The 121,896-nt window shown below is 42.0% G+C and overlaps 6 protein-coding genes and 1 pseudogene across 25 annotated transcripts; 2 read left to right on the plus strand and 5 right to left on the minus strand.

The window, feature by feature from the left end:
• Window positions 1–18,244: 18,244 nt before the first annotated feature.
• LOC139385698 (leucine-rich repeat and fibronectin type III domain-containing protein 1-like) lies at window positions 18,245–25,429 on the plus strand. The gene is made up of 2 exons (XM_071130971.1): window positions 18,245–19,695; window positions 23,338–25,429. The coding sequence occupies exons 1-2, from the start codon at window positions 18,299–18,301 to the stop codon at window positions 24,248–24,250; spliced, it is 2,310 nt and encodes a 769-aa protein (XP_070987072.1). The 5' UTR covers window positions 18,245–18,298; the 3' UTR covers window positions 24,251–25,429.
• A 206-nt stretch (window positions 25,430–25,635) lies between these two features.
• Window positions 25,636–30,867, minus strand: LOC139385699 (uncharacterized protein NKAPD1-like). 4 transcript variants are annotated; one of them, XM_071130975.1, is made up of 7 exons: window positions 30,826–30,844; window positions 30,096–30,399; window positions 29,556–29,632; window positions 29,386–29,480; window positions 28,540–28,692; window positions 28,358–28,411; window positions 25,636–27,175 (listed from the first exon to the last, which is right to left on the minus strand). In XM_071130975.1, the coding sequence occupies exons 3-7, from the start codon at window positions 29,622–29,624 to the stop codon at window positions 26,881–26,883; spliced, it is 666 nt and encodes a 221-aa protein (XP_070987076.1). In that variant the 5' UTR covers window positions 29,625–29,632; window positions 30,096–30,399; window positions 30,826–30,844; the 3' UTR covers window positions 25,636–26,880. The 4 variants fall into 4 exon arrangements, with proteins under 4 accessions (XP_070987076.1, XP_070987075.1, XP_070987074.1 ...); XM_071130974.1 differs by having other exon boundaries at window positions 30,096–30,867; XM_071130973.1 differs by lacking the exon at window positions 30,096–30,399 and having other exon boundaries at window positions 30,826–30,861.
• Window positions 30,868–33,727: 2,860 nt separating this feature from the next.
• On the plus strand, window positions 33,728–53,574 carry LOC139385666 (dixin-A-like). 14 transcript variants are annotated; one of them, XR_011628983.1, is made up of 15 exons: window positions 33,728–34,348; window positions 38,822–38,979; window positions 39,159–39,307; window positions 42,300–42,389; window positions 42,656–42,709; window positions 42,818–42,868; window positions 43,116–43,220; window positions 43,375–43,428; window positions 43,532–43,621; window positions 43,727–43,801; window positions 44,050–44,214; window positions 44,384–44,444; window positions 46,052–46,160; window positions 47,978–48,136; window positions 53,204–53,574. XR_011628983.1 is itself a non-coding variant. In XM_071130919.1 (15 exons), the coding sequence occupies exons 1-15, from the start codon at window positions 34,326–34,328 to the stop codon at window positions 53,285–53,287; spliced, it is 1,380 nt and encodes a 459-aa protein (XP_070987020.1). In that variant the 5' UTR covers window positions 33,752–34,325; the 3' UTR covers window positions 53,288–53,574. The 14 variants fall into 14 exon arrangements, 7 of the variants coding, with proteins under 7 accessions (XP_070987020.1, XP_070987019.1, XP_070987018.1 ...); XM_071130919.1 differs by having other exon boundaries at window positions 33,752–34,348; window positions 43,535–43,621; window positions 44,378–44,444; window positions 48,028–48,136; XR_011628978.1 differs by having other exon boundaries at window positions 33,804–34,348; window positions 44,047–44,214; window positions 44,378–44,444.
• A 205-nt stretch (window positions 53,575–53,779) lies between these two features.
• LOC139386288 (PIH1 domain-containing protein 2-like) lies at window positions 53,780–63,384 on the minus strand (annotated as a pseudogene).
• A 540-nt stretch (window positions 63,385–63,924) lies between these two features.
• On the minus strand, window positions 63,925–87,607 carry LOC139386001 (transmembrane protease serine 5-like). Its single transcript, XM_071131318.1, has 13 exons — window positions 87,439–87,607; window positions 86,071–86,221; window positions 85,515–85,601; window positions 85,117–85,230; window positions 68,007–68,142; window positions 67,662–67,775; window positions 67,508–67,551; window positions 65,846–66,008; window positions 65,452–65,636; window positions 65,168–65,266; window positions 64,878–65,020; window positions 64,362–64,514; window positions 63,925–64,222 (listed from the first exon to the last, which is right to left on the minus strand). The coding sequence occupies exons 1-13, from the start codon at window positions 87,439–87,441 to the stop codon at window positions 64,214–64,216; spliced, it is 1,401 nt and encodes a 466-aa protein (XP_070987419.1). The 5' UTR covers window positions 87,442–87,607; the 3' UTR covers window positions 63,925–64,213.
• A 539-nt stretch (window positions 87,608–88,146) lies between these two features.
• LOC139386142 (G protein-activated inward rectifier potassium channel 3-like) lies at window positions 88,147–92,501 on the minus strand. Of its 2 annotated transcripts, XM_071131589.1 has the most exons (4): window positions 92,368–92,501; window positions 91,098–91,246; window positions 89,884–90,979; window positions 88,147–89,667 (listed from the first exon to the last, which is right to left on the minus strand). In XM_071131589.1, exons 2-4 carry the CDS (start codon window positions 91,242–91,244, stop codon window positions 89,324–89,326), a joined length of 1,587 nt encoding a protein of 528 aa, XP_070987690.1. In that variant the 5' UTR covers window positions 91,245–91,246; window positions 92,368–92,501; the 3' UTR covers window positions 88,147–89,323. The 2 variants fall into 2 exon arrangements, with proteins under 2 accessions (XP_070987690.1, XP_070987691.1); XM_071131590.1 differs by lacking the exon at window positions 92,368–92,501 and having other exon boundaries at window positions 89,037–89,667; window positions 91,098–91,352.
• Window positions 92,502–92,864: 363 nt separating this feature from the next.
• On the minus strand, window positions 92,865–121,175 carry LOC139386161 (zinc finger and BTB domain-containing protein 16-A-like). 3 transcript variants are annotated; one of them, XM_071131620.1, is made up of 8 exons: window positions 120,935–121,068; window positions 120,402–120,515; window positions 116,816–118,097; window positions 112,184–112,284; window positions 109,436–109,522; window positions 97,817–97,987; window positions 96,320–96,487; window positions 92,865–96,153 (listed from the first exon to the last, which is right to left on the minus strand). In XM_071131620.1, the coding sequence occupies exons 3-8, from the start codon at window positions 118,000–118,002 to the stop codon at window positions 95,924–95,926; spliced, it is 1,944 nt and encodes a 647-aa protein (XP_070987721.1). In that variant the 5' UTR covers window positions 118,003–118,097; window positions 120,402–120,515; window positions 120,935–121,068; the 3' UTR covers window positions 92,865–95,923. The 3 variants fall into 3 exon arrangements, with proteins under 3 accessions (XP_070987721.1, XP_070987722.1, XP_070987723.1); XM_071131621.1 differs by lacking the exon at window positions 120,402–120,515 and having other exon boundaries at window positions 120,935–121,175; XM_071131622.1 differs by lacking the exons at window positions 120,402–120,515; window positions 120,935–121,068 and adding an exon at window positions 118,505–118,612.
• Window positions 121,176–121,896: the final 721 nt, after the last annotated feature.

Consider the following 121,896-nt stretch of genomic DNA (forward strand, 5'->3'; position numbering starts at 1 on the left):
GAAAAATGGTGATGCACTCAGTGACCGACTGTTTCCTGGTGGTTCACAGCCGAAGGGACGATTAATTAATGCAACAACAACCAGTGGACACATGGAACATTGACTGAATACTACTCAGCACAGACTAGACAGCTCCCACTGGCCTCTGGGATTGATATCCACCTCCATATCCCAACCTCGACTATCTCCTTCTTTGTCTCCGGCTGGAGCAGACTACTACTTTTAATCATCATGAATCAATCAATCCTCTATTATCTTCAACAAACAGAGTAGGTTACTATCAGTATTCTTTTTTCTAGTCCCTTTTTTTTATCTGACTATTTACATTGATAGAATAAACCGTGCACAAGAGTGTTTTATTACATCAGGGATCTTCAGAATTCAAGTGGAGTAGAATTTGTTTATCTAGTTGCAGTGTAAATATATCCACTTGATAATTTGGATGTCAATGGTATTTCAGGTGAAAAATGCTTTCAGAATAAACAAAGGGGTAATAGCCTTGAAATTGCATCGTTTTTAGCCCTTTATCATGTTTGCACTATTCCATCTAATTTTAATGTTTATTTTCCGAGTGCCTATACAAAAATAAGTATTTCACAATAGAAATGCATCCATTTCTGACCAATCTCATTGGGATAATTAAGCAGCATCAATCAAATGTGCTATGTTATGTCTATCATCGCCTGGTGACTTTGTGAACTTTAAAAATGGTCTAGACAATCAAATAATCATCCACACTCCTACTTCTGGGAAAGTTAAGGACAGTCGGGAAAATTGTATCCTTTTTAGTGAATTTCTTCAACAATCATGACAACTCCTATACTTGATCTATTCAGCTTGGAAAATGTTAGCAATTTGAAATCATAGAATAAAGTTTCAGTTTGTATTCATACTGTTCCCTTGTCCCTGACATACCTGTGAACAATTTTATTAGCATATACCAGGCGGATAAAAGCGGTAGAGAACACAATAGTGTCCTTGAAAAAAGAAACCGGGAGTTTTTGTACAACTGCCCACTGTCCTAAAGCTGTATGATAGGATAACGGATAACAGCAACTAGCCTAGAGGACACGTGTTGCAGGAATTTATCTGATATCAGGTTATACAATAACATACAGTAATTTACTTGCTTACTCGGTGGTTCCAGCCCTGAATGCTGATTGGCTGACAGCCGTGGTATGACAACACTGTAACGTTCTGACCTTAGTTCCTTTTTTATGTCTTTCTGTTAGGTTGGTCAGGGCGTGAGTTGGGGTGGGTAGCCTATTTTATTTTTTCTATGTTGTTATATTTCTATGTGTTTGGCCTAGTATGGTTCTCAATCAGAGGCAGGTGTCGTTCGTTGTCTCTGATTGAGATTCATACTTAGGTAGCCTGTTTTCCCCATTTTGGTTGTGGGTGTTTAATTTCTGTTTAGTGTCTGTTCACCTGGCAGAACTGTTTCGTTTTCTCTTCGTTGTTATTTTGTGTAGTGTTCAGTTTTTCAATTAAAATATGACAAACACTTACCACACTGCATTTTGGTCCTCCTCTCCTTCCACCAACGAGAATCGTTACAAAAACATGTATTTTTACTGCTCTGATTCTGTTTGTAACCAGTTTATAATAGCAATAAGGCACCCCAGGGGTTTGTGATATATAGCCAATATACCACGGCTATGGGCTGTATCCAGGCACTCTGCGTTGCGTCGTGTCGTGTGTAAGAACAGCCCTTTACCACACCCCCAGTGCCTTATTGCTTAAATATACTGCCCTTATGGCTGACCCCTATGCATTAATTTAACACAAAACATTTTAAAAATTAAGTTTAGATTAATTGCTCTCCAAGTGTTCTCAGCTGAGCATTAACTGTGAAATGTTAAAATGCCTTTATTTCTTATTCTTAGCACAGAGCTATGCACAACTTCTCACAGTATACTTAAAATGGGCAAGTGGCCATCTCAAATAAGAGGATTGTCCTGATTATTATACTAATTAAGGGAACTGACGGGACGAGGCTTTTTGGCTCTGTGGTTACAATTTACGCTTAATTCAGTTTGGCTTGAAAAACACCACATCCAGTAATTCCATTATGCATAGTTTGTCGTTTCCGTTTTCCAAACCATCCTAATGAAGAATTTCATGGACCTAATCCGGGCTTTGTGGAAAAGAATGTATCAGGGTACAATTTGTTTGGTATTACTTCAGAGCAGGGATTCTGTACAGAGCACTTACTGTATTCAGTGATTGTTGGCATGTACTGTATTCAGTGATTGTTGGCAGCCAAGTGGCATTATTTGTTTGTTGAGCAGGGGAACACTGTTGTGTTCCTTAAACAATAGTAAACAAATCATTCAATATAAATCAAGCACATCATTTGTCTCAAGGCTCAATCAAGGCTCAATCAAGGCTCAATCAAGGCTCACACACATTTACTCTTCAAATTCACAGCCTGTTCAAATTCACTGTGGAGCAAAACCATTATGATTTCATTGGATCTCAGGAAAAAGACTAGCAAAACGTCAATGTAGGTGTAGAATAAACCTGTGACAATTACTTGTTGTTCATTAACCATTTAATCCTTCCTACAATTTAGTAGGATGGCAAAGTCTTCCTTCTCAGGAATTTGCTATGATTAAAGGCTGTGAGTCTAGTTAGTACTTTTCAATTATTGTAGTTTCCCTGACAAGTTTTTGGGTGAGGTTCGTAATTGAAAAGACAAGGCACATCACTCTGCATCCTTTTCGCCATTTGCATGTGGCTATAATTATAAAATGCAAATGTTCTCTATTTACCAAGGTATTCACACTCTGAGACGATGTGACCAGAACTCCCTAGGGTTATGTAGCACCACACAGAGCTTGGCTTAGTGGCGGAGATGGAATTAACTCCAATGAACTCAGCCTGTCAATAATTATGGCAGTTTCCTGACGAGAGTCACGGTGGGGCAGCTAAAGGTTCACTGCCTACATTGTCTAATTGGAATTTACTCTCGCCTGACAGTCACATAGGAAAGAAAATAAGCATTGCTTGACCATGTTGTGGGTGTGTATACAATGAGGTGGCCTTTTCTGAACTATGGATAGGACATTGTTTTCCTCGTGGTCAGTTATAATTGACCATTTACAATGTTGCATTCAAATTACTTGATTTTAATTGATATAAATGTGTTGATAGCAGAGAATGTTTCATATAATTTACTGTCCTGACATGAAAAAAATGAAAAACTGAGGCGCTCTTTTAGCATTGCTGAAAATACACTATGTTGTCTGCTTGCATTGATAATTTTAATAAGAAGATCCCAAAGACAATGGGGGATTTACATTCTTGACATTCTGTGTGGATTGGTCAGATGTTTTGATAATACATTTCAAAGAACAACCTTGAGGAGTTCCCTCTTGGTAGGGGCTAATTTGTTAATTAGATATCAGACACTAGTTTTGGAGGTTATTTAACTAAAAAATGTTCTGAATAATTAATGAATGTCGTAATTAGACTTTTAATTGATAACGAATAGGCGTATATTGGAATAATTTAATAGATTAAAATGCAAAATCATGGATTTAAACTCATTATGAAGATTTGATAATTATGGCATAAGTGGACGACAAGCGGATAAGATTTCGATTAAGATATTACTGAGCAAGCGACAACGAACGTAGTCAATATAACTATTTGTTCAGCACTTTTGAAATGTACAGCGACATAATTCAGAACATGGGCTGTTATTAGTGTTCTCCCTGTACCAGTCAGAACCGTAGGATAAATAAAGGGGGCACATAAACAGACAATGAAAGCTCTTACAATATTTGACGATTACATTTAATTAAAACAGGTTATGGGCTATTTGTGCACCACCAAGTTAGAACAGTAAGCGAAATTAAGAGGTGAAGTTAAGAGGTGAAAATATACCAAATTATTAGGGTGAGGCTAATTGAACGCCATTTGGGTCTTTGCGTGTCAAGACATATAACACTATTTGACGCGTTAAATAAGCTTTTAATTTGACACGTCAAGTAACACAATTCTATTATAGAATGTTGAGTGTGCTGAATTTGCACGTGCAAGCCAAGCACCACAACTACTAAAGTTACGTGTTTACAATATCGCGTTGGTGAAAATAGACCAAATTATTAGGGTGAGGCACATTGGCTACTAACAGCTTACTACACAACATACACATTGGGCCGGTTTCACAGACGGTGCTTAGATTAAGCCAAGAGTAGGCCTTAATGTGTACTTGTTAAACTAAGACATTTGAGTAGCTTTCATGAACGTGGCTTAAATTTGGCTTAGTTAGTCGGAGACTATGGAGTCCTGGAGTAAGGTAAGTAAGCCTAAATGAAAACACCTGGGTTAAGCCTGATTAGGTTAAGTATGAGCACATGCTGTTGGTCTAACGGTGCTCATAAAAACCCGGAATGAAATAGGAAAAAAAAACATTACTGGTGTGAATCTTGAGACAAAACAAAAATTATTTGTTCAAAAAACTTTAGTGAGTATGAAAAAACGCTACTAAAACACATTGTGTCAAACCATCTAGTTACTGAAAGTAAAAACCATACTGCTGCTACTGAGCAAAAGAAAGAATGGTTGGGCTGCAATTTGCAGTGAATTCAATGCAAATGAAAATGTAACCACAAGAAGAGTACAACAACTTCAGGTGAGATATCTTCATTTATCAGTATTTCACATTTCTCATATTCATATCTTTGTGACATCACTTATATTGAATGATATCTGCCTTTATACTCTGTGGAAGAACCTTAAACTGCCTTTAAAAAAAGATAATGCAGAGATCAGAAGAGAGTGATTTACTACTGGTTGTGGGCCACCAGAAAAAGACAATACTGATCAATTGAGTGACTCTGGATGGTATACCAGACGATGACCATTTGGACAGTTCAGATGAAGAACTGAGCGCAAATGGTACATATACCAAAGACAGTAAAATGGTTGCTTCCTTTGGTAAATATATTCCACTGTCTGTGTCAATCTTTATTATTCTTTCATTCTAAGGACCATATGAGTTTATTTGTGCTTCTAATGGTGTTCTTTTTCCAGAGGAAAGGAATCTGAACAGGTTGGAAGAGCCAGTGTACAGTGAGTGTGTACCCTCCATCTGCTATAGCATCCCTGAGAGAAGATGCTGCCACCACCTTTCAGCAAAGAACAAAAAAGATGACCATGCATGAAAAAACAGAGGATTTCATGAGCATAACATGAAATATCTGAGGGAAGAACATGAAATGAAAATGAGAATTCTACAGGTTGAATTGGATATGAAGTTGGAAGAGAGAGGTATGATCCCAACAATTTACAGTAATGAGACAATTGTGATTTACCAGCCGTGGTGAACAATATCATATGTAAAAAATAAATGTTTTGTCATTTGGATATTCATGAGTGAGAGTATTTTATTAACCACAAACTACATTTTAAACCAGCCTTGGTTTGGTCACTTATTTTGCTGCACACTATTTGAATTGTGTACAGAACAAACATTATCAAAGCAAAAATAATCCATCTCATCTAGTTGAAGTGCTGCAATGTGAAAGCAACTCTGTGTGCAAGTTATTGTTGGTCAATGGCTGCCTCAGCGATGGGCACATCTGCTTGATCCTGATTTTCTATTGGAGGATCAGGACAGCAATGCTGCTTCAGGAAGTTGTGCCGCACAGCTGTAGCAATGATCACCTTGCAGCATCTTCTTGGCTTGAAACTAAGTGTGTTGTGTGAAATTTATTTTCCCATACTCCAAACACGCCCGACCATCCCTCTCGTGCAGATATGAGCTTGGTTGGATCTTGCTGCTCAGCTGTTGTGGGATTTATGTATGGAGTGAATACATAGTTACTCTGACCATATCCACTGTCAACAAGTAGTAGTCCACTATGTTGTCCTCTCTGAAACTGAGCACACAATGAAGAGTTGAGAAAAATCCTTGAATTGTGAGTTGCACCTTTCCAACGGGCAACAATGTTTGACAACTCTAAATTAGAAGTGCATACATCTTGAACATTGATGGAAACCAGTTCTTACAGTTCCTGTACTCCTCAGCATCAGGAGTTGATGGACACTTGATGGGAACATGACATCCATCTATACAGCCAATCACTCCTGGGAAATGCCCATGTTCATACAATTGCACTTTATAGTTGGCTTGGCCAGCAGCATCAGTAAACTTGATGTAATGACTCCTCAGTTCACAAATGGCCCTGCAGACTGAACTATTTTACACACCGTTGCTTCACAGGCACCACACAAATCACCAGTTTCCCGATGAAAGATTCCAGATGCCTAAATCTTCCAAGTGATCAGAACTTGGAGAGAATTGGATAAAGGCCTTCCTCTTTGAGACAGAGAGGAAAGTCTAGGCTCAATCAAAGATATTATCTCCAATGCATTTTCTTTGTACATACAAAAGCGGCCTCGAAAAGCTATTTCATCAAAGTAATTTAATGGATTACTCCTATCCACAAGTACTCATCTGGCTGGCCTCTGTAGTGCATGATGGTCTTCCTTTAGATATTCAAATAGTCCATACTCCATCACAAACAGTACTAAGCAGAAGTTAAACCTGCCTCTTTGAAGGATTTTTTTTTAAAGAGGTGGGGATCAGCTTTAATATTGCGGAAAGATTGTTGCTTCCATCAATGTAATTGTCTGCATCATTTCCAATCCCCCATATATTTTTGGGGTAAATAAATAAATATATCTAAAAATATACACACATACCCATATTTGTATGCATAAACATTCATACATATACATTTTTTGAATATACCTTTATTATTCCCTGCAAACCCTACCACCCCTCCCCCAATTGGAGTAAACGAAAAACAATAGCACTTAGGATTCTACCTTCAGTTTATACATATTATACATATTTTACAGAAACAATCTATTTTACAATAGTTATATTTTCTTTGTTTTTAGTCCTTCCTCTATTTCTGTTGTCCATCCAGTTTGATTTCTATTTGTAACTGTGCTATTTCACAACATTTCTGAACCTATATACATTTTACAGACCCCGTATGTTTTACATTGGTTATCTTGTTGTTATTTGTCCCACCCTTCAGCTCCATTCAACCCCTCCCATGTATCTCTTAACACCATCCATTTTGGATTTCTATTTGCCATATATTTTTCAACTGTGCTGTGTTGCTTCACAAAAGTACTGAACCTTTCTATTCTCATAGCTTATACAGATTGTAAATTAAAGATTTTTTTTTGCAAAAATAATTATTATATTATTGATTGATTGACTATGAATTTTCAAATCACCCAGTATGGCTATCTACAGCGTTAGCTGTAGGTAAATGTTGCAATTCTTCAGCCATTCCTGGACCTGTGACCAAAAACGAGCTGCATATGGACAGTACCAAAATAAATGATCAAATGACTCTGCCTCCTCACAGCAAAATCTGCAGAGCTGGGAAGATTGTATCCCCCATATATATACCATTCTATTGGTTGCAAGAATTTTGTATAATAATTTAAATTTAAAAATGTGAAGTTTTGATTCTGCCATTGTTTTGCGTATCAATTCATAAACCATGTGCCATGGAATAGGTACATAGAAATTCTCTTTCCAAATATTTTGACATTTAAATGGCACAGCTGTCAATTTTTTGGTCCTTAAATTAAATTGGTATATGTTTTTTTTATCACAGTTTTCTTTAACCATTTATGGTCTTTAATTCAGGGCTGACAGACAAGTTCCTTACTTTTTCCCCCTTCTACTTGCCTCTTCCATTTTTATGTTAATGCTGCAATTAGTTGGTTGTAATTTTGGGTAGAGCAGACATTTCCATATGTCTGTGCAAGCTAGCTGCATTTGTTGGTTGATTTCTTTAGATTTTCTCATGATGTCAAGCAAAGAGGCACTGAGTTGGAAGGTAGGCCTTGAAATACATCCACGGGTACACCTCCAATTGACTCAAATTATGTCAATTAGTCTATCAGAAGCTTCTAAAGCCATGACATAATTTTCTCGAATTTTCCAAGCTGTTTAAAGACACAGTCAACTTAGTGTATGTAAACTTCTGACCCACTGGAATTGTGATACAGAGAACTATAAGGGAAATAATCTGTCTGTGAACTATTGTTGGAAAAATTTATTGTGTCATGCACAAAGTAGATGTCCTAACCGACTTGCCAAAACTATAGTTTGTTAACAAGAAATTTGTGGAGTGGTTGAAAAACGAATTTTAATGACTTCAACCTAAGTGTATGTAAACTTCTGACTTCAACTGTAACTCCACCAGTCCTATTTATATAATTTACAAACAATATACCTTTTTTTAGATTTATAAAAAAACTGTCATATGACTAAAGAGTTAATCAGGGTGATTTTTCCACAAAGACAGGTATTTTCCTTTCCATGGTAGCAAGATCTTATCTATTTTTGCTAACTTTCTATAAAAATGTATTGGAGATTTGGGATTTGTATACCGAGTATGTCCACATCTCCGTCAGACCATTGTATTGGTAAACTACACAGTAATGTAAAAGTTAAATTTTTTTGTGATCCGATACGTAATATAGTGACACTTATCATAATTTGGTTAGCGAGGTTAGCAAAGGTATCTAGATCCTCTATGAGGCTGTGGAGGGATTCTAATTGTGGTTTTAAAAGAAAACATGAATCATCAGTGTACAATGAGACCTTTGTTTTAAGCCACGGATTTCTAATCCCTTAATATTATTGTTGGATCCAATTTTAATAGATAACATTTCATTGGCAATAATAAATAGATGTGCCGATAGTGGACAACCTTGTATTACTCCTCTTGACAGTTTAAAACTTTCTGAGATGTAGCCATTATTTACTATTTTACACCAAGGGTTACCTATACATAACTTTAACCCATTTTACAAGAGATTCTCCAAAATTGAAATATTCTAGGGATTTATATATAAACTGCTGCCGTACTTTATCAAAAGCCTTTTCAAAATCAGCTATGAAAACCAGGCCTGGTGTCCCCGATATTTCATAGTATTCTATTGTTTCCAGTACTTGTCATATATTATCAGCAATGTATCGTCCATCTAAAAAACCTGTCTGATTAGGATGAACAATATCTGACAATACCTTGTTAATTTTATTCTTGTTAATTTTAGTTAGAATTTTTGCATCACAACACTGAAGTGTAAGAGGCCTCCAATTTTTTTAAATGGACTGGATCTTTACATGTACCACTTGGATCCTGTCACACCCTGACCATAGTTTGCTTTGTATGTTTCTATGTTTTGTTTGGTCAGGGTGTGATCTGAGTGGGCATTCTATGTTGGATGTCTAGTTTGTCTGTTTCTGTGTTTAGGCCTGATATGGTTCTCAATCAGAGGCAGGTGTTAGTCATTGTCTCTGATTGGGAACCATATTTAGGTAGCCTGTTTTGTGTTGGGTTTTGTGGGTGATTGTCTATGTTGATTGCTTGTGTCAGCACAGTTCTCATTAGCTTCACGGTCATTATTTCGTTTATTGTTTTTGTATAGTGTGTTTCAGTGTTCAGTGTTGTCTTTATTAAATATCAAGATGAACACAAACCACGCCGCATTTTGGTCCTCCGATCCTTCTCGCCTCTCCTCTTCAGATGAAGAGGAGGACGCCTGTGACAGATCCTGTTTCAAGAATAATGGAATCAGACCTTGTTGAATGTCCGATAATCAACCATTTATATAGGAATGGTTAATTAAAACATGCTAATAATGGTCCTCTGAGTATATCAAAAAAGTTTTGTATACTTCCACTGGTATGCCATCCAGCCCTGGAGTTTTCCCATCCTTAAAGGCTTTAATTGCATCAAGAAGTTCTCCTCTGTAATTTGGCCTTCACATGAGTCTTTCTGTACAGATGTTAATTTTACATTATTAATAAGAAAAAAATCCATACAATTAGCTTCGGTTAGTGGAGACGGAGGAGACTGAAACGAAAACATATTCTTAAAGTACTTTACTTCTCTTTCAAAATATATTTCGGTGAATCATGCGTGACATTTTGGTAGCATTTCTATGTTGAAGATTGAATTAGAATTTGGTGCATTTTCCGCCGATATTCCATCCAGTTCGCTATATTATTATAACATATTACACTGGATCTTTCTTTTATAAGTTTCTGCATTTCTTTTTGTTTTTCCTCTAACTTATTCTGTGCCTCCATGGTACCGTTTTTATTGCTATCTAACTGTACTGTTAGTTTTTCAATTTCCATTGTTAACATGGACTCCTTTGATCTAAATTGCTTTTGTTTTATAGAGGAGTACTGAATTGCATGGCCTCTAAAAGCACATTTAAAAGTGTCCCATACATTAAGGGGATCTGCTGTACTTATGTTACGTCAGAAAAAGTCAGTTATAAATTATTCTGTCCTAGTTATAAACAAGTTATCATCCAGTAGGCTTTGATTAAATTTCCAATATCCTCGCCCATGTGGAAATTCTGTAAGAGTAATATATACGCCGATTATGTGATGATCCGACCGCATTCTGTCCCCTATCCCACATCAACTTTTAGTGTCAGAGAGAATGATATAAGAAAGTAATCAAGACGACTAGCTTGATTAAGCCTCTGCCATGTATATCTCACTAGGTCAGGGTATTTAATCCTCCATATATCCACTAATTCCAATATATCCATGACATTCATGATCTCCTTAAGTGCCTGAGGGTGATAGTTTGTAGTGTGATTTCCTTTACGGTATATAGAGGTGTTTAAAACCGTATTAAAATCCCCCACAATAATAATAGAGTCTAGTGTTGCTTGTAGATTTGATAAATTCTTATATATATTTTCAAAGAAGCTTGGATCATCATTATTTGGACCGTATAGGTTAATAAGCCATATCTGTTTATTGTTCGATAACATATTTAAAATAATCCATCTACCTTGATGATGTTTGGACAATTTGCACATTTGGATCAAAATTACTGTTAATTAATATCATCACACCTTTTGAATTTCTTTGCCCATAGGAGAAATATATTTAGCCCACCAGTCCTTTTTCCACAAAACTTCCTCTAAAATTGATGAATGAGTTTCCTGTAAACAATAGATATTATATTTCTTCTCTCTTAGCCAAATAAATACTGATTGTCTTTTCTTATTATCTGCTAAGCCATTACAACTATAACTGGCTATACTTATTTCACCACTTACCATAATGAGAAACACGTTTAAATTCTATTTATCAAAATATATGTTTGTAAATGTACCATTAAAAAGTAACATGATGATTGAGTGTCTATATAGCTGCACCATGATATTTGCATTGCTACTAAGTAAACCTCCAATTGGTCCCCACTATTCCACCCGCTAATAGCCCTCCTCATCCTGAGTTGGGTTGCCATCCCAATGCCCGGCAGACCACCCCTGACCCCCCGGATCCCACAGCCCCGGAGGGACCGGGACCCATTCTTTGAAAATAGCACACAGTGCCACCAACGGAACAGAAGCAGATCAACCGCCAAATACATTTCCATCACCCTCACCCCAATTCGTATTATATATAGCTATTAACAACAACAATAAGTTTACATACACTTAGGTTGGAGTCATTAAAACCAATTTTTAACCGCTCCACAAATTTCTTGTTAACAAACTATAGTTTTGACAAGTCGGTTAGGACATCTACTTTGTGCATGACACAAGTAATTTTTGCAACTATTGTTCACAGACAAAATATTTCATTATAATTCACTGTATCACAATTCCAGTGGGTCAGAAGTTTACATACACTAAGTTGACTGCGCCTTTAAACAGCTTGGAAAAGTCCCAAAAATTGATGTCATGGCTTTAGAAACTTCTGATAGACTAATTGACGTAATTTGAGTCAATTGGAGGTGTACCTGTGGATGTATTTCAAGGCCTACTTTCAAACTCAGTGCCTCTGCTTGACATCATGGGGAAATCAAAAGAAATCAACCAAGACCTCAGAAAAAATATAGACCTCCACAAGTCTGGTTCATCCTTGGGAGCAATTTCCAAACGCCATGAAGGTACCACGTTCATCTGTACAAACAATAGTACGCAAGTATAAACACCATGGGACCACGCAGCCATCATACAAGTCCCATATCTGACAGAACCTGAAAGGCCGCTCAGCAAGGAAGAAGCCACTGCTCCAAAACCGCCATAAAACAAAGCCAGACTACGGTTTGCAACTGCACATGGGGACAAAGATTAAACAAAAATAGAACTGTTTGGCCATAATGACCATTGTTATGTTTGAAGCAAGAAGGGGGATGCTTGCAAGCAGAAGAACACCATCCCAACCGTGAAGCACGGGGTGGCAGCATCATGTTGCGTGGGTGCTTTGCTGCAGGAGGGACTGGTTCACTTCACAAAATAGATGGCATTATGAGGAAAGAAAAGTATGTGGATATATTGAAGCAACATCTCAAGACATCAGTCAGGAAGTTAAAGCTTGGTTGCAAATGGGATTTCCAAATGGACAATGACCCCAAGAATACTTCCAAAGTTGTGGCAAAATGGCTTAAGGACAACAAAGTCAAGGTATTGGAGTGGCCATCACAACGCCCTGACCTCAACCCTATAGAAAATTTGTGGGCAGAACTGAAAAAGTGTGTGCGAGCAAGGAGGCCTACAAATCTGACTCAGTCACACCAGCTCTGTCAGGAGGAATGGGCCAAAATTCACCAAACTTATTGTGGGAAGCTTGTGGAAGGCTACCTGAAAAGTTTGACCCAAGTTAATTAAACAATGTAAAGGCAATGCTACCAAATAATATTTGAGTGCATGTGAACTTCTGACCCACTGGGAATGTGATGAAAGAAATAAAAGCTGAAATAAATATTTCTCTCAACTATTATTCTGACATTTCACATTCTTAAAATAAAGTGGTGATCCTAACTGACCTAAAACAGGGATTTTATACTAGGATTAGATGTCAGGAATTGTGAAAAACTGAGTTTAAATGTATTTGGCTAAGGTGTATTTAAACTTCTGTCTGTCTGTCTGTCTGTCTGTCTGTCTGTCTGTCTGTACAGTATCATACTTTATGTATGTATGTATGTATTAAAAATCCTGTTTATCTTATTTTCCATAATTCATATTTGTAGTAATGAAGGCAATTTAAGCAAAGGATTTTTACCTCTCACCAGTCTCACCATTACCAAAATTACATTATGGCAAGCAATTATTATATTAGCAAACAATTATTGTGAATCATCCTATGTTGTCCCTAAAATATTTTACTCCCTCGCAAAAGTTGTGGGATGCACACACACCCACACACTCATACACACTCAACCCCTTTCCCCACAACAACCATAGATTCAGCTCCTCAACAGTTGCACCATCCCAGAGCCCAACTCAAGAAAGGTCTTGATTTATGAATGCATATACAGTTGCAGCTGTATGAGAAGGCCTGCAAAACGATGCAAAAAAAATGGGCAGAAATGGGGAGATCTGATTAACCATTGTCACGTCCTAGATGATGGAGGTCAGATATACCCCCTTCTCCTGACACACCCACAACATGGTCCCCCGTAGTGACCATATTCCCAAGCATCTCCATGCAGTCAGACCTGTGATTTTGTGCCACCAGTGCCACAATAATATGCCCCCACTTTGAATGTCCGAGTGTGACCCTCTTCCCATGGGTTACTGCAGCTAGTGTTGCCAGCACTGCCGCTGCCTGGGTGGGGGCACCCCACCGGAATCCCCACCGGCTAGGTACAAGGTCGTCAAGGTTCTCATTAGCAGCTTTGAGAAATTCCTTGTATATTATGCTCTCCCTTCAGGGGGCTTTGCAGGACCAACCCTGCCAAACAGGCGTAGAATCTTGAGGGGGCAGTGCTGCTCTAGGTCTCTGACTGCATTTTGGCTGCATACAGGCCGCTTACAGCAGGCCCATAAAACAGATAGGGTCTTCTCCTTAGTATCTGGGTCATACAGGTGGGTGTCTAGGGTATAGGGTTGTGGACCGTTCCATCAATACAGGACCATAAATAAATAAATTATATGTATAATTTATTTGACCAGTTTAGATCCCATGATAGGACAATAAATAAATTATATGTATAACTTGTTTTAAAACACTGTTCCACCATGATAAATAAGACGTATAATTCATTATAAAATGTATATCCCTCATCTGAACGACATTGAAAGCTCTCTCACACCCCCGCTCACAGCAATACATTGGTTCTGGGATATGCAACCATTTCCTTTCTCACTCAACACCACACTTTCCCAAACATCAAAAAACACACACCATCCATCCACACATACTGTGCCTTCTGTTTACTGAGTTTTTATCTCCACCATGTTGAATTAGTGTTTTTGTGTTCCAATTAGTTATATTTGATGATAGATAGAAAAGCCATATTTTTTGTTGTGTTATTATAATCCATAACCAGGCTAGAATTGTGTGTTTCCTTATTTGCCAACTCTATGAGAATCTTGCCATGTTTATCGACGACGAGAACTACGCGTATCCCTGTCAATCTATTTTCCTTGAAAATTGGATACAGAACTTTACGCCGTTCTGCAATTTCCTTCGGGAACTGATCATTCATGCCAGCAAGTCTTTTCGCCAGGCTTTTAACCATTATTTTATATTTAAAGAAAGAACATTTGGCAACAATTGGGCGTTCATACCCCTGCCTGAAGCGGTGTACTCATTCAAGTTGGATTTTGTTGATAGCTTCGTGTGGAATCGGAAGCGCTGTAAGGAGGAACTCTCTAACTACATATTCAGGAACTTCTCCTTCTTTCTCTTGGAATCTGTAAGTACCAGATTCTCTCTCATGGATCTAGTCTGTATGTCAAGTAAGGCTTCTCTCAGAACGACGTTCTCCTTTTTAAGGTCATTAACTTCTGTTTCAATCTTAAAGACTGTCCCTTTTAGCTTGTTTGTGTCTTTCTCCAATGTCACAGCTGTTTCGTCACTCATCTCGAGGCCTTCAAGTCTTTTATATCCTTACTGACTAGTTCAAGTATACCCTGTTTGTCATTTATTGGTTTTAACAGATCGGTTTCGACCTTTACCATTCCCGGTGATGAAAATATTCAATTGTCCGTGTCTGTAGAATAGTTGCGTTTTCGTTTTGAAATAGGTTCCCCTGTCTTACTCTCCATCATGTTAGGTGTTGCTTGTTTTCGTAATATTTGTTTTCATAATATTTGTCAATAAATTTCTCTTGTCTCATTATTTGTTTTGTGCTGTTATCCAGATTGAAGGTTATTACCCACCAGATTGTGTAGTGCTAATATTTAGTCTAATTTACCGATATTGAATATTATGTTTTTATCTTGAGGTGGCCTACATAGCTGTTTTCAGTCCGCCATCTTGCCACTTCCGCCTCTCTGAAGGATTCATTTGAACTTCAATTTAGTCCTAGAGTAGCTCTAATCCTCCGTCTTTCAATCGGCTTTGTTTAATCCAGAACAGGGTAAATCTATGACTATTTTAAGATAAATATGTGCAAGTCGCTTTGAGTTAACTCAAACAGGCATTTTAGTCCGAGACTCACCTTGTGAAGGTGGCGCAGCGGTCCTTTGTGGGAAATTTTGTCATCAGAGTCTTGCATTCTCTGGATTTATGGCGGGAACTCTGGGGGAAAAAACAGCCACTCCATTGAATAGCAGGCTAACGTTAGTGGTTTCTTTGCAACGCCTGCAGTTTGCCACTGATTCCTTCCAAATGACTCATTGTTGAATTTGGATTTCCAACTTGTTGTGTAATCTTTGTGTCCATGGTCAATGAGCACGTTTTATCTATAATTTCTCTTCATTATTTCTCTTCAGATGACAAGGATTAAAAAGGATTGTCGACTTGATGATGACTGCTAGCTAAGACTTTGAAAGTAAGATGTTGAGTTTAATCAAAGCTACTGTAGATATGACGTGATTTGATGTCATTCTGTGGCCAATGACCTTGAGCCTTCTTGGATGGGCACTTCTAATATAACTCTATGGCAGAACCCAAGGGGCAAATATTTTAGAGCTCTAACCTTAGAATTAGGGATGACTACTGTCCCATGAGTGACAGAAAACTGAACCAATCATGACAGAAAACTGAGCAAATCATGCGCAACGCTCTGTATTTTCTGCTGGCTGCCCCACCACCACAGAAAGCACTGAGCTAGGCTGAAACACGTGCATTTTGGAGCTGCCTTACTCAAGAAATGTCTCTATGAAATGTAAACAAATAAATAATGTTTTTACATTGTTTGCAAACTGTTATGTGACACGTATTAATGCCAAAATAACAAGCAAAACAGGCAAGCCCCCCCCCCCCCCCCAGGTGCCCTGAATGACGGGTCGCCACTGATCAAATACAAAGACAGCATTGCCACCAGTGTATTACTATTTCATTCATTTCAGTTTGCACTTGAATTCCAATGCATAGTTTTATATGCTCCTCACGTACTCCTCACCTATAGACACACTTAGTGTGGTTTTGAAGGGGTTGGCTGATACAAGGTCTTGTAAATGTCCTTATCTTCCCTATCTCCATTAGGATTGAAGCCTCGTTTTTCTGGCAGCTTAACATCTTAATGTGATTCAAAGACCTACATTCTACACCGGAGTTGCCATGGCAACAAAGTTTTTTTTCTTCTTCACCGGAGATGCTGAGAGATCAATAGAGTATCCGCGACGGTGATGGCAGGAAACGCTAGAGCACAGATGGTCCTCAGAGAAACCATGAGCTCTGTGGCCTAGTTACCATTTGAATGCTTACACAATTATTGGAGAACAATATTCTACCTAAAAGTATATGAGACAAGGTTATTTTTGCAGTGATGTAAGACTTTTGTTGTATGAAATAAGATTAGTTTAGCTATAACCTACTTCATTAATGTAACCTCCCCAGCTACTAAAAAAAGGTCACATTGGGAGAATTAATTTACACAAGCCAGGCATAGTGTGCTGCCAGCAATAAAGGGTATTTTCTATATAAATGGATTCTATCGGGAGTTTAGAAAGATATTCTCGCATAGAAGAACCCCCCCACCACCACCTGTGACATTCCCTGATTGTGAAGAACAGATTTGACCTCAATGTAAATGTACATATAGGACATATACACATAGGAATAAAATAGACTGTTATAGTCAAACTCAGTAGATATTGTTAACGTTTTGCTGTCTATATCTTGAGTTTCATTGAACAAAAAGTTTAATATCTGTTTTCTCAATACAGTACAACAATCAAAAGATTCATGTCATATGGTATGAATCACTTGATGTGTGATATACGATAAAGAAATGGAAAGAACATCTGATCCACAGGAAAAGACAAGCTAAAGACAAATCAAAAGCCTGGCAGTCGAGACAGTTATTTTCAAAACACATAGCCAGGAATGATTGGTTACCTGTGGATAACAGTCAGTTATCATCATATCCCTGAATGGGCTCCATCTGTGATTAACATCCAGGGTTAAATGCATGAGCAACAAAGATTGATGCCGAAAATAGGAAAAACTGCTGCATGGCAATATGGCAGCCGTCATGAAAGAATGGGGTTCCATTGGGATTTGGTGGTTATTACACCCAAGGTTCTCTTTTTACACCTGTCACTTATGCTCTCACAGAGCTGGAATCAATAGCACTAAATGGGGATCAGAGACTCTGAAGATCAGCCTCAACACCTCAGAACCATCTAATAATACCTCCATCTGATGGATTTAGAACCAAGGTCTCTCATCTCACTTTTCACCTTCATGTTTAGTTGCTATGATTTACTTGACAAACTCATGTCTAATTCTGCAGCACATTTCTGAAGCATGAAGAGTGAAGGGAGCATGAAAAGGTCATATAAATCCTTAAGCAGTGCTGACAAGCACCCTTTCTCCCCTTAATAATTCCCTACACTGTTGTGAAGTTCAGAGCTAGAAAAACACACAAACCATACGGGAAGTATGACAGGGAAGTTTATGACATATTAGCTCCGTGTAAAAACGACACTAATTATTCAAATTTGTAAGGGATCGACATTGATGCAGCAGTCTGCTGGCATATTATCCAGTTTGTGTTTGTTTTGCTGGCGATTCTGTGTTTTCTTACTGGAATAATGGGTGGGCTGGGGTTCAGTCTTCTATCATCTCACAACAACCTCTAACATGTCTCACATGTCTCTCTGGTGATCGGTACCCTACTAGCAGTTTCCATCATCTTGGTTGATGACTCCATTTGTGTAACATCTGTTCATTATAAATTATATGATTTTAAACCCCCCAAATATACCAGTTTTAACGTATCTCTGCCATTTCTCTCTCTATCTGTTCCAGGATCTGGAAGTTGACACCCAGACAGACAGACAGACAGACAGACAGACAGACAGACAGACAATGGAGCGGCTGGTTGTGTGTGTGCTGCTGTGTGTACTTCTATGTGCGGTGCTGGTGAAGGGCTACAACTGCCCCGGCCGCTGCATCTGCCAGCACCTCTCCCCCACTCTGACTCTGCTCTGTGCCAAGACCGGTCTGCTGTTTGTGCCCCCAACCATCGACCGCAAGACCGTGGAGCTGCGCCTCACAGACAACTTCATCACCATCATCCGCAGGAAAGACTTTTTCAACATGACCAGCCTGGTCCACCTCACCCTGTCCCGTAACACCATCAGCCAGATCACGCCCCATGCCTTCCTGGGACTGCGCTCCCTACGAGCCCTCCACATGGACGGCAACCGCCTCAGTGTCATCAAGAGCGACCACTTCAAAGGCTTGGTCAACCTCCGCCACCTCATACTGGGGAACAACCAGATCCACCACGTGGCCCCTACCTCTTTTGATGAGTTTGTGTCGACCATCGAGGACCTGGATCTGTCCAACAACAACCTGAGGACCCTGCCCTGGGAGGAGATAGGCAGGATGAGCCACATCAACATCCTCACGCTTGATCACAACCTGATCGATCACATCGGAGCTGGGACTTTCACGCTCCTCACCAAGCTGGTTCGTCTGGATATGACCTCCAACCGGCTGCAGAAGCTACCTCCAGACAGCCTGTTTCAGCACGCCCAGGTGCTGTCAGACGCCAAGGGCTCCAACCCGTCTTCCCTGGCAGTGAGCTTCGGAGGGAACCCTCTCCACTGTAACTGTGAGCTGCTGTGGCTCCGCAGACTGACACGACACGACGACCTGGAGACATGCGCCTCCCCGGAGCACCTCATGGACAAGTACTTCTGGTCCATCCAGGAGGAGGAGTTCATCTGCGAGCCCCCGCTCATCACCAAGAACCTATCCACCAAGCCCTACGTCATGGAGGGCCAGGGGGTCACCCTCAAGTGCAAGGCCATGGGAGACCCAGACCCGGCCATCCACTGGCGCTTCCCAGACGGCAAGCTGGTGCATAACAACTCCCGCACCATCCTGTATGACAACGGTACCTTGGACATCCTCATCACCACCCTAAAGGACAGCGGTGCCTTCAACTGTGTGGCCTCCAATGCTGCAGGCATCGCCACAGCTGCCGTGGAGATCAACATGATCCCTCTGCCCCTGTTCGTAAACAACACATTGCATCACATGCGCGAGGCTGATCGGGGCCTCTCTGACATCACCACCTCCTCCAAGTCAGGCAACGACACCAAGGGCCATGACAAGCACCAGGACAGGAGGGTGGTGGTGGTCGAGTTGACCTCCTCCTCGGCTGTGATTCGGTGGCCCTCCGAGCGCCACATCCCAGGCATCAGGATGTACCAGATTCAGTACAACAGCACTGCAGACGACACACTGGTTTACAGGTAAGCCATGTGGGGGCTGGTGCTGGGGGAATGGGAGCACTAGGGCTGGAGGACTGGAGCTGGTGGAAAGGGGGTTTAGTGCAGCAGCTACTCCTCCTGGGGTCCACATAAAACATACCAATACATGACAAGTACAGAACAGTTATAGACAATGGCATTCAATTGAACAAAAAAAGAGGGTGCGGGTGGGGATGAGGCTGGGGTGGGGTGGGGGTCTGAACCAGCTCTGGAGACGTTCTGAGCCATCTGGAATGCCCATCTGCTGAATGGCATGACAGTCCATTATAATACATCCATAACTCCCAGAGCTGAATAGGTGCTGTATGATTAACTATGTCACTACATTTAAGTATGCGCAAAATGTATTATGGTTTAGGGATAAAAGAGGGTATAAACAGACCATATGTTGATTTCAATTGATAAAAATGCATAGTATGACTTTACATTTCCAGTTTATTAGCTCTAAGCCTATGAGAAAAGAAAGATTACACGGTTAAGACATATGACTTGGCCTTTAGAGTGTAATTATAAACTGGGTGGTACAAGCCCTGAATGCTGATTGGCTGACAGCCGTGGTATATCAGACCGTATACCACGGGTATGACAAAACATTTATTTTTACTGCTCTAATTACGTTGATAACCAGTTTGTAATAGCAATAAGGTACCTCAGGGGTTTGTGATATATGGCCAATATACCACGGCTAAGGGCTGTATCCAGGCACTCCACGTTGCGCCTTTTTTAAGAACAGCCCTTTACCACACCCCCTCAGGCCTTATTGCTTAAATATACCCTTTTGTCTCAATATTATCCAGGTTCAGCAGGCACTATCACGTCCCAGTCCTTAACCCCAACCCAACAATAACCCCTTCCCTTAACATAATCCCAATAGGACATAATTGTTCCTAGGACACCTGTGAGCCAGATTCTGGGACATGAGCATGCTAACTTCTGCAGCTAGAGGCTTCTCACATTTGAATTACTATCAGTGGAACATTAGGGGACCCTGTTTAATATGATAGATATTACAACATGTAATTTATTTCACATTGATGAATGACTCATGTCTACTCCAATGAAATCATTAATTTCAGTCCATCTTAAAAGAGAAATTCAGTGTATTCGGAAAGTATTCAGACCCCTTGACTTTTTCCACATTTGTTTACGTTACAACCTTATTCTAAAATACCCCATAATACCCCTAAAATACCCCATAATGACAAAGCAAAAACAGCTCAAAGAAATATCACATTTGCATAAGTATTCAGACCCTTTACTTAGTACTTTGTTGAAGCACCTTTGGTAGAGATTACAGCCTGTAATCGCTGCCAAAGATGCTTCAACAAAGTACTGAATAAAGCGTCTGAATACTTATGTAAATGTGATATTTCTTTAAGCCCGGATTCGAACCCGATCCAACATCTCTGGAGAGACCTGAAAATAGCTGTGTAGTGACACTCCCCATCCACCCTGTCAGAGCTTGAGAGGATCTGCAGAGAAGAATGGGGAAAAACTCTCCAAATACAGGTGTGCCAAACTTGAGGCGTCATACCCAAGAAGACTCGATGCTGTAATTTACATGGATCGGGTTCAAATCTGGGCTCTGGCTGGGCCACTTAAGGACATTCAGAGACTTGTCCCGAAGCCACTCCTGCGTTGGCTTTGCTATGTGCTTAGGGTTGTTGTCCTGTTGGAAGGTGAACCTTCATCCTGGGTGCTCTAGAGCAGGTTTTCATCAAGGATCTCTCTGTACTTTGCTCCGTTCATCTTTCCCTCGATCCTGACTAGTCTCCCAGTCTCGCCGCTGAAAAATATCCCCACAGCATGATACTGCCACCACCATGCTTCACCGTAGGGGTGGTGCCAGATTTCCTCCAGACGTGACACTTGGCATTTGGGGGCCAACGAGTTCAATCTTGGTTTCATCAGACCAGTGAATCTTTCTCATGGTCTGAGAGTCCTGTAGGTGCCTTTTGGCAAACTCCAAGCATGCTGTCATGTGCCTTTTACTGAGGAGCGGCTTCCGTCTGGCCACTCAACCATAAAGGCCTGATTGGTTGAGTGCTGCAGAGAAGGTTGTCCTTCTGTAAGGTTCTCCTATCTCCACAGAGGAACTCTGGAGCTCTGTCAGAGTGACCATCGGGTTCTTGGTCACCTCCCTGACCAAGGCCCTTCTCCCCTGATTGCTCAGTTTGGCTGGGCAGCCAGCTCTAGGAAGAGTCTTGGGGGTTCCAAACTTCCTCCATTTAAGAATGATGGAGGCCTCTGTGATCTTGCGGACCTTCCCCAGATCTGTGCCTCAACTCAATCCTGTCTTGGAGCTCCACGAGCAATTCCTTCGACCTCATGGCTTGGTTTTTGCTCTGACATGCACTGTCAACTGTGGGAGCTTTATATAGACAGGTGTGTGCCTTTCCAAATCATGTCCAATCAATTGAATTTACCACAGTTGGACTCCAATCCAGTTGTAGAAACATCTCAAGGATGATCAATGGAAACAGGATGCACCTGAGCTCAATTTTGAGTCTCATAGCAAAGGGCCTGAATACTTATGTAAATAATATATTTCTGTTTTTTATTTGTAACACATTTGCAAACATTTCTAAAAACCTGTTTTCACTTTGTTATTATGGGGTATTGTGTGTAGATTGATGAAGATTTGTATTTATTTAGTTAATTTTATAATAAGGCTGTAACCAAACAAAGTGTAGAAAAGGGGAAGGGGTCCGAATACTTTCTGATTGCACTGTTTGTGCTCACACTGCCATTTTGTATTACTCATTAAAATACCCTTATTGAATTGAGAGTACTTAGGTCTATTTGACCCAGTGTGCACCACCAATACCGGGGCACAAATGAAAAAAGTGAACTGGAAAGTTTTCTCAAAGGAATCAAAAGGTCCAGTTTAAAGCTGTTGTCGTTGGTTGACTTTGCTAATTTTATCGTTTCTGATTTAATTAGCTATTCTCCTGTATAATGTTCTCCCCTGTGTTTAAACAGTGACCTGCGTGTTGTTTAGTCTTTAGGTGATATATTATTACCTACAAGTGACAACCATCAAAGTGTTCCTTGAGGGGAAAATGGCCATGTTTTTAATTATATTAACACAGATGTCCGCCTAAAGACAATGTCTTTCTCCTTCATGTTCACAGACAATGTGTTTATTTCACACAACATCAAACTTGGGCATTTGGCCAGAAGCCTGCGTTGTCTTTCCTTGAAGATGATGTGACATATACAGTATATATATATATATATAGTGATGGCTTGTTTGTCACCTTGCTGTTTACCTTTTGTTTACCTTTTGCAATCATAGTATACATAAAATGCTGGGGGAGATATTTTGCACTGTCACCATGTAACATTGCCTAGTGTCTAAGTCAAGTGTCAGCACTGTTGTCTTTACTTGGGCCCCAAATATATGGGAGATATTTAAAGCCTCACTGGAGCTGAAGTAAGTTGGCATGGCTGTCTTTTTTCTGTGTTTTTTCAAACACCTTAGTGTCAGGTTAAATCTTCTTACGTGCATGCCGTTAATGGGAATGCAGTGTGACACGGTCTGGCACTCTTTTGTTCCATACAGCATATTGGTGGCAAAGCTAACCTTCACCATTCCTGTTTATTCCTTCATTTTTTCTGCAGAATGATCCCGTCCACCAGTAAGACCTTCCTGATCAACGACCTGGCGGCGGGCCGGGAGTATGACCTGTGTGTCCTGGCGGTGTACGACGACGGCATCACCTCTCTGACGGCCACGCGCGTGGTCGGCTGCGTCCAGTTCCACACAGCCAGCGAGGTCAGCCAGTGTCGCTTCATCCACAGCCAGTTTCTGGGCGGCACCATGATAATCATCATTGGCGGCATCATCGTGGCTTCAGTGCTGGTGTTTATCATCATCCTCATGATCCGCTACAAAGCCCACAGCAGCCCCGAGGACAGCAAGGTCAAGGTCAGCTCCAGCATGCACTCCCAGACCAACGGCAGCCAGCACAGACTCCAGCGCTCCACCTCCAAACAGCCTGCCGAGGACAGCCACCAGAGAGAAGCGCAACCGGTGGCAGCCAAAGAGTGCATGGCCCTGGTGCTGAAGGTCGACAGTGACAAGAGGGAGTGGGACACTCCTCTGGCCACCACGGCCATCCTGGAAGTGGAGCTGCCCCCCCTGCCCACGGACAAGGTGAGGAGGACCAGCCTGGACGCCCAGCGCTCTGGATCTGGCCCCCCGTCAGAGGACACACAGACAGAAAGCAGCTTGATGGGCTCCACCATATCCTTGTGTCTCCTAGGTCCCAACGCCAGCACCAAGGAGGCCCCCAGGCTCAAGGACAAGAGCGCCCTGGCCAACATGGGATTTAATAATGAGCTGGCACGAACTAGGCACAGGTTCAGCTTTGACGGGGGAGACTACTCCATATTTCAGAGCCACAGTTACCCCCGCAGAGCGCGGACGAGGCGGCACAAGTCCACCAACCAGCTCAACGTGGAGTCCTCACCGCTCGCTAACCGGAGAGTCACTTTCAGCAGCACTGAATGGATGCTGGAGAGCACAGTGTAAGAGATACAGCCTGGCCTCTCTGGCTCTCTCAAAGACACACACACACGCACCAACAGTTTGACACATACACCCTCATGCATACACATTTACATATCTAACAAATAAATCTACATGCATACACAGACTCAGAGAGTTGCTGGAGAAGAAAACAGTCCCCTTTCATCCTGCCTCCCCTCATACTCCCAGAGCGACACAGAGTTGTTGGACATTTCATTAGTTTCTGCAGCAGTGCCTTATTCTAAAATATGTACGAATGGAGGATGCTGCTCATTGTAGTCATACACTTTCCTTTCTATCATGGTTTTCCCCGTTTCATGGGGAGTGATGCTTTGAGTTTTTTTGTTCTTTGACATGCCAAGGGTTGGGGCATTTGTAACTTTTCCTTTTAAATGTTAAAAAGATCACACTGTAAAGTGAACAACCAGGTATCTTGTATGTTGACCATCCTTTGGGTTCTTTCAAAGACTTTTGCACACGAAGACACGACGATACGAGGACAAGTATCACACCAGTCTATACATTAATAAAAATATAGAACTCTACACATGCCGATTTCAAATGTTAGCATAGAGAGGATGGACCTGAAAAACCTGTGGACTCCTCCATGCTGGTTGGACTGTATGATATTACTAGGTATTGTTCCTGATGTGACTGTATGATATTAATCGGTATTGTATCTGGCTGGTCTAGATAAAAAGACAACAAAAAAAATACATATAGAAGTATATTAAAAACATTGGTGTATGTGTACTATGTAAGTCATATGTCACAACTTTTTACTGAGCATTTGGGTGTTGGCCACAAGTTTTTACATTAAAAACCTGTGTCCTCACACTTCCCCCTATTTAGTATGACAAGGTTTGGACCACTTATCCCTTATGAGAGGGCATTAAATTTTTTGTGTGGGTTAACTGTACCGGTTGTGCCGTGTCCTTTTCTTACGGTGATCCTGGATCCTTTTGTCAAAATCATGAAAGGTGCTTGCAAACGGATCAGTGGGAAGGCCTATATGCATTAAGGCATGTATCTTATCAAATATATATTAAGATATCATATCTTGTGCCTGTTGAGACAAACATGTGGGGGACTTCAAGGGTCTCAAAGTAAGCTGTTGTCAAAGTATACAAACATCAGGTCAGAAACAATATTCCTTTATTTGTCACAAATAAACTATTTATTCTGATGAAGTCAAAAGAGGCCATGAGTCAATCAATCCTCAGGGTCTACTACACTGATTGATCCACTAGGTGGAGACAACACACCATAGATAACAGGATATTAGACCCTGTAGGCCTCCTAGCCCTTCCACTAAATAATAAATTAACCTTGTACAGCATGATCATTAAGGAGAAAGGCATGAACTTGAAAAGATACCATATAGCAGTGGCCTGCTCTCTACGTAAGAATAAAACTATGCCGCTCAAACCTGTTTTAGACGACAGCACCTTTTTCAGCAGGTCTCTTAAAAGGAGTTTATATAGTGATGTAGAAATTCTCATTCAGTGCTGACCTATTCCATTTTCTTGCACATTACTTCTACAGCGAGTACTGTAAAAACTTAACACTAGAGGGAAACCGTACACCATTTATACAATGTTATATGGTAAACGGTACCCAGTTCTGGACGTATTCAACCCAAGGGGCAATATTTAATAGAATTTGATGCATGAAGAGTCAAATTCATGCTCAAGCTCATGAAATAGAAAGGCTATAGGCCTACTGAGAAGACTTGTGAATGATAGTCATGTAGATTTCCTGCAGTCATAACAAGAGATCCATGTGATTTGTCCTTCCTGTTTAAAAGTGGTGTGATAACCAGAGTACATTTTCAGAAAACTAAATACGCATTTTATTTTTCAATGTCCCACCTGACATTCCGTTAAATCCCGACTCCCATAAATCAAACATTTTTAAAATAAATACTGAATTTTAAAAAAGCATAAAAGATTGTCACAATTGGTTGGGAAATCTGCATAAAATTTCATAATTTTCCATAGTATAACAGCTAAAGTCAAGCCAGAACACTAACTATGAGACAAGGCTCAGCAGTCAATCAACTTGTCATGAGGTGGAATTAGGTGGCTTTCGTTTAGTCCATATTTGTGCAGTGTCAGCTCACTATCTGAGCACTGCAGCTTGAGCAGAACCAGTAACAGAAGGTGAGGTACTGCTGAATGCCCTTAGGGGAGAACACAGGTTTGTGCTCAGCTGTACACAGAAAGAGAAGTACAGCACAGAAGAGTATTGCAGAGGAAAGTTGTTAAGGGAAGAGCGATATGCTTTCCCCTGCCAGTAGGTCTGTTCAAAAGTTGTATTTGTACTTTAGCCAATTCCTCAGTTGTCTTAATATTGGATAAATCACAAACATTTCTAGCAATTAGCTATGGTGATTCCGTGCTCACAACAAATCTAGTGGGAAACATTGGACACTAAAGTGGAAGTGGGGTGTAACTGTGAAAGCTTTGCCCACTCACTTTCAGCAACTGAAGTATGAGGGTACAGGTTACTGGCTGCCAATGGAAAAAGGTTCAATCCTCAAAACTGTCCTCCGATTTGTCCTCTCCTGCTTTCCAGTTTTTCTTCCTCTTCTTGTGTGACTCTGGTCCTGAGTCTCTGTGGGAGTCCATCTATCATTTCCTCCTTCTCCCTCTCTCCTCATCATCATCCTCCTCCTCCTCTGAGCTGCTCTCCTCCTCACTCTCCCTCTTTTTCCTCTTATGTTTGCTCTTGCTGCTTTTCCTCTTCTGTTCCTGTTTGACACTGTCGCTCTTGTCGCTGCTGGACTCACCGTCTGACTCACCTATCCTTCGCTTTTCCTCTTTCTTCTTCTTGGAGGACTTCTTCAGATGTTTTGATTTGGCTGTTTTAAGTCTGGACGTTTTCTTTCTCCAATGCCCATTCTGATCATCACCACGGTCTCTATCCCTGAAAAGACAAATCAGGCATTATAACTATGCAACTTTTATTGTATTGAAGCAAATAGTGAGATTTCTACAACAAAGACGATGCACAAGACATTCTCCAAACACCCCACAAGATCGACATCCGCGTTACTTGCAAGAGGAAGCGACGCAGGTACAGATGACAAAGAATCGGATACCTGGTCAGGACCTGGCGAAGGCGACTGGGAAAGCTGCCGTTACCGTCAATACTACTCGCCAACGTGCAATCATTGGACAATAAATTAGACGAGGTGCGATCACAAATATCCTACCAACCGTAATATCCTACATTTCACAGAATCGTGGCTGAATGACGACGTGGATATTCAGCTAGCGGGATATACGCTGCAACGGCAAGATAGAACAGCACACAGCCAGTAAGACGAAGGGGGCGGTCTTTGCATATTTGTAAACAACAGCTGGTGCACAAATTTTGTAAATTTTATTTTTTTAAATTTTACCCCCTTTTCTCCCCATTTTTGTGGTTAGTAGTTACTATCTTGACTCATCGCTACAACTCCCGTACGGGCTCGGGAGAGCCAAAGGTCAAAAGCCTCCGAAACTAGGCTAGCTTCTAGCTTCTTAACACAGCGCGCATCCAATCTGGAAGCCAGCCGCACCAATCCCACACCGTAACATAGCGACCTGGTCAGCGTGCACTGCGCCCGGTCCGCCACAGGAGTTGCTGGTGCGCGATGAGACAAGGACATCCCTACCGGCCAAACCCTCCCTAACCCGGACGACGCTAGGCCAATCGCCCCACGGACCTCCCGGTCGTGGCCGGCTGCGACAGAGCCTGGGCGCGAACCAAGAGTCTCTGGTGGCACAGCTGGCGCTGCAGTACAGCGCCCTTAACCACTGCGCCACCCGGGAGGCCAACTTTGATCTGATCCTTACTACAGCTACTACAGTTATGGGACATGGTATTTCATGTTTGGGGCAGCAGGGTAGCCTAGTGGTTAGAGCGTTGGACTAGTAACCGGAAGGTTGCAAGTTCAAATCCCCGATCCGACAAGGTACAAATCTGTTGTTCTGCCCCTGAACAGGCAGTTAACCCACTGTTCCTAGGCCGTCATTGAAAATAAGAATGTGTTCTTAACTGACTTGCCTGGTTAAATAAAGGTCAAATAAAAAAATAAAAATGTTAATGCAGTTCATTTCTTACCAGTCACTTTTAAACTCCTCGGGGTGTAGCTCCTTAAAACCGCTGTGTCCCCATCTGTAGAGGAAACATGCACAGAGATTCACCTTTCATAGCATGTCGCCGTTTGTCAACTCAAACACAAACATATGAACTTCAAACAGTCTCACAAGGCTACAGAGTTGTAAACAGAAAAAAAGATGCACCTGTCTGAATCATTGGCCTCAAAGTCATAGAGTTTCTTGGTCCAGTAGCGTGCCTTCCTCTTGTCCTGGCTGGAATCGTGTTCTCTTCTCCACAGCCGGTCTCCCAGTCTGTCTACAGACCCATCCTCCACACGATCACAGTGCATGTGACTCCTGAGGAATAGACAACATGGGTGAACTCTAATTCTGATGTCTGTCAACCTGTTCCATATAACACGCTTCTAAGCTACTGTAAGGCTGCATCCCGATTCTCCACCCTTCTATCAAAACGTGCACTTGCACACTTCCCGCCATGAATCTAAAAATGGTGGAAACTGACTCCAACAAATGATTACACAAATACATTGCTTTTATATCCATGCCGGGAAATAAGTGCACACTTTGGGAAAAGGGTGGTGAATCAGGACACAGCCTAAGATAGCCTGATATATCAGCCGGTGATAGCTAACACTAACACTATGTACCGTCTGAGACAACGCAATGTCATTATTTGGAAAGGCTCCTCTCAGGACCTCTACAAGCTGGAATGTTGAATAAAGGACATTTTAACTTATTCTACCGGTTCTCTGGGTGGTTGGTCCTTATGCAACTGAAATGTCAGACAATAGCCTATATCTACTGGAAAGCAATATTAAATAATATTTTCAAAACACTAGTAGTGCATTCAGATTTCTATCACCTGAAGTTTGTGCATGTCATGCATACTAGCTGAGCTCATGCACGTGTTCACGTGGTTTTACACAATCCAAATAACATTGCAGTGTCTCAGACGGCCTTAGTGTTAGCTAGTCATCATCGGCTGATGTTTCAGGCTACACTACTTCCATTCTCGAACAGTGAGGGGACCTGGATGGATTTAAGGCTCGTGGCATCGATCTGTGGCTGGTGAATGGCCACTTCTCCATCCCCCTCAACTTCCACATCTCCGACTCCTCCTGGATCTGAAACAGACCACATCTATCATGAGGAGAGAACACAGCTACACACACACATTTAGCTAGCTCTCCCACTCTCACCTTGTTGTGGGCATCTGTGTGACGAATAACATTTCGCAGCAGCACCTTGCCCATCGGCACCCTGGACATGATGATACCTGAGAAGAGAAAAGGTATAAGGTACTGTACACACAACACTGTGAATTAGATTGGCAGCAACATACTGGGGTTGGAGTCACAATACAAACAGATCAGGACAAGGTGCATTGGAGAATATATGATGTTTCAAATTCCCCGATCATAATGACCGACCATCCTGCCAACCAGCACATTAAGTTGAAATGAAATAGTTTTTAACTTCCCACGGACTGTTTTTGTGCTCCGAATACAATTGAAAGCAACTCTAGTGTTAGCACAATATTGGACTAAAGGTGCCTAATGTTGTTCCTTAGTCCAGTGACCTTACATGTTCTGTTTAATGGGGGAATTGCCACTGGAAGCCAAAACAGCCAAATACTCCATCTAAACATGAATCAATTGCAGTATGATTCTAGAAACATAAATCATTGTACTTTCATATCACATCAAAATAATTATACAAACATAAAAATATACACTTACTCAGCAGTGGAGGCTGCTGAGGGGAGGGTGGCTCATAATCATGTGTGAAACGGAGAGAATGGCATCAAACAAGTTTGACGTATTTGATAATATTCCACACCACCCATTACCACGAGCCCGTCCTCCCCAATTAAGGTGCCATCAAACCTCCTGTGCTGCACTGGTTTAACACTGGTGCAGCAGTACTTTTCTGTGACAACACGTTTGTTGCGTCTGTCTTCCATTTACACACAGGTGTTCAGAGACGCAGATAGCTAATTAGTACAGGTAGTTCACTCTTCCGTATGTTTTCTGTGAACAAGCTCTGTAAAATGGAAATATGACCGCGTAGGAACCCAAATCAATGAGCATCAATTTATCCATGTTTAAAAATATAAATATTTAATCACCGATATGAAAGGTCCTTATGCTTTCAAAACCAATGCGTACTAATGTTCAGACAAAACTCCCCCTACGTCCAATGATTTATGTGTAATTTAATGGAAGGGCATGATCAATGGCTACGCTAGTGTATGTAGATACACCCGCGTTGCTAAAAGCACATACTAGCTATGAAGCTACAGCTGGTTCGCGTTAACGGGTAGTTTTATCAACAGGAGCTTTGCTAGATGAGAAGTCAAATCCAGATATTAATCCTATGACGCTCATTTCAACCCTGATTAAATATTTATGAATCAGAACTACCGTTTGATATTTAACGTTTACGAATAAAAACACACAACAGGCTGACCTCTCTGTCCGTGGCGTATAACGGAAGAAGCACATGCGCAATATCCTTCTGCATAATCCCGCCCATGTGGGGGTTGTTGCGTCACAGGACAACTAGGACGCTGATTGGCCATGTGTCTGTCAATCATTGGTGGGGTTCCTAAAAGGTGGTGGATGTGGGGATTGAGAAACTGCACAAATTCCCTCTTTGTGAGCCAGTTGTTCTTACTTCATAATTCTAGTCAAATGGCTATTAAAGGCCAAGCTACATGGCATCTCACTAGCCACTATCCACATCACAGCTAGGTCTTTAGGGCCAATATCATCGTAGGTTCAAAAGGCTTCTTATCAGTTTCTAAACCCAAACCATAAGACTCCTGAACAGCTAATCAAATGGCTACCTGGACTATTTGCATTGATCCACCCTCATTTTTACGGTGCTACTACTCTCTGTTTATTATCTATGCATAGTCACTTTACCTCTACCTAAATGTAAATATTACCTCGACTAACCTGTGCCCCCGCAAATTGACTCTGTACCGGTACCCCCTGTATATAGCCTCGCTACTGTTATCTTATTGTTGCTCTTTAATTATTTGTTATTTTCCTATTTTCTACTTCAGTTTATTTTAGTAAATACTTCCTTAGCACTTATTTTTCTTAACTGCATTGTTGGTTAAGGGCTTGTAAGTAAGCATTTAACTGTAAGGTCAAATACCTGTTGTATTTGGCGAATGTGACAAATAAAATTGGATTTAATCTGAATAAAATGCAATGATTACCTGTAGTAGTTATGTAGCCTATTATGATTGACTATATTTCTAACAATAACCTATTTCCTAATTAGCACAGAATGTTTGGCACACAACGATACAGAAGGCCTATCAATAACTTTTAAGTGTAGACTCTAAGAACCATTGAGACTGTTGCACTACGGTTGTGTATAGAAGCAGGATACACTTTTCATACTGTTATGGACACAGTATAAAACAGATAGCAATGAGCTGTGTTTGAGAAACAAGTAATTGTTGACTGATGCAAGGTATGGGTTTTATAACAACAACAGATAGTTTTGTCAAGGGATGTGTCCTTTTCCCCCTCAGGAGGCTTAAAAGATTTGGTGTGGGCCCACAGATCCTCAAAAAGTTCTACAGCTGCACCATTGAGAGCATCTTGACTGGCTGCATCACCGCTTGGTACGGCAACTATAAGGCACCCGACCGTAATAACCCTCTACAGAGGGTTATGAGTACGGCCTAATACATCACTCGGTCCGAGCTTACTGCCATCCAGGACCCCTATACCAGGCAGTGTCAGAGGAAGGCCCAAAAAAGGGTCAAAGGCTCCAGCCACCCAAGCCATAGACTGTTCTTTCTGCTATCACATGGCAAGTGGTACCAGTGCACTAAGTCTGGAACCAATAGGACCCTGAACAGCTTCTTGCCCCAAGCCATAAGACTTCTAAACAAGACGGCTAAATAGCTAATCAAATGGCTACCCAGACTACCTGCATTGACCCTTTATGCACCAACTCTCATGCACCGACTTTATGCACACACACACTGGACTCTACCCACACACTCACAGATACTTACACTGACACCACAACACACACACCACATATGCCCACACACACATAACATGCACACAAATGCATACTGACGCCACACACACACACACACACACACACACACACACACACACACACACACACACACACACACACACACACACACACACACACTAACTCACACACAGTTTCACACTAGCTATCTCAATTACTTCGTACCCCTGCACATTGATTCGGTACTGGTACTCCCTGTATATAGCCATGTTATTACCTGGTACACCCTGTATATAGCCATGTTATTACCTGGTACACCCTGTATGTAGCCATGTTATTACCTGTTACTTCCTATATTAATATAGCCATGTTATTACCTGGTACTTCCTATATTAATATAGCCATGTTATTACCTGCTACTTCCTATATTAATATAGCCATATAACCTGGTACTTCCTATATTAATATAGCCATGTTATTACCTGCTACTTCCTGTATGTAGCCATGTTATTACCTGGTACTTCCTATATTAATATAGCCATGTTATTTTTACTCGTCATTGTTATTTGTTATTAACTGTGTATTTATTCCTGGTGTCAATATTTCTATTTTCTATTATAACTTTAACTCTGCATTGTTGGAAAATGGACCCGTAAGTAAGCATTTCACTCTTAGTCTCACCTGTTGTTTACGAAGCATGTGAGAAATAAAAATGTGATTTGATTTAATGGGGTAAATATGATACAACTCAATCCCTTTCCCCTGCTGATGCTGCTAGGGCCCAAAAGAATAAACACCTACCATTAGCATTCCATGTCAAACAAAGCCTTTTGTCTTCAGTGCCTCCCTTATTCAAACCAAATTTCCCACAGTTTTGGTCAGGCTGATAATACTGTGTTGTGCAAGTGCTATATCTGTCTCCAATCAACACAAAATGCATTTAAACTCAGGTTGTGAGTATTTGATTTAATAGAAAACGGATGCTTATTTATCCAAATCATATAGTTCATGTCACATGCTATGATTATAGCTTTAAAATACTATTATTATCCATGCTTAAGCATTATATGTCCCAGTATCCTCGATCTGGTTGTTCGAGGTACTCACTCTAAGATAATATATCATTACCCACTCACACATGCTTCAACTTGTTTGATGTGGCTCCATGCAAACCTGTGATTTAGAATCAGCCAAAATGGTTCAGTTGGAAACCACAAACCACACAGTGTTAGCCTAGAATATACTGTAGATTAACAGCCCAATGTAAAGGAGATATGTCCCATTTCAGCTACAGTAGCAGCACATACAAACCCCCTCCTCTGTGAGAGGGGAAGAGTGTGGGAGGGGGATGTATGAAATAGAGTGTGGGAGGGGGAGGGTAAACACTCCGACAGAGTTATGTATGACAGCCTTGCTGCTCACTGAAAGAACAAGGGACAGAGAAAAAAGTCTGTGCGGCTGAGCACTAGAAATACTGTGAGGCGGAGGAAGGAAGATATAGCGTGAGGGTGAGAGAAAAAAATTGAGAAAATATATGGAGGAGGAGAGCTCAGCCACAGGGGGAGTGTGTTCTGAAAAACCAGGCAGAATTCAGCCGCTGGTGAGCCTGAACACCAATCCTCTCCCTTCTGCCACAGGCTGGGAGGGATTGAGACAGGATTTCCATTGGGTTCTTCCAGGGAGTGATTTAGAGAAGAGTCCAGGGCTGTTGATTAGGATTTGTAGCTTTATGTAGGGAATATGCTGGAGAGGATTTGAGTATGCTGTTTGCTGTTATTGCAAATTGCACACAGTAGTGTCTGCGACGTGGAGGCTCAGTCTGCTGGTTAGTGTTGGCAGTGCTGCACCCACCCGTGCTGCTGGGGTTGTTTGGGGGCTATGTTTCTGACTGACTAGGGCAGCATCACCCACATGCAGGGCAGAGGCTGAATGGGAGGTAAAGAGTGCAACTAACCAGCATGGGAGCCAAACAGATGAAATGGTAAGAGTTGGATTTCACAAATGATTTGCATTATCTCTTGATTTACAAAACATAACTGTCTCTCTCCTTCTCGTTGTTACAATCAGTGGTTGTAATATAGAAATGCAGTGTTTATTCATTGACCAGTGCCTCTACATGTGCCTTGACAGTGTGGTGCTACCTTTACAGTGACGGGAGTGTTTATGACACCTCGATACAGTGCAAGCACTATGTCATTTAGAATATGTCATTTATTTGTCTAATCAATATTATCCTATGTTCCTACAATATATATTTATGTAACACGTTTTAGAGAAACTAATCATAGTGTGATAGCTCGTAGAAATGGAGTAGTTCACATCCTTTTCAGCTTTTGTCTGAATGTAGGTGTGGGCGTGCCTCTCTGGTATGGATACTGTGCGTCCGTGTAGTTGTTTGTCTGGAACAGAATCTATAGTCTATGTGAGCTGAATGAGTGATATTGCCTAGCAACGGCTATCTACAGTGTTTGGCATTGCTGTGATTTCCATTTGCAGATCGGTTTACATCTCAGATTTACTTTGATCAGGCTGATTAGCATCACACTGTATATGGGCTTGTCCAATCTCACATGGTGTTTTAGTGTTATACAGTATTTAGTTCCAGAGATTAGGATCATTTCTGTTTAATATTTGCCCACCATAGTGGAGGTTTTATTTCCAACCCAAAATATATTTACAGTAAATACACAAATTACATTATACTGTAAAATAGGCCACAGGTGCATGTGATCCTCTTTCAGATATACAATTGAAAAGTTAAATCAATGCTCATTCAGTTAAATTGAAGACATATTTGAATTAAAAACATGTTATTTCAAGAAGATTTACTTTATTTGATATAAAGGGATTAAAAAATATTCAAAGGCTAATCTCTTGCTAATCTACGTATCTCTACTGTATGTTGTTGTTTCAGTTGGCACAACAGATCAGCAGGGTACATCTTTTAAGGGAAATCCACAGAAAGTAGAATATGTAGCGATAAAACTACCCAGGACAAAGGAAGGGCGGTGCCACGATGAGAGATTTACACAGAACATTGGTTGGCATGTCCTTCATACTTCTTTGCCTGTAGTTCTTATTACAAGATTATTTGAAATTATTTGCATTGTTTATCAATGGGGAGTACTTAGGCATAACCACTTCAGTTGAATCAGATAAGATGGCCATCAGACCACAGAGGCTCTGCTTATGTAACCTACTATCCCTGTTTCTCAGCAGTTCAGTAGAATCAACAAAGTAGGCCCCTTATGACAGAAAACGTCCCAAACTTCCTGAATATGATATCTAAATGGTATATAACCTAATTGTCACAACTCTATTGAAGTCATAATACTGTATCTACCATACATCCCTACCAACTCAATGACATATCAATCCAAGCAAGCATCATATGGTACCTGCCTCCACATACAGTATTAATCATTTACAGCTGAGGCACAGTAAGAGAGCACATACAGACCCCCCTGTGGCCCAATTAACCCTAATTAATCCCCCTCTGTTCACAGTGTTAGTGAATGGATAAAGGGTGGATAAAGGGTAATTCCATGGTAACAGAGTGATGCTGAGACTCAGATGTTTCACTTTAAAATGTATGTCAAACAAAAACCAGTGATTGCAAAGTTAACAAACCATATAACTATATGCACAAGGACTACTTTTAACAATTTCCACTGAACATTTTACAAAAACACCTTTACTTGAAGAACAGTGCAGATGCAAAGTTTGGGAACAGAATGACGATACAAACATTCATTCTGTTCTTCAATAAAGGTGTTTTTTATATATATATTTTCAGTATACATTTTTAAAAGTAGTCCTTGTGCATAGAGTTGTATGGTTTGTTTAAAGAAGACGGATGCCATCCTAACTACATTAAACCAGACATTAATCTCACACAGACTGTAATGTGAGTCTAATTACTCATGTCAACATTACGCTTCACACTAATTAACATATGGTTACATAAATGCAATCCATCATAATCCACCCATCTTGCATTTCTCTCAAGAAAGATTTGAACATAGTCTTTCTCCCCTTTTCAAAATGTAATGTCTAAGGGTTTTACGTTTAGAGTGGCAGAAACTGGCAACAATTATAAAATACAAATACAAAATACAATTAATTACAAAATACCCTAAAAACCAATGTATCAAAATAACATACATAATACTTTTGCAAAGTATTGTATTGAATTAAAATACAAGTATCTTGTATTTTCAAATACAAAATAAATTTGCAAGTACACACTTAACCGTAACAACATTTTCATTAATGGTAACAAAAGCATTTTACATGCCATGACAGTGATAATGTGGTTGTTTCTACTATGATTGAATGCACTGACTGTAAGTTGCTATCGATGCTAAATAACAAATGCTAATGTAGATGTAAAAATAAACACTTTATCACGACTCAGGATATGACCCGGATACAGACACAGGAGGCAGATAGTACAGATCTCAGATGAGTTATTGTACACACGGGGCAGGCAAAGGGCAGGGGTTCGTGATCAAGTCAGAGTCAGGCAGGTACAGAATGGCAGGCAGGCTCGGGGTCAGTACAGGCAGAATAGTCAGAACCCAGAAAACTAGGAAACAGAACTTGAGCAAAAGGAAGACGGGAAAGCACGCTGGTAAGACCTGACGAACTGGCAACAGACAAGAGAACACATGTATAAATACACAGGGGATAATGGGGAAGATGGGCGACACCTGGAGGGTGGTGGAGACAAGCACACGGACAGGTGAAACAGATCAGGGAGTGACACACTTGCAAAGCATGCTAAATATTATTATTCTAATGAGCTCCACCCCCGAACGAGACCAAATTTGAATAAAAATGTGAATGACTGTAGAGATAGGCAAAGATACATTGAAATGTATCTTGTTATAAAATACCCTAAAGAATGTACCCAAATACATGTGTGAAAACAACATTTTTGAAATTTCAACTTATTTTGTAAGAAATATGCTCTATATAATTGTCTAGCAGGACTGTTGAAAAGTATTTTCATAATATAAAATGCAGCTCTCTGAAGTATCTTGTTAGAAAATACATTGGACTGTAGTCTAGGCCAGTGAAATACAAATGAAAAAATATGCAAAATACATTTCAAATACATGTAACAGAAATAGTGCCCATCTCCAAATGGTGGTCTATTTGGTCCACACAGACAGAAGCATGGTTGTTTTCCCACAGATATGAAGAAAGGGATCACGGAATCGCCCCTCTGGGAGCCATATCTAATGCCTGGGGTTATAGAAAACATGTGGCTGGATCCCAATTCTAAAAAACACATGAGGGAACATGACAAGAGGCCCAGACCTCGGGGTGCTTGGAATGTACTCAGAACAGACAAAGATCATCATAACATACAGACTGAGTACATAACAGACTCAGGACATTCTGAAAGAGGAAATCATCCTCTCAGAGACATTGAAATCATTGCCAGTTTTGAACTGATGGCTCCGGAGGAAAAAACAATCCTAAGAATGCGTTGTTACAAAAACTAAAACAGCATGTTTCTAAATCCCGCCCCTATCTGACTGATTGAAAAAGGAAATAGTTAGTTGTTTGACTCAAATGTGTCCCATTTGTCTGAAGTTGCCTGTAAAGTGCATTTTAATTTAAGTAAAACTTAATATTTTGGACAGTCACTTATGTTTGTGTCAATTAAGTTGAATTAATGAATGAATAAATGAACAAACAAATTCCATCTATATGTTTACTCCGTATTCAAAGGCCCAAAAAATTGCTGCTACTCTGTTTATTATCTATGCTTTGTCACTTTACCTCTATCTACATTAACATATTATCTCAATTACCTCGACTAACCGGTGCCTCCGCACATTGACTCTGTATCGGTACCCCATGTATATAGCCTCGCTAATGTTATTTTATTATTGCTCAATTATTTGTTATTTTTGTTATTTTTCTATTTTACTTCCATTTATTTTAGTAAATACTTTCTTAATACTTATTTTTCTTAAAACTGCATTGTTGGTTAAGGGCTTGTAAGTAAGCTTTTCACTGTAAGGTCGACACCTGCTATATTCGGCGATAACATTTGATTTGATTGGTTGATGGACAGTGAAACTTTTAATTTGGCTCTATATTCCAGCATTTTGGGCCACTATTCGGTCACTATACAGAATGTCATCTCTTATTTGAGTGTATTTTAAAACATAATGTCTGTCGCATGTGAAACATTTGATCTCAAATCCAAAATGCTGGAGTATAGAGCCATATTAAAAGTTTTAGCTTCACTGTCCAAATAAATAAATACAGTATGTTCACAGTGTATCATTCTGTTGAAATATTGCTTAGTCTAGATGGCATTTACAGTATATGTAATTTCAAGAAGAATGTCTTCCATGAATATGTATTTATTTAATTTGGCTCAGCAGCAAACAAACTCATTCCTTATTCTTGTCTTTCCCACAAACTGTTGCAGCCTCAGTTCAGCCAGCCCTGCACACTCCCCTAAAGAAGAGTACATCATCGCTCAGTCCACAGACACTCCTAAAGAAGTATTTATCTCAGCTCAATCTGAAGACCACGCCGAGCCTGGAGATGACAAATCAGAGTTGACGGAAAGGAAATCTGATACAGGTTGGCTGCACATTCATTTGCTCGTTCCTGAAATCTGTTTCCATTTGATTTATCTGCTACAAAAATGCCGTTTTATCATGCCCAGTCTGTTTCTGTCTGTCTCTGTTTATCTGTCCATGCCTCCATCTCTCCCTCTGTCTGTTTATCCGGCTGTCCGTCTGTGTGTCTGTGCCCTCCAGAAGAGGTGTTGTCTCTCTGTGGCCTGTGTCCGACCCCGGGGCATAGTGGGCCAGAGGAGGAGAGATCATGGGAGGAGCAGCTGGAGTGTCACCAGGAGCAGCTGGAAAAGGAGATGCAGGAGGCCAGGAGGATGGTGTTCCGTCTACAGGTAACTAAAGACTCCTCACACACACACACACACACACACACACACACACACACACACACACACACACACACACACACACACACACACACACACACACACACACACACACACACACACACACACACACACACACACACACACACACACACACACACGCGCGCGCGATATTGTAGTAAACTAAAACTAAAACAATTTAGTAAACTGAAATAAAATAATTAACAAACCTGTTTCAAAAACTAAAATTATTCTGAAACTATTGTATTTGACTCCAAAACTAACTAAAATAAAAAATAAATAAAAACCATAATGAATTACATTGCATTCGGAAAGTATTCAGACGTCTTGACTGTTTCCACATTTTGTTAAGTTACAGCCTCATTCTAAAATTGCTTAAATTGTTTCCCCCCCTCATCAATCCACACACAGTACCCCATAATGACAAAGCAAAAACTGTTAAAAAAAAATTGTTTGCAAATGTATTACAAATTTAAAAACTGAAATATCACATTTCCATAAGTGTTCAGACCCTTAACTCAGTACTTTGTTGAAGCACCGTTGGCAGTGATTACAGCCTGGAGTCTTCTTGGGTATGAAGCTACAAGCTTGGCACACATGTATTTGGGGAGTTTCTCCCACTTTTCTCTGCAGATCTTCTCAAACTCTGTTAGGTTGGATGTGGAGCGTCGCTGCACAGCTATTTTCAGGTATCTCCAGAGATGTTCGATCGGGTTCAAGTCCTGGCTCTGGCTGGGCCACTCAATGTCATTCAGAGACTTCTGTGTTCTGTGTTGTCTTGGCTGTGTGCTTACGGTCGTTGTCCTGTTGGAAGGTGAACCTTCGCCCCAGTCTGAGGTCCTGAGCGCTCTGAAGCAGGTTTTCATCAAGGATCTCTTTTTTCCATCTTTCCCTCAATCCTGACTTATCACCCACTCCCTACTGCTGAAAAACATCCCCACAGCATGATGCTACCACCACCATGCTTCACCGTAGGGATGGTGCCAGGTTTCCTCCAGATGTGGCATTCAGGCCAAAGAGTTCAATCTTGGTTTCATCAGACCAGAGAATCTTGTTAATCATGGTCTGAGAGTCCTGAACTCCAAGCGTGCTGTCATGTGCCTTTTACTGAGGAGTAGCTTCTCTCTGGCCACTTTACCATAAAGGCCTAATTGGTGGAGTGCTGCAGAGATGGTTGTCCTTCTGTAAGGTTCTCCACAGAGGAGTGACCATCAGGTTCTTGGTCACCTCCCTGACCAAGGCCCTTCTCTACCGATTGCTATATTTCGTCGGGTGGCCAGCTCTAAGAAGAGTCATGGTGTTTCAAAACTTCTTCCATTTAAGAATGATGGAGGCCACTGTTTTCTTGGGGACCTTCAATGCTGCAGAATTATTTTTGGACCCTTCCCTAGAACTGTGCCTCAACACAATCCTGTCTCGGAGCTCTACTGACAATTCCTTCGACCTCATGGCTTGGTTTTTGCTCTGACATGCACTGTCAACTGTGGGAACTTATATAGACAGGTGTGTGCCTTTCCAAATCATGTCCAGTCAATTGAATTTACCACAGGTGGACTCAAATGAAGTTGTAGAAACATCTCAAGGGTGATTAATGGAAACAGGATGCACCTGGGCTCAATTTCGAGTCTCATATCAAAGGGCCTGAATACTTATGTAAATAAGTATTCAAAAAACCTGTTTTCGCTTTGTCATTATGTGTGTGTAGATTGATGATTGAAGAGGGAAAACATTATTTAATCCAGTTTAGAATAAGGCTGTAATGTAACAAAATATGGAAAAAGTCAAGTGGTCTGAATACTTTCCAAATGCACTGTATGTTCAGTTTTAGAATTTACAAGCTTTTTTTCTAATGGGGTTTTCAAGCTTCTGAATCTGGTGGGTTAGACATTTACTTAATCATTTAAAGATAGACTCAGTGAGATGACTTTGCCACGAGCAGCACCACAGATATTGGGCGCGTTTGAATGGTAAGGCTAAACCAAGACGAAAGTTGAGGAGTGAAGTAGGGGAGGTGCATCTGATAAGAATTAGCTGAGAAGTTTAGCCTCGCGCTTCAGCGCTCCTGGTTGTTGCAGAAATTGACACACTACTACTGTTACTTGGTGCATCTACGTCATTTCGCTGAGTCCACCTTTAAACCTATCCTAACCTATGACCTGACCCAGCACCTTATGCATTACTGCCCCAAAGGGTCAAGAAGTGACCTCCCAAAAAAAAAAAAAACACTTTGCAACACATAAATGGCTCCTAGCCTCCCACGCATAGGCTTTGTTCTGTCCCTAACACTAAAACTATATAATATAATAAACTAAATAGAAATGTTTTTATGATACAATAATTAAATAAAAATGAGTAAAATGGAACTGAAAACTAACTGAAACTAAACTGATTTCAAATGAAACTGTTTAAACTAATAGAAGAAAAACTCATATAAAAACACAAAACTATAATAACCTTAACACACACACTCTACAGATACACACAGATAGATACACTGTCAGACATACAAACATAGCTTTATGTGAACATCTTTAGTATGTATAAGATGTATCCCTCCAAGACTCCAGCTAAGGTAAGTATACAATGAGATTGTGATCATCCAAACATAATCTGGTATCAAGGATCTGAGTGCTCTTAATCTAGCACAATATAATCTATCCTGTCAGGTATAAAAATCACCCCCCACCTCTACCCCACCCTGCCCAACTGAGGATGATCACATGAAAGTGTGATCATGTCCAAGCCAAGCATTTGCTCTATGTTCACTGTCCAGTTCAGGTTGGCAGACTTGTGGTGTATGTGAGGTCGTACGTCCATATCGGTGTGTGTGTGTCTGACATGTTTTTATGCATGCATGTGATGTGGTCAACAGGCTTTATTTCTCTCTGGTGTGTGTTTATACTGTGAAATGTATTCTGGGTGTGTAGGCTTTATCTTATGTGTACAGTATGTGTCCATCCCTCTCTTCTCTCTCCAGGCTCTACTGCTGCACGGCTCTCTCCCTGAGGACGAGCAGGATGTCTCCATGGGCTTCGGGGATAGCAGGGCTAACTCTGAGCAGCAGCTGGTACTGTGTCCGCCCCCATCCTCTCTCTACATTCACTTTAGATAGTATGGCATGTTCAGCCACTCACTGTGATGTAGCAGTGTCAGACCCTGGCACGCTATAATGTTTTTACTGTCACTCTACAGTCCAGAGAAGACGCAGATACTGTAGAAGTGTGAATGAGTCTGTTATCTGCTTAGCCTGCTTTCATGCCAGGCCACTGTCTCTTTATAAGCTCGGGCATTTCTCTATTTTCTCATAATGCCTCTCATCCCCTCGCTTTGAAGGTCCTAATCCGCAGTCGTCTGGACCAAAGCATGGAGGAGGCTCTTGATCTGAAGGTACAGTAAGCAAAAGTAATTGGGCTTAATGTGGATGAGCTGCTTTTAGAGCACATACCTTCCCCTAATGAAATGTCTCTGAGTCTGTCTGTCTCTCTGTCATCTCAGAGGGAGCTTCTGAGGCACAAGCAGGAGGCACGCCACCTTCAGGCCATTAAGGTAAAACCTGCCAGTCAAACCCTTCAGTTTGTTTGGATTGTTACTTATACATAGATTAGTGGCTTTTATTCAGTTCTCATGCCAGCTCTGGGTAGAGAAACAGACCCTTTTAGCCTCCACTGTTCCTTTACAGAAGAGTTGTGTGCTCTGTTTAAGGCTTCATAATGATCCATATTAGTGGGTCCTTACTCTTTGGTAGGCAAGCCAGCCTCTCTAGCGTTGTCTTTGATCTGCCTTTCCTCATTAGGATGCTCTTCAGCAGCGTATGTCTGTACAGGAGGCTGCGGTGCTGCAGCTGAAGCAGGAGCTACTGAGGTGCAGTATGGACAAAGAGCAACTGGAGGGGGAGAACGTGAGTCAGATTATATGATAATACACACGTTGACATTTAGAATTAATATTTGACCTTTATATTCAATGGCTCTATCTATTTATGTATTCAAATATTCACAAAATGTTTTGTTCATCCACATTACAAATATAAGTATATATTTGTATATTTGTAGGCAGAGCTCAAACGGAAGTTGAGCGATCGGAACAAACTGCTCAGTGAATATGAGGTAAGATCAGAACATTTTCCATTTTAACATACTTTAACATTTGGATATGATTATGTGGTTGAAATGTATCACAGATATCACAGTGATATGTCTATAAAACCAGCAGAAACTTGGAAAAAAGGATAGACTACTTCAGCAACAGCAATTGAAACTGGACGATGCTCGGCACAACTCTAATGAAGGAAGCCATAGGGTATGGTACCATAATCAAACTGTTTCCACTTCACTTACAGTAAATTACATGTATTCATTGTAGCTTGTGAAGTTGGTAAGATATATTATGTCTGTTTTTCTTCAGTCATCTAGGAGTGAAAAGAGTGGGTACAGTAACTCTGTGGGCCCACCCCCTGGTCCGGCCTTCCAACACACAGCGGTGAGTCATGCACACCTATGAACATTTCCTACATGTGTTTACATGTTGGTTGGAGGGAGGGTGTGATTCATTAAATGTGTGTTTTAGATATGTTTCATGTCATCATTATAGCTGTTTCTAGAGCTAGAGACCTAAATAGAGGTTAAAGGCAATGGCCAAATTATCAACAACCTTCAAATGTGCCTGGACACCAGTTCTAGTGGTTTATGTCATTATGTGTGTGTGTGGGTTTGTGTGTGTGTTAGCAGGGGGAGGAACTGCAGCTGGTAAGGGAGGCCCTGCGTAGTCTGAGGGATGGCTTCTCAGGTCACGACCCTCAGCATCACACCCTGGACACACTGGAGCAAGGGGTGGCCAGTCTCATGGACCGCCTATACACACTCGACACACGCCGCAGGCAGCAGGACAGAGGGGTACATACACACACACACACAGCAATACACACAGAGGACCACAGAGAAGGGTGCTGTTAGCGTGATATTATGCACCTGATGTGATAATCGTGTTTATCGTGTGCACATCGTGACTGATTGAATTGGCATTTCTCTTAGTAACTGAGACTCTGTCTTCTTGTAGGGTCAGTACAAGTCACCAGGCCGAAGAGCCAACCCCACAGACAGGGACTCATGGCCACCCAGCTCAAGTAAGATGTACCGTTTGTTTTGTCGTTCTCAACAACCTTGCTAATTCTCTTCATGCAACTTTCTATAATTGTGTAATTCAATTACATTGAGCACATGTTAGGAGGTATTGAGGATTTGAATTAGCTAGGCTGGCTATCTGTAGACAAAAGGGTCATACTAATCCAACTTGGTCTGGTCCACATAATTATTGAAGACTCAGCCTCCAGGTACCTATCAAATGATTTGACTTATATTAGAGATTTCCACCAATACAACACCACAGCAATAGACCCTGATATTGCCTGTTTTAAATGTAATAGTCTATCTGGTAAGAACACCTTTTTATATACTGATGCTGTTGAGTGGAACAAACTATCACAGCAACTCAAAGCCATGCCGACCATAGTTGAGGAGACTAAATTACTTGTTGTTACCTTAGATTGTAAAGAGTCATGGTCCAAAAATATAGATTCAATGGTTGTAAAGATGGGGAGAGGTCTGTCCATAATAAAGAGATGCTCTGCTTTTTTGACACCACACTCCACAAAGCAAATCCTGCAGGCTCTAGTTTTATCTTATCTTGATTATTGTCCAGTCATGTGGTCAAGTGATGCAAAGAAAGACCTAGTTAAGCTGCAGCTGGCCCAGAACAGAGCGACACATCTTGCTCTTGTTGTAATCAGAAAGATAATATTAATACTATGCATGCCAGTCTCTCTTGGCTAAGAGTTGAGGAAAGACTGACTGTGTCACTTCTTGTGTTGGAAATTCCAAATGGTTTGCATAGTCAACTTGCACACAGCTTGACACACACACTTACCCCACCAGACATGCCACCAGGGGTGTTTTCACAGTCCCCAGGGCCAGAACAAATTCAGGCAAACGTACATTATTATGCAGAGCCATGAGTGCATGGAACTCCCTTCCATCTTATATAGCACAAGTAAACAGCAAACCTGGTTTCAAAAAACAAATAAAGCAACACTTCAAGGCACAACGCCTCTCCCCATGTGACCTACTTGTTGTGTGTATGTACTGACATGTATGTTTAACTAATTCAATGCACACACTACATGTTAATGTTTTTAAATGCATGCAAATTGTAAGGTCTTTTGCCTGTAATGTCTTTTTCGTAATGTGTCGGACCTCAGTAAGGCTAGCTGTCGCCATCGGTGTCGGCTAATGGGGGATTCTAATAAATCAAATCAAAATCACAACTTCATTTAAAAAGTATCTTATGCTGGCTAATGATCGAGCAATAGAAACAGAAATAAAAAATGTGTCTATGTCATGTGTCTGTATCTATGTCATGTGTCTGTATCTATGTCATGAGTCTATCTATGTCATGTGTCTGTATCTATGTCATGTGTCTGTATCTATGTCATGTGTCTGTATCTATGTCATGTGTCTGTATCTATGTCATGCATCTGTATCTATGTCATGTGTCTGTATCTATGTAATATACTGTTTTAGCACCATGGAAATAAGTATGACTTTCATGTGATGGCCCTGTCATTTTTATTTTCATATATGTACTATGTGTATGTTTTTTAATTGGCAAATTAAATCAATCAATCCTGTCTTTAAGCTGTAGCCAGTAAGCCGACCAATATGTTTTTGTTTTCAGAAATAGCTCACTCCCACAGTAGCCCTGGCCTGGACTCCACAGTCTCCACTAAAGTCCTCTACTTCACTGATCGCTCACTCACTCCTTTCCTGGTCAACATCTCCAAAAGGTACGAATCCAGAATCCCTCTTTGGGTCTTGAAGATGTCCATTGCATGTGTATCTTTGTGTTGTATGGTTGCGTGCTGCCTGGATGTTAATGAATACAGTGCCTTGCGAAAGTATTCGGCCCCCTTGAACTTTGCGACCTTTTGCCACATTTCAGGCTTCAAACATAAAGATATAAAACTGTATTTTTTTGTGAAGAATCAACAACAAGTGGGACACAATCATGAAGTGGAACGACATTTATTGGATATTTCAAAATTTTTTAACAAATCAAAAACTGAAAAATTGGGCGTGCAAAATTATTCAGCCCCTTTATTTTCAGTGCAGCAAACTCTCTCCAGAAGTTCAGTGAGGATCTCTGAATGATCCAATGTTGACCTAAATGACTAATGATGATAAATACAATCCACCTGTGTGTAATCAAGTCTCTGTATAAATGCACCTGCACTGTGATAGTCTCAGAGGTCCGTTAAAAGCGCAGAGAGCATCATGAAGAACAAGGAACACACCAGGCAGGTCCGAGATACTGTTGTGAAGAAGTTTAAAGCCGGATTTGGATACAAAAAGATTTCCCAAGCTTTAAACATCCCAAGGAGCACTGTGCAAGCGATAATATTGAAATGGAAGGAGTATCAGACCACTGCAAATCTACCAAGACCTGGCCGTCCCTCTAAACTTTCAGCTCATACAAGGAGAAGACTGATCAGAGATGCAGCCAAGAGGCCCATGATCACTCTGGATGAACTGCAGAGATCTACAGCTGAGGTGGGAGACTCTGTCCATAGGACAACAATCAGTCGTATATTGCACAAATCTGGCCTTTATGGAAGAGTGGCAAGAAGAAAGCCATTTCTTAAAGATATCCATAAAAAGTGTTGTTTAAAGTTTGCCACAAGCCACCTGGGAGACACACCAAACATGTGGAAGAAGGTGCTCTGGTCAGATGAAACCAAAATTGAACTTTTTGGCAACAATGCAAAACGTCATGTTTGGCGTAAAAGCAACACCCTGAACACACCATCCCCACTGTCAAACATGGTGGTGGCAGCATCATGGTTTGGGCCTGCTTTTCTTCAGCAGGGACAGGGAAGATGGTTAAAATTGATGGGAAGATGGATGGAGCCAAATACAGGACCATTCTGGAAGAAAACCTGATGGAGTCTGCAAAAGACCTGAGACTGGGACGGAGATCCAAAACATAAAGCAAAATCTACAATGGAATGGTTAAAAAATAAACATATCCAGGTGTTAGAATGGCCAAGTCAAAGTCCAGACCTGAATCCAATCGAGAATCTGTGGAAAGAACTGAAAACTGCTGTTCACAAATGCTCTCCATCCAACCTCACTGAGCTCGAGCTGTTTTGCAAGGAGGAATGGGAAAAAATGTCAGTCTCTCGATGTGCAAAACTGATAGAGACATACCGCAAGCGACTTACAGCTGTAATCACAGCAAAAGGTGGCGCTACAAAGTATTAACTTAAGGGGGCTGAATAATTTTGCACGCCCAATTTTTCAGTTTTTGATTTGTTAAAAAAGTTTGAAATATCCAATAAATGTCGTTCCACTTCATGATTGTGTCCCACTTGTTGTTGATTCTTCACAAAAAAATACAGTTTTATATCTTTATGTTTGAAGCCTGAAATGTGGCAAAAGGTCGCAAAGTTCAAGGGGGTCGAATACTTTCGCAAGGCACTGTATGTTAGTACACATGTATATTTTTAGGGTATTGAATGCATGCATGTGTGTCATTGGTGTGTGTGTTGTGTGTCTATGTGCAGTAGCGTTGTGAGGGAATGTGCATGTCTGTGTCTCTGCACAGATCAATGTACCATGATGCCATCTGACAGTGGGACTGTGCTGTGCTGTTAGGCTGGGTGAGGTGACTCTGAGAGACTTCAAGGCAGCGGTGGACCGCCAGGGTAGCTTCAGGTACCACTTCAAAGCCCTTGACCCAGAGTTTGGGACTGTGAAGGAGGAGGTAGGCATGTTTTGGATTACAGCTTTGGGGTTACATTTAGATAGGGTCAACCACTGAGGCAAAAATGACAATGACCAAAATGAAAAGATAAAACATATGGAATTGGCAATAGTTCCGAAACCCAATAACTATTTTAAGATCATAGAGACGAGGATTCTCTATAGTTGATAAACAACAGTTGAAATCGGAGGTTTACATACACCTTAGCCAAATACATTTAAACTCAGTTTTCACAATTCCTGACATTTAATCCTATTAAAAATTCCCTGTTTTAGGTCAGTTAGGATCACCACTTTATTTTAAGAATGTGAAATGTCAGAATAATAGTTGAGAGAACGATTTATTTCAGCTTTTATTTTTTTCATCACATTCCCAGTCGGCCAGAAGTTTACATACACTCAACAGTATTTGGTAGCATTGCCTTTAAATTGTTTAACTTGGGTCAAACATTTCGGGTAGCCTTCCACAAGCTTCCCACAATAAGTTTGGTGAATTTTGGCCCATTCCTCCTGACAGAGCTGGTGTAACTGAGTCAGGTTTGTAGGCCTCCTTGCTCACACACGCTTTTTCAGTTCTGCCCACTAATGTTCTATAGGATTGAGGTCAGGGCTTTGTGATGGCCACTCCAATACCTTGACTTTGTTGTCCTTAAGCCATTTTGCCACAACTTTGGAAGTATGCTTGGGGTCATTGTCCATTTGGAAGATCCATTTGCGACCAAGCTTTAACTTCCTGACTGATGTCTTGAGATGTTGCTTCAATAAATCCACATACTTTTCTTTCCTCATGTTGCCATCTATTTTGTGAAGTGCACTAGTCCCTCCTGCAGCAAAGCACCAACACAACATGATTCCACCCCCGTGCTTCATGGTTGGGATAGTGTTCTTCGGCTTGCAAGCATCCCCCTTTTTCCTCCAAATATAACGATGGTCGTTATGGCCAAACAGTTCTATTTATGTTTTATCAGACCAGAGGACATTTTTCCAAAAAGTACGATCTTTGTCCCCATGTGCGGTTGCAAACCGTAGTCTGGCTTTTTTTATGCCGGTTTTGGAGCAGTGGCTTCTTCCTTGCTGAGCAGCCTTTCAGGTTATGTTGATATAGGACTCGTTTTACTGTGGATATAGATACTTTTGTACCTGTTTCCTCCAGCATCTTCACATGGTCCTTTGCTGTTGTTCTGGATTGATTTGTAAACTTCCGACTTCAACTGTATATATACAAGAGTGTGTGGACACAGCTTCAAATTAGTGGATTTGGCTATTTCAGCCACACCCGTTGCTGACAGGTGTATACAATTGAGCACACAGCTATGCAATCTCCATAGACAAACATTGGCAGTAGAATGGCCTTACTGAAGAGCTCAGTGACTTTCAACATGACACTGTCATAGAATGCCACCTTTCCAACAGGTCAGTTGGTCAAATTTCTGCCATGTTAGAGCTGCCCCAGTCAACTGTAAGTGCTGTTAATGTGAAGTGGAAACATCTAAGAGCAACAACGGCTCAGCCGCAAAGTGGTAGGCCACACAAGCTCAAAGAATGGGACCACCAAGTGCTGAAGCACGTAGCGCGTAAAATCATCTGTCCTCGGTTGCAACACTCAGTACTGAGTTCCAAACTGCGTCTGGAAGCAACCTCAGCACAATAACTGTTTGTCGGGAGCTTCATGAAATGAAAAATTGTAGACCTGCACCAGGCTGGGAAGACTGAATCTGCAATAGGTAAGCAGCTTGGTTTGAAGAAATCAACTGTGGGAGCAATTATTAGGAAATGGAAGACATGCAAGACCACTGATAATCTCCCTCGATCTGGGGCTCCACGCAAGATCTCACCCCATGGGGTCAAAATGATCACAAGAACGGTGAGCAAAAATCCCAGAACCACACGGGGGGACCTAGTGAATGACCTGCAGAGAGCTGGGACCAAAGTAACAAAGCCTGCCATCAGTAACACACTACGCCGCCAGGGACTCAAATCCTGCAGTGCCAGACGTGTCCCCCTGCTTAAGCCAGTACATGTCCAGGCCCGTCTGAAGTTTGCTAGAGAGCATTTGGATGATCCAGAAGAAGATTGGGAGAATGTCATATGGTCAGATGAAACCAAAATATAACGTTTTGGTAAAAACTCAACTCGTAGTGTTTGTTGAGTTGCATCCAAAGAACACCATACCTACTGTGAAGCATGGGGGTGGAAACATCATGCTTTGGGGCTGTTTTTCTGCAAAGGGACCAGGACGACTGATCCGTGTAAAGGAAAGAATGAATGGGGCCATGTATCGTGAGATTTTGAGTGAAAACCTCCTTCCATCAGCAAGGGCATTGAAGATGAAACGTGGCTGGGTCTTTCAGCATGACAATGATCCCAAACACACCGCCCGGGCAATGAAGGAGTGGCTTCGTAAGAAGCATTTCAAGGTCCTGGAGTGGCCTAGCCAGTCTCCAGATCTCAAGCCCATAGAACATCTTTGGAGGGAGTTGAAAGTCCGTGTTGCCCAGCAACAGCCCCAAAACATCACTGCTCTAGAGGAGATCTGCATGGAGGAATGGGCCAAAACACCAGCAACAGTGTGTGAAAACCTTGTGAAGACTTACAGAAAACGTTTGACCTCTGTTATATACCCTTTGTTGGCAATGACAAAGTATTGAGATAAGTATTTGGTCAATAACAAAAGTTTATTTTCCACCATAATTTGCAAATAAATTAATTAAAAATCCTACAATGCGATTTTCTGGATTTTTTTTCTCATTTTGTCTGTCATAGCTGAAGTGTACCTATGATGAAAATTACAGGCCTCTCATCTTTTTAAGTGGGAGAACTTGCACAATTGGTGGCTGACTAAATACTTTTTTGCCCCACTGTATATAGTGCCAACTGTAAAGTTTGTTGGAGGAGGAATAATGCTTCGGACTAGGCTCCTTAGTTACAGCGAAGGGGAATCTTAACGCTACAGCGTACAATGACATTCTAGACCATTCTGTGCTTCCAACTTTGTGGCAACAGTTTGGGGAAGGCCCTTTCCTGTTTCAGCATGATAATGCTCCTGTGCACAAAGAGGTCCGTATAGAAATGGTTTGTCGAGATCGGTGTGGAAGACCTTGATTTGCCTGCACAGAGCACTGAACTCAACCCCATCGAACACCTTTGGGATGAATTGGAACACCAACTGCGAGCCAGGCCTAATCGCCCAACATCAGTGCCCGACCTTGTGGCTGAATGGAAGCAAGTCCATGCAGCAATGTTTCAATCTAGTGGAAAGCCTTCCCAGAAGAGTGGAGGCTGTTTTGGCAGAAAAGGGGGGACCAACTCCATATTAATGCCCATGATTTTGGAATGAGATGTTCGACGAGCAGGTGTTCACATACTTTTGGTCATGTAGTGTACAGTGCCTTGCGAAAGTATTCGGCCCCCTTGAACTTTGCGACCTTTTGCCACATTTCAGGCTTCAAACATAAAGATATAAAACTGTATTTTTTTGTGAAGAATCAACAACAAGTGGGACACAATCATGAAGTGGAACGACATTTATTGGATATTTCAAACTTTTTTAACAAATCAAAAACTGAAAAATTGGGCGTGCAAAATTATTCAGCCCCCTTAAGTTAATACTTTGTAGCGCCACCTTTTGCTGTGATTACAGCTGTAAGTCGCTTGCGGTATGTCTCTATCAGTTTTGCACATCGAGAGACTGACATTTTTTTCCCATTCCTCCTTGCAAAACAGCTCGAGCTCAGTGAGGTTGGATGGAGAGCATTTGTGAACAGCAGTTTTCAGTTCTTTCCACAGATTCTCGATTGGATTCAGGTCTGGACTTTGACTTGGCCATTCTAACACCTGGATATGTTTATTTTTTAACCATTCCATTGTAGATTTTGCTTTATGTTTTGGATCTCCGTCCCAGTCTCAGGTCTTTTGCAGACTCCATCAGGTTTTCTTCCAGAATGGTCCTGTATTTGGCTCCATCCATCTTCCCATCAATTTTAACCATCTTCCCTGTCCCTGCTGAAGAAAAGCAGGCCCAAACCATGATGCTGCCACCACCATGTTTGACAGTGGGGATGGTGTGTTCAGCTGTGTTGCTTTTACGCCAAACATAACGTTTTGCATTGTTGCCAAAAAGTTCAATTTTGGTTTCATCTGACCAGAGCACCTTCTTCCACATGTTTGGTGTGTCTCCCAGGTGGCTTGTGGCAAACTTTAAACGACACTTTTTATGGATATCTTTAAGAAATGGCTTTCTTCTTGCCACTCTTCCATAAAGGCCAGATTTGTGCAATATACGACTGATTGTTGTCCTATGGACAGAGTCTCCCACCTCAGCTGTAGATCTCTGCAGTTCATCCAGAGTGATCATGGGCCTCTTGGCTGCATCTCTGATCAGTCTTCTCCTTGTATGAGCTGAAAGTTTAGAGGGACGGCCAGGTTTTGGTAGATTTGCAGTGGTCTGATACTCCTTTCATTTCAATATTATCGCTTGCACAGTGCTCCTTGGGATGTTTAAAGCTTGGGAAATCTTTTTGTATCCAAATCCGGCTTTAAACTTCTTCACAACAGTATCTCGGACCTGCCTGGTGTGTTCCTTGTTCTTCATGATGCTCTCTGCGCTTTTAACGGACCTCTGAGACTATCACAGTGCAGGTGCATTTATACTGAGACTTGATTACACACAGGTGGATTGCATTTATCATCATTAGTCATTTAGGTCAACATTGGATCATTCAGAGATCCTCACTGAACTTCTGGAGAGAGTTTGCTGCACTGAAAGTAAAGGGGCTGAATAATTTTGCACGCCCAATTTTTCAGTTTTTGATTTGTTAAAAAAGTTTGAAATATCCAATAAATGTCGTTCCACTTCATGATTATGTCCCACTTGTTGTTGATTCTTCACAAAAAAATACAGTTTTATATCTTTATGTTTGAAGCCTGAAATGTGGCAAAAGGTCGCAAAGTTCAAGGGGGCCGAATACTTTCGCAAGGCACTGTATGTGTTTAGAGACTGTCTGTGCCTGTATATGTCATAGTTTATATTATAAGAGCATGCCTGTCTGGTTCTGGTTGGTGTTCTCAGGTGTTCCAGGATGGAGCGCTGGTGCCTGGCTGGGAGGGGAAGATAGTGGCCTGGGTGGAGGAGGACCATGGAGAGAGACGGTAGAAGTGGGAACCAACCAACCGTAGAGGGAACCACTAGCCTCAAACTGTGACCACTGGACTATGATGCCATAACACCCTCTCAGTATTCACAGCAGCCCTGAATAGGTAGCTATTATAACAATTGGGATCAATCTATTTATTACTGTTTCGAGATGAAACCATACTTTCAAAAATGTCTCTTTCCTATGGACATTTGACTTACAGTAACTGTTTGAAGTACAAGTTCTAGTTGCCAAATATGAATGAATACAATTTTTACGTTTTAATAAACATGGATTACTGCATGAATATTGACTATTTGTGAACTATTTCCTAGACATGCAGTTAATATAACTCATGATCATGGAGGACTATAACTTCACTTGAGTCATTATTGTCTTTACTGAGGTACTGTTCACTACTACAAAAGTTCAGACCCACAGCTTGTAGGATGCATAGCAGAAATTACATTTATTTTGGTCAATTTGCTTTGAGGTAACTGAAGTTACTGCCTTCTCTAATGGCCTTCTTATATTTCCAAAGTGCCATGTCCCTTCATAAAGACAAATCACCTACTGGGTGTAAGTGTGACATGCCAGAGCAGACAGTGTTTTGTTTTTTTTGTCTATTAACGTGTGTGCTTTTAGTGTCTGCAGTAACGGCACTAGAGTATAGACACTTGCAAAGTTAATGTCCGTTTCTTGTTGAACGTGGCAGAGGCCGACTCCTCATTCACAGTCTCAGGCAGCTCCAGGTGTAGATGGATTGATTTCCTCCACTTCTAGTAGTATATCATATTATAGAGAAATACACACAGACTTTTAGACCAACAAGACCACAGAAAGGATAACTTATAATGTAACATAGGCTATTATGTCAACATAGGAAGTGCTTAAGCAAAAACAACATAATTTTTGTTAATCTGTCACAGGGCATTATTCATAGCACAAGGGAAGGGGAAGCAGAGTGGTCCCAACATTTGGTAGCTCCACAGTCAGCTCCAGGATTCTAGAGAGGTCCCTGGGGTCAGAGTTAACAGTGAGCTGGTGCTGTGGCTGCTGAGGCTGGGCTGTCACTGAGCTAGAGATCACCTGGATCGGGTTCTTGGTCTTGTTGCTTTGGACCCCTGGCCCAGATGATAGCTGGACAGATGTGATGAGCTGCACAGGTGTACTGTCCTCGGTCTGCCCTTCACGCAGAAGGAGATCTGCTGGAACAGGGAAGCTGGGGTCTGGGAGGCTGGGAAATGAATGTCAAATCATTCATCTTTAGCTACACCTTTAAAAAAAATATTCATACTACATAGTTAGTAGGTATTGCTCAATACATTGTGGCTAAATAATCTCGCCTTTATCTTGATGGTGTCACCTTAATAAAAAATAAAACTGTTCCCTTGAACCAAGGAATGATTACGTAGAGGCCTTACCTGTGTTGGTGGCTGGACTGTTTTAGAGAACCCAGGCGGCACTGCTTGTCCTCTAGGCTGCCCTTTAGCTTACTGCTGCTGACATTGTTGCCATGCTGCTGCTGGGTGAAGCTCAGGGCTAACAGGTGGACCTGGTCCTTCTCCCTCTTGTCCTTCTGAGCCTGCTGCTGCACTGCAGGACTGAACGCCACATCCACCTTACTGTAGTCATCTAAGTACAGGGAAGACAAGTAAGGGATGAAACGGTTACCGGTTTCACGGTAAACCATGGTCAAATTCCCAACGGTTAGTATTACCAGTTCAAATTTGAATTATCATTAAAACACATCATTAAACAACATCATTAAAACATTGAAAAACTCACGGTAAATCCTGTCCAGCATCAACCAAAGTAAGCAACAGTCTGACGCAGGCGCAGAATGCAACGTGGGTTTTGTTCTGGCTAAAAACATGGCGGAAGGCAGTGACAGCGCTCGGGAGATTTTTCAGCCTTCTAAGAGGACCAAATCTGAAGTGTGGTCGTATTTTGGGTTTTACAAAAGTGCTGGGGGAAACTTAATCGAAGATGGTCACCCTGTCTGCAGAACAAGCAAAAGAAAATTGCTGCGAAAAGGGACGACACTTCGAATCTCTTGAGTCATCTTCGTGACCACCACACACTACTTTATAGCGAATGCAAGGTAAGTTAACTTTTAGCTCAATGCATGATGTGGGGACTTCGGAATGGAGGAAAATGTCATGGTTTGTCTGTCTAACTTGCTAATAGCTTGTCAATAAAGTAAACTGAAGCTTTCAGTGTTACCTACTCTTGTAAAAAGACTACACGTTGTTCTGCTGCTGTATGCATTGTGTGTCTGCAGACTCTATTCACCCATTGCACACGGTAGTTTAGTCACCCAACCAACATATTTTGTTCATTTAAAATCTGTCAGTCGTCGACTTGGGTTGTAAAAGTGTTCTCACAGGAAAACACTATATACTGCTATATTTATGTCAATTGTTGGGCTCATTGCAATTACTATAACTGTCTTCTTAAAACACATTTGTATTTCTGTAAATTGAGCATGGGGTCATTGCATATACTCAAATGCAACACAGAAGACAGACACTTAAGACACACCCTCGTCCACTCACCCTCGCCTTATGCCCTTGCAGGAATCCCCGTCGCCATCTTGGAGGGTGGTCCAAATGATTAGCCAAGCAAAGGAAGTTTGCAATGTAAGCCCCTCAGCCCTCGTATTTAGTCGGCTTTGCTAGTGTACAACTATGTTCACATCCTCTAAGAAAAGTCAGCGAAAACTTAAAAACAACATCAATGGAGAAGTCAACATACAAGTGTAAGTAAAAACAAATGCAAATAAGGTAGAAATTGTGCTACTAATGCACATGATGGCACAAACACAAACACGTTTATTTGTAGAAATAAAACATTTTTCTTTAGAAGTTCCAGCTAGGCAGGCTGACGTTAGTTAGCTAATTCATTTTCTAGCTATCATACAGTAGGCGTATATTAATAATTATATTTTTAATATAAGTAGACATGCACTCATAATTGACTGTAGCGCATATAAAGCACCCACAAGCTACTGGAGGCTGAAAACACAATCGTTGCGGGATGAAGGGTGTCCATTTAAAAATCATTCCTTCTTCCCCCACCCCTTGTTTACTCATCAGATGTCATGATACGTCATCAGAAGTGTCCACTTAATTTGAGGGCTGAGGGGGTAGGTGTGTCTTCTAAGTGTTTGGACCTGTATGTATGTATGTATGTATGTATGTATGTATGTATGTATGTATGTGTGTATGTGTGTATGTGTGTATGTATGTGTGTGTGTGTGTGTGTGTGATTGAGGTGAGTGTGTAATAATAATTACAATGTAACAACACCAATAATAATAATACATTTGCTATTCCCTTGTGATAAAGGGACACTCCAGTAAGCATTTAAAAGACAGGCTGCCTATGCAGCCACATCAAAACATGCTCAAGACCTCACTGCAGGCCTTTCATACTACATTGCAAAGGACATGATGCCATTTCAAATTGTTGAGAGGCCTGGCTTTCTGAGGCTGATGAAGGTTGCCGTGCCTCACTACGAAGTGCCATCACAAACATTCTTTGTCAAGCCTGAAATCCCAAACCTGTACAACCAGGTTAAAGCTGATGTTGGAAAAAGTTTGACTCAAGGCACATGGTTTGCTGCAACTACTGACCTCTGGACCAGTGAAAGCTGGGGGTGGTCAATCCTACATCAGCTTCACTAACCATTACCTCACCCCAGACTGGCAACTGGAATCAAACTGCCTGGAAACACAGTTATTCCCAGAAGATCACTCGGCTCACAACATCAAATAGTGTTTTGAGAATATGCTGGGAGAGTGGGGGGGAATCAACAAGAAAGACCTGGTCTGCATAACCACAGACAACGCAACAAACATGATCATGGCTTTTGAAGAGTTGCCAGATCTGTGGCTTGGGTGCTTTGGCCATAATTTGAACCTGGCCATCTCAAAGGCTCTGAAAATCCAGAGAGTTGACACAGCAGTCAAGGCCTGCAGTCATCTGGTCCAAGGCTTCTCACGGAGCTGGAAGAGAAGGAGAGAACTGAGAGAAAAGCAAGCTGCCCTCAACATGCCACAGAAGGCTCTGATCCATGATGTGGTGACCCGATGGGGATCTACACACAAGATGCTTGAGCGTTTCCTCAGCCAACAGCAGCCAGTGACACTGGCTGGAGAAAGAGGAAGATGGCATCTGATGCCCAAGGATGCCGACATAAGTGTCATGGAGCAACTGTGCCAGCTCCTTGAACCTCTGAGCAAGTTTACAGATGCACTAGCCTCAGAGACACGAGTGACACTGTCAGCCATCAAGCCTGTCCTAGACCACATCACCTGTGATGTTCTGGTGGCCAAGGAGATGAAAAGGGTAATGAGAGAATACCTTAACCTCTTACAGCTACCCCCCTACTTTTTTCAATTTCCACCGCAAGACATACCCAAATCTGTAGCTCAGGCTCAGGCCCAGGACCAAGGATATGCATATTCTTGGTTTCATTTGAAAGAAAACACTTTGAAGTTTGTGTAAATGTGAATTGAATGTAGGAGAATATAACACAATAGATCTGGTTTAGATAATACAATGAAAAAAACTTAGTTTTTTTCATTTTTATTGTTGTATCATCATCTTTAAAATGAACAAGACAAAACAAACATTCAGATAGGATGATGGGGACAATTTCAGTGAAAAACATAAGAGGGCAACAGTACTTGTGCAAAGTTTCAGAATGATAACTTCCAAAATCAGTGTGCTACATGACATTTATCATGAAGTCGCCCAGGTGTCCCACACAAGTGGCCAAATTATTGAAGTTATACATTTTGAATGGAATAACTATATACAAAATACCAAAATGGTATTCTAACAACCCCCCCCCCCCCAATAAAATTTAGAAAAAACATGAAAAATATATATATATATATATACACATTTACAAAATAACACTTTCAATATTTGGAAGACCCTCAGTCCTCTACACAATATTGTGCTGCTGATGCCAGGTGCCATATAAGTCTCTTTCTGCTGTAAAGCAGATGGCCACCAAGCATGTGGTGCAGGTGATGGGGGACTTCATTTTGCAAAGAACACAGCGACGCCTCCATGCTGTGCCCTTTTGGCCCTGAGGCACATCCATGCCTGCAGAAATAAATTTGGGCAGATGAACACCACTTGTGGCAGGAGCTGGATGAACCAGCTTCAGTGGGGGATGGACACCTTGGCACTGGGGGCTCCCATTCGGAGTCAGTGTCACTGTGAAAGAAAATGTTCAGTTAGAATAGTTTCACATATGAGCCCTGTATCAACAGGTATAATAAACATATATATATATAGAGTACAGGGAACATAAGGTTGAATATATTATTATTGACCTGCTAGATCTACTGTCTAATTTATATTATGACAGATCAGCTAGATCTACTGTCTATTTTATATTATGACAGACCAGCTAGATCTACTGTCTCCATTTCACTTTGGCCATTGTTGTGGGCCTGCCCTCCCCTCAACAGCCTCAAATAGGCTATTTCATGTGGGGGTGGAGCGGCAGACACACGCATCTCGGCCATGCTCCCTCTAATCCACAATATGTATATATACACACACAAACATAGGCTATGTGTCATAAACATACATACAAACATACCCCCACCCACAATGTATAGCCAACGTGTACTTTACACATTTCATTACATTTTTATATATTGCTACTAAAAAAAATTAAAATCACAAATAATATTTTATATTATTAATTTCAAACAAAGGCATTAGCATGAGAAGAACTCACCAGTCCAAAACGATGTTCTCTCCGTTCAAAAAATATTCCTCCATTTGGAAATCGCTAAATGAATCGTCCTCCAATAATCTCTGTCTCACTTTTTTTTTGTGTGTACATCTGTATATCTAGACTTAGATTTAGCTTTCCCTAACTTAGTCGCCATACTGATTGATTTCTAAACAGCTGAAGATGCGCTTTACCAAAACAATGCTGTGCGTAACATGCGTGGCTCCTTCCGGGAATGAAACTTCAATGGCGAATGACCCTCTTTACGCCGGAGTTTACTACATGGGTTGGTCTTCCAACACATAAACATTACATATTGATGTTTACCTCAGCTCATTGGCTATCTACCCAGCTAGATTTCAAGACGATCAGTGGTCATTGGGTTAAAATACAGTCAATCAACGAAACAGCGGTCATATCATTGGTGCACAATGATGTCATTACTTGTTGTCTTCAAATCGGTTTCTTTCAGTCAATACGTCCCGCGAAATGACCCATCACGTTTGGTTGTGTTACAAACAAACCAGTTGATTGCAATGAAACCAAACATGACTGGAAAAGTCACGTTTAGTGTGTGTTTTTACATCGAATTTGTCGTCAAAAATGGAATGAGACGGAATTCACGACACAAGCGGTTCACAAAATGTTTCGTGTTAGGCTATAAAAATGGATTTTATCAAACAAAATACCATTCATTGTGTAACAATGAGCATTGGGATTGCAAACAGAGGAAGATCGTCAAAGGTAAACAATTTATTTTATTGCAATTTGTGATGTTGTTACGCCTGTGCTGGTTGAATTTTTTTTTTAATGGGGCTTTGTTCTCAGATAATGGTATCGTATTCTTTCGCATGTAAATCCTCTTTTAAATCTGACAACGCAGTTGGATTAGCATGATTCTAGGATTTCGACCCATCTGAGACACTTGTATTGTCATGAATGTTTAATATGACTATTTATGTAGTGATCACCGCATGTTGTCGAATTTAATCCCGCTAACGGGTTCGGTGCGCAGAGAGGTTAACAACAGATACACAGAGAAGGCAAAGAGAGTCATGCACATGGCTTGTTTCATTGACCCCCGCTTCAAAAGGCACTTTTTAGATGAGCCTGAGGCTGTAAAAGTTGACACTGACAGCTGTGTCCAGGAGGCCTTGAAGCTGGCAGCTGCACAAGTCAGGGAAGAAACACAAAGCACCAGCAGCAGCTCCACCACCAACACCCCCACAGCGGCATCAGAGGGGAAAGGCCTGGCTGGGTTGCTGAGAAACATTACCTCAACAAGGCAGCAGAGAGGTGAAGAGGGTCAGATTCCAACCACCCCAGAAGACAGAGTGAAAGAAGAGATCAAGGTCTACCTGTCTCTGCCAACCATTCCAGCAGAAGAGGATCCACTGGTGTGGTGGAGGGGCCCTGCATCAGAGCTGCCTCAAATTGCCAGTGTTGCCAGGAAGCTTTTGTGCATCCAAGCAACCAGCGTGCCATCAGAGAGAGTGTTCAGCGCTAGCGGGCACATTTCCAGCACATTTTAACGATACCGCGATAATACTGATAACCGTAATAATTTTGGTCACTATAATCGTGATATGAAATTTTCATACCCCATTATTTTTATTTCTACTTCACACATTCTTCCACTGCAAATCTACCATTCCAGTGTTTTACTTGCTATATTGTATTTACTTTGCCACCATGGCCTTTTTTTTGCCTTTACCTCCCTTATCTCACCTCATTTGCTCACATCGTATATAGACTTGTTTCTACTGTATTATTGACTGTATGTTTGTTTTACTCCATGTGTAACTCTGTGTTGTTGTATGTGTCGAACTGCTTTGCTTTATCTTGGCCAGGTCGCAATTGTAAATGAGAACTTGTTCTCAACTTGCCTACCTGGTTAAATAAAGGTGAAATAAATACAAATAAATAAATAAATAAATAAAATACAGTTTCAATGAAACACCTTTTGAGGTCAAACAGTGTTAGATAACATTGGTATGAAAACCATTAAAAAGTGATAAGAACATCAGCTGTCGTATACAGTTGAAGTCGGAAGTTTACATCCACTTAGGTTGGAGTATTTAAAAACTAGTTTTTCAACCACTCAACAAATTTCTTGTTAACAAACTAAGGTTTTGGCAAGTCGGTTAGGATATCTACTTTGTGCATGACACAAGTAATTCTTCCAACAATTGTTTACAGACAGATTATTTCACTTATAATTCAGCCTGTTCAGCCTATCACAATTCCAGTTGGGTCAGACGTTTACATACACTAAGTTGACTGTGCCTTTAAACAGCTTGGAAAATTCAATAAAATTATGTCATCGCTTTAGAAGCTTCTGTTCGGCTAATTGACATAATTTGAGTCAATTGGAGGTGAACCTGTGGATGTATTTCAAGGTCTACCTTCAAACTCAGTGCCTTTTTGTTTGACATCATGGGAAAATAAAAAAAAAACAGCCAAGACCTCAGAAAAAAAATTGTAGACCTCCACAAGTCTGGTTCATCCTTGAGAGCAATTTCCAAATGCCTGAAGGTACCACGATCATCTGTACAAACAATAGTATGCAAGTATAAACACCATGGGACCACGCAGCCGTCATACCACTCAAGGAAGGAGATGCGTTCTGTCTCCTAGAGATGAACGTACTTGGTGCGAAAAGTGCAAATCAATCCCAGATTAACAGTGAAGGACCTTGTGAAGATGCTGGAGGAAATAGGTACAAAAGTGTCTATATCCACAATAAAAATGAGTCCTATATCAACATAACCTGAAAAGCCGCTCAGCAAGGAAGAAGCCACTGCTCCAAAACCGGCATAAAAAAGCCACACTATGGTTTGCAACTGCACATGGGGACAAAGATCGTACTTTTTGGAGAAATGTCCTCTGGTCTGATGAAACAAAAATAAAACTGTTTGGCCATAATGACCATCGTTATGTTTGGAGGAAAAAGGGGGATGCTTGCAAGCCGAAGAACACCATCCCACCCGTGAAGCACGGGGTTGGCAGCATGATGTTGTGGGGGTGCTTTGTTGCAGGAAGGACTGGTGCACTTCACAAAATAGATGGCATCATGAGGAAAGAAAAGTAGGTGGATATATTAAAGCAACATCTCAAGACATCAGTCAGCAAGTTAAAGCTTGGTCGCAAATGGGTCTTCCAAATGGACAATGTCCCCAAGTTAACTTCTAAAGTTGTGGCAAAATGGCTTAAGGACAACTAAGTCAAGGTATTGGAGTGGCCATCACAACGCCCTGACCTCAATCCTATAGAAAATGTGTGGGCAGAACTGAAAAAGTGTGTGCAAGCAAGGAGGCCTACAAACCTGACTCAGTTACACCAGCTCTGTCAGGAGGAATGGGCCAATATTCACCCAACTTATTGTGGGAAGCTTGTGGAAGGCTACCTGAAACGTTTGACCCAAATTAAACAATTTAAAGGCAATGCTACCAAATACTGTTGAGTGTATGTAAACTTCTGACCCACTGGGAATGTGATGAAAGAAATAAAAGCTGAAATAAATCCTTCTCTCTACTATTATTCTGACATTTCACATTCTTAAAATAAAGTGGTGATCCTAACTGACCTAAAACAGATAATTTTTACTAGGACTAAATGTCAGGAATTGTGAAAAACTGAGATTAAATGTATTTGGCTAAGGTGTATGTAAACCTCCGACTTCAACTGTAAATATTTTTTGGGGACAATGTGAACTTTTTTTCCCTGCACCTCTTATGAAACAGGTTACAGTCCAGGTAATTATGCAGAAATACAGGTTTGTGTTCTGCAGGACAACAGTGACTCTTGGTACCTCCTCCTTCATGAATGTCTGTCTCCAGTTTCCCTCCACATACAGGCACAGGCTTGTTCTCATCACCAGGGTTAGGGATGTGCTTCCAGCCACACACATTGATGTACAGCAACCCTTTCTTTGTCTCCTGACACATACAATAAAGCAACTGTTCAGCCTCTTTATAGTTCACACCTCCATATTATTAGCCAGCAGTGCACAGTCAAACAAATGAACCAGTATTCTCTTATCAACACACTTAGTTATGTTCTTTTTTTTAATGTAGGCCAGTGTTCTAAGTGTGTTTATAATCTATAAACTCTACAGTGTGGGTGTAGCTGCTCTTAGAAAGCAGGTCATTTGTGGTTCCAGCATTTCAGTGAGTAGGCAGGAGTCAGGCTGAGGTAGTGCATTATTATTAGCTCCCTGTTTTATTTGTTCCTCGATAAACATCTGGTAGCTTTGGGGGTCATTCTGTGACAGGTCGTCTAACATGGACAAGAACTGGCTGAACTGCTGCAAAACTTCCTGCTTTGTAATTTGTACTACCAGGGATGAAGACATATTTCTGAAAATATGTTGAGGGATTTAGTTCATTATACACACAGTCATTGGAGTTTTGCATTTGATTATGGTATGGCAAGGTACCCTAGCTATAGATGAACAAGATAATTCCTTGCTAGGTTAAATAACGTTTATGTTAGCTAGCTAACGTTACAGTAGTGTAGCTAAATAGCTACCCCAATTCACCAGCCAGCAATGCCTTGAATACAATCAAACCATTTGGTACGAATGCTGTGAATCAGATGGAGAACAGTAGTTATCCTTTTAACACAAAACACATGGAAATACTCACAGTAAACTTGCTTCAAGGTTTTGCGACCCTTGTTCTAACGTTACAGCTAAATGTTGACAAACTCAACTTTTGTCGCGAGTGTCCTCTTTTACTATAGAAAAGAGATGATAGGGGTGCATGCACGCCCTCTTCTGACAGGAGAGAGGTGCTACTACTTTGCACTCAGCGGTGAACAGTGTCTGCATCCTTCAGACATGATGGCCCAGACACATAAACCTGTTTCATCACACCAGAGGAAACAAATGACATGTTTAGATATGAAGCATCATTTATTTTCATTACAAGACAAATATATGATATAAATATGTTCTCATTCAGGTGCTAAAAATAAAATGTATGACAAACAAATAGTATAAAATTATTTCCTAAATAATGTATGCATTTCTGCAATAAACATGGCCATTATAAGGAGGTAAAATGACAGATATAGTACAGGAGGAAGAATGTCAGGAGCATCTTATGTTTCAGTTTGCTCTAGGCCTGTTCTGGTCATACATGAGTCTCCCTGATCATCCATTGTCTTATTCCTCTTCCTCCTCAGTAGCTCTGCGGATGGAAAAATAAAATGTAACATACAGTATTATGCAATTTCAAGAGGTGAAACAGAAGTGCACAGCAGATGTGTTCCTAATATGTAGAAAATCAACACGTAGGCCTATGCAACGAAGAGTTAGTGTAAGTTTGCCTCAATCATGTCGTAGATCCAGCCGAGGAACTCGGCCACCTTGGTGTAGACTCCGGGGTGGTTGGGCTCAGCGCAGCCTGTACCCCAGCTCACCACACCCACCAGTCTCCACACATTGTCAATTTGACAGACCAGAGGACCCCCACTGTCCCCCTGGGAAGAGGACAGGAGCAGATACACACTGCTGTCAATCACACTGGTTACCAGACCACCACACTGATTGCTAGGGTTTGAGATATTGTTAAGTCACAGTGATTTAGGGGATATTGTGAAATACTGAAACCTGAGCTCAACTGAATTTGATCGGTTGGGCCTAGGAATAAAGCTGGTGTGCCCGCATGCCTAATGAGATTTGTCTTTGATAATTCAGAACAGTAATGGGGACACCTGGGGGAAAATATTCTCATTATCAAGAACCAATTCTACTTTTGTAAGAAACAACTCTCTGACCTTTGGTAAATCTCTTCATAAAACAAGCCACAGGAGGAAGAACTCAGGTATGTTTTATGAACTAACCTGACATGCGTCCACTTTGCCCTCTGTAAATCCAGCACAGAGCATGCGGGGGGTGATCTCTCCATTGTACATGCAGGAACTGTTGCATTTCTTGGTGCTTATCAGTGGAACCGGAGCTTCTTTTAGCGTGGCAGGGATGAGAACTGTCAAAGAAAGTCAAACTAATGTAAATATACCTCTTATTTTTAGGACGTGACTGACTTTGTGCTATGACAAAAACATTGAACCACTGATAGAGATACATTAAATTATTCTATTTAAGTTATATTATTCATTTAACATAGTCCTACCATCATCCGGTTGAGTGTAGCCCCAGCCAGAGATCCAGCACTGTGTTCCTCCTGGAAGATCACGCTCGTACTGTGGCAGACAAATAGGCCTGATGGTATCTAAAAAATACAATTTAAGAGAATATTAAGAATATTAGAAAACAGTGTAGGTAATTTTGAAGATCATTTCAGTAATATTGGAACATGGTTTGGAACTGATTGCTGTAATAATATAGTTGAGTGTTCCAGTCAGCCAAAGGACTATGTGGTGCATTCAAAACAGAAGCAATCAAGTTCCCTGTCACCTGAGAAATTCAGTGGGGTTCGCAGTTTCATCAGAGCAATGTCATTGTCGTGGCTCCTGGGATTGTAGTTCTTGTTGTAGAGGATCTTTTCCACTGGATATCCAATGTACTGAGACATTTTAGCTGAACTGCGTGTGACAATACCAGCGTAGACCACCCAACTGGACACCTGTGGTAGCCTATAGCTGGAATGTGAAAAAAAGACACGAAGCAATTTATATCGAATAGATGTCTCTCCAATTTTCAATTGCATAAAGTATAACTGACTTTGAGCAAAATAAAGTGAGAGCTATTACTGGCCCTAGTCATCACTACACTGTCATGAGTCATGAGTCAGTGACCTTTGACCTCAAACATCTAACCTCTTATCCCGAGGGGTCCTTGGGGGTCTTACTTGTGCACACAGTGGGCTGCTGTGACCACCCATTGGCTGGTGATGATGGTGCCTCCACAGGTGTGTCGGTTGCTGTAGTAGAGACTGACTTGCCAGGGCCACCTTCCCAAGGTAGCCTCAACTCCCCCAATTATCCTGGGCAGCTTAGCCCGGGTCCCACACTCTACACAGGCACAGGAAACAAACATGAAGGCATTTTTAAAATTATATTTATTTAACTAGGCAAGTCAGTTAAGAACAAATTCTTATTTACAATGACGGCCTACCAAAAGGCAAAAGGCCTCCCTCCTGCAGGGACAGGGGCTGGGATTAAAACTTAAAAATAAATTAAATAAAAATATAGGACAAAACACACATCACAACAAGAGAGACAACACAACACTACATAAAGAGAGACCTAAGACAACAACATAGCATGGCAGCAACACATGACAACACAGCATGGTAGCAACACAACATGACAACAACATGGTAGCAACACAATATGGCAGCAGCACAGGGTACAAACATTATTGGGCACAGACAACAGCACAAAGGGCAAAAAGGTAGAGACAATACATCACAGAAAGCAGCCACAACTGTCAGTAAGAGTGTCCATGATTGAGTCTTTGAATGAAGAGATTGAGATAAAACTGTTCCGTTTGAGTGTTTGTTGCAGCTCGTCCAGTCCCTAGCTGCAGCGAACTGAAAAGATGAGCGACCCAGGGATGTGCTTTGGGGACTTTTAACAGAATGTGACTGGCAGAACAGGTGTTGTATGTAGAGGATGAGAGCTGCAGTAGATATCTCAGATAGGGGGAGTGAGGCCTAAGAGGCTTTTATAAATAAGCATCAACCAGTGGGTCTTGCAACGGGTATACAGAGGTGACCAGTTTACAGAAGAGTATAGACTGCAGTGATGTGTCCTGTAAGGAGCATTAGTGGCAAATCTGATGGCCGAATGGTGAAGAACATCTTTTACCCAGATCACTTTACGTACATTGTATTGAGATAACTCATCACCGTACAGTATATACTGAGTGTACAAAACATTAGGAGCAGCTTTTTAATATTGACTTGCACCCCCTTTTGCCATCAGAACAGCCTCAATTCGTCGGGGCATGGACTCGAAAGTGTCGAAAGCGTTCCACAGGGATGCTGGCCCATGTTGACTCCAATGCTTCCTTCTGTTGTGTCAAGTTGGCTGGATGTCCTTTGGGTGGTGGACCATTCTTGATACTCACGGGAAACTGTTGAGAGTGAAAAACCCAGCAGTGTTGCAGTTCTTGACATGCTCAAACCCGTGCGCCTGGCACCTACTACCATATCCTGTTCAAAGGCACTTAAATATTTTGTCTTGCCCATTCACCCACATACACAATCCATGTCTCAATTGTCTCAAGGCTTAAAAATCCTTCTTTAACCCTCCTCCCTTTAATCTACACTGATTGAACTGGATTTAACAAGTGACATTAATAAGGGAGTATAGCTTTCATCTAGATTCACCTGATCAGTCTATGTCATGGAAAGAGAAGGATTTCCTACCAATGTGTAGCACTATGAAGTCATGACTGAGAGGTCATATGAAGTTCATTGGGTCCTACCGGTGTGTGAGATGCACAAATGTACAATGTAGTTAATCCACTATTATGTTAGTGTTGTTAGTACCCTGCAGAAACTTACCAAAACATTTCAAAGCTATAACCTTCCCTGTGACGCAACTCCCCCTAAATAAAAACAAGTAGGTACATTAGAAAACCTTGATAACTTTGTTATAGCACATCCATTTTTTCTGCATCATTAGGTAATGCATTATCTCCTCAGACAGCTGCCATACCCTAACTGCCATATATTTTCCAGGCTGCTATTGTGTTCGGAGGTAATCTGTATGAAGCCATCTGTGTAGTTTGGTCCGATGTCGGTTAAGTTCACCCCCTTTTGCTTGGTCAGTCTGAAAAGAAAATAAATCAGTTATATCTTCTATAAAAGCAGGCAAGATGGGAGTGTTCCTTTTAAAAAGTAATGTCTGATCTATGGGGCATAAGGCAAGCCTATAAACGAGGTATTAACAGAGCATTAAATAATCCATCATTAACTGGGAGCCTTATGGTTAGATGAATAGCCTAGTATGTTCCCAAGATGCTTGGGCTATGTAGTAAGAAAATGGTCTTAGTAGACTAGCCTTAGATATCCCAGCTGGCGGCAGACCAGGGTCCCCAGGGAAGAGTTCCATCTCTCATAGCACACAGGCAGCCAGGTGGGCACCTTCTCTAGCTGGATCTCCAAGAGAGAGTTCTCCGGGCTGATTCTGTAAAACACTGAACATGATTGATAGAAAAGAATCCCTCCAGAGACCAACTAGATCAACAGTAATGAACTGTGGTCTTGTTTGAGAGGGAAATGTTAAGCAGCTTATATCCAATAAATAATGTAGTCAATATAAACAGATCATTATTTCATGTTTTGATGTCGGTCGATAGACAGCCTCCATTCCTTTCCACTGACTGTGACCATGTAGAAGTTGTTAAAGAATTTATCAATTAACATATGTACTGTTATAAAGACAATTTTAGCTGTTATATAAACACATATGGTTTATATTACACAGCTCCAATCCAGATGTGTTGGTCATTACTGACATGCTGACCCCACCGCTTGCGTCGCGTGCCTGAGCATTGCAAAATAAATTTAAACATACATGTTATTCAATTATTGCACCCACACTGCTCACACGTGCCAACAAGCGTCTGCGTTGCCAAGGGCTAACATGCTGACCACACCGCTAATGTGTCGAGCATTGCAAAATAAATGTAAACAAACGTTATTCAATTATTGCACCCACACTGCCGCCCGCGCCAATGAGTGTCTGCGTTGCCACGGGCTAAAATAGAAGTTCCATTTGTGACACTGATCGTGGTGCAAGTCCTGCCTCTCCCATCACCTCATTGGTTTATAGAAGCAGATACCCACTTGCCATCTCCTTATTGGTTATACACACCGGGGGTGATTGAAAGATGAACTGAGTTTGGTTGGTCGTCATGGTAACTATGAAAGTTAGATGCCAATCGCCATATAAAGTTCAAAGAAGAAAAAGCCTGGAAGGAGGAGAGATGACTAGAAATTATTAAATTGACCGTTTTATGTGTTGATTAATTGTCGGAGTAGAGGACCTTGTGCATTTCAGGTAAAATAACAACTCATTGTTTATATCCCAGGACAAATTAGCTTGCAACAGCAAGCTAGCTAAATAGGACACATTAGCTATCAACTGCAAGCTAGCTAGCTGAATTGCCATAAATGTTTAATGCTTTTCGACCGGTCCCCAAATTCATATAATTGGTTCAGAGTTTGTTTTTATATTTTAACCTGCGTGTCGTGATCGTGTTTGGTGTGGGGGGACAAAATCAATTTGCGCACAATGGCACACGATAGTGCACACTTGCAGCCGGTTTAGGTACGGTGTGAGTCGTGTTTAACCTTTCTACCGCAGGAACCCCTCGACAACATAAGACTTCTCCTTAATGCAACCGCTGTGTCAGATTTCAAAAAAACATAATCTGAGAACGGCGCTCAGAAGCCAGAGGAACAGCCTAGAGGAATATCCCCCATTTTGGAATCAACAAAGTTAGAAACAACACCATAAATATTCACTTACCTTTGATGATCTTCATCAGAAGGCACTCCCAGGAATCCCAGTTCGACAATAAATTACTGATTTGTTCCATAAAGTTCCATCATTTATGTCCAAATAGCCACTTGTTGTTAGTGTGTTCAGCCCAGTAATCCGAGGCGCAGGCACTTCATCTAGACAAAAACTCAAAAGTTCCGTTACAGTCCTTTAGAAACATGTCAAACGATGTATTTAATCAATCGTTAGGATGTTTTTAACATAAAACATCAATAATGTTCCAACCCGGAGAATTCCTTTGTCTTCAGAGAACCACTGGAACGAGAGGTAACTCTGTCGGGAGCACGCGTCATGAGACCAAGGCTCTCTGCCAGACCACTGACTCAAAGAGGTCTCATGAGCCCCTCCTTTATAGTAGAATCCTCATTCAAGTTTCAAAAGATGGTTGACATCTAGTGGAAGCCCTAGGAAGTGCAACCTCATCCATATCTCAATGTCTATTCGGTAGGCCAAGCTTTGAAAAACTACAAACCTCAGATGTCCCACTTCCTGGTTGGATTTTTCTCAGGTTTTCGCCTGCCATATGAGGTCTGTTATACTCACAGACATCATTCAAACAGTTTTAGAAACTTCAGAGTGTTTTCTGTCCAATACCAATATGCATATATTAGCATCTGGGACAGAGTAGGAGGCAGTTCACTCTGGGCACGCTATTCATCCAAAAGTGAAAATGCTGCCCCCTATCCCAAAAATGTTTTAAGGAAGAGTGTTTGAATACTGATGTTAACCTTTCTGGTTATAACCTTTTTCGGCAAGACAGCTCTTCTTAAGGTGGCGGAGTGGCAATCTATACCAAGGATCACCTTCAGTGCTCGGTTGTCTCCATCAAGTCTGTCCCCAAACAATTTGATTAGCTGGTTTTAAGCTTTAAACTTTCAAATAGCTCTTTGTTGACTGTTGCTGGGTGCTATTGTCCTCCATCAGCACTGGCCTGTACCCTACCTGCCCTAAGCTCTCTCCTGGCCCCTTACTCAGAGACTAAAACAGGAAGCTCCCGCGCTCAGGTCTGTTCAACGCTGATCCGACCAATCTGATTCCACGCTTCAAGATTGCTTCGATCGCATGGATTGGGATATGTTCTGCATTGCGTGAAACAACAACATTGACGAATACGCTGATTCGGTGAGCGAGTTTATTAGCAAGTGCATCGGCGATGTCATACCCACAGCAACTATTAAAACATTCCCAAACCAGAAACCGTGGATTGATGGCAGCATTAGCACGAAACTGAAAGCGCAAACCACTGCTTTTAACCAGGGCAAGGTGACCGGGAACATGACCGAATACAAACAGTGTAGCTATTCCCTCCGCAAGACAATCAAACAAACTAAGCGTCAGAATAAAGATAAAGTAGAGTCGCAATTCAACGGCTCAGACAAGAGGTATGTGGCAAGGTCTACAGTCAAACACGGATTACAAAAGAAAACCAGCCCCATCGCGGACCAGGATGTCGTGCTCCCAGACAGACTAAACAACTTCTTTGCTCGCTTTGAGGACAATACAGTGCCACTGACACGGCCCGCTACCAAAACCTGCGGGCTCTCCTTCACTGCAGCCGACGTGAGTAAAACATTTAAACGTGTTAACCCTCGCTAGGCTGCAGGCCTAGACGGCATCCCCAGCCGCGTCCTCAGAGCATGCGCAGACCAGCTAGCTGGTGTGTTTACAGACATATTCAATCAATGCTTATCCCAGTCGAGGCCTCCCGGGTGGTGCAGTGGTTAAGGGCGCTGTACTGCAGCGCCAGCTGTGCCATCAGAGTCCCTGGGTTCGCGCCCAGGCTCTGTCGTAACCGGCTGCAACCGGGAGGTCCGTGGGGTGACGCACAATTGGCCTAGCGTCGCCCGGGTTAGGGGAGGGCTTGGTCAGTAGGGGTGTCCTTGTCTCATCGCGCACCAGCGACTCCTGTGGCGGGCTGGGCGCAGTGTGCGCTAACCAAGGTGGCCAGGTGCACGGTGTTTCCTCCGACACATTGGGTCCCTGCGGCTGGCTTCCGGGTTGGATGCGCGCTGTGTTAAGAAGCAGTGCGGCTTGGTTGGGTTGTGTATCGGAGGACGCATGACTTTCAACCTTCGTCTCTCCTGAGCCCGTACGGGAGTTGTAGTGATGAGACAATTGGATACCACGAAATTGGGGAGAAAAAGGGGTAATTTTTAAAAAAATAAATAATAATACAAAAAATATTTAAAAAATCCTTATCCCAGTCTGCTGTTCCCACATGCTTCAAGAGGGCCACCATTGTTCCTGTTCCCAAGAAACTTAGTAAGTAACTTAGCTAAACGACTTCCGCCCCGTTGCACTCACTTCCGCCCTCATGAAGTGCTTTGAGTGCTTTGAGAGACTAGTCAGGGACCATATCACCTCCACCCTAGACCCACTCCAATTTGCTTACCGCCCTAATAGGTCGACAGACGATGCAATCGCAACCACACTGCACACTGCCCTAACCCATCTGGACAAGAGGAATACCTATGTGAGAATGCTGTTCATCGACTACAGCTCAGCATTTTAACACCATAGTACCCTCCAAACACGTCATCAAGCTCGAGACCCTGGGTCTGGACCCCGCCATATGCAACTGGGTACTGGACTTCCTGACGGGCCGCCCCCAGGTGGTGAGGGTAGGTAACAACATCTCCACCCCGCTGATCCTCAACACTGGGGCCCCACAAGGGTGTTCTGAGCCCTCTCCTGTTCTCCCTGTTCACCCATGACTGCGTGGCCATGCACGCCTCCAACTCAATCATCAAGTTTGCAGACAACACTAGAGTGGTAGGCTTGATTACCAACAACGACGAGATGGCCTACAGGGAGGAGGTGAGGGCCCTCAGAGTGTGGTGTCAGGAAAATAACCTCACACTCAACGTCAACAAAACAAAGGAGATGATCGTGGACTTCAGGAAACAGCAGAGTGAGCACTCCCCTATCCACATCGACGGGACAGTAGAGGAGAGGGTAGTAAGTTTTAAGTTCCTCGGCGTACACATCACGGACAAACTGAATTGATCCACCCACACAGACAGCGTGGTGAAGAAGGTGCAGCAGCGCCTCTTCAACCTCAGGAGGCTGAAGAAATTTGGCTTGTCACCAAAAGCACTCACAAACTTCTATAGATGCACAATTGAGAGCATCCTGTCGGGCTGTATCACCGCCTGGTACGGCAACTGCTCCGCCCACAACCGTAAGGCTCTCCAGAGGGTAGTGAGGTCTGCACAACGCATCACCGGGGGCAAACTACCTGCCCTCCAGGACACGTACACCACCCGATGTCACAGGAAGGCCATAAAGATCATCAAGGACAACAACCACCCGAGCCACTGCCTGTTCACCCCGTTATCATCCAGAAGGCGAGGTCAGTACAGGTGCATCAAAGCAGTGACCGAGAGACTGAAAAACAGCTTCTATCTCAAGGCCATCAGACTGTTAGACAGCCACCACTGAGTGGCTGCTGCCAACATACTCCAGCCACTTTAATAATGGAAACATGTATGTAAAAAATGTTTCACTAGCCACTTTAAACAATGCCACTTAATATAATGTTTACATACCCTACATTACTCATCTCATATGTATATACTGTACTCTATACCATCTACTTCATTGTGCCATCTTTATGTAATACATGTATCACTAGCCACTTTAAACAATGCCACTTTTATATGTTTACATACCCTACATTACTCATCTCATATGTATATACTGTACTCGATACCATCTACTGCATCTTGCCTATGCCGTTCTGTACCATCACTCATTCATATATCTTTATGTACATATTCTTCATCCATTTACACTTGTGTGTATAAGGTAGTTGTTGTGAAATTGTTAGGTTAGATTACTCATTGGTTATTACTGCATTGTCGGAACTAGAAACACAAACATTTCGCTACACTCGCATTAACATCTGCTAACCATGTGTATGTGACAAATAACATTTGATTTGAAGTCTGAATTTGTCCTGCTATGTTCCCTAAACTGGGACATACAAATAACACCTGACCAAGTCCTAAAGCAATGGGACTCCCTAAATCTTTCTCAGATTATTACCACAAGGTATGACTCCAAACACCCAAAAAAGGCTACTCTCCTCGATGTTATCCTCACAAATAATCCTGATAGGTATCAGTCTGGTGTTTTCTGTAATGACCTTAATGATCACTGTTTTACAGCCTGTGTTCATAATGGCTGCTTAGTGATTTGTCATAGATGCTTGCTAAAACACTTCAATGAGCAAGCCTTCCTTCATGAACTGGCCTTTGTAAAATGGTATAGAATCAGCTCTGTCGAAGACACCTGGACCTTCTTTTGATATTTTCAGTGGTGTTTTTAACGAACACGCCACCATAAAGAAAATGAGAATTATAAACAGGTTCAGCCCCTGGTTCGACCGTGATCTTGCCGAGTTACTCCACCTCAAGAATTGCATTTGGCGAAAGGCTCGGCACACGCATACTCAGGCTGACTGGCTATCGTTCAGGCAAATGAGAAATAAGTGCACTCAGGCTATCCTGAAGGAGAAAGTTAGTTACTTTAACCCTTGTGTTGTCTTAAGGGTAAAACATGACGCACTACTATGTTTAACAACAGAGAAAACCCCCTAAATTATATTTTTCAATTTGAAATTTGATGACTTTTGCTAGAGTGACCCCAACATTAGAAAAAGTGAAACATCGCCTTTGTTCATATTTCCATGAAAGCTGTACACCACCAGGGTACAAATATTGTCTTTGGGTAATTTTTGACCTGGCAGTTATAAAATAATTTACACACCACAAAACCACAAAGACACACACACACACAATGAGAAATTGAGATTATGTGTGCTACTGATTGAACTCAGACAAAACAAACATTTTCTTGTGCATAAGCAGCATCTCCCCTCCACGACCCCACACATGACCCAAGTTCACAGAAAAAAATTAAAACAATTTCATACAAAATAAACATTTCTTGAAAGCATTGTTTACTAATGGGGAATGGTCAGAGGCTATAAAGTTTCTGCAGATGGCAGTTCCCCCAGTATTCCCTTTGCTGAAGCCATGAGTGCACGTTTCAGTGCCCAACAGGTCGTAGATCTGATTTTTTCAGATGTCCAGGAGTGTGGGTGTGTATAGGTCCCGAGGTGAGGCTACATGTTTCTCTGGGTTGCAGAGAGTGGAAGGGAGATTTTCCGTACCACAATGCCACTGAAAGTCTTTCACACATTCTCAAGAATGCTACGATTTGATAACCGTGAGTCAAGACCTGCAGGACGTGTGAGAGACAAACTGGCGGCCAGAAGAGAGGTCTGGGGGAAGTGGGTGGAGCCATAAGAGAGGTCTGGGAGAAGTGGGTGGATCGTCTGCCATACCTCTACAACCCTGGGCCTGAAATAACAGTAGATGAGCAACTGGTTCCGTTCAGAGGTACATTTTTATTTTAATATCTGGAATGTAAATGATTTTCAATGTTAATTTTATTATGTATTGCTGTAATATCATTGATTTATCTGATTGTTTTCTGTGACACTGGTACTAATTACTGATAGTAATCTCTTTTGTCAAAAGGTCGCTGTCCTTTCCGGCAGTATATGCCCAGCAAGCCAGCATGGTATGGCATCAAGATATGGGAGGCCTGTGACGCACAATCCAGCTACGCTTGGAAGATGCAAGTTTACACAAGGCCGACCAGTGGAGGCCCGGAGAAGAACCAGGGGATGCCGGTTGTGCTTGATGTGACAGATGGACTGAGGGGGCACAATGTCACGTGTGACAATTTCTTCACCTCTTATGAACTCAGCCAGCAGCTCCTGCAGAGGAAGATCACCATGGTTGGCACAGTTAGAAAGAACGAGCCTGAGCTCCCCCATGCACTCCTCGCAACAAGGGGGAGAGAGGCCTTCTCATCAACGTTTGCCTACACCCCCACCACCACTCTAGTTTCTTACCTCCCAAAGAGGAACAAGAATGTGGTCCTCCTGAGCACACAGCACAAAATGGCTGAGATCAGTGATGGTGAGGACAGGAAGCCAGCCATCATCCTGGACTACAACCACAACAAAGGAGATGTGGACAACCTGGATAAGGTGAATGGAACTTACAGCTGCAGGAGGATGACTGCCCACTGGACCCTGGTCATTTTCCATAACATCATTGATGTGTCCTCATACAATGCCTTCGTGATATGGAACAAGGTCAACCCTACCTGGATGCCAGATAAGCGGAACAAGAGGATGGTGTTCCTGGAAAAGCTGGGAAAGGCACTTGTAACCCCACACATTCAAAAAAGGGAGTGCCACCCCCCCATAGCAGCCTCTGCAGCGCTTGTGAAAGCTGTTCAGAGGACTGAATCTTGTCCTGATCCACCTGAGGCTGCAGCTGGGGCAAGCAAGAGGAGGAGATGCCAATTCTGCCCCCCAAAGAAAGACTGTAAAACACATGTGAGAAATACATCTGCAAAGTCCATGCACACACTTGCATACTGTCCTACATGTGATAATTAGAGTTGATTGATTTATGTTCTTCACATTTTTGTTTTGTATCTATTATCTTATTTTATCCTTATTTATTGTTGTTTATACACCTTGTGGGTGGGGGCAATGGTTAAACAAATGGGAGAAGACTAGTATTTTGTAGTTGAATTCCTCATTGTACAGTATATAAGAATATATCACTATGTTGCCAAAAAAGTTCAAGACTGTTATTGTTTCCCTTCAATAAAATGCATTCAAAACTACTTTCTGCACATTTCTACTACTTTCTTAAGCTATACAAGTGCTATCGCCTGCTAAAAAAATCATGTTTACACCTATGCAGTATCTTTAGCAATAATAATAATAATAAACCTCTACTTTAGTAAAGAAAACAATTATGACAGGTGTGTTGTAATAAAAACGAGTGGTGTCCACTGATTAAATGCAGTCTTTCGGCATTGTGAAGAGGGAAAATGCAGATATTCACAAAGTTTGTTAAGAATGACAGGTTTTTTCTTCATGCAAACTAGATTTGGGGTTTAAAATTAAATTAAGATGCTTTATTTTAGGGGATACGTGAAGGCGGGTCATTTTTTTTACCCTTTGGACAAGGGAAATATGCAGAATGTTAAGACTACACAAGAGTTACACAGAAGTTCTGGAAAATAGTTAAAGACCTGGAGAATAAACCCTCCCATGTCCCTTAATGTTAATGATGTGGTTGTTACTGTCAAGAAGCACATGGCTGAGCTCTTTAATCACCATTTCATTAAGTCGGGATTCCTATTTGACTCAGCCATGCCTCCTTGCCCGTCCAACATTTCCTCATCTCCCACCCCTTCTAATGTGACTATCCCCGATGCTTCTCCCTCTTTTCCCCCTGTCCCACTACAAAGTTTCTCCCTGCAGGCAGTCACTGAGTCCCAGGTGCTAAAGGAACTCCTTCAACTTAAAAAATCTGGGTCAGATGATTTAGACCCTTTCTTCTTCAAGGTTGCTGCCCCTATCATCGCCAAGCCTATCTCTGACCTTTTTAACCTGTCTCTCCTTTCTGGGGAGGTTCCCATTGCTTGGAAGGCATCCACGGTTCATCCTTTATTTAAAGGGGGAGATAAAGCTGATTCTTACAGTTAAAGGCCTATTTCTATTTTGCCCTGTTTATCAAAAGTGCTGGAAAAACGTAAATAATAAATTATTCAACTGACTGGCTTTCTTGATGTCTATAGTATTCTCTCAGGTATGCAATTTGGTTTCCGCTCAGGTTATGGATGTGTCACTGCAACCTTAAAGGTCCTCATTGATGTCACCATTACCCTTGATTCTAAGCAATATTGTGCTGCTATTTTTTATTAACGTGGCCAAAGCGTTTGATATGGTAGACCGTTCCATTCTTGTGGGCTGGCTAAGGAGTATTGGTGTCTCTGAGGGGTCTTTGGCCTGGTTTGTTAACTATCTCTCTCAAAAAGTGCAGTCTATAAAGTCAGAAAATCTGCTGTCTCAGCCACTGCCCGTCACCAAGGGAGTACCCCAAGGCTCGATCCGAGACCCCACGCTTTTCTCAATTTACATCAACAACATAGCTCAGGCAGTAGGAAGCTCTCTCATCCATTTATATGCAGATGATACAGTCTTATACTCAGCTGGTCCCTCCCTGGATTTTGTGTTAAATGCTCTACAACAAAGCTTTCTTAGTGTCCAACAAGCCTCCTCTACCCATAACCTTGTTCTGAACACCTCCAAAACAAATTTCATGTGGTTTGGTAAAAATAATTCCCCTCTTGCCACAGGTGTTATTACTACCTCTGAGGGTTTAGAGCTTGAGGAAGTCACCTCATACAAGTACTTGGGAGTATGGCTAGATGGTGCAGTGTCGTTCTCTCAGCACATATCAAAACTGCAGACTAAAGTTAAATCTAGACTTTGTTTCCTCTATCGTAATCACTCCTCTTTCACCCTAGCTGCCAAACTAACCCTGATTCAGATGACCATCCTACCCATGCTAGATTACGGAGACATAATTTATAGATCGGCAGGCAAGTGTGCTTTCGAGCGGCTAGGTGTTCTTTACCATTCGGCCATCAGGTTTTCCACCAATGCTCCTTATAGGACACATCACTGCACTCTATACTCTTCTGTAAACTGGTCATCTCTGTATACACGTCGCAAGACCCACTGGTTGATGTTTATTTATAAAAGCCTCTTAGGCCTCACTCCCCCTATCTGAGATATCCACTGCAGCTCTCATCCTCTACCTATAACACCCATTCTGCCAATCACATTCTGTTAAAGGTCCCCAAAGCACACACATCCCTGGGTCGCTCATCTTTTCAGTTCGCTGCAGCTAGGGACTGGACGAGCTGCAACAAACACTCAAACGGAACAGTTTTATCTCAATCTCTTCATTCAAAGACTCAATCATGGACACTCTTACTGACAGTTGTGGCTGCTTTCTGTGATGTATTGTCTCTACCTTTTTGCCCTTTGTGCTGTTGTCTGTGCCCAATAATGTTTGTACCCTGTGCTGCTGCCATATTGTGTTGCTACCATGTTGTTGTCATGTTGTGTTACTACCATGCTGTGTTCTCATGTATTGCTGCCTTGCTATGTTGTCTTAGGTCTCTCTTTATGTAGTGTTGTGTTGTCTCTCTTGTTGTGATGTGTGTTTTGTGCTATATTTTTATTGTATTTACTTTTTATTTTTATCCAAGGCCTTGTCCCTGCAGGAGGCCTTTTGCCTTTGATTAGGCCATCATTGTAAATAAGAATTTGTTCTTAACTGACTTGCCTAGTTAAATAAATGTTGAATGAAATAAATCACAACAAATGTTGTGATAAACCATAAAACTACTAGGAAGGGCTTTCTGCCTGACCAATCAAGTGCGTCCCAAATCATACCCTACAGTGCCTTCAGAAAGTATTCATACCTCCATGACTTGTTCCACATTTTGCTGTGTTACAGCCTGAATTCCAAATGAATAAAAAAAAACCATCTACACACAATTACCCCATAATTACAAAGTGAAAACATGTTTTTTGAAATGTTAGCACATTTACTGAAAATGTCATTCAGAAATATCTAATTTACATAAGTATTCCCACCCCTGAGTCAATACTTTATAGAAGCACCTTTGGCAGCGAGTACAGCTGTGAGTCTTTCTGGGCAAATCTCTAAGAGCTTTTCACGGCTGGATTGTGCAACATTTGCCCATTATTCTTTTCAAAATTCTTCAAGTAGATTAAAGTAAAAACTGTAACTCGGCCACTCAGGAACACTTACTGTAAGCAACTCCAGTGTAGGTGTGGCCTTGTTTTAGGTTATTGTCCTGCTGAAAGATGAATTAATCTCCCAGTCTCTGGTGGAACGCAGACTGAACCAGGTTTTCCTCTAGGAGTTTTGCCTGTGCTCAGCCCCATTACATTTATTTTTTATCCTGAAAAACTTAATGATACCCATAACATGATACAGCCACCAAAATATGGAGAGTGGCACTCAGTAATGTGCGGTATTGGATTTGTACCGAACATAACTACAAGGGCACAAGGCGAGACCCAGATGCAGACACGGGAGGCAGATGGGTTGAGTCTTTCATATTTATTATAATCCAAATGGGTATACAAGAGAATGGTCATGGACAGGCAAAAAGTCGAAACCAGTTCAGAGTCCAGAGTGGCAGGCAGGCTCAAGGTCAAGGCAGGCTGGTACAGAGTCCAGAAACAGGCCAGGGTCAAAGCCGGGAGGACTAGCAAAAGGAGAATAGAAAAAGTAGGAGCATGGGAAAAACATGCTGGTTGACTTGAACATACAAGACAAGCTGGCACAGAGAGACAGGAAACACAGGGATAAATACACCGGGGAAAATAAGCGATACCTGGAGGGGGTGGAGACAGTCACAAGGACAGGTAAAACAGATCAGGGCGTCCTATCAGGGTGCATACCTATCAGATCCTACCCCCCTCTCTAGGGACGACAATAGGCGTCCTATCTGGATGCATACCTGGCTGACTGGGGTGTCGGCGGTGAAAATAGGCGATGAGGGCCGGGTCCAGGATGTCTTTAGCAGAAACCCAGCACCTCTCCTCCAGGCCATAACCCGCCCAGTCAACCAGGTACTTGAAATCCCTGCCCCGTGGTTGAACCTTCAGGAGGCTTCTCACCGTATACGCTGGCTTGCCATCAATGACACAAGAGGGAGGGATGGGCCTAGAAACAGAAGACAGAGGACTGTGAGATAAGGGCTTAATCCTGGACACTTGAAAGGTATGGTGAACACGGAGGGTACGGGGCAACAGCAGATGGACAGCAGTGGGACTAATGACTCTAGAATAGGGAAAGGACCAATGAAACGAGGGGAAAGTTTACGGGATTCTACCCGGAGGGGTAGGTCCCGAGTGGACAACCATACCCTTTGCCCAACAGCGAGGAGCCAGAGTCCGGTGGCGGTCCGCTTGTCGACGATACCTGGAGGTGGTCTTGAGAAGAGTCACCCAAGCTCTTTTCCAGGTATGCCGACAGCGGCAGACGAACATCTGGGCTGAAGGTATGTTGAACTCAACTTCTTGCTCTGGGAAGAGCGGGGGCTGATACCGCATGGAGCATTCGAAGGGGGATAGTGCTGTAGCCGATCAGGGGAGAATGTTCCTGGCATATTCCACCCAGACCAGTTGCTGACTCCAGGTGGTGGGGTTACTGGCAACAAGACACCGGAGTGCCGTCTCCATATCTTGATGGAACCCAGAGGACAGGAACCCAGAGGACCTTGATGAAACCCAGAGGACAGGCTGGCTGATGATCCGATAAGAGTGCAGAACGCCTTCCAGAATTGGGACGAAAACTCAGGACCCCAGTCCTAGATAATGTCAACCGAGAGTCCATAGATTTGGAAGACGTGCTTTACCATAAGCTGGGCCGTCTCCTTGCCTGAAGGTAACTTCGGAAGAGGGATGAAATGGGCGGCCTTGGAGAATCTGTCAACCACTGTCAGGATGGTGGTGTTGCCATCTGATGGAGGAATCCCAGTGACAAAATATGGGACCAGGGGCAAAGAGGGACAGGGAGTGGCTGTAGGAGGCCAGACGGAGCTTACCGCGGACTCTTGCTTTGCACACACACCATGCATGCGGCAATGAAGGCCGAGACATCAGGAACGATGGTGGGCCACCAGAAGCATTGACGGAGAAAAGACAGAGTTCGACGAGTACTAGGATGACAGGTAAGCCTGGTGGAGTGAGCCCATTCCAGGACCTAAGACTGGACTGAATCAGGAAAAACAGCCGGTTAGCACCCCCCCCCCCCCCCCCCACTGTGCATTGCGGACCAGAGCCTCAATTTCCCAAACAACAGAAGCCTCCAAACAAGAGGCAGGGAGGATGGTCTCTGATTCAGACGGAGTGGCAGAGGAACTGTACAGACGGGATAGAGCATCCTGCTTCACGTTTTTTGACCCTGGGCGAGAGAAAGTGAAATTTAACCTGATAAATAACATAGCCCAACATGCTTGCCTTGGGTTGACGCGCTTGGCAGTGAGGAGGTATTCTAAATTCTTATGATCCGTCCATACCAGAAATGGATGTTCCGCCCCTTCCAGCCAGTGTCTCCACTCCTCCAGAACCATCTTAACAGCTAGGAGTTCTCAGTTCCCAACATCCTAGTTCCTCTCTGCAGAGTTGAGACGATGGGACATGAAGGCACAGGGATGAAGATGTTGGTCCTGGACGGATCGCTGAGAAAGAACGGCCCTACTCCCACGTCGAAAGGATGGCAGCAGTAGTAAAATGTTGCTTTAGATCCCCAAAAGCCTTGTCCGCTGCTGGAGACTATATGAATGATACCCTGGGAGAGGTGAGTGCAGAGAGGGGAACTGCCAGGTTCCTGTTGCTCGGAATGAAACTGTGGTAGAAATGTGCAAATTCCATAAACCGTTGTAGCTGCACCCTGGATGTGGGCGGGGGCCAATCCAGCACCGTGCTCATCCATCTGAACATTCCCCTCAACAATAATGTATCCCAGAAAGGAGATGGTGGAGCTGTGGAACTCACACTTCTCAGCCTTTACAAACAACTGATTCTCCAGGAGACGCTGAAGGACCTGTCGAATATGGAGAATGTGTTCCTGGGCAGAACGAGAGAAAACCAGGATGTCGTCGAGGTAGACAAAAACAAAACGTTTCAACATGTCCCGTAGCACATAGTTGACCAGGGCACTATGAGTACCTGGTTATGCCGTCCAAACGGCATAACCAGGTACTCATAGTGTCCACTGGTAGTGTTGAAAGCTGTCTTCCACTCGTCTCGTTTGCGTATGCGCACAAGGTGGTAGGCATTTCGAAGGTCCAGTTTGGAAAGATAGTAGAGAGGTTCGAAAGCTGAGTAGAGGAGTGGTAGAGGGTACCGATTTTTAATCATAATGTCATTGAGGGCCCGGTAATCAATACATGGATGCAGGGTCTTGTCATTCTTCCTCATAAAGAAGGATCCTGCGCCGGCAGGAGAGGCAGAAGGGCGAATGCTCCCAAAAACCAGTGAGTCCTCGATGTACTCCTCCATGGCCTTGGTCTCAGGACCAGAAGAGAATATAGCTGGCCTCGAGGCGGTGTGGTGCCTGGAAGGAGGTTAATAGCACAATCGTAAAGACGATGTGGAGGAAGGGAGGTAGCACGAGCCTTGCTGAAAACCTCCATGAGGCCATGATACTCTGCGGGCACGGCAGAGAGATCCGAGAACGTACTTAACCCTGGAGGCAGATGTTTCGGAGAAGGCTGTGCCCGGCAGTGTGAATGGCAGAACAAGCTCCAACCCAGGATGGAACCCCTAGTCCAGTCATTATCTGTGTTGTGCTTCTGGAGCCAAGAAAAACCCAAAACAGGTATGTGAGGGGACTCAATGTGGAGGAGCTGAATTGACTCACTGTGATTTCCAGATACCCGCATATTAATGGGAACTGTGCTGTGCGTGACTCTACCAATGGAGCGGCCGTCCAGTGCCCTGGCATCCATGGGAACAGAGAGGAGTTGAGTTGGGATACTTAGTTCTGAGACCAGAGTAGCGTCCATTAAACTCTCATCTGCCCCAGAGTCAATAAGCTCCCGGAGAGACTTAGACTGGTCTCCCAACAGCAAGCTCACATAAAGGAGTTTCGGTAATGGGACAGAGGGTTCCCAGTCAGACTCACCAGAGTACTTGTACCTACTAAGGCTTCAGGTCTCTTTACTGGGCAGGTGGCTATGTAAAGCCCTACAGCTCCACAATGCAGACAACAATTGGAGCTTAGCCTGCGGGAACGTTAATCACTGAGCGGTTTCCTTCTTCTCCGGCAACTGAGTTAGGAAGGACACCTGTATCTTTGTAGTGACTGGGTTATTGATACACCATCCAAAGCCTAATTAATAACTTTACCATGCTCAAAGTGATATTCAATTTCTGCTATTTAATTTTTACCCATCTACAAATATGTGCCTTTTTTGCACTGCATTGAAAAACCTCCCTGGTCAACAAAAAAACAACCTCACACTCAACGTCAACAAAACTAAGGAGATGATTGTGGACTTCAGGAAACAGCAGAGGGAACACCCCCCTATCCACATCGATGGAACAGTAGTGGAGAGGGTAGCAAGTTTTAAGTTCCTCGGCATACACATCACAGACAAACTGAATTGGTCCACTCACACAGACAGCATCGTGAAGAAGGCGCAGCAGCGCCTCTTCAACCTCAGGAGGCTGAAGAAATTCGGCTTGTCACCAAAAGCACTCACAAACTTCTACAGATGCACAATCGAGAGCATCCTGGCGGGCTGTATCACCGCCTGGTATGGCAACTGCACCGCCCTCAACCGTAAGGCTCTCCAGAGGGTAGTGAGGTCTGCACAACGCATCACCGGGGGCAAACTACCTGCCCTCCAGGACACCTACACCACCCGATGTCACAGGAAGGCCATAAAGATCATCAAGGACATCAACCACCCGAGCCACTGCCTGTTCACCCCGCTATCATCCAGAAGGCGAGGTCAGTACAGGTGCATCAAAGCTGGGACCGAGAGACTGAAAAACAGCTTCTATCTCAAGGCCATCAGACTGTTAAACAGCCACCACTAACACTGAGTGGCTGCTGCCAACACACTGACACTGACTCAACTCCAGCCACTTTAATAATGGGAATTGATGGGAAATGATGTAAATATATCACTAGCCACTTTAAACAATGCTACCTTATATAAATGTTACTTACCCTACATTATTCATCTCATATGCATACGTATATACTGTACTCTATATCATCGACGGTATCCTTATGTAATACATGTATCACTAGCCACTTTATACTATACTATGCCACTTTGTTTACATACTCATCTCATTTGTACATACTGTACCCGATACCATCTACTGTATCTTGCCTATGCTGCTCTGTACCATCACTCATTCATATATCCTTATGTACATATTCTTTATCCCCTTACACTGTGTACAAGACAGTAGTTTTGGAATTGTTAGTTAGATTACTTGTTATTACTGCATTGTCGGAACTAGAAGCACAAGCATTTCGCTACACTCGCATTAACATCTGCTAACCATGTGTATGTGACAAATAAAATTTGATTTGATTTGATTTGATTTGGTCTTTGTCTTTGTGGTATCTGTGTTTGAAATTCACTGCTCGACTGAGGGACAAATGTGTGTGGAGTATAGAGATGACGTTGTCATAACAAAAATCATTTTTAACACTATCATAGCACATAGAGTGAGTCCATGCAACTTATTATGGGACTTGTTAAGCACATTTTACCCGTGAACTTATTTAGGCTAGCCATAACAAAGGGGTTGAATACATATTTACTCAAGGCATTTCAGCTTTTATTTGTAATAAACATATATTTTTTTGAAAAACAGAATTCTACTTTGACTTTATGGGCTATTGTGTGCAGGCGAGGGACAAAAAACATCTACATTTAATCACTTTTAAATTCAGGCTGTAACACAACAAACTGTGGAAAAAGTAAAGGGCTACTTTCTGAAGGCGCTGTATACCTTATTTAGTGCACTACTTTTGACTGGAGCTTATGGGGCACTACATAGGAATAAGCTGTTATTTGGGACATAGACAATCACACAGCCAAGATGACAGTCTCTGTGGTGAGTGAGGGGCTGAGAGGCACAGACCTTTCCTGGGGTCAGCCACAGAGATGTCCTCAGTCACGTTACAGAAGGACGTCTCCTTGGTGTCCCCTAGCCCAGCTGGGCTCTGGGAAGAGGTAGGCCTCAACAACAACCTGACTGTGGGAGGGAAAACAACAACATGCAGAGTGAATTATAGTCGTAGTGGATGTAAAACAGATGTTCTTAATCTAGCTCTGTCATTGTGTGAGACATGATTATCATGCATAGTTAATCAGCTATAACAGACTCATTCAAATACAGTGTTCTATATTCTGACATGTGGGGTTACTTCTGTTTTTCATCCACCAGAGCAAGGAATCTGTATTGCACAAACATTAGAACATTGAACATGCCATCATTCTCTTCATACTCCATGATTTGACACTTGAAGAATGTCTCACCTAGGAACCACACTCCGACTGCTAAGCCTCCGAGAAGTCCTACTGCACACACAGCAGCCAGTACTCTCACCAGTCTATTGGCTGACACTGGAGAACAGCTGAATTAGACACTGATAAGATATCAACTGGCCTGTGTATACTGATAAAAGGCATGTTAGCTGTCTGTCACACTGACATAGAGTGGAAGAGATAGCGACACAGCATGTAACAGCCCTTACACACACAACTAAGGATGTGAACAAAGCATACCACATGTAGGGAACTTGACCAGTGACAAAGATGAGCGCTTAACATTTCACAGGCAGTGTCATAATCAACTGATTTACAGTATATAAAGTCTGCATGGCAGCTGTGAGTTGTAGATGTGTACTGTACAACTTTAACTTAAGACCATGAGATACTAAAGTACTAAAGCTTAATGCTGCTATATACTCTAATTAGATAAGACTTTATATAGCATGCCTTGTTTGTGTACTAATTGGATAATGTTGTCAACTAATGATAGCCTGTGGTTTCAGCCCTATTAGACAGTGCACCACCCAGGCATTGACCTTACTGTGGTTTGTAGAATGGATTCCTCTCAGCCAGGCATGGCAGCTCTGGCTCTGAGCTCCTCGGGCCTCTCCCACTCCTGTCTTCTCTGGGTGGAAAGAATGACTGACAGCCACAGGATTCTCAATCACAGATAATGTATCTCCATCAAGATTCTGCAACAGATGTGATGAATAGAACACACACTATTCACATCAGTCTTCTGGAACACTGGATATGAAGATAACCTATTCTTCCTGGCTGACTACCCCTCCCCTTCTGCACACACGGACGCCTCCTTATTCATCCCCTTTATCAAACATTTTCAATTAGGATGACTGTGAAACAAGAGATCTCCGGAGGGTTTGTCCAGGTGTATGGAATTTGAATGGCAGGTGTGTAACGGTGCGTAGATAATGTCACAGGTGTCCAGGTGTGTGAACTGAAGCACAATGTATCATTCATAGCCATGTGTGAGAATCCCAGCCAATGTGTCATACTTGTGCTGCAGACATATGGATTTGGGGCTCCCGAGTGGCGCAATGGTCTAAGGTACTGCATCTCAGTGCTAGAAGCCTCACTACAGACTACAGGTTAGATTCCAGGCTGTATCACAACCGGCCGTGATTGGGAGTCCTATAGGGTGGCGGACAATTGGCCCAGAATCGTCCGGGTTAGGGTTTGACCTGGAAAGGCTGTCATTGTAAATAAGGATTTGTTCTTAACTGACTTGCCTAGTTAAATAAAGGTTAAATAAAATAAATAAATCAAATTTACTCTACGCAGTACCAGACCTATGCAGAAGGTATTTCACATGCAGGTGAATCAGACTACCTACAATTGTTTTCTATTGACATAATTAAAACCAAAAATTTTAAATACTACAGGGTATTTCTAGCTCAAGCAATGAGATATTGTGGGAAAATAGGATGGCATTATATATTTACAAATCCCATCTAAAAACCATCTACTCCAACATGATGCTGAAACATTGTAATTTACCCCTAGAATCAACAGCAGTATGTTAACACATGCACTGGATGCATATATTTCTCTTTAAGTTATCCTCTAGCTGTCTAGTAGATAATACATGCACATTAGTGAAAAGTACACAATTTACATGTACTTGAAATACATTATGAGGATTGACAATAGATTATTAAAACCCATTAATAAATCATCATAGTTGTTGTTAAACAATACGCACAACAGCTAGTACATGTAAAGGGAATAGACAGAGGCATTATGAAAACACCATCTGTTATCAGTGATGTTGACACTCAATGAGTGAGTCCATAGCCTAAAGACAGAGGGCAACAGAGAAGGTATCAAGGTGATAATGAAAGTAAATAGGGGTAAGGAGAGAGACAGAGATATATGCCTGGAGTCTTACCATGTTTCCCTTGTATGTTCTGTTGTCCAGAGGAGAGTGTGGCAGTGGGCTATTCAGCGCTCATCTGTAGGCCTGTGTTAGGTTAGAGACAGAGATGCACTCCGCTCGCAGCTGGTCAACCATTTGCCATTTCACAGAATGCAACTCTGGATTTTCCCTTCACAAAGAGACAGTGAGGTCAGCAGTGGTGCTGTGCTGCTGAATGAACCTGTTGTTTTGCCAAGGGGGTCATGGGGCCTATGGAGGCAGGCTCAACCAGTTATTTGTAGGAGGGAACATCTCCAGAGATACCCCACAAGCCACTGATAGGGCAGGCAGAGGCACAGGTTGCTTAGTAACACCCTTACCTGTGCCAACAGAGCATCCACTTGGCAGACAGAACATTATTGGCTGAACGTTGTAGCTTCATGAGCAAAGGTCATAATTACAGATTGTTGAAAAGCCTCATATCACGTCAATCCCAGTCAGACTAATTTGGAATCCAAAGGTATCACATCTCTCACCAGGCCACTCCAGAACAAAATGAACACTGTTCTGCCTGCTGGTGAGGTGACAGATTTTCAGTTTCTCTCTCAAAATGAACAAATAAATGCATTTGTACAGTTTTTGTTATGAATGATTAAAAAACAATTATTTCTGGATACCTGTTACAGTATATACAATTTACTCTGCATCAGGTGCAGTACAAAAAATAACCAACCGACGACATTTTTTTTGAGTGAATCATATTTTATTTGATAAGGATATACAAATAAATATGTTAACTAAAACATGATACAATTTGGACTTTTTCATCTGTTTACAGTTAAGTATGGGTAAGAAGTATTTTTTGAAAATGTATCTTCTACCTTACAGCAAGCTTAATTAATCCAGTCTCATCTATTTAAGTTGAGAACATCAAGGTGTTCCTAATAAAAAATTGTAGATTTAATCTGCCATCTAGAATGGCAGCCAGCAGAAGATTTAATTGTAGATTTAATCTGCCATCTAGAATGGCAGCCAGCAGAAGGTACCTTTGATATGCACTGTCTCCCATGGGCGTGGTATGGGATTAGGCCTGGGGAGAGCCAGGTGAGGAGGATAACTGCCAGCGAAAACATTCCTTACACTCGGACTGTCCAAGCAGCATCCCGGAAACGGCCTGCATCTCTTTGGTTCATCTGAATCACTGTCAGATGAAATGATGTACAAGTCAAACCCACTCTAATACGTCCGTCCGTCCGTCCGTCCGTCCGTCTGTCTGTCTTGTCTGTCTGTCTGTCTGTCTGAATACTGTGACCTGAGGTGGATGTGGCAGACTTATACTGTGTGTTGACATGCAGACTGGGAATGAGTGTGGGTTTACATCCAAAAGCATAATGGATTGATTAAAGGGAATTGTAACACATACTGTAAATTTACATAAATATCAACTTTGGCAAGAGTCTATGATGGTATGTGAATCTCCTTTGCTGGTGAATAGACAGTAACACTGACATTCATTTGTCCGTTTATCAAATCGACACAGCACATGACAATACAATCATTAAATGACACTCATCATTTAAATCTTAATTGGAAGAGCTTGATGTATGTGCAGTGAGATACCTTATGTTTTTTCTCGCATACTGTAAGGAGACCAATAAGAACTAATACAATCAGCATAATTGTAACTGTATATCACACAAGTGCTGTTCTCACGTTTACAAATTAGTATTTTAGTTCACGTTTACAAATTAGTATTCAGAAAGTTTGATCAATTAGATGTTTAAATGGCAGCTTTAGATATTGGTCATCAGCATTTGTTTATTTACATTGTATAAACATTCTGATGGATATGTACAGTGTGGCTTGATTTCATAAACTTTGATTAACACTTCTATGCCAACATGTCAAATGTCAATATTTATATAAAGAACTCATTCTTACTAAGTTTCCTAGTTCCTGTGCCAATGTTATTAGTGACTGAGTTGCACAGTAACATTTGATCAGATAAATACTGGTAATGTACTTTCCTTGTAGGCATGTTGGAGGGGACAGAGTCTGTGTCATGTCCAGGAGATCTCTCATGTCTTTGTCTCACTGCCATCTCTCTGTCACTGTGTGTGGCAGTCTGGACCTTATAGTTCTTATCAGAGGTCTTGTGATTGGAACCAATCCCCCTCTTTTCTAGTGGCTTGTGTGACTTAAAGCGCTGTCCCCAAAAAATCTCATCTTCTGTGTAGGAGGTCCTCACATGGAAGGCTGTGCCTGAGAAGAAATACATATTATATCATATACATCTGCTGTCCGAACCAGGCATTAAGGATACTGTAGGTCCCTTTATTCATGTTTTGATAATGATAACATATAAATAACTCACAACCATTAATTAGAAAAATGACAGGTGTCCTTTTTGCGCTGATTGAAATAGCCCAAACAGTTATTTTATTCCAACTCCAGATTTCCCCACCTCTCAGCACAAACCTGCGTCTTGAACGGCTCCGTCCACCATGACCACAATTTCAAAGGTATCCCACTCTAAAGAGTCAGCGCTGATGCCCCAGAGAGGACTTTGTTCATCAATGACATGCTCCACGGTCTGGGGCTCCACTGTGAACAGCCTGGCTCCATCTGGCCCCATCCCCAGAGTCAGCTCTCTCTGCTCCAACAGGATGAACTCTCCCTCTTTGGTATGGTGAGATTTGATCAGCTTGGCTCTTATCTCTGCCACCAGCATGTGTGTTTCTTTCAGAGTCTTGACGTTGAACATCAGGCACAGCCTCTCATCCCTCTCAGAGACCACACAGTGCTGACTGAATAACAGACTGGGCAGCCTCCTCTTAGGCCTGGCTAGCTTGGCCAGGATGCAGCCCAGCATCAGGGTGTCTAACACTGATTCAATGATGGACTGTGCCATCATGAGAACCAGCCCGTCCATGCAGTTGGCTGAGGCCACTCTAGAGCCGTAGCCGTTGATGATTTGGCTGTCCATGGAGATAGAGAGGGCCGAATGGAAACTGTCCAGTTTCTCAAAGCATGGCTGCCATTGCGGGTCTTGTATGTGTTCCATATCACCACGCAGCCAGGCACCCAGGAAGTAGAGCTCTGCGAAGGCTGCCCAGGTGACGATGTAGCACAGGGTGAAGACAAATAGGATCCAGCTGTACTTCAGATCCACCAGGGTGCCGATCAGGTCACACATCTTGTTCTTGGAACTGCATGATGAGCCACGACACATGCCATCCTTGGTGAAGTAGCGATGGTGCTGGCGACCATTAGAACTGGAACTCTTGTGTCTTATGTCTCCTGTACTCTTGGAAGAAGAAGATGTGGCCTTGTTCTGTGTTTTCTTCCCTCTATTAGGTTTACTAGAGCCTTTCTCAATCCAGGAGTTTGTATCATAACTGGAGAACCTCTCAGCACTCCTGGTCTGTCTTGCTTTGTGCTGTGATTGGTTGATCCTCTGACTGACTGGCAGTGGATACAGCTTTGGATGGTGAACAGGCATGGTGACATACTGACCCCTACTGGTGGTCCTGGAGATTTTATTGGGATTGGCTAAAGATACTCTTGTGTCCACCTGCAATGAAGACATCAAGACAGTAAGGTGTCATCTGAAATCGAACAGTGAAGATGTTGATAACAACACAATAACAAACCAGTCATCTTTGCAGTGAATATTGGGATGTTATACTGACCCTCCTCAGGTATGGCCTGTATGGGTTATCTGGGTTGTGTCGAAGTGAAGCTCTGGGTCTGATGTTCTTCCTGGGGTATGGGGGAGGTCCATAGTTGCCATAGTCCCCATATAGTGCACAGCTGTTGGAGATCACCGTGGAGAACATGGCTGGAAACCGAGACAAACCGACAGGAGTGTCCACCGTTTATACCGTCAACAAGACAAACTAGAAAAAAGTTTATCACCTGCGCAGGTTTAATGATGTGTGTTATGATGTGTGTTTGTGTCTTGTTGTAAAAACTAACGATGGAGAGGGTGGATAAGAGCAGGGTTGCTGCTCCAGTCAGTCTCCAGTCCAGATGGTGTGTAATGTGGTTTGCTTTAGCTGCCCACCATGCTCACACTAATTAAACAGAGGAGATTACATTATCACCAGCTCTTAATCAATCTGCTCGTCTACAGAGCATGACCATGGATTTCATGAGATTACAGAGGAGATAATCCTTTTTGCACATGTGTAACTAAATTTAGCCCACCTTTCAACTTTTCAAAATGGCTCCATTACATTTGGTGGATCTCATGCTCATCAACTACATAAACAGGACAGGATAGTTCTATGTCAGCACAATCATAATACACTAGTGGACTTTTCCATCATTGGAAACAATGTAGGAGCTTCTTTACTATATCCAAGTCATATTGTCTTGTCACTATGCTCTGCTGGTGGAAGTATATGTGTTGGTGTAGACCATAGCAATGCTGTGTTTCCATTTTTATTTTGTTTCTCGCAGTGGTGGAAAAAGTACCCAATTGTCATACTTGAGTAAAAGTAAAGGTAACTTATAATAGAAAATGACTCAAGTAAAAGTGAAAGTCACCCAGTAAAATAATACTTGAGTAAAAGTCTGAAAGTATTTGGTTATAAATATACTTAAGTATCAAAAGTGAAAGTATAAATATTGAATTGGACCATTTTCCTGCATTCAAAATGTAACTAGTACTTTTGGGTGTCAGGGAAAATGTATGGAGTAAAAAGTACATAATTTTCTTTAGGAATGTAGTAGTATAGTAAAGTAAAGTACAGATACCCCAAAAAACTACTTAAGTTGTATTTGAAAGCATTTTTACTTAAGTACTTTACACCACTGGTTTTTCGATTCAGTAAGTTAGAATTACATTTTTACTGAGTTTCCATTATAAAATGTAAACACAGCATTGCTATGGTCTATACCACCATATCCCAAACCCACAAATAAACATAGAAACAAGAACATAAACAAAGGTAGTACCTGTGATGAAGAATTCCCTCTTGTTATTGACAGGATTCAGTTACTGTATGGCTGCCATTCTGCTTAGTGGTGGACACAACAGTGTGTGTGTGGTAGAGCAGAGGGAGGGAGGACAGAGAGGCAGCGACTTATCCCTTCCCTCATCTGTAGCAGCTAGTCAGACCCACCCAGCTGTTAGTCTGGCATCGTGCCACTAAGGGTCACCAAACCGCCTGTCATGACTTCAGCTGCATGCTACAGTGAGACAGGAAAACACAACCCTTTTTAATTGTCATGTTCATTTTTGCTATTTTATGTTTCCTTGGTGTATTTTGAAAGGCGCAAATAAAATGTATTATTATTATTATTATTATTAACTCAACCGTCATGGATTTACATTTGGATATTTTCTAACATATTTAAATATTGAACATTTTCCTGTAGTGCATGTGAATAGTATGCAGAAAAAAACAGACAGTAAGAACTCACTTTACTTGACTGATGACACAATAAAGACCTGCATTGTAAAATTGTTTTATTATTTTTTTCATCATGCCACAGAACACTGATGCGTAAAGAGAGCTGTGCCTGAAACCACACTGAGAAAACACTTGCACACACAGTGTTACAAAGCTGTAATGCAAAAGCATTTAACACACATGGCAAGAAGAACAACCCTGATTGGACACCAGGACAAGCACTGACTGAACTGGCGCTGAGGTAGACAAACATTTACATAATATCTACCTAAATGATGATCATCACATCCTTATAGTACACACACCAAATAATACAACTTCCGTTTTGTTACAACATAGAAAGATCAAAGAAAAGCTTTTTTTCAAAGTGCTCTGTTAGTTTTGGTCCACCACGGAAATCCTAAGATCCTTATAGTGCATGTGTATGTACACTGAACAAAAATATAAATGCAACATGTAAAGTGTTGGTCCATGTTTCATCAGGTGAAATTAAAGACACCAGCTATTTTCCATATGCACAAAAAAGCTTATTTCTATCAAATAGTTTTACATCCGTGTTATTTACACATTTCTCATTGGCCAAGATAATCCATCCACCAGACAGGTGTGGCATATCAACAAGCTGATTATATAGCATGATCATTACACGGGTACACCTTGTGCTGGGGACAACAAAAGGCCACTCTAAAATGTTCCATTTAGTCACACAACACAATGCCACAGATGTCTCAAGTTTTGAGGGAGCATGCAATTGGCATGCTGACTGCAGGAATGTTCACCAGAGCTGTTGCCAGAGAATTGGATGTTAATTTCTCTACCATAAACCGCCTCCAACATCGTTTTAGAGAATTTTGCAGTAATTCCAAACGGCCTCACAACCGTAACCCACGTGTAACCACACCAGCCCAGGACCTCCACATTCGACTTCTTCACCTGCGGGATCGTCTGAGACCAGCCACCAGAACAGCTGATGAAACTGAGGAGTATTTCTGTCTGTAATAAAGCCCTTCTGTGGTGAAAAACCTCTGGTTGGCTTGGCCTGGCTCCCAGGTAGGTGGGCCTATGGTTTCCCAGGCCCACCCATGGCTGCGCCCCTGACCAGCAATGTGAAATCCATAGATTAGGGCCCAATGAATGTATTTGACTAATTTCCTTCTATGACCTGTAACTCAGTAAAATCATTCAAATTGTTGCATGTTGCGTTTATATATCTGTTCAGTATAGAATAGAAAGCAGTACAGTGAAGATGAGTTGATACTTTTAATAGTTTTCATGGCACTGAGTGCTGGCTGTTTGTTCTAGAAGGCCATAGTGTTAGACCCATATTATGCCCAACGTTTAGCTTTATAAAGATGATTAACAATACCACTATGTATTCTGTGTTTTCTGTACATTTTTCCCATTTGATGAATTCACAATCCAAATTTTACTTTGACATGACAGAACATTTTGAAAGAAAATCTCACTCGTTGCTTTGAGGCATGAGGTGCCTGGGGCATATAATACCATAGTCATTAGAAGTATCTTGTTTCAAATTACAATGTTTAGACAATAGGGTCTACTACGGCATGGCAGTGAAAGTCATTTCTTCACTAGCAATAAACAAACAACCAGGAACAACAACGATCAATACAACATACATGTACTGTGTTCATGTATTCAGCACATCTATTCTCCATTTATAAAAGAGGCACGGGGAGGGCTCTTACTCAAATCAGACTCCAGAGACTTACAAAACACACAAGAAAATATGTTTCCTAAATCAAATCAAATGTAAACAAATTGCAGATCACTGTAATACAAAAATACAACATCTTTAAATCAGAGAATCCCTCATCTGGCTCTCGTCTAGAAATAAGATACAATCACATTTACAGCAACAGACAACTGACCATAACCTGCTTTTAGCCATTTAACTTTACAGAATAATCTTTTCACGTTTAGTAAAAAAAGCCAACACTTTTATTCAGATTTGATGTATTTTTCATCACTTAGAGAAAAATCGAATTCTGTGATTTAACAGACTGCTATAATTCAACTTATAAAAAATGATACACATAAAAGTCACTTTAAAGACTTTCAAATCTTTTTTTCCACCCAACAGGCAACCGTCCGAATCAATTCCATTAATTCATTCTCAGAACATTTCAAGCCGCTTCGACAATATAAAAGGACATTTGAAGTTAAAGCTACAGATGATGGATGAAAACACGATGAAAAACACCAGTTGTAAGATGTGCTATTGCCTCTGTGCAAAAGTTGAAGATTGAAGAGGTAGCACTTATTCTATTAACAAAATAAACGGCTTTGAGGTTGGGTCAAAATAACCAACACCTGTTTGGTAACAAAAACGATGCACGACATAAATATCAAAACCTGTTGCACCTTAATGCTTGTCAATCAGCATGAGCAGACAGACTAACTGACAGGTAAGGAAAATCATATACGTAATATGCGCACTGAAAAATAAGACACAAATTAAATCAAGCATATGGGCAACATTCAAGTAAAACATGCAGAAAACAAACAACACCCCAAAAAATCTATAACAGGAAATAATAAGCCAGGAAATTATTGTTTATCTCAATCAATCTATGTAGTATAGTATTGCAATTATACCAGAGAAGTTGGGTTCTACATCTCACAATTACAGTCACAGCAGATAGAACTCAATATCCCTTCTAGTGCAACACTTTCACTGCTGTGGTAACCTGACCAGTCGTCTCCCAGTCTTCAACACATACACAGGTTTGATGTAATAACAGATAACACTTTCACTGTTGTGGTAACCTGACCAGTAGTCTTTCAGTCTTCAACACATACGCAGGTTTGATGTAATAACAGATAACACTTTCACTGCTGTGGTAACCTGACCAGTCGTCTTTCAGCCTTCAACACATACGCAGGTTTGATGTAATAACAGATAACACTTTCACTGTTGTGGTAACCTGACCAGTAGTCTTTCAGTCTTCAACACATACGCAGTGATAAAACCAATCAAACCACAGAAATGATCAACTTACTCTTCTTTAGAGGAAAGAATACGATGAAAAACCTGTCCACTCCTAGGATAGTGTGTCTTAGTGTCTAAGACCTGCTCAGACGTAGCATACGTACAGGTAGGTCTTCTCTATCCTCCAGTCCGGGGGCACATCCTCGGGTCTGTGGCTCTTCATGTGTTTCTGCATGGCTGCCAGGCTGGGGCAGAAGTCCTGGCAGATGGTACACTGGTAGGGCGATGCTCCGTTGTGGGTGCGCAAGTGCTTGATCATGGCAGAGTAGTCTCTGGATCGCTGGTGACAGATCTTGCACTCAAATGGTTTCTCGCCTATAGGAATACAACGGCATAGTCGTGAAACCTTTCCTTGACTATATGCTAAAACCAGTGGTACTATCTGACACACATTGGTTTGACCTGTGTGTATGCTGTTATGAACACAAAACAACCTAAAGTGGGAGTGTGTTATTATTACGGCCACACACTGCTCTCTAACCTGTGTGCACGCGGTAGTGGGTCTCCAGCTGGTGCTTGAGGCTGAACCTTTTTCCACAGCCGTTACACTCGTAAGGCTTCTCTCCCGTGTGGATGCGTTTGTGTCCCCTCAACATGCCATCGTCCCGGAAACAGCTCCCACAGAACTCACACTCAAACGGGTGGTCACCTGAAGACACAGGTTAGACACAGGTTGGGTAAAGGTTGGACACACATCACAGGTGTCATAATGCTAAACAGTATCAAACGGTTCAGGTGCCTCCACTCATCAGCAAAGAAACGGGATCAAAGACAGATAGAAAGATATTTTAACGTGACTACTACTTGCATATGATAGATGTAGCTGTACAGGTCTATAAAAACAGAACCTTTTTTGTATATCAGGCTGAAAAAAAGATTGTGCTTTCAGATATATATAATAATAATATAGTATAATATAATATACTGTATATAATAATGTTATGATAATAATGGCACTCCATCTGGTCTGGCTGCTTGCTGACAGCTAAAGTCTTCCAGACATGTGGGTCTCCATAGTTAATCCATCTCTCTCTGAGGCTGTGGCTTTGAGTCATTTGCAATGACCTATGTGTCTCATTAGCTCAGTGTCCACAGCAACAGCCAAGTGGGACAATACACTGCACTGCTCATTATAGCCTGGTGCTTCACAAAGCCCCCCATGCTACAAGACACATGACATTTACACAATGACACTACCAAGATGACCGTGGTATAAACAAGACACACAACGATGGGCAAACTCCGATTCCCTTCTGTCTCTTCATATCAATTATGTTTTTATTCAATATAGACGTGGATCTGAAGAAGGGGGCAACCTTTCAGTAAAAATCTCCCTCCCCCTCCCCCTCCCTCTCCCCCACCCTTAGGGCACCACTGACTAACTCTCAGAGAATAACACAGACATTTGCTGTTCTTTAGATATTTATTTCGGTTTGCTCTGTCATTTGGGGTGAACTGCAGTAGAAATGACAGACATGAATCACAGGGGCCTAGAAGGCTGTGTCTAAGAACCTAAAAACATGCACCGGATAAAATAGCCTCAAACATAATACTGGCCATATTGGAGCATTGCTGTCATCAGGAAAGTGAATCATTGCGGAGTTTATTAACGTTAAGTGAATGTAGACATGATCAAATTAGTGAAACTGACTGTAATTGAAACTCTGGTCTTATGCTACTTCAGTCTAGTGCCAAGAGAGAAGTAGTAGTTCAAGGTATTTAAGGATTAAAGGCTTGAGGTTTATGGGAATCTCATTGCAGCTTTGGATTGTGTGTTAGAGTAGGCGATGATGTTGATGGATATGACAGTGATGACGATGATTGTGATGAAAACAGTAATGATGATGATGATGATGATGAGAACAGTGGTGATGATGATGATGTTGATTACAGTGATGATGATGATGATGATGAAAACAGTAGTGGTGATGATGATGGGGATGATGAAGATAACAATGGACACAGATGCAGTCCTTACCTGTGTGTGACCGCAGGTGGCGTTTGAGGGTGGTGTGGCTGGGGAAAGGGTGGTCACAGTGGCTGCAGATGTAGCTGTGCATCCCTGCATGAACCTCCATGTGCTGCTGCAGAGCCTTCTGGGTCTGGAACCGCTTGGCACAGAGCAGACAGAACACTGCCATGTCTGTCCCTGGAGACCACACAGAGACACAGACACAGTTATTTCAGGACCAAACATACACTCAGTGGGAAACTGGGTCACTCAACTCTGAGCCTGAGACTCTGAGTGTTCTGAGGAGAACGCTTCTTTCAAAGAGCAAAGTGTTTCTACCTAAACTAACCCCCCTGACAGGCGTGAAATACATTCAGTTTGACTTTATACACTTTTCTGATTGACGTTGACTTGGAAGTCATTGTCTTTGAGAGATGTATTTTTTTACGCAATACACAGGATGCTAGAACTGTCAATCACATAATCAATGCCTTCTCCTTATGGGATGTTAAAAGAGGAATTATTATTTTCAATCCCCATCAAGCCTGTGCTCCAGCAGCCTCTGGAGTCGTCTGTGTCTGTTCACAGAGAGAGGCTGATAGCAGCTCCACCCTGAACGATGCCTACACTATGAGCTATGTGCTGAATGTTAAGTAGCGATATCAAGCCATTAAAGGCAGGACTGCAGGAAAAACACAATCCTTTTAATCCCGTGTGTGACCTGGCATCACTTTGGGGCTGCTCTCCTGTTGCACTGAGAGTGGAGCGGAATACAGATAGGGAAACACAGGCTAGTTTTACTCACACAGGATCTGTGAAGAACCACCATTAAATTCTCACACACAATATACAGGGTTCTTATATTTTCACAATTCAATGACCCCTTTGCTTATCCCGCTCATGAAAATTCAAATGTGAGGTAGGACTGAATCATCAGTAATCAATTCCACTGATAATAATGTACGAGTCTTGCAGAGAGGTGGTTAATGTTAGGTTATGAGGTCGGTATTTCTGTCTGCTCGGGTTGAGGATCATTTACAACGCAGGTCCCATCGCTCACGACTGGGATTCAATCAGACATCTCCAGCGGTGGATCATTAGTAAACAGGAGGCTATGCCAGCGTTTCATTGGAATTCAAGTGGTGTTGCTGAGTTGCATTTAAAATGCAGTCTGATGAGGTCCACTAAATCAAATCATTTGTTACTGTTATTGAAGTGCCTTGAGGCAACTGGCAATTAAATTGGAATTAGTGCAGGGAATGAGATACAGCACACTCATACTAAGACAGGAGATTTTCAGAAAGTGTTTTGAGTTCAATCAAGTTAACAGACAAGGATATTTATATTCAATCATTAATTTAATTTCAGCAATAAATCATATCATCTCTCTATTGTTTACCATTTTCCTGCAATATACATTCAAAAAAATTATCCAACATTTTCCTTTTATTTTAGTCATGATGATTCATAGATACACTTCACTTATTGAATCACTACATAACCTACTCTGAAGGAGTCAGTCAGTATCTAAGTAACCTCACATTACACGTGGTCCTCTTCACAAATGACTGGGAATAAACAACGTGAAAGGCCTAGCTTACATCAGGCCTAATTTATAGGATGAATTGTGTTACTAATATTCAGAATATTTCTAAGATTACATGCATCTGTGTTATTTTTCTTTTCTCTCTCGTTATTAGATATTGATCATGGGACTTGATGGAATTAAAGTAGGCTATGAGCTTGCTGTGGTTTGCCCTAAACGGCACTAAGAGAATTTAGCATTATTTCTACTCATTAACTAAGAAGAGAGAAGATGAGAGATGTTATCCACTCCACACCATACATCAGAGAGCGAGCCTACTGGAATGCACTGCACCTGTTCACTAGCTTTATTCCAGTGGCCATCTATCTTCACAATAGAAACACAATGTGGTACAGACCCCCAATGGCTCGGCCCATTAGTCATAGGCTCCTCATGCAACTCCTACACTTCCAGGCTTTGTGTATAAGCCTAATGATCAGGGCTTTTCTCATCCACGGATCACAATGTTTTACTGATGGACAAAAGATCTTCCCTGTACCGCCCCAAACCCTAACTAGACAGGAACGTTTCTCTGTCAAGTCTCACTGTCCAGCTGACAATCTACTTTCTTTGGTTTCTGATTATTTCTAAAGAAGAAGAGCCTTGACTGGAATGCACCAAAAGTCTAGGCTAAATAGAGATGTATCCTAAAAAGCAAAAAGACCTTTAGGAACTACTGAATCCATTCTGTGCTGCTTTACCCGGTGGTACAACATGAACAATAATCTAAGACAAGTGTCAAGCCATACAATCTCAATGCAGCCAGCAGGGGGAGTGCTCTCTACTCTTCTCCAACATGCTGGAGGAGTCCCCAAGTGATACAGCACCATCAGTTACTTCTGTATGATCAAATGTTTTCCTTAGTACATTTTCTCACTCAGTATCAACATTCTGACATGCGCTGTCATTCCTCAAATCTTCTCATTCCTTCATTCTCAAAATGTCAATTTAATGACCATTCCCATAAGTCTGTGTTCGGCCTATTTTGATAACTAAACCATTAAACAGTCTGGATTCATTCTTATTCTGCTTGTCATTTCCTGCTTCTAGACACTCAGATGCTCAGTCAATACCCTCTCATCCCACTGCCATGAAAATAATGTAAAACTGTCAAAACAAATGCTCTCGCTGAACAATGATCTCAGTCCCACATCCAGTGACAACACCTTGAATACTACACTAGTTACCAGTAACAACTCAACTTCATTGAAAGACAATTACAGAAGCACCAATACAAATACAGTGGCTTGCAAAAGTATTCACCCCCCTTGGCATTTTTCATATTTTGTTGCCTTACAACCTGGAATTAAAATAGATTTTTGGGGGGTTTGTATAATTTGATTTACACAACATGCCTACCACTTTGAAGATGGAAAATATTTTTTATTGTGAAACAACAACAAAAAATAAGACAAAAGAACTGAAAACTTGATCGTGCATAACTATTCACCCCCCAAAGTCAATACTTTGTAGAGACACCTTTTGAAGCAATTACAGCTGCAAGTCTCTTAGGATATGTCTCTATAAGCTTGGCACATCTAGCCACTGTTTTTTTCCCATTCTCCAAGTCAAAACTGCTCCAGCTCCTTCAAGTTGGATGGGTTCCGCTGGTGTACAGCAATCTTTAAGTCATACCACAGATTCTCAATTGGATTGAGGTCTGGGCTTTGACTTGGCCATTCCAAGACATTTAAAAAATGTTCCTCTTAAACCACTCTGGTGTTGCTTTAGCAGTATGCTTAGGGTCATTGTCCTGCTGGAAGGTGAACCTCTGTCCCAGTCTCAAATCTCTGGAAGACTGAAAATGTCCCTGTTATTAGCGCCATGCTTCATTCCTTCAATTCTGACCAGTTTCCCAGTACCTGTCATTGAAAAACATCCCCACAGCATGATCATTGTGGGGATCGTGTTCTCGGGTGATGAGAGGTGTTGGGTTTGCGCCAGACATAGCATTTTCCTTAATTGCCAAAAGCTACATTTTAGTCTCATCTGACCAGAGTACCCTCTTCCATATGTTTGGGGAGTCTCCCACAAGCCTTCTTTGGTCTCTTTGTTGCCTCTCTGATTAATGCCCTCCTTGCCTGGTCCGTGAGTTTTGGTGGGCGGCCCTCTCTTGGCAGGTTTGTTGTGGTGCCATATTCTTTCAATTTTTTAATAATGGATTTAATGGTGCTCCGTGGGATGTTGAAAGTTTCTGATATTTTTTTATAACTCAACCCTGATCTGTACTTCGCCACAACTTTGTCCCTGACCTGTTTGGAGAGCTCCTTCATCTTCATGGTGCCACTTGCTTGGTGGTACCCCTTCCTTAGTGGTGTTGCAGACTCTGGGGCCTTTCAGAACAGGTGAATATATACTGAGATCATGTGACACTTAGATTGCACACAGGTGGCCTTTATTTAACTAATTATGTGACTTCTGAAGGTAATTGGTTGCACCAGATCTTATTTAGGGGCTTCATAGCAAAGGGGGTGAATACATATGCACGCACCATTTTTCAGTTTATATTTCTTAGAATTTTTTGAAAGAAGTCTTTTTTTTTTCATTTCACTTAACCAATTTGGACTATTTTGTGCATGTCCATTACAGGAAGTCCAAATAAAAATACATTTAAATTACAGGTTGTAATGCAACAAAATAGGCAAAACACCAACGAGATGAATACTTTTGCAAGGCAATGTAGTACCTTAAATAAAAGCAGTAGATAAAAGTGACATAGTCAGAAGTGCAGCACAAACAGTATGTATAATATAATAATATATGCTGACTTTCATTAGTTTGATGACTACCTGCACCAGTGCACCCTGTTAATTTTCACACAAAAACACTTGCTTTCACAGCAGCCTATTCCAGAAGGCTTTCCTCCTTAGTGCAGAGTAGCCCTTCTGTAAGAAAACACGATCTCAAATAGGCATGCCACTGCCCCCACTGCCCCCACTGCACCCTGCTTTCTCAACCTTAACCAGACAAAGAGAATGGGATTTGGTGTTCTGACCTCTTGACCCTAGGTCCTCAATGTGGTAAACACCATGTAATCAATGGTATTCCTCAAAGGCTGGATGGCTGACTGAGCATTGTGCCTCACTATTGAGTCACACAGGGGAGGGACCTTGCAGACATTCCACAGAGAAAGATTATTTAACTTCAGTTTAGTTTCTCTCGGTAAACTTTAGACAGTGTACACAGAACTAAACTAATTCCAGAGTTCCTATGTTCCAATCTGAAAAAAAGGAGCCAGGAGAATGTCTAGCTAGGAGAAGGGAAGAGAATATCAGCCTGGTAGTTTAATTAAACGTCAATCGTTTATCAGATCAGACATCAGATCAGAACATGACATGGGAGCATTTAACAGCCAGTCAATAGTCCAACTAAGGCAGGGAACACAGACGAAGTGGCTTAACAGACAAAAACATGTCTCTAGGCAACCAGATTGAATCATGGTCCTCCTTGGGGTGAAGTGTTCAAACTAATCCCTCCATTCACAAATAAGCAAAGCCTATTCCTTTTCTAAAGACCAACAAAGGTTTCTTCACCCTGAGAATCCTACAGTAACCCCAGTACAAATTGAACAAGGGATTGCACAATGTTTATACAGATCTATGCAACGTTCTCTGTCTTTAGGTTTAGTTCACCACAGATCTCCATCTAATCTCATTGGTCTGTGTTAACAGCACATTTCTGTGCAGGTCTCACCATAACTACAAAGCAACCATGGACTGCTCCTTTAAACCCGTATACAAAAGAAGATGTGAATGGTTATAGAGCTCATTTTCTTAAGAACGGTGAAAGAGTTGTAAGTACTATGTCACACTCTTCAAAGAGCATGTTTATTGGATTAAGTCAGATTCACTGAAAGGAGCTATAACTGATTGGCTCAACATGAAGGTGCTATGAGTAAAACTCCTAGTATGGCTCGCCTGAGCATGTTCACTCACTAGCTGCCCCTGTGACCCAGTTACACATATACACTATGTACATTACACTGAGCAATGAGCACCAGACCTGCAGGGGGAAAACCCTGTGCCTTCCCTATGAGCTCAATATGTTGGAAATATGTCTTTGTGGTTAAAAAAAGACATTGAAAAGACATAGGAAAGACATAGGAAAGACATAGGAAAGACATAGGAAAGATGTTTTACAACCAATTTTGCTCACTTAGTTCAGACTGGGTCCCGTAGGCTAAATGTTATGACAGGCCTAAAGACAGACAGTAACCATACAGGACCTCAGATGATTCCAAGTAGGCCAGCCACTGGTCAGCAGACTGCTAATCTACCAGAGAGAGGAACAACCAGCTCAATAATTAATGCAACAAGAGATACGTTGCTGGTGTTTAACCACCATTCCATCTTCCATGGCCCATTTCATTGAGGTCACCTGCTGTCTCCAATCTATAGTTTGGATTCAAACATTTTTTGCATATTTTCCCAATAGCATTCACCAGACAGAGTAGAGGCCAGCACTAGGCAGTGTGTACTGTGTACACAACCCAAAATAGCTAGAGGCCAGGAAAATAGACTGGGGTATAAGTAGAGTACAGTATGACTCAGTAGATGAAGATCTGTACCACTGATTAGCTATTCTAAGTGGAATAAGGGGTATACATTTCAACCGATTGCATATTCATTATTGTGAAAGCAGCTTGCACAATAATTATTGCGCAATTAGATGAGGTCTATTTCATTATGCACTGAGGCAGTATTGAATAAACAATAACGTGTGATGGAGTAGGATGTGTTCTCTGTATAATAGGGGTTATGTGCAGTGTCGACCTGTCACTCAGGGCAGGTGGGGCAGAGACAATTTTTTTTGTTAAAAAAATATATATATATACTTGTATATACTTGTATATATACAAATTGGGGGGGCTTGCCTGTTTTGCATGTTATTTTGGCATTAATACGTGTCACATATCAGTTTGCAAACAATGTAAAAAATATATATAATTGCGTTAACAAAGCTACATAGAAACATGGTCTCTTTTTTGTTTTCTTGAGTAAAGCAGCTCCAAATACAGGTGTTTCAGCCTAGCTCAGTGCTTTCTGTGGTGGTGGGGCGGGCCAGCAGAAAATAGGAGCATTGCGCCGTAATTGGCTCAGTGTTCTGTCACTCATGGGGACCTTACTCAATCGCCAAGCTTAAGTCCTTAGAAAGGGTAGACATCCAACATTTCAGCCCTTTGGGTGCTGCCATAAAGCTATATTACAAGTGCCCTTCCAAGAAGGCTCAAGTTCATTGGCCACAGAAAGTAAGTCAAATCACGTTATATGTACAGTAGCTTTGATTGGACTTACTTTCACAATCTTAGCTAGCAGTCATCATCATGAATCAAGTCTACTGGCAAATCCTTTTTAATCCTTGTCATATGAAGAGAAATAATGAAGAGAAAATATAGATAAAACGTATCAGTGCCATTGGACATAAACATATCACAAAAGTTTGGAGATTGCAAATTCAACAATGAGTGGTTTGGAAGGAATCAGTGACAGTGGCTAACTGCAAGCATTGCAACTGGGAAGTCAGAAATGCACAGCTCAAACTGGGAAAATATGTTTTGAACGGTCATTCAACTCAGAATTGTAAATCTGGCATCTTTCTCTTTAATGACTAAATTTGCCCTGGAAGGACCACATCGCCACTTTCCTGTTCAAGCACAGCACAACAACGTTAATCCAAAAATGTACTGTATGCTGCTGCATAAATTATGTAATATGCCAGGGAGATATGTATACTGTAGCTAAGAAGGTAATACTAAGTGTACAGTGCCTTGCAAAAGTATTCGTCCCCCTTGGTGTTTTGCCTATTTTGGATTTTTATTTGGATTTCATGTAATGGACATACACAAAATAGTCCAAATTGGTGAAATGAAAAAAAAAAACTTGTTTAAAAAAAGATTAAAATAAAAAACTGAAAAGTGATATGTATTTACTCCCTTTGCAATTCCCCTGAATAAGAACTGGTGCAACCAATTACCTTCAGAAGTCACATAATTTGTTAAATAAAGTCCACCTGTGTGCAATCTAAGTGTCACATGATCTGTCACATGATCTCAGTATATATACACCTGTTCTGAAAGGCCCCAGAGTCTGCAACACCTCTAAGCAATGGGCACCACCAAGCAAGCGGCACCATGAAGACAAAGGAGCTCTCCAAACAGGTCAGGGACAAAGTTGTGGAAAAGTACAGATTAGGGTTGGGTTATAAAAAAATATCAGAAACTTTGAACATCCCACGGAGCACCATTAAATCCATTATACATTTTTTTGAAAGAATATGGCACCACAACAAACCTGCTAAGAGAGGGCCGCCCACCAAAACTCACGGACCAGGCAAGGAGGGCATTAATGAGAGAGGCAACAAAGAGACCAAAGATAACCCTGAAGGAGCTGCAAACGCTCCACAGCGTAGATTGGAGTATCTGTCCATAGGACCACTTTAAGCCAGAAAAAAGCCATTGCTTAAAGAAAAAAATAAGCAAACATGTTTGGTGTTCAGCAAAAATAATGTGGGAGACTACCCCAAACATATGGAAGAAGGTATTCTGGTCAGATGAGACTAACATGTAGCTTTTTAGCCATCAAATAAAATGCTATGTCTGGTGCAAACCCAACACCTCTCATCACCCCGAGAACACCATCCACACAGTGAAGCATGGTGGTGGCAGCATCGGGATGTTTTTCATCGGCAGGGACTGGGAATCTGGTCAGAATTGAAGGAATGATGGATGGAGCTAAATACAGGGACATTCTTGAGGGAAACCTGTTTCAGTCTTCCAGAGATTTGAGACTGGGATGGAGGTTCACCTTCCAGTAGGACAATGACCCCAAGCATACTGCTAAAGCAACACTAGAGTGGTTTAAGGGGAAACATGAATAGTTACGCATGCTCATGTTTACCGTTTTTTTGTCTTATTTCTTGTTTGTTTCACAATAAAAAATATTTTGCATCTTCAAAGTGGAAGGCATGTTGTGTAAATCAAACGATACAACCCCCCCAAAATCTATTTTAATTTCAGGTTGTAAGGCAATAAAATAGGTAAAATGCCAAGTGGGTGAATACCTAGTAGCTCATGTGCTTCATCCTAATAATTTGGTCTATTTTCTCCTCTTAATTTTGCCTACTGTTCTAACTTGGTGGTGCACATGTAGCCTATAACCAGTTTTAGAGAAATGTAATCATTGAATATTGTAAGAGCTTTCATTGTCTGTTTATTTGCCCCCTTTATTTATCCTACAGTTCTGACTTGTGTACAGGGAGAACACTGTAAGAATGGCCCATGTTCTGAATTCTGTCGCTCTACATTTCAAAAGTGCTAAACAAATAGTTATATTGACTACGTCCGTCGTCGCTCGCTCAATAATGTCTTAATTGACATTACAGATTGCCTCTTATCTGCTTGTTGTCCCCTTATGCCATAGTTTGTACATCTTATTTGTCAGTAGAAACCACATTTGTTTAAACAAGTAAGCCATATCAGCTGTTTTTTTTAAAGCAGTGCATTATGCTGAATGAACTGTTTCGCTGCCAGATAAGGCTCCGCTGAAAGCCAGGTTTAGCAGTGGTATTGTGTTGGGACTGCTATACGGACCCTAACAGTTTGTGGGCACTGTTTGTCACAGTTATAGTGCAATTAATGTATTGTTTAGTGTTGTGTTGTGTAGTGGCTTTGCTGGCATGCATCCCACATTTGTTTTTTTGCCCCACCAAGATTTCCATGTTAAAATCGCCACTGGTTATGTGTACTGTAGACATTCAGCAGAGGAAGTGTTAACGTGTAGTTTAAGGGCAGCTGTTTGTAAGAACACACAAAGACAGCACTCTTAGGGCCTTCTCCTACAGGCATTTTGGCAGAATGGCTAGCCACTATCTTCTGCACCATATCCAGTCCATTTCTATGCTCTATGATTTGCTCAAATTCCTCGGTTTTTCCAAAACTGCTCAAACAAGATGACACCACAGAGAACTTTGCTAACATGGTCTGATGAAATAAAGTCATTGTTGGGTGAGAGGTTTTGAGACGGTTCCATTATTTTATTTTGGGCACTCACAAGTAGGTCAGAGGCAGAGCGAACGGAGACTGTGACAGAGAGGGCTGTGGTGGGGACTGAGTAAACAGCAGCACATGATGTTGTTTTCCTGGGAGTCCTTGCATCCAATGCCACCAACCCTCGCAACCAATGCCTTCAGGAACTCCCCCTTAACCAGCCCCTTCCACACGGTCTCACCCCCTTCCCATAACGCCAACCCACGGCCACTCGCCTCTGACATTCACATTGCCAAAACACACTCTCACTCACTGGAAATAAGCTAGGTTCTGCATTGCAGTCCCTGTAGTGTGATCGATATGAGAGCCAACAAGGTCTTTGTCAAGTAGGGGTGTCTTCCTTCTTGAGGAGGCTGGATCAGTAAACTAAAGGGCTACAGCTGCTAAGGTCTGACCTGTGATAATGTGCCAAGAGGAAACTTGTTTGGCTTACTGGCATACTGTCACATGGCGATATACAAAGCCATGGTAACAAGATTCATTCAGCCAATGATCTCAAAGGTTATAAACCTAGGATGTGTTGAAAGTATAATCAAAAGAGGACCATAGCGCTCTCCCAAAAGTTTGGTTGGTCTGTAAAACCCATGAATCCTTCTTCAGTGCATAGGTTACACACTGAAGAAGGTAAATAAGCAGAAATGTCAGAATATAAATATATATATATATATTTTAAGAAATAAGCTTTATGCAACATCTTTTTGAGTGCAGAAGTTGAAAGTATAAAAACACTTGAAGGATTATAATGTACAGTGAATGCATATTGTAAAAGAGAATGCCCACTGGAACTAAAACCACCAAACAGCTCAAATAAACCATACTATTCTGGTCAGAGCACAGCCTGTGAGTACAAAGTAGCAGTAAGAGGGTCATGTGTCACACCAGACCAAGCTGAGATGATGACAAAATGAGTGAGTAATGCCCTCCTGTACCCTGTACTAGATACGCTGCCAGGCCAACAACTGAGCCCTGGATGTTTACAACCTGAGGGAGAGGAGGCAGAAACTCGTTAACACCCCGCCATGTCTCCAGGTATTAACTATTCATACTGTGTGTGGCACCTGGAGTTACAGTTACATCCCAACGCTTCGGAGCGGGTTATCAGTTTTCTCTGACAGTAGCAGCAAAGGTGTGGATTCAGACACTCAGCGTGGATCGACTGTAGGGTTAGTTTAAGATCATTAAAGGTAGAGTTTGATTTAGATACTGTAATGACTAGGATTCAGGCACTGGGAGAGGGTCTTAATATTTGGAATATATACAGGCAGCTTTGACTTCAACTTCACTTGTATAACTTCAATAGGAGATACTCAGTCAGCTGATTAGAGGAGCGTCTAGCTATTTAGAACCATTGTGTTTCAGAATAGTTCACAGGCACTAATGTCCATTATCTTCTGAGCTGTAGAGGATAAATACTCAGTCTATCACCATGAGATCATTCCCAAACAAAATGTGTTGATTCAAGTTGTTGATGTGAGTCTGAGCAATAGAGTAAATACCCTCTCAGCTCCTCACGCACATAGCCTAGATGCATGGCATATCTATGAAAATATCATGTACTTGCAGTGTGGCCTAGGCGTGCCTGGTGTGTCAGGCTTGCCAGCCCTGTGGTAAATAGGCACGCACCCAGATGGGATGCCAGGAGATATAAGTGGGTGATATCTGAGAGGGCCTTCCCGTCCTCGTTGATCAATTATGGAGCAACATGACAGGGACAGTTTAACCCTGCCAGCACAATGACAAGAATGTTCATCCCCATAGCCATATATTTATTAAACTTTTTTGAATGAGCAGCAGGAGAGACAGAATACATTACAAATACGGACCTCAAACAGTATCCTGTCAATTGTAGCCTGCTTGTTTAAGGGCGGTGAATGAGTGTCTGTGAGTCATTGGGTACCTGCACGTTTTCATCCGTGAGCTATGTTTGCCTGTGGGTGTTACCTGTGTGTGTGTGTGTGTGTGTGTGTGTGTGTGTGTGTGTGTGTGTGTGTGTGTGTGTGTGTGTGTAAGACAGTACCTGTGTGTGTCTGTCTGTGGGCCTCCAGAGCATCTTCAGCAGAGAATGTAGCTCCACACTGATCACACACCAGGGCCTCAGCTCCAGCTGCAGGGGGAAATCACAGTCATGTGTCATCATCAAACGCTCAACATTTGGTGTACATTATTTTGTGAGATGTAAACATTCAAGTATACAGTATGAGAAAACAGCCAGCAACTTGTACAAAATTATTTGAATCATGCTGTAGAGGGTGCAACTGAATTTGAATTTATGGTTATGGCAATCAATCAACATCTGAATCTCAGATGGCTATAAAAGCTGCACTTTAATTTCAGAATCAAACCACATTTTTTATAGGTGAGAAAGCTGTTGGATTACAATCCATATCAAACCTTTAGCCAATGCAATGCTCTATTTAAAAGTCCCTAAGTACCCATTCTCTTCTGTAAACACTTTTGGTTGTTTACAGTTACATAAGGAGTCACACGCAGTACAAAAGAACAAAACCCAGTGGAAAAAACACAACTCTGGCCAAACAAAGGCACCAGACAGTGTTCCGCGGCCTCTCTCTTCCACAGTGAGGAGCTTAGCTGAAGAGTTGTATTTACCCTGTTATCATGCTCTGAACAGTGTGCAGCCTGTCTACCTGAGTTCCCACAAAAGGACTGGGTGTTCTGTGCACAGCAGACGCTCTGCTCTGAGCCCGCAGCATAGGCCTTTATCAGAAACCCTCCAGAGTCAACACTCCCTAGCCATCTCCCTCAGTAACACACAGCACCCTGCTCACCTTTAGAATGCCCTTGTCTGTTCCTATGAAGAGATCAGAGGAGACAAGAGCAATGACACCACTCAGCTATAGGAGATGCCAGTTGCTCTGACAAATAGTGATACTGCACACAGTGGGTGTGGGCGAGTACATACACACACACACACACACACACACACACACACACACACACACACACACACACACACACACACACACACACACACACACACACACACACACACACACACACACACTCTGAATATACACTCCCAGCTGTTTGGATGTGGGCTGGCTCTCGGTGAGATGTAAATCGGTTTCAGATCCATACTGGCCCAGGGCTTATTCACTGATCTATTTTCTGCTCAGCTGGCTTTAAATGAAGTTAAAATGACTCATTAAAACGCCCACAAGCTTTGGAAACTGGGAGCGCTACAGCCTAAATGTAGTCCTCTTTCAACTCTCCCCACCTCCCTGTACAGCTGCACTAGTCCCAGTGCTGTAGCTAGCTACAACCACCTCATCCACAGATTTCACCTCATTTCAGATCCTTGAACATTTTCGTGAAAACAAAACATTTCAGCATTCTATGTAGCCTTTACCTAAATGTATTGTGATGTACTGCAGGGCTGTCCTTGGCTGTGTTATGTTCTATGATAGTGTGTCCAATGTGTTACGTTCTGTGACAGTGTGTCCAGTGTGTTATGTTGTGCTGTTGGGAGATTGTGTGTGATTAGGGAAGAAGAGAACATTGTCTTGTGCCGTCAAAGGCATGGAGTGTGCTCTCATCCATAAACCATCAAACTGTCTCCAGACGCGGCTGCAATAGCCCTCCATCAAAACACTTTGTCTGGCATACCAAAATACGAGCCAGCATCGAGCTGAATACCAAATCAGCCCATTAGAGCTGTGGAGCACTGGCTCCTTAGCAACCAACAGAGGATCTAAAGGCTGCTATGGGCTATACGGCAACACACAATGACAATGAAATAAGATCAAACTCTCTTTCTTTGTACAATACAGAGGCTATATATTTTGTGTGTGAATACAAACCAGATGAAAGAAGGTTTCAGAAATCTATTTTGTAATGAAAGATCAAAGTATCTAAATGATGTGTAACAGGCCTATATAACACACACTATAGCCAGTATGTCTCATCAGGTCATACCGATGCAGACAGGATGAGTAAAGGAGAGTAGCCGTTTGTCAACTAGCAGAATGTGTCTACTACCTGATGCAGCTATTGTGTTCCCATCACGGAGTTCCAAACATGGAATTTCAAACTCATCATTAAATCTACACCTGGATTTAAAATATGTCTACTGTGAGGAGGTCAGGTAGTTTATGAGCACTGTTTGGAGAAAGGGAACCTCTCATCTGTCAGCCGTCTGTCATCTCCTAACACTTTTACAGATATCAGAGGAGAGGAAAGCCAGGGAGGTATAGCATTCCTTGTGTCTATTCTTCCTAACATCAGAGTGGAGTTTCTGTTTATATTTTAGTTTCATTTTTAGCCCCTCTCTCCGCCTTCTCCCCTCCCCTTCTCCTGCTCTATTTTGGATAAAGTGGCTGGGAGAGCAGCCAAGTCTGATTAAGTCGCAGTTTGGGTACAGTGTGTTCCTGGACACACATCTGCGAGCGAGCCATCACACACGCTTCGGAACACTGGCAGAACACCCAGGCCTGCCGGCAGCTGATGATGTCATCACTCAGAGGGACAGAGCTGGCGAGGAGCCAGACAGACTCTCCGAAAACACACACACACACAGACAGATACAACAGAGAGAAGACAAAGAGAAGACAGAGACCCTGAAGAACTGACACATACAGACAGGCGACAGACAGGAAGAAGCCTCTTTCCTTTAACACATATCTCATGTTCCTCCCTCTTCTAATATACGTGTGACATCATGAACTGGTGCATGTGAAAACAGCACAGTCCTGTTATGGGTATTGTAAATGGAATGTACTCTATTATTGGCATGATATGGCAGCGTTACCTGAGTGAGAGAGCATGTGCATCCTGAGCCGTACACTGTCCATGAAGTGTTTGCCACAAAACTCACAGCCGTGTTCCTTCTCTCCTTCACTGTGCAGCTTCCTGTGGGGAGAAAGGACTGGGATGAACCAATGACTGAGGTCACACAAATAGCAGACATTGGGCTCTAAAACGTTTTGGTGCTTTTCTCTGAAGTGTTTTCAAAAGGCAGAGGCATCATTGTCCTTGTAGAGAAAAGCATGTTTCATTCCATCATGAAAGCAACCCTCTCTTTGTACTGCTGCATCATTAGAGTTGAGAGGTCTCTAAGAGTTGTGAGTCACACAGTATCACACTGTACGAATGCAAAAGGAGAACAGACAATAGAAATTTCAGGGATAATTTTAGAAAGCACAATACAAATAAACGTGCTGACACCCACGTACACATACAGACAAAAACACAAACACCCACGTACACATACAGACAAAAACACAAACACCCACGTACACATACAGACAAAAACACAAACACCCACGTACACATACAGACAAAAACACAAACACCCACGTACACATACAGACCAAAACACAAACACCCACGTACACATACAGACAAAAACACAAACACCCACGTACACATACAGACCAAAACACAAACACCCACGTACACATACAGACAAAAACACAAACACCCACGTACACATACAGACAAAAACACAAACACCCACGTACACATACAGACCAAAACACAAACACCCACGTACACATACAGACAAAAACACAAACACCCACGTACACATACAGACCAAAACACAAACACCCACGTACACATACAGACCAAAACACAAACACCCACGTACACATACAGACAAAAACACAAACACCCACGTACACATACAGACCAAAACACAAACACCCACGTACACATACAGACCAAAACACAAACACCCACGTACACATACAGACAAAAACACAAACACCCACGTACACATACAGACAAAAACACAAACACCCACGTACACATACAGACCAAAACACAAACACCCACGTACACATACAGACAAAAACACAAACACCCACGTACACATACAGACAAAACCACAAACACCCACGTACACATACAGACCAAAACACAAACACCCACGTACACATACAGACAAAAACACAAACACCCACGTATACGTACACATAGACACAGACAAAAACACAAACACCCACGAGCAAAAAACACAAACACCCACATACACATACACATACAGACCCAGACAAAAACACAAACACCCACATACACATACAGACCCAGACAAAAAAACAAACACCCACGTACACATACACATACAGACAAAAACACAGACACACACATATACACATGCAAACCAGACAGGCAATCCTCTCATAACAAGTACAAAAAAAGGACTCGCCGCTCTGCCTGCAGCAAACCCCATCATATCATATCACACACGTTCAGTCATGCGAGGCATCATCTGTACTATTATCCTAATATTCCCCTCTGCAGCACAATGGCCAGACAGCAGTCCTCTAGACAGTTATAAACAGACCACAGTCAAAGGACAGATAATCTAATATATAGTACCAATAAAATATTATGTCAACAAAACTCTCTTCAATTAAATCAAGAACACCCACGACGTACATCAAAATAGAAAACAGAAAAGAGGATTTTCAACAGAAAACTAGAGAGATTCACTATAAACCAGACACCTCATACAATTCCTAGCTTTCTCCTTTAGATAATTCACTTAATCTCTCTCTCCCTGTTCTCTCCACTCAGAAATGTCAATGTGACTGAGGTGGATGATGCTCAGTGACCTGTCTCCTGACATTGACTAGCTTCATTACAACACCAGCAGTCACCAGAAGGACTGACTCCTCCAACCTTCAAACCTCTGCCTATATCCATGACTGAGCATTGGCTAGCTAACACACTGCTGGATGTTCTGTGTCATCAGGCTCATTCAAAACCCGGAGTGGCACAGGCCTGAAATGCCATCTGCGTGGGAGGAGAAAGGGTAGAGGTTGGTGCTCTGATACTGATGATGGCTTGGTTGATTGATTTAGTTATGGGACCTGTGCAACTGTCTGTAGACCTGTGGACCCCCCTCCCACCCCCTTTAAACCAACCTCTAGTTTAAACCCACCAACCTCTTTAAACCAACCAACCAACCTCTAGTGTAAACCCATCAACCTCTAGTCTAAACTCACCAACCTATTTAAACTCACCAACCTCTTTAAACTCACCAACCTTTATTCTAAACCCATCAACCTCTAGTCTAAACCCAACAACCTCTTTAAACCCACCAACCTTTTTAAACCCACCAACCTCTTTAAACTCACCATCCTCTTTAAACTCACCAACCTTTAGTTTAAACCCACCAACCTCTAGTTTAAACGTACCAACCTATTTAAATCCACAACCTCTGGTCTAAACCCAACAACCTCAATAAACGCACCAACCTCTAGTTTACACCCACCAACATCTAGTTTAAACCCACCAACCTCTATAAACTCACCGAACTCTAGTCTAAACCCACCAACCTCTATTCTAAACCCATCAACCTGTAGTCTAAACCCACCAGCCTCCAGTTTAAACCCACCAACCTCTAGTCTAAACCCACCAACCGATTTAAACCCACCAACCTCTTTAAACCCACCAACCTCTTTAAACCCAACCTCTTTAAACTGACCAACGTATAGTCTAACCCACCAACATCTTTAAACCCACCAACCTCTTTAAATCTACCAACATCTAGTTTAAACCCACCAAACAATTTAAACCCACCAACCTCTATTCTAAACCCGTCAACCTGTAGTCTAAACCCACCAACCTCCAGTTTAAACCCACCAACCTCTAGTCTAAACGCACTAACCTCTAGTCTAAACCCACCAACCTCTTTAAACCCACCAAACTCTTTAAACCCACCAACTTCAAGTCTAAAATCACCAACCTTTTTAAACTGACCAACCTCTAGTCTAACCCACCAACATCTTTAAACCCACCAACCTCTTTAAATACACCAACCTCTTTATCCCACCAACCTTTAGTCTAAAATCACCATCCTCTTTAACCCACCAACCTCTAGTCTAAAATCACAATCCTCTTTAAATACACCAACCTCTTTAAATACACCAACCTATTTAAACTAACCAACCTATAGTCTAACCCACCAACCTCTAGTCTAAAATCACCAACCTCTTTAAATACATCAACCTATTTAAACTGACTAACCTATAGTCTAACCCACCAAACTCTTTAAACCCACCAACCTCTTTAAATACACCAACCTCTTTAAATCCACCAACCTCTTTAAATCCACCAACTCTAGTCTAAAATCACCATCCTCTTTAAACCAACCAACCTCTAGTTTAAACCCACCAAGCTCTAGTTTAAACCCACCAATCTCTAGTTGTCACGTCCTGACCTTAGTTCCTTGTTTATGTCTCTGTTTAAGTTTGGTCATGGCGTGAGTTGGGGTGGGCAGTCTATGTTTTGTATTTCTATGTTTTGTATTTCTGTGTTTGGCCTGGTATGGTTCCCAATCAGAGGCAGCTGTCGATCGTTGTCTCTGATTGAGAACCATACTTAGGCAGCCTGTTTTTCCCACTATGGGTTGTGGGGAGTTGTTTTCTGTACTTGTGTTTTCCATACAGAACTGTTTCGGGTTTTAATTTATTTATCTTGTTCTTTTGTATTCTGTGTTCAGTTTATTAAATATATTATGGACACTTACCACGCTGCGCATTGGTCCGATATTTCATACTCCTCGTCAGAGGAAGAAGAAAACCGTTACACTAGTCCAGACCCACAAACCTATTTAAACCCTCAGCCACTGGTTAAACCATCAACCCGTGGCGTCTACCTTCACATGCTGAGAAGCCTTTAGATCTCTGTACAGGCAAGCTACTCTCCTTCCTCCCTCCTCACTAATGCAAAGGAATGCATACCAAATGCACTCAGAGACAGTTTTAAGTACGAGGCACATCTAATAAAAAATTATCTTACAGAATTGCGAAAATGTTTGCAACTTTGTAAACAGCTTCATTATGCCACACCATGTCTGCTAAGCTGCCAACAAAGACCTATTTCATACCTCTTATGAAATCCTTCTATTCAGGCACAAGAGCAGGTGTCTTTTTTAAACATATTTAACATATTTAATATCATTGCTCCCAGCTCTTTCCTTTGAAGTCTTTTAATGTGTTAAAAGTTAATTAAGACCAAAAAAAAAACGGCAACCTTTAAATTAGAAGTTGTACACTACAATTTATCTCTTCCTTCACATCCTAACAAAACAATTAACCATTTAGCATGGCGACTCCAGACTCACCACACACACACACATACACACTCCACATCCCTCCGTCTGTCTCTCACAGACCTCCTAGTGTATAGTGACCAGACAGAACACTTTGTGGGTGAAGAGGTGACATAAGCGAATTGCAATTTACTTTGATTACCAGCATTTACTAAATTATCACAACATTATAATAATTTGCATTCTGCTAAAATAAATGCTGTTTCACTCTCCAACAAAAGACCTCCTTCAATAATACCTAGATATCCATTATACCTGTATACCCCTAGAAATATAACAGTGAGTGGTGTATGCAGTCAGCTAAACTCTGTGCTCTACCTGTGTTGCTCCATGACCTCTCTGTCGTGCAGCTGGAGACCACAGTCCCCACTGTTCTGAGTCTGACTCTGGCCCTCCCGCCTCATCCCTGCTGCAAACTGTCCCAGCCTGCTGAGGATCTCCCTGTGGAGCAGGCCCTGGTTCAGGAGCCCCCCATAGGCCCTCAAGTCCAGGGACATGGCCAGGGAAGGGGCCACCGACATGGGCATAGGCAGCCCCACCTCCCCTATGTGGTTGGAGGGCATGGAGGAGTAGAGGGAGGCCAGGTGTTTCTCAGCCAGCCCAGGGAAACTGTCCAGAGGAGAGTTGTTCCTCACTATGCCCCCCTCATCTTGGCCCGAGTGCTGCTCTCTAGCAGATGTGATGACACTGCCTCTTTGGGGGGTCCCCGGGCCCTCTTCTCTTGGCTGGTCCGACTCACAGCCCCCCTCCCCTCCGTTGTTGGACCGGCCATTGGCTTCATCCACCTGCATGTTATTGTCCTCTGTCTTTATCCTCTTAGCCAGAGGCAGGAAGGGCTCCTGGGCTCCATTGAGGCTGTACTGCAGTGGAGACTGACCCAGGCCCTCCAGACTAACCCCTCCATCTTGTGTTGGGCTGGCTACAGGGAGCCCCATAGGTAGTCCCCCTGGCCCAGAGGGACTCCTGTCAGTCATGTGGTACAGTGCCAGGTGGTGCAGGGCGGTGGGGTTGATACCACCCTCCTGCATGGAATGCTTCTTGGAGATTAGCATGTTCCTCCAGTGCCTTGCCCTGCTTTGTTCACTCTCTCCAGACCCGTGGTTCCTCCCACTCAGACTCAGGTGGTCCTGCTTCTCCTCTGACTGGATGGTCTCCAGGACCTTGAGGCACTGCTCCTCCAGGTACTCGATCTCCAGGATCTCAGCGGCATACAGCAGGTCATCCAGGTCCTCGGCCGTGGCCTGCAGGGAGGCCGTGTAGGCATACTCCAGGATCTGCTGGAAGGTCTTGGGGGAGAGGAAATCGAGTGCGTAGCGCAGGCTGCTGCGGTGGAATAAAATCTCAAACATCTTGCTGGTGCAGGCCAGGACGGTGCGGTGGGCCGGGAACTCCTGGCCATCCACCGTGATGATTACGTCACACAGCGTTCCCGACAGACGCATATGATTGGCCCTGTGCAGGAGCGTGGCGGGGAGGGTGGGGTTGTGGAGCTGGAGAACACCCATCTTAGTCAGATGATCCTTACAGCCTCAGACCCTCTCTGAGCCCACGCATGAGGTGTGTTCTATCCCACCTGCTTTCCTTCAGTGTGTCTATAAGTCTAGATAGAGGAGAAACCACATGAAATATTACATCTCAGACCATGGTAATGAAGAATGGTCTGGTTGATTGCCATGGTGTTTGTAAAAACATTAGAATTATGTTGTGTCAATATCTTGCATGTTCCACAATTGTAGAGGGAAAAGTAATAATACTTTAGCACTGGATGACCAAATGTCAGGGACTGGGCTAAAATGTTGATATTGTATAGTAATATGTCACTATAAGGAAATACACTGGAAGCAAACACAGGGGATTTATAGGCTCCCCAAATCCAGCAATGCCCCATGAGGTCTGTTTGAGACTGGTTACATATGCCTACATGCCATAGGCTGCTAGCAGACATTATGCCTCGATTACACCTACAGCTTAATTGCGCAAAATAGTATACAAAAGTTAAACATGCACCTTCTGCTACCATTTCTGTCGAAAGTATGCACCAAACAGAATGCACTGCAACTGCCTCTGCAACGTAATGCTGTAAGGCAAAAGTAACACTCCATTGGAAATGAATGTACTTCTGGTGTTCCCGAAATGCAAACCCTGTCGGTGTGATCGAGAAATTAGCACTGCTGGCTGATATACAGTACCAGTCAAAAGTTTGGACACACCTACTCATTCAAGAGTTTGTTTATATTTTTACTTTCTACATTGTAGAATAATAGTGAAGACATCAAAACTATGAAATAACACATATGGAATCATGTAGTAACCAAAAAAGTGTTAAACAAATCAAATGATATATTTATTTTAGATTCTTTAAAGTAGCCACCCTTTGCCTTAATGACAGCTTTGCACACTCTTGGCATTCTCTCAACCAACTTCATGAGGAATGCTTTTCCAACAGTCTTGAAGGAGTTCCCACTTGTTGGTTGCTTTTCCTTCACTCTGCGGTCCAACTCATTCCAAACCATCTCAAATGGGTTGAGGTCAGGTGATTGTGGAGGCCAGGTCATCTGATGCAGCACTCCGTCACTCTCCTTCTTGGACAAAAAGCCCTTACACAGCTTGGAGGTGTTTTTGGGGTCATTGTCCTGTTGAAAAACAAATGATAGTCCCACTAAGCGAAACCAGATGGGATTTTGTATCGCTGCAGAAGGCTGTGGTAGCCATGCTGGTTAATTGTGCCTTGAATTCTAATTAAATCACAGACAGCGTCACCAGCAAAGCTCCCCCACACCATCACACCTCCTTCTCCATATTTCATGGTGGGAACCACACATGTGGAGATCATCCGTTCACCTACTCTGCGTCTCACAAAGACACGGCGGTTGGAAACAAAATTTTGACTCATCAGACCAAAGACCAAAATGTTGACATCAGACCACCTGTCTAATGTCCATTGCTCGTGTTTCTTGGCCAAATCAAGTCTCTTCTTCTTATTGGTGTCCTTTAGTAGTGGTTTCTATGCAGCAATTCGACCATGAAGGCCTGATTCACACAGTCTCCTCTGAACAGTTGATGTTGAGATGTGTCTGTTACTTGAACTCTGTGAAGCATTTATTTTGGCTGCAATCTGAGTTGCAGTTATTTCTAATGAACTTTTCCTCTGCGGCAGTTGTAACTCTGGGTCTTCCTTTCCAGTGGCGGTCCTCATGAGAGACAGTTTCATCATAGCGCTTAATGGTTTTTGCAACTACACTTGATGACACTTTCAAAGTTTTGGACATTTTCCAGATTGACTGACCTTCATGTCTTATAAAGTACTGGTGTTTCTCTTTTCTTATTTGTGCTGTTCTTGACCTAATATTAACTTGGTCTTTTACCAAATAGGGCTATGTTCTGTATACCACCCCGACCTTGTCACAACACAACTGATTGGCCCAAATACATTAAAGAAAGAAATTCAACTAATTAACTTTTAACAAGGCACACTTGTTAATTGGAATGCATTCCGTGTAACTATCTTATGAAGCTGGTTGAGAGAATGCCAAGAGTGTGCAAAGCTGTCATCAAGGCAAAAGGTGGCTACTTTGAAGAATCTCAAGTATAAAATATATTTTGATTTGTTTAACACTGTTTATGTTACTACATGATTCCATATGTGTTATTTCATAGTTTTGATGTCTTCACTATTATTCTACAATGTAGAAAATAGTACAAATAAAGTAAAGCCCTTGAATGAGTAGGTGTGTCCAAACTTTTGACTGGTACTGTGTATCGAGATATGGTATCATTTTGCGCAGACACTGTCGGTGTGATCAAGGCTTAATGTTTTTAGCGGTGGCCACTCTTAAACCAATATAGCTCATATAAATAAATGCTACAACAAATAGTTACATGATTATTGGTTGTATTTTCTGACCTTCAGTGACCACTGACCCATATCCACTTGATGGGTAATGCTGAAACTCAGCCTGGGTAGTTCAGCAACAGAGCGCATCAGGTGCAAACGGAGCTTTGATGGAATCACGAATTCCTACCCCAAAACACCAGCATTTAAAATGATATAGTCACTAAATCTCTAAACATGAAATAATTCACTATCGCCATAATGTTAAACTGTATAGGAACAACATATAGCCCGGGCGCACCGCACATCACGGCTCAGTCACGTCTCTCTCTGTCTGATCGTACCGCGAGCATACTAAGCAGTCAAGTTTTTAAATCCCTGTTACACTAACTGCGGAGAAACTTTAGGCTCAATAACATTTTCGGAAATGCGAACACGTATACAATAACACAAAGGGAATGCCATTTAGTAAATATGTCAACTAATAATTTAACATTGTCCATGAATTGCAAATAGGTTGAATAATAGCTATTTCAGAAAGTATATTCGAATCACCTGTGCAATGGCAGTATTCTTGCAATATTTTTCACTATAATTCCCCTTACCTTAGTGGCCTGTTATGTCCTCACTTAGCCGGTTGATTGCTTTAACATTCAGGCAACATAATGGCAAGGCAATTCACAGAACCCGCTCCAAACTCATCCACACTCCAAGTAGGCAAATCATCACCCAGGCGACGTCACAGCTTTGAATGATTGTCCTCTGTTCCCGGTTCTATCAAGGCTGGAAAGAGAGACATCTACAGGGCAACAGTCCTCACAACCTAGGTTTTGTGCAGGGTGAATAAAAGTCAGTAGTCTTTAGATCCAGATGCAATTGAACCCAATTTGTTCAATTAACCATTATTAATCACTTACTGAAATAGTATAAATTCAGATTTTAAAAATACTGGTAGATCTGCCTGGGTGATATGGATCTGACCTTGGCTCATTACAATTCTATTAGTCACTCTAGTCTAGAGAGAGGAGCAACAGGAGTCACTAGCTCAGGGACTCTGGGAATACAGCAACAGCAACATATTATTATACTCTGTTACCATCTAACATTCTCCCACTTCTTCACCTAATCTAGAATGTAATAATTTAATACCTTCATCAAGGAGTCATATTACTTTATCATCAAGGACATTGATATAAGCTGGCAAAAAAATACTACACTTGTAAATTGTCATTTCATGCCACCTAGTGCTCACACTTATATACTATATCCACAAACAAGATGGGGGAATAAGGCAGACTAATATAATGAGATAAAACAAGGATTTGCCATGAAAACAATGGTAAACAGCGTGAGGTTCCAAAACCTTGTTTTATTTTGTAAATGGGTTAGTATTCAGACTGTACACCGCTGAGAGCAGAACGGTCCACTGGGTTTGACCCAATAAGAACAAGAGGCTCCAAAGACAAGGGACAGGATGGGAGGATGACAACAGCAGAGGGTTGTATTGTACAGGTTATGGCATGACTGTTCTATGCCACTGAAACACCGAGGGGAATGATTGTTTACA

The sequence above is a fragment of the Oncorhynchus clarkii genome, chromosome 27, assembly GCF_045791955.1.
Source record: "Oncorhynchus clarkii lewisi isolate Uvic-CL-2024 chromosome 27, UVic_Ocla_1.0, whole genome shotgun sequence".
NCBI classification, from domain to species: domain Eukaryota; kingdom Metazoa; phylum Chordata; class Actinopteri; order Salmoniformes; family Salmonidae; genus Oncorhynchus; species Oncorhynchus clarkii.

Bases quoted from the DNA above. Each gene is read 5' to 3' on its own strand.
- LOC139385699 (XM_071130972.1), bottom strand. From the start codon at position 29,624: ATGTCCAGGGTGCCGATGGGCAAGGTGCTGCTGCGAAATGTTATTCGT. The intron at 28,693-29,385 runs GTCCCCTCACTG...TCTATTCCTCAG, and splicing joins CGAGCCTTAAATCCATCCAG to GAGTCACATGCACTGTGATC. The intron at 28,412-28,539 runs GTGCATCTTTTT...TTTCCTCTACAG, and splicing joins GAGGCCAATGATTCAGACAG to ATGGGGACACAGCGGTTTTA.
- LOC139386161 (XM_071131621.1), bottom strand. From the start codon at position 118,002: ATGGGTGTTCTCCAGCTCCACAACCCCACCCTCCCCGCCACGCTCCTG. The intron at 112,285-116,815 runs GTAGAGCACAGA...TTCTCCCCACAG, and splicing joins GAGGTCATGGAGCAACACAG to GAAGCTGCACAGTGAAGGAG. The intron at 109,523-112,183 runs GTAACGCTGCCA...TTCCCCCTGCAG, and splicing joins GCACATGCTCTCTCACTCAG to CTGGAGCTGAGGCCCTGGTG.
- LOC139386001 (XM_071131318.1), bottom strand. The intron at 67,552-67,661 runs GTATGGCAGCTG...GTTTTTATTTAG, and splicing joins GAAAATATATGGCAGTTAGG to GGGGAGTTGCGTCACAGGGA. The intron at 64,515-64,877 runs GTTAGTTCATAA...TCCTCTTCCCAG, and splicing joins GCAAAGTGGACGCATGTCAG to GGGGACAGTGGGGGTCCTCT.
- LOC139385698 (XM_071130971.1), top strand. From the start codon at position 18,299: ATGGAGCGGCTGGTTGTGTGTGTGCTGCTGTGTGTACTTCTATGTGCG. The intron at 19,696-23,337 runs GTAAGCCATGTG...TTTTTTCTGCAG, and splicing joins GACGACACACTGGTTTACAG to AATGATCCCGTCCACCAGTA.
- LOC139385666 (XM_071130914.1), top strand. From the start codon at position 34,326: ATGGGAGCCAAACAGATGAAATG. The intron at 34,349-38,821 runs GTAAGAGTTGGA...AAACTGTTGCAG, and splicing joins GGAGCCAAACAGATGAAATG to CCTCAGTTCAGCCAGCCCTG. The intron at 42,390-42,655 runs GTACTGTGTCCG...CTCGCTTTGAAG, and splicing joins CTAACTCTGAGCAGCAGCTG to GTCCTAATCCGCAGTCGTCT.
- LOC139386142 (XM_071131589.1), bottom strand. From the start codon at position 91,244: ATGTTCTCCACGGTGATCTCCAACAGCTGTGCACTATATGGGGACTAT. The intron at 90,980-91,097 runs GTCAGTATAACA...TCTTCATTGCAG, and splicing joins ACAGGCCATACCTGAGGAGG to GTGGACACAAGAGTATCTTT. The intron at 89,668-89,883 runs GTTTGTGCTGAG...ATTTCTTCTCAG, and splicing joins CGGAGCCGTTCAAGACGCAG to GCACAGCCTTCCATGTGAGG.